Here is a 144,179-nt window from a genome sequence, read left to right on the forward strand (position 1 = left end):
AAGAATATAACTACTACAATACTGACCCCTCTGTACAAGAATATAACTACTATAATACTGCTCCTATGTATAAGAATATAACTACTATAATACTGCCCCCTATGTTACAAGAATATAACTACTATAATACTGCCCATATGTATAAGAATATAACTACTATAGTACTGCCCCCCATGTACAAGAATATAACTACAATACTGCCTTAATGTACAAGAATATAACTACTACAATACTGCCCCCCTCTGTACAAGAATATAACTACTATAATACTGCTCCTATGTATAAGAATATAACTACTATAATACTGCCTCCTATGTACAAGAATATAACTACTATAATACTGCCCCCTATGTTACAAGAATATAACTACTATAATACTGCTCCCTATGTACAAGAATATAACTACTATAATACTGCTCCCTATGTACAAGAATATAACTACTATAATACTGCCCCCTATGTACAAGAATATAACTACTATAATACTGCCCCCTATGCACAAGAATGTAACTGCTATAATACTGCCCCCTATGTACAAGAATATAACTACTATAATATAGCCCCCTATGTTACAAGAATATAACTACTATAGTACTGCCTCCTATGTACAAGAATATAGCTACTATAATACTGCCTCCTATGTACAAGAATATAACTACTATAATACTGCTCCTATGTACAAGAATATAACTACTATAATACTGCTCCTATGTACAAGAATATAACTACTATAATACTGCTCCTATGTACAAGAATATAACTACTATAATACTGCTCTTATGTACAAGAATATAACTACTATAATACTGCTCCTATGTACAAGAATATAACTACTATAATACTGCTCCTATGTGCAAGAATATAACTACTATAATACTGCTCCTATGTACAAGAATATAACTACTATAATACTGCTCCTATGTACAAGAATATAACTACTATAATACTGCTCCTATGTACAAGAATATAACTACTATAATACTGCTCCTATGTACAAGAATATAACTACTATAATACTGCCCCCTATGTATAAGAATATAACTACTATAATACTGCCTCCTATGTAGAAGAATATAACCACTATAATACTGCCCCCTATGTACAAGAATATCACTACTATAATACTGTCTCCTATGTACAAGAATATAACTACTATAATACTGCTCCTATGTACAGGAATATAATTAGTATAATACTGTCCCCCTATGTACAAGAATATAACTACTATAATACTGCCCCCCATGTACAAGAATATAACTACTATAATACTGCTCTTATGTACAAGAATATAACTACTATAATACTGGTCCTATATACAAGAATATAACTACTATAATACTGCCCCCTATGTACAAGAATATAACTACTATAATACTGTTCCTATGTACAAGAATATAACTACTATAATCCTGGGGCTATTCCTGTCCTCTTACTCTCCCATTATTCAATTTCAGGGGATTGTAACTTTAAGCAAAATCATCCAGTGAGGAGGATAAGAGACTTGTGGTGTCTCTGGCTCGTGAGGTATGTGGTCGGTGCAGATTATCTGGTCGTTCCGCGACACTGAGCATCTCCCTGGCGCGCCCACATTGTACAAGGCTCCTTTGTTAGTTTATATGAATCTGCAGTGTGACAATATCCATTTTTTCATATATCCACAATACACAGAGGCAGCATGTTATTATTAGTGACTGTGGTTATACCAACATTGGAAAGAGAAGGACTGTGAGGTGGAATATGCATCACTACTAATGCTTTCTATGAACTTTTAATATCTGCCCCTGTATCCAAGCCAATTACAGTGTCCTCTTACCACAGCTATAGTACTCATACACCAAAGCCAACCACGTCACCCTACCCTGTACCAGAGCCCACTCACTTGTATTAGTAAAGTTGTATTCACATGACACAGATTTTGAGAAAATCTGTGGCAGAAATCCGCAACTGAAAGATTATAACTAATTCAGTGGAGACAAGTGGTAACTTTTTAGCATGGAATGTGCTGTCGTGACGCAGACAATGTGGACTTCAGGATAAGCAGCACGTTCATTATTCCCGAGCGTGTTAAGGCTATGTTCACGTTACTTTTTTCCTGCAGCCAAAACCTGATCTCTTGACAGTAAAAAAGCTTTTCTTGCAGCATTTTTTGCTGCGTTTTTCAGTATCCCAAAGTTCAGCTTTGTTTCCACCATACAAGCATGAACAATGCAAGGTTTTAGACCACCAATGCAAGACATACGTGAAACCATAAAACATTTTTGGGAAATTAGGCAATTTGATCAAATTATTTATTGTAAAAAGTTTTTTTATGTCTGAAAAAAGTGACTATTCTGGACAAAAATGTTCATAGGAGTTCATGAAAAAATACACAATTGCAAATGTAAAAACAATGGGGGAGTTGAATTGGTCGGGAATAGTTTACCTAAGTCATTGGCAGAGCATTGACTTGGTAGGCATTGCTTATTTTCACACATTGGTAGGGCCCACTGGAGAACACAGACAGAAGAGGCCTCTGTGCAAAAACAATTTATGGGCCCTTTGCCGTCCAGTAGCTCATCATAATGTACAATTCTAAATGTTTTGGAGGTGGGTTTGGGCCCCTTATCTTTTGGGCCCTTGTGCGGCTGCATCGGTTGAACCAATGGTATTGCCGTCCCTGGTAGGGCCATTGAGTAGGTCCGGCATTGTTTAATTTCACACATTGGTCAGGCATTGAGATGCTCAGGCTTAGTTTACTTTCACACATATCACTAATTAAACTGTACTAATACCAACAGCTCATATGAGGACACCAAGACGTTTTGGTTTAAACTTGGGAAAATCACAAAAATAAATGGGTTTCACATCCTGCTGTACATGCTTTTTTCACTATAAACTGATGGCAACATTTTTACACTTTCTCATTGCTTTCTAAGAGGGAAGAACACTGAAAGAATTGACATGCCGCAGCTTTCAAACAAGCGTGTGCGTGAGCTTTCTGTGGTGTCAGGGGTAACGTTTCTCCTTGTGGAGAGTGACATACCGTGACTTGTAGGACTGCTGCTTCCAATAGGTGGCGCTATAGAGTTTAAGTCCTCTTTTTCTCTGAAGAGGCAATTTGCACACTATATTTCTGAAATCTCATAGCTTTTGCTGGTCCTGTAACAAGCAGCTTTTAATCTACAACAATGTAGTAAGGATGCACTTGTCGTGTGCGCCACCTTGTGGTGTTAACTGGAAATGCTATGAGTAACCTGCTAATTAGGAATTGAGAAAATAAAAGCAGTCTGTGTTTATGTGTATATGTATCAGGACGTTACACTCGGAGGCCAAAACCTTTTCCTGCTGTACTTAATCCTGCGGTATTTAGTTTGTATTATTGCTAGCACATTGTAACAAACCTCCATCTGTGAGAAGATACGTCTTTGATCCTTTTACTTAGTCATTATTATTTATTCTTAGAGCACCATTGATTCCTTGGTGCTGTACCTGAGAAGAGGTTACATATGAAATACAAATATAAAATACAGTGAACAAACTAACAATGGTAGACTGGTACAGAGGGGAGAGGGCCCTGCCCTTGCGGGCTTACAGGATAATGGGGAAGGAGACAGTAGGTGGGGGGTTGCAGCAGCTCTGGTGGTGGGGAGGTGGTAGTGTGGTCAGTGCAGGCTGTAGCTTTCTTGAAGAGGTGGATTTTCAAGTTGTGTCTGAAGGTTCTCAGTGTCTTTTAGAAGAACCCTAATTTAGGGAGAGAGGGAAGAAAGACAAGTGCGGCGCTTCCTATGGGTGTAATACGTTTTTACCAACAGTAAAAAATTATTTTCGTTGTGTTTATGCTCACCCTTAATCAGTAAGAAATGCACGTTGAGATTCTCAAGGAATCAATTCTTTGGGCACCTCTCCTCCATGTCTTGTATAGTCCAATAAGGTGAGCAGCTCACTTTGGAGCACTATGTACTGATCCTGATTCGGATCTACATAGGTAGTAAATTCTGAGTGAAAAAGAAACTCCAAACGAATGTGGTGCTAGTCACCTTAGGATTTCTTCAATACATCCAATTCCAGTGAAAAATCTGTTCCAAAAAATACAGTTTCGGCTGCTATTTTTACAGTGCAGCCTTCATCAGGTAACAAAAAAACAAACAATATACAAAAAAGAATTGATAGTGCTTTTTGTATTTTGTATGTTGTTTGTGTTTCGTTACCTGATGAAGGCTGCACTGTAAAAATAGCAGCCGAAACGCGTTGTACTGTAGTTTAACATTTTTTCTTTGAGAAATGAAATGTATTTTTTGGAACAGATTTTTCACTGGAATTGGATGTATTGAAGAAATCCTAAGGTGACTAGCACCACATTCGTTTGGAGTTTCTTTTTCACTCAGAAGGTTCTCAGTGTGGCCGTCGCTTTTGTTCCCAGCATGTGAAGATTTGTGAAATCAACATATAGCTAGAAAGATTACATATACTTAACTTTCAAGGTCATTTTTTATATTTTGGTGAAGCAAATGACAGATATTAGTATAAACATAACCCTACTGGTTACTTGCACCATGAACTTTCTAAGGTTCACCACTAGATGGCGCGTCATGTCAAAGGATTCAGACGATATTTGGAAATCCTTTCGTTTCAGACCCCTTATCCGATTAAAGAGGGAAGTTACTCAGAACTGGGCTGAAACTTGTGTAAAAATAGTAACATTAAGGAAGATTAGTATATTATAATTTATCACCCATAAAAAACATCAAACGTAAAATTAAAGGGAAACTCCAACAATATTCTTCTATTACTTAGTTTAGGATCTCCGTGCTACAAGAGGACCAGCATCATTTTGGGATATTCAGACAGGATATTACCACCCACCCCCTTCTTTGCCTGAATGCTGGTACATGTGGACTGGCTGTAAGTTACATCACTAACCACACACTAACCAGTGATATCAGGCGCTGCACTTCCCGAATACATAGTTCTCACAGGACGAGTGCACTATTATCATTAGGCTGGAAGGAGAACTGATGAATCCGGACAAACTTGGGGGGTCCAAGGTAAGGTCAAATGTGTTTGGTGGGGTGGGGGAGACAAGGAAAAGAAATCTGTGTGCACTGCCAGTGCTGTTTTTTTTTCCTTTTTAAGGGATCGCTCACATCTGCGTATAAAATCGGCAAGTACGATGTGAGAAAAAAAATCACATTGCACTCGCCACAATGTTATTCAATTATGCAGTGTTCATCTGCCAGATTTCCTCACCTGGAATTGGGTTGAGGAAAACATCGCAGCATGCTATGTATGGCCGCGTATATTGGATGAGACTCACCAATGCAAGTCAATGGGCGCGAGAAAACAGTCGATTTTTAGTCACCCATTTAATAGGAATGTGCAAGGCCAGAGGTGGCACAAGGATTTCCTCTTTGGGGGTCATGCTCCCCCCCTCAGGGATGAGCCCTGTCCCCGCTGATTATTCCGGTTGTTCCCCAGCTGACTGTTGCGGAGGACGGCGCATACAATCTCTCAGCAGCTGATAATTAAGTTCAGGCGTCTGCGGAGAGAATCGAGTCCCACCTCTTCCAATTATTCCTGCTGCTGACAGACTGGACGCAGCGCCCCTCTTCTCCTGTCAGACGCACAGTCCGGACTAATTGCTCTCTGAACGCCTAATTACAGCCATGCTGAAGTGGACGGTAAAAATTAGACGTGACAGTTCAGAAAGTAATATGAAGGGAATAAATGCAGCTCAGAATCCTTACTGCATTCATTTTACACCAGAGGACTTCATTTAGACCCTGAAATATTCCAAGAGGCCCCAAAATCTGCAGCTACAGATTCAGGGTGGCTGATGGTTATTGGACCTGCCATGTCCTACAGCAATCTCCTCTCCAGGCAGGACCTGACGTAATGCTCATTCTGAGCCTCCTGCTTCATTGAAAGAGTTGTAGTGAACACTGACACATGGGGAGAAGAGAGGTCACCAGATGAGCCATCACTATAGGTGGCATTTGGAGCCAAAGTCAGAGAATGATGATTCTTAGGAAAAGGGGTGGGGGTCCATATATTAGGAATGCGGAAATATTTCTAGACCCCGCAGACAATATGTATTGTTGTAATGTCAGGAGATGGAGTCCTGGGGAACAGCTTCCTGATCTTCAGATCATTGTGTAAAATAAATAATGCAGTGAAAACCTCCCTACTGTATATAAAAGGGATTCCCAAAAGATGTTGGGGTGATGGTCGCCACTCACTTTTCTAGTGGTCAAGAAATGCTGTTGTCAGAGACCAGCAGTGTAAATCCGAGCGTACACATTATATAGCGCTCCTCCCCTAGTATAACCGAGAGTACACATCATATAGCGCTCCTCCCCTAGTATAACAGAGCGTACACATCATATAGCGCTCCTCCCCTAGTATAACCGAGCATACACATCATATAGCGCTCCTCCCCTAGTATAACCGAGCATACACATCATATAGCGCTCCTCCCCTAGTATAACCGAGAGTACACATCATATAGCGCTCCTCCCCTAGTATAACCGAGAATACACATGATATAGCGCTCCTCCCCTAGTATAACCGAGCGTACACATCATATAGCGCTCCTCCCCTAGTATAACCGAGCATACACATCATATAGCGCTCCTCCCCTAGTATAACCGAGCATACACATCATATAGCGCTCCTCCCTTAGTATAACCGAGAGTACACATAATATAGCGCTCCTCCCCTAGTATAACCGAGAGTACACATCATATAGCGCTCCTCCCCTAGTATAACCGAGCGTACGCATCATATAGCGCTCCTCCCCTAGTATGACCGAGCGTACACATCATATAGCGCTCCTCCCCTAGTATAACCGAGCGTACACATCATATAGCGCTCCTCCCCTAATATAACCGAGAGTACACATCATATAGCGCTCCTCCCCTAGTATAACAGAGCGTATACATCATATAGCACTCCTCCCCTAGTATAACCGAGCGTACACATCATATAGCGCTCCTCCCCTAGTACAACCGAGCGTACACATAATATAGCGCTCCTCCCCTAGTATAACCGAGCGTACACATCATATAGCGCTCCTCCCCTAGTATAACCGAGAGTACACATCATATAGCGCTCCTCCCCTAGTATAACCGAGCGTACCCATCATATAGCGCTCCTCCCCTAGTATAACCGAGCATACACATCATATAGCGCTCCTACCCTAGTATAACAGAGCGTAAACATCATATAGCGCTCCTCCCCTAGTACAACAGAGCATACACATCATATAGCGCTCCTCCCTAGTATAACAGAGCGTAAACATCATATAGCGCTCCTCCCCTGGTATAACCTAGCGTACACATCATATAGCGCTCCTCCCCTAGTATAACAGAGCGTACACATCATATAGCGCTCCTCCCTAGTATAACAGAGCGTAAACATCATATAGCGCTCCTCCCCTGGTATAACCTAGCGTACACATCATATAGCGCTCCTCCCCTAGTATAACAGAGCGTACACATTATATAGCGCTCCTCCCCTAGTATAACCGAGAGTACACATCATATAGCGCTCCTCCCCTAGTATAACCGAGAGTACACATCATATAGCGCTCCTCCCCTAGTATAACCGAGAGTACACATCATATATCGCTCCTCCCTAGTATAACCGAGAGTACACATCATATAGCGCTCCTCCCCTAGTATAACCGAGAGTACACATCATATAGCGCTCCTCCCATAGTATAACAGAGCGTACACATCATATAGCGCTCCTCCCCTAGTATAACCGAGCGTAGACATAATATAGCGCTCCTCCCCTAGTATAACCGAGAGTACACATCATATAGCTCTCCTCCCCTAGTATAACCGAGAGTACACATCATATAGCGCTCCTCCCCTAGCATAACCGAGAGTACACATCATATAGCGCTCCTCCCCTAGTATAACCGAGAGTGCACATCATATAGCGCTCCTCCCCTAGTATAACCGAGAGTACACATCATATAGCGCTCCTCCCCTAGTATAACCGAGCGTACACATCATATAGCGCTCCTCCCCTAGTATAACCGAGCGTACACATCATATAGCGCTCCTCCCCTAGTATAACCGAGCGTACACATCATATAGCGCTCCTCCCCTAGTATAACAGAGCGTACACATCATATAGCACTCCTCCCTAGTATAACCGAGAGTACACATCATATAGCGCTCCTCCCCTAGTATAACAGAGCGTACACATCATATAGCGCTCCTCTCCTAGTATAACCGAGAGTACACATCATATAGCGCTCCTTCCTAGTATAACCGAGAGTACACATCATATAGCGCTCCTCCCTAATATAACCGAGCGTACACATCATATAGCGCTCCTCCCCTAGTATAACAGAGCGTACCCATCATATAGCGCTCCTTCCTAGTATAACCGAGAGTACACATCATATAGCGCTCCTCCCTAATATAACCGAGCGTACACATCATATAGCGCTCCTCCCCTAGTATAACCGAGCGTACACATCATATAGCGCTCCTCCCCTAGTATAACAGAGCGTACACATCATATAGCGCTCCTCCCTAGTATAACCGAGAGTACACATCATATAACGCTCCTCCCCTAGTATAACAGAGCGTACCCATCATATAGCGCTCCTCCCTAGTATAACCGAGCGTACCCATCATATAGCGCTCCTCCCCTAGTATAACCGAGCGTAAACATCATATAGCGCTCCTCCCCTAGTATAACAGAGCGTACACATCATATAGCGCTCCTCCCTAGTATAACCGATAGTACACATAATATAGCGCTCCTCCCCTAGTATAACCGAGAGTACACATCATATAGCGCTCCTCCCCTAGTATAACCGAGAGTACACATCATATAGCGCTCCTCCCCTAGTATAACCGAGAGTACACATCATATAGCGCTCCTCCCCTAGTATAACCGAGAGTACACATCATATAGCGCTCCTCCCCTAGTATAACCGAGAGTACACATCATATAGCGCTCCTCCCCTAGTATAACCGAGCGTACACATCATATAGCGCTCCTCCCCTAGTATAACTGAGAGTACACATCATATAGCGCTCCTCCCCTAGTATAACCTAGCGTACACATCATATAGCGCTCCTCCCCTAGTATAACCGAGCGTACACATCATATAGCGCTCCTCCCCTAGTATAACCGAGAGTACACATCATATAGCGCTCCTCCCCTAGTATAACAGAGCGTACACATCATATAGCGCTCCTCCCTAGTATAACCGAGAGTACACATCATATAGCGCTCCTCCCCTAGTATAACAGAGCGTACACATCATATAGCTCTCCTCCCTAGTATAACCGAGCGTACACATCATATAGCGCTCCTCCCCTAGTATAACCGAGAGTACACATCATATAGCGCTCCTCCCCTAGTATAACAGAGCGTACCCATCATATAGCGCTCCTTCCTAGTATAACCGAGAGTACACATCATATAGCGCTCCTCCCCTAGTATAACAGAGCGTACACATCATATAGCGCTCCTCCCCTAGTATAACAGAGCGTACACATCACATAGCGCTCCTCCCCTAGTATAACAGAGAGTACACATCATATAGCGCTCCTCCCCTAGTATAACCGAGAGTACACATCATATAGCGCTCCTCCCCTAGTATAACCGAGCGTACACATCATATAGCGCTCCTCCCCTAGTATAACCGAGCGTACACATCATATAGCGCTCCTCCCCTAGTATAACCGAGCGTACACATCATATAGCGCTCCTCCCCTAGTATAACAGAGCGTACACATCATATAGCGCTCCTCCCTAGTATAACCGAGAGTACACATCATATAGCGCTCCTCCCCTAGTATAACAGAGCGTACACATCATATAGCGCTCCTCTCCTAGTATAACCGAGAGTACACATCATATAGCGCTCCTCCCCTAGTATAACCGAGAGTACACATCATATAGCGCTCCTCCCCTAGTATAACCGAGCGTACACATCATATAGCGCTCCTCCCCTAATATAACCGAGCGTACACATCATATAGCGCTCCTCCCCTAGTATAACAGAGCGTACACATCATATAGCGCTCCTCCCTAGTATAACCGAGAGTACACATCATATAGCGCTCCTCCCCTAGTATAACAGAGCGTACACATCATATAGCGCTCCTCCCCTAGTATAACCAAGAGCACACATCATATAGCGCTCCTCCCCTAGTATAACAGCGCGTACCCATCATATAGCGCTCCTTCCTAGTATAACCGAGAGTACACATCATATAGCGCTCCTCCCTAATATAACCGAGCGTACACATCATATAGCGCTCCTCCCCTAGTATAACCGAGCGTACACATCATATAGCGCTCCTCCCCTAGTATAACAGAGCGTACACATCATATAGCGCTCCTCCCTAGTATAACCGAGAGTACACATCATATAACGCTCCTCCCCTAGTATAACAGAGCGTACACATCATATAGCGCTCCTCCCCTAGTATAACCGAGCGTACACATAATATAGCGCTCCTCCCCTAGTATAACCGAGAGTACACATCATATAGCGCTCCTCCCCTAGTATAACCGAGAGTACACATCATATAGCGCTCCTCCCCTAGTATAACCGAGAGTACACATCATATAGCGCTCCTCCCCTAGTATAACCGAGAGTACACATCATATAGCGCTCCTCCCCTAGTATAACCGAGAGTACACATCATATAGCGCTCCTCCCCTAGTATAACCGAGCGTACACATCATATAGCGCTCCTCCCCTAGTATAACTGAGAGTACACATCATATAGCGCTCCTCCCCTAGTATAACCGAGCGTACACATCATATAGCGCTCCTCCCCTAGTATAACCGAGCGTACACATCATATAGCGCTCCTCCCCTAGTATAACCGAGCGTACACATCATATAGCGCTCCTCCCCTAGTATAACCGAGAGTACACATCATATAGCGCTCCTCCCCTAGTATAACAGAGCGTACACATCATATAGCGCTCCTCCCTAGTATAACCGAGAGTACACATCATATAGCGCTCCTCCCCTAGTATAACCGAGCGTACACATCATATAGCGCTCCTCCCCTAGTATAACCGAGAGTACACATCATATAGCGCTCCTCCCCTAGTATAACAGAGCGTACACATCATATAGCGCTCCTCCCTAGTATAACCGAGAGTACACATCATATAGCGCTCCTCCCCTAGTATAACCGAGAGTGCACATCATATAGCGCTCCTCCCCTAGTATAACCGAGAGTACACATCATATAGCGCTCCTCCCCTAGTATAACCGAGCGTACACATCATATAGCGCTCCTCCCCTAGTATAACCGAGCGTACACATCATATAGCGCTCCTCCCCTAGTATAACCGAGCGTACACATCATATAGCGCTCCTCCCCTAGTATAACAGAGCGTACACATCATATAGCGCTCCTCCCTAGTATAACCGAGAGTACACATCATATAGCGCTCCTCCCCTAGTATAACAGAGCGTACACATCATATAGCGCTCCTCCCCTAGTATAACCGAGAGTACACATCATATAGCGCTCCTCCCCTAGTATAACCGAGAGTACACATCATATAGCATTCCTCCCCTAGTATAACCGAGCGTACACATCATATAGCGCTCCTCCCCTAATATAACCGAGCGTACACATCATATAGCGCTCCTCCCCTAGTATAACAGAGCGTACACATCATATAGCGCTCCTCCCTAGTATAACCGAGAGTACACATCATATAGCGCTCCTCCCCTAGTATAACAGAGCATACACATCATATAGCGCTCCTCCCCTAGTATAACCGAGAGTACACATCATATAGCGCTCCTCCCCTAGTATAACCGAGCGTACCCATCATATAGCGCTCCTTCCTAGTATAACCGAGAGTACACATCATATAGCGCTCCTCCCTAATATAACCGAGCGTACACATCATATAGCGCTCCTCCCCTAGTATAACAGAGCGTACCCATCATATAGCGCTCCTTCCTAGTATAACCGAGAGTACACATCATATAGCGCTCCTCCCTAATATAACCGAGCGTACACATCATATAGCGCTCCTCCCCTAGTATAACCGAGAGTGCACATCATATAGCGCTCCTCCCCTAGTATAACCGAGAGTACACATCATATAGCGCTCCTCCCCTAGTATAACCGAGCGTACACATCATATAGCGCTCCTCCCCTAGTATAACCGAGCGTACACATCATATAGCGCTCCTCCCCTAGTATAACCGAGCGTACACATCATATAGCGCTCCTCCCCTAGTATAACAGAGCGTACACATCATATAGCACTCCTCCCTAGTATAACCGAGAGTACACATCATATAGCGCTCCTCCCCTAGTATAACAGAGCGTACACATCATATAGCGCTCCTCTCCTAGTATAACCGAGAGTACACATCATATAGCGCTCCTTCCTAGTATAACCGAGAGTACACATCATATAGCGCTCCTCCCTAATATAACCGAGCGTACACATCATATAGCGCTCCTCCCCTAGTATAACAGAGCGTACCCATCATATAGCGCTCCTTCCTAGTATAACCGAGAGTACACATCATATAGCGCTCCTCCCTAATATAACCGAGCGTACACATCATATAGCGCTCCTCCCCTAGTATAACCGAGCGTACACATCATATAGCGCTCCTCCCCTAGTATAACAGAGCGTACACATCATATAGCGCTCCTCCCTAGTATAACCGAGAGTACACATCATATAACGCTCCTCCCCTAGTATAACAGAGCGTACCCATCATATAGCGCTCCTCCCTAGTATAACCGAGCGTACCCATCATATAGCGCTCCTCCCCTAGTATAACCGAGCGTAAACATCATATAGCGCTCCTCCCCTAGTATAACAGAGCGTACACATCATATAGCGCTCCTCCCTAGTATAACCGATAGTACACATAATATAGCGCTCCTCCCCTAGTATAACCGAGAGTACACATCATATAGCGCTCCTCCCCTAGTATAACCGAGAGTACACATCATATAGCGCTCCTCCCCTAGTATAACCGAGAGTACACATCATATAGCGCTCCTCCCCTAGTATAACCGAGAGTACACATCATATAGCGCTCCTCCCCTAGTATAACCGAGAGTACACATCATATAGCGCTCCTCCCCTAGTATAACCGAGCGTACACATCATATAGCGCTCCTCCCCTAGTATAACTGAGAGTACACATCATATAGCGCTCCTCCCCTAGTATAACCTAGCGTACACATCATATAGCGCTCCTCCCCTAGTATAACCGAGCGTACACATCATATAGCGCTCCTCCCCTAGTATAACCGAGAGTACACATCATATAGCGCTCCTCCCCTAGTATAACAGAGCGTACACATCATATAGCGCTCCTCCCTAGTATAACCGAGAGTACACATCATATAGCGCTCCTCCCCTAGTATAACAGAGCGTACACATCATATAGCTCTCCTCCCTAGTATAACCGAGCGTACACATCATATAGCGCTCCTCCCCTAGTATAACCGAGAGTACACATCATATAGCGCTCCTCCCCTAGTATAACAGAGCGTACCCATCATATAGCGCTCCTTCCTAGTATAACCGAGAGTACACATCATATAGCGCTCCTCCCCTAGTATAACAGAGCGTACACATCATATAGCGCTCCTCCCCTAGTATAACAGAGCGTACACATCACATAGCGCTCCTCCCCTAGTATAACAGAGAGTACACATCATATAGCGCTCCTCCCCTAGTATAACCGAGAGTACACATCATATAGCGCTCCTCCCCTAGTATAACCGAGCGTACACATCATATAGCGCTCCTCCCCTAGTATAACCGAGCGTACACATCATATAGCGCTCCTCCCCTAGTATAACCGAGCGTACACATCATATAGCGCTCCTCCCCTAGTATAACAGAGCGTACACATCATATAGCGCTCCTCCCTAGTATAACCGAGAGTACACATCATATAGCGCTCCTCCCCTAGTATAACAGAGCGTACACATCATATAGCGCTCCTCTCCTAGTATAACCGAGAGTACACATCATATAGCGCTCCTCCCCTAGTATAACCGAGAGTACACATCATATAGCGCTCCTCCCCTAGTATAACCGAGCGTACACATCATATAGCGCTCCTCCCCTAATATAACCGAGCGTACACATCATATAGCGCTCCTCCCCTAGTATAACAGAGCGTACACATCATATAGCGCTCCTCCCTAGTATAACCGAGAGTACACATCATATAGCGCTCCTCCCCTAGTATAACAGAGCGTACACATCATATAGCGCTCCTCCCCTAGTATAACCAAGAGCACACATCATATAGCGCTCCTCCCCTAGTATAACAGCGCGTACCCATCATATAGCGCTCCTTCCTAGTATAACCGAGAGTACACATCATATAGCGCTCCTCCCTAATATAACCGAGCGTACACATCATATAGCGCTCCTCCCCTAGTATAACCGAGCGTACACATCATATAGCGCTCCTCCCCTAGTATAACAGAGCGTACACATCATATAGCGCTCCTCCCTAGTATAACCGAGAGTACACATCATATAACGCTCCTCCCCTAGTATAACAGAGCGTACACATCATATAGCACTCCTCCCCTAGTATAACCGAGCGTACACATAATATAGCGCTCCTCCCCTAGTATAACCGAGAGTACACATCATATAGCGCTCCTCCCCTAGTATAACCGAGAGTACACATCATATAGCGCTCCTCCCCTAGTATAACCGAGAGTACACATCATATAGCGCTCCTCCCCTAGTATAACCGAGAGTACACATCATATAGCGCTCCTCCCCTAGTATAACCGAGAGTACACATCATATAGCGCTCCTCCCCTAGTATAACCGAGCGTACACATCATATAGCGCTCCTCCCCTAGTATAACTGAGAGTACACATCATATAGCGCTCCTCCCCTAGTATAACCGAGCGTACACATCATATAGCGCTCCTCCCCTAGTATAACCGAGCGTACACATCATATAGCGCTCCTCCCCTAGTATAACCGAGAGTACACATCATATAGCGCTCCTCCCCTAGTATAACAGAGCGTACACATCATATAGCGCTCCTCCCTAGTATAACCGAGAGTACACATCATATAGCGCTCCTCCCCTAGTATAACAGAGCGTACACATCATATAGCTCTCCTCCCTAGTATAACCGAGCGTACACATCATATAGCGCTCCTCCCCTAGTATAACCGAGAGTACACATCATATAGCGCTCCTCCCCTAGTATAACAGAGCGTACCCATCATATAGCGCTCCTTCCTAGTATAACCGAGAGTACACATCATATAGCGCTCCTCCCCTAGTATAACAGAGCGTACACATCATATAGCGCTCCTCCCCTAGTATAACAGAGCGTACACATCACATAGCGCTCCTCCCCTAGTATAACAGAGAGTACACATCATATAGCGCTCCTCCCCTAGTATAACCGAGAGTACACATCATATAGCGCTCCTCCCCTAGTATAACCGAGTGTACACATCATATAGCGCTCCTCCCCTAGTATAACCGAGCGTACACATCATATAGCGCTCCTCCCCTAGTATAACCGAGCGTACACATCATATAGCGCTCCTCCCCTAGTATAACAGAGCGTACACATCATATAGCGCTCCTCCCTAGTATAACCGAGAGTACACATCATATAGCGCTCCTCCCCTAGTGTAACAGAGCGTACACATCATATAGCGCTCCTCTCCTAGTATAACCGAGAGTACACATCATATAGCGCTCCTCCCCTAGTATAACCGAGAGTACACATCATATAGCGCTCCTCCCCTAGTATAACCGAGCGTACACATCATATAGCGCTCCTCCCCTAATATAACCGAGCGTACACATCATATAGCGCTCCTCCCCTAGTATAACAGAGCGTACACATCATATAGCGCTCCTCCCTAGTATAACCGAGAGTACACATCATATAGCGCTCCTCCCCTAGTATAACAGAGCGTACACATCATATAGCGCTCCTCCCCTAGTATAACCAAGAGCACACATCATATAGCGCTCCTCCCCTAGTATAACAGAGCGTACCCATCATATAGCGCTCCTTCCTAGTATAACCGAGAGTACACATCATATAGCGCTCCTCCCTAATATAACCGAGCGTACACATCATATAGCGCTCCTCCCCTAGTATAACCGAGCGTACACATCATATAGCGCTCCTCCCCTAGTATAACAGAGCGTACACATCATATAGCGCTCCTCCCTAGTATAACCGAGAGTAAACATCATATAGCGGTCCTCCCCTAGTATAACAGAGCGTACATATCATATAGCGGTCCTCCCCTAGTATAACAGAGCGTACATATCATATAGCACTCCTCCCCTAGTATAACCGAGCGTACACATCATATAGCGCTCCTCCCTAGTATAACCGAGCATACACATCATATAGCGCTCCTCCCCTAGTATAACCGAGAGTACACATCATATAGCGCTCCTCCCTAGTATAACCGAGCGTACACATCATATAGCGCTCCTCCCCTAGTATAACCGAGCATACACATCATATAGCGCTCCTCCCCTAGTATAACAGAGCGTACACATCATATAGCGCTCCTCCCTAGTATAACCGAGCGTACACATCATATAGCGCTCCTCCCCTAGTATAACCGAGTGTACACATCATTTAGCGCTCCTCCCCTAGTATAACCGAGTGTACACATCATATAGCGCTCCTCCCCTAGTATAACCGAGTGTACACATCATATAGCGCTCCTCCCCTAGTATAACCGAGAGTACACATCATATAGTGCTCCTCCCTAGTATAACTGAGCGTACACATCATATAGCGCTCCTCCCTAGTATAACCGAGCGTACACATCATATAGCGCTCCTCCCCTAGTATAACCGAGCATACACATCATATAGCGCTCCTCCCCTAGTATAACAGAGCGTACACATCATATAGCGCTCCTCCCTAATATACCCGAGAGTACACATCATATAGCGCTCCTCCCCTAGTATAACCGAGAGTACACATCATATAACGCTCCTCCCCTAGTATAACCGAGCGTACACATCATATAGCGCTCCTCCCTAGTATAACTGAGCGTACACATCATATAGCGCTCCTCCCCTAGTATAACAGTGTACACATCATATAGCGCTCCTCCCATAGTATAACCGAGCGTACACATCATATAGCGCTCCTCCCTAGTATAACCGAACGTACACATCATATAGCGCTCCTCCCCTGGTATAACAGAGCGTACACATCATATAGCGCTCCTCCCCTAGTATAACCGAGCGTACACATCATATAGCGCTCCTCCCCTAGTATAACCGAGAGTACACATCATATAGCGCTCCTCCCCTAGTATAACCGAGAGTACACATCATATACCGCTCCTCCCCTAGTATAACAGAGCATACACATCATATAGCGCTCCTCCCCTAGTATAACCGAGAGTACACATCATAAAGCGCTCCTCCCTAGTATAACCGAGCGTACACATCATATAGCGCTCCTCCCCTAGTATAACAGAGCGTACACATCATATAGCGCTCCTCCCCTAGTATAACCGAGACAACACATCATATAGCGCTCCTCCCCTAGTATAACCGAGCATACACATCATATAACGCTCCTCCCCTAGTATAACAGAGCGTACACATCATATAGCGCTCCTCCCCTAGTATAACCGAGCGTAAACATCATATAGCGCTCCTCCCCTAGTATAACCGAGCGTACACATCATATAGCGCTCCTCCCCTAGTATAACCGAGAGTACACATCATATAGCGCTCCTCCCCTAGTATAACTGAGAGTACACATCATATAGCGCTCCTCCCCTAGTATAACAGAGCGTACACATCATATAGCGCTCCTCCCCTAGTATAACCGAGAGTACACATCATATAGCGCTCCTCCCCTAGTATAACCGAGCGTACACATCATATAGCGCTCCTCCCCTAGTATAACACAGTGTACACATCATATAGCGCTCCTCCCCTAGTATAACAGAGCGTACACATCATATACCGCTCCTCCAGTAGTATAACCGAGCGTAAACATCATATAGCGCTCCTCCCCTAGTATAACCGAGAGTACACATCATATAGCGCTCCTCCCCTAGTATAACTGAGAGCCCACATCATATAGCGCTCCTCCCCTAGTATAACTGAGCGTACACATCATATAGCGCTCCTCCCCTAGTATAACAGAGCGTACACATCATATAGCGCTCCTCCCCTAGTATAACCGAGTGTACACATCATATAGCGCTCCTCCCCTAGTATAACCGAGAGTACACATCATATAGCGCTCCTCCCCTAGTATAACCGAGCGTACACATCATATAGCGCTCCTCCCCTAGTATGACCGAGCGTACACATCATATAGCGCTCCTCCCCTAGTATAACCGAGCGTACACATCATATAGTGCTCCTCCCCTAGTATAACCGAGAGTACACATCATATAGCGCTCCTCCCCTAGTATAACCAAGAGTACACATCATATAGCGCTCCTCCCTAGTATAACCGAGCGTACACATCATATAGCGCTCCTCCCCTAGTATAACAGAGCGTATACATCATATAGCACTCCTCCCCTAGTATAACCGAGCGTACACATCATATAGCGCTCCTCCCCTAGTATAACCGAGCGTACACATCATATAGCGCTCCTACCCTAGTACAACCGAGCATACACATCATATAGCGCTCCTGCCCTAGTGTAACAGAGCGTAAACATCATATAGCGCTCCTCCCCTAGTACAACAGAGCATACACATCATATTGCGCTCCTCCCTAGTATAACAGAGCGTAAACATCATATAGCGCTCCTCCCCTGGTATAACCGAGCGTACACATCATATAGCGCTCCTCCCCTAGTATAACAGAGCGTACACATTATATAGCGCTCCTCCCCTAGTATAACCGAGAGTACACATCATATAGCGCTCCTCCCCTAGTATAACCGAGAGTACACATCATATAGCGCTCCTCCCCTACTATAACCGAGAGTACACATCATATACCGCTCCTCCCCTAGTATAACAGAGCATACACATCATATAGCGCTCCTCCCCTAGTATAACCGAGAGTACACATCATAAAGCGCTCCTCCCTAGTATAACCGAGCGTACACATCATATAGCGCTCCTCCCCTAGTATAACAGAGCGTACACATCATATAGCGCTCCTCCCCTAGTATAACCGAGCGTACACATCATATAGCGCTCCTCCCCTAGTATAACCGAGCGTACACATCATATAGCGCTCCTCCCCTAGTATAACCGAGCATACACATCATATAGCGCTCCTCCCTTAGTATAACCGAGAGTACACATCATATAGCGCTCCTCCCCTAGTATAACCGACCGTACACATCATATAGCGCTCCTCCCCTAGTATAACCGAGCGTACACATCATATAGCGCTCCTCCCCTATTATAACCGAGTGTACACATCATATAGCGCTCCTCCCCTAGTATAACCGAGAGTACACATCATATAGCGCTCCTCCCCTAGTATAACCGAGCGTACACATCATATAGCGCTCCTCTCCTAGTATGACCGAGCGTACACATCATATAGCGCTCCTCCCGTAGTATAACCGAGCGTACACATCATATAGCGCTCCTCCCCTAGTATAACCGAGAGTACACATCATATAGCGCTCCTCCCCTAGTATAACCGAGAGTACACATCATATAGCGCTCCTCCCTAGTATAACCGAGCGTACACATCATATAGCGCTCCTCCCCTAGTATAACAGAGCGTATACATCATATAGCACTCCTCCCCTAGTATAACCGAGCGTACACATCATATAGCGCTCCTCCCCTAGTATAACCGAGCGTACACATCATATAGCGCTCCTCCCCTAGTACAACCGAGCGTACACATAATATAGCGCTGCTCCCCTAGTATAACAGAGCGTACACATCATATAGCGCTCCTCCCCTAGTATAACCGAGACAACACATCATATAGCGCTCCTCCCCTAGTATAACCGAGCATACACATCATATTGCGCTCCTCCCCTAGTATAACCGAGCATACACATCATATAGCGCTCCTCCCCTAGTATAACAGAGCGTACACATCATATAGCGCTCCTCCCCTAGTATAACCGAGACAACACATCATATAGCGCTCCTCCCCTAGTATAACCGAGCATACACATCATATAACGCTCCTCCCCTAGTATAACAGAGCGTACACATCATATAGCGCTCCTCCCCTAGTATAACAGAGCGTACACATCATATAGCGCTCCTCCCCTAGTATAACCGAGACAACACATCATATAGCGCTCCTCCCCTAGTATAACCGAGCATACACATCATATAACGCTCCTCCCCTAGTATAACAGAGCGTACACATCATATAGCGCTCCTCCCCTAGTATAACCGAGCGTAAACATCATATAGCGCTCCTCCCCTAGTATAACCGAGCGTACACATCATATAGCGCTCCTCCCCTAGTATAACCGAGAGTACACATCATATAGCGCTCCTCCCCTAGTATAACTGAGAGTACACATCATATAGCGCTCCTCCCCTAGTATAACAGAGCGTACACATCATATAGCGCTCCTCCCCTAGTATAACCGAGAGTACACATCATATAGCGCTCCTCCCCTAGTATAACCGAGCGTACACATCATATAGCGCTCCTCCCCTAGTATAACACAGTGTACACATCATATAGCGCTCCTCCCCTAGTATAACAGAGCGTACACATCATATACCGCTCCTCCAGTAGTATAACCGAGCGTAAACATCATATAGCGCTCCTCCCCTAGTATAACCGAGAGTACACATCATATAGCGCTCCTCCCCTAGTATAACTGAGAGCCCACATCATATAGCGCTCCTCCCCTAGTATAACTGAGCGTACACATCATATAGCGCTCCTCCCCTAGTATAACAGAGCGTACACATCATATAGCGCTCCTCCCCTAGTATAACCGAGTGTACACATCATATAGCGCTCCTCCCCTAGTATAACCGAGAGTACACATCATATAGCGCTCCTCCCCTAGTATAACCGAGCGTACACATCATATAGCGCTCCTCCCCTAGTATGACCGAGCGTACACATCATATAGCGCTCCTCCCCTAGTATAACCGAGCGTACACATCATATAGTGCTCCTCCCCTAGTATAACCGAGAGTACACATCATATAGCGCTCCTCCCCTAGTATAACCGAGAGTACACATCATATAGCGCTCCTCCCTAGTATAACCGAGCGTACACATCATATAGCGCTCCTCCCCTAGTATAACAGAGCGTATACATCATATAGCACTCCTCCCCTAGTATAACCGAGCGTACACATCATATAGCGCTCCTCCCCTAGTATAACCGAGCGTACACATCATATAGCGCTCCTACCCTAGTACAACCGAGCATACACATCATATAGCGCTCCTGCCCTAGTATAACAGAGCGTAAACATCATATAGCGCTCCTCCCCTAGTACAACAGAGCATACACATCATATAGCGCTCCTCCCTAGTATAACAGAGCGTAAACATCATATAGCGCTCCTCCCCTGGTATAACCGAGTGTACACATCATATAGCGCTCCTCCCCTAGTATAACAGAGCGTACACATTATATAGCGCTCCTCCCCTAGTATAACCGAGAGTACCCATCATATAGCGCTCCTCCCCTAGTATAACCGAGAGTACACATCATATAGCGCTCCTCCCCTACTATAACCGAGAGTACACATCATATACCGCTCCTCCCCTAGTATAACAGAGCATACACATCATATAGCGCTCCTCCCCTAGTATAACCGAGAGTACACGTCATAAAGCGCTCCTCCCTAGTATAACCGAGCGTACACATCATATAGCGCTCCTCCCCTAGTATAACAGAGCGTACACATCATATAGCGCTCCTCCCCTAGTATAACCGAGCGTACACATCATATAGCGCTCCTCCCCTAGTATAACCGAGCATACACATCATATAGCGCTCCTCCCCTAGTATAACCGAGCATACACATCATATAGCGCTCCTCCCTTAGTATAACCGAGAGTACACATCATATAGCGCTCCTCCCCTAGTATAACCGACCGTACACATCATATAGCGCTCCTCCCCTAGTATAACCGAGCGTACACATCATATAGCGCTCCTCCCCTATTATAACCGAGCGTACACATCATATAGCGCTCCTCCCCTAGTATAACCGAGAGTACACATCATATAGCGCTCCTCCCCTAGTATAACCGAGCGTACACATCATATAGCGCTCCTCCCCTAGTATGACCGAGCGTACACATCATATAGCGCTCCTCCCGTAGTATAACCGAGCGTACACATCATATAGCGCTCCTCCCCTAGTATAACCGAGAGTACACATCATATAGCGCTCCTCCCCTAGTATAACCGAGAGTACACATCATATAGCGCTCCTCCCTAGTATAACCGAGCGTACACATCATATAGCGCTCCTCCCCTAGTATAACAGAGCGTATACATCATATAGCACTCCTCCCCTAGTATAACCGAGCGTACACATCATATAGCGCTCCTCCCCTAGTATAACCGAGCGTACACATCATATAGTGCTCCTCCCCTAGTACAACCGAGCGTACACATAATATAGCGCTGCTCCCCTAGTATAACCGAGCGTACACATCATATAGCGCTCCTCCCCTAGTATAAAAGAGCGTATACATCATATAGCACTCCTCCCCTAGTATAACCGAGCGTACACATCATATAGCGCTCCTCCCCTAGTATAACCGAGCGTACACATCATATAGCGCTCCTCCCCTAGTACAACCGAGCATACACATCATATAGCGCTCCTCCCCTAGTATAACAGAGCGTAAACATCATATAGCGCTCCTCCCCTAGTATAACCGAGAGTACACATCATATAGCGCTCCTCCCCTAGTATAACCGAGAGTACACATCATATAGCGCTCCTCCCTAGTATAACCGAGCGTACACATCATATAGCGCTCCTCCTCTAGTATAACAGAGCGTATACATCATATAGCACTCCTCCCCTAGTATAACCGAGCGTACACATCATATAGCGCTCCTCCCCTAGTATAACCGAGCGTACACTTCATATAGCGCTCCTCCCCTAGTACAACCGAGCGTACACATAATATAGCGCTGCTCCCCTAGTATAACCGAGCGTACACATCATATAGCGCTCCTCCCCTAGTATAACAGAGCGTATACATCATATAGCACTCCTCCCCTAGTATAACCGAGCGTACACATCATATAGCGCTCCTCCCCTAGTATAACCGAGCGTACACATCATATAGAGCTCCTCCCCTAGTACAACCGAGCATACACATCATATAGCGCTCCTCCCCTAGTATAACAGAGCGTAAACATCATATAGCGCTCCTCCCCTAGTACAACAGAGCATACACATCATATAGCGCTCCTCCCTAGTATAACAAAGCGTAAACATCATATAGCGCTCCTCCCCTGGTATAACCGAGCGTACACATCATATAGCGCTCCTCCCCTAGTATAACAGAGTGTACACATCATATAGCGCTCCTCCCCTAGTATAACCGAGAGTACACATCATATAGCGCTCCTCCCCTAGTATAACCGAGAGTACACATCATATAGCGCTCCTCCCCTAGTATAACCGAGAGTACACATCATATAGCGGTCCTCCCCTAGTATAACAGAGCGTACATATCATATAGCGCTCCTCCCTAGTATAACCGAGAGTACACATCATATAGCGCTCCTCCCCTAGTATAACCGAGAGTACACATCATATAGCGCTCCTCCCTAGTATAACTGAGCGTACACATCATATAGCGCTCCTCCCTAGTATAACCGAGAGTACACATCATATAGCGCTCCTCCCCTAGTATAACCTAACGTACACATCATATAGCGCTCCTCCCTAATATAACTGAGCGTACACATCATATAGCGCTCCTCCCCTAGTATAACAGTGTACACATCATATAGCGCTCCTCCCCTAGTATAACCGAGCGTACACATCATATAGCGCTCCTCCCCTAGTATAACCGAGCGTACACGTCATATAGCGCTCCTCCCTAGTATAACCGAGCGTACACATCATATAGCGCTCCTCCCCTGGTATAACAGAGCGTACACATCATATAGCGCTCCTCCCCTAGTATAACCGAGCGTACACATCATATAGCGCTCCTCCCCTAGTATAACCGAGAGTACACATCATATAGCGCTCCTCCCCTAGTATAACCGAGAGTACACATCATATAGCGCTCCTCCCCTAGTATAACCGAGAGTACACATCATATACCGCTCCTCCCCTAGTATAACAGAGCATACACATCATATAGCGCTCCTCCCCTAGTATAACCGAGAGTACACATCATATAGCGCTCCTCCCTAGTATAACCGAGCGTACACATCATATACCGCTCCTCCCCTAGTATAACAGAGCGTACACATCATATACCGCTCCTCCCCTAGTATAACCGAGAGTACACATCATATAGCGCTCCTCCCTAGTATAACCGAGAGTACACATCATATAGCGCTCCTCCCCTAGTATAACCGAGAGTACACATCATATACCGCTCCTCCCCTAGTATAACAGAGCATACACATCATATAGCGCTCCTCCCCTAGTATAACCGAGAGTACACATCATAAAGCGCTCCTCCCTAGTATAACCGAGCGTACACATCATATAGCGCTCCTCCCCTAGTATAACAGAGCGTACACATCATATAGCGCTCCTCCCCTAGTATAACCGAGCGTACACATCATATAGCGCTCCTCCACTAGTATAACCGAGCATACACATCATATAGCGCTCCTCCCCTAGTATAACCGAGCATACACATCATATAGCGCTCCTCCCTTAGTATAACCGAGAGTACACATCATATAGCGCTCCTCCCCTAGTATAACCGAGCATACACATCATATAGCGCTCCTCCCCTAGTATAACCGAGCGTACACATCATATAGCGCTCCTCCCCTAGTATAACCGAGCGTACACATCATATAGCGCTCCTCCCCTATTATAACCGAGTGTACACATCATATAGCGCTCCTCCCCTAGTATAACCGAGAGTACACATCATATAGCGCTCCTCCCCTAGTATAACCGAGCGTACACATCATATAGCGCTCCTCCCCTAGTATGACCGAGCGTACACATCATATAGCGCTCCTCCCGTAGTATAACCGAGCGTACACATCATATAGCGCTCCTCCCCTAGTATAACCGAGAGTACACATCATATAGCGCTCCTCACCTAGTATAACCGAGAGTACACATCATATAGCTCTCCTCCCTAGTATAACTGAGCGTACACATCATATAGCGCTCCTCCCTAGTATAACCGAGCGTACACATCATATAGCGCTCCTCCCCTAGTATAACAGAGCGTATACATCATATAGCACTCCTCCCCTAGTATAACCGAGCGTACACATCATATAGCGCTCCTCCCCTAGTATAACCGAGCGTACACATCATATAGCGCTCCTCCCCTAGTACAACCGAGCGTACACATAATATAGCGCTCCTCCCCTAGTATAACCGAGCGTACACATCATATAGCGCTCCTCCCCTAGTATAACCGAGCGTACCCATCATATAGCGCTCCTCCCCTAGTATAACCGAGCATACACATCATATAGCGCTCCTCCCCTAGTATAACAGAGCGTAAACATCATATAGCGCTCCTCCCCTAGTACAACAGAGCATACACATCATATAGCGCTCCTCCCTAGTATAACAGAGCGTAAACATCATATAGCGCTCCTCCCCTGGTATAACCGAGCGTACACATCATATAGCGCTCCTCCCCTAGTATAACAGAGCGTACACATTATATAGCGCTCCTCCCCTAGTATAACCGAGAGTACACATCATATAGCGCTCCTCCCCTAGTATAACCGAGAGTACACATCATATAGCGCTCCTCCCCTAGTATAACCGAGAGTACACATCATATAGCGGTCCTCCCCTAGTATAACAGAGCGTACATATCATATAGCGATCCTCCCTAGTATAACCGAGAGTACACATCATATAGCGCTCCTCCCCTAGTATAACCGAGAGTACACATCATATAGCGCTCCTCCCTAGTATAACTGAGCGTACACATCATATAGCGCTCCTCCCTCATATAACCGAGAGTACACATCATATAGCGCTCCTCCCCTAGTATAACCGAACGTACACATCATATAGCGCTCCTCCCTAGTATAACTGAGCGTACACATCATATAGCGCTCCTCCCCTAGTATAACAGTGTACACATCATATAGCGCTCCTCCCCTAGTATAACCGAGCATACACATCATATAGCGCTCCTCCCTAGTATAACCGAGCGTACACATCATATAGCGCTCCTCCTCTGGTATAACAGAGCGTACACATCATATAGCGCTCCTCCCCTAGTATAACCGAGCGTACACATCATATAGCGCTCCTCCCCTAGTATAACCGAGAGTACACATCATATACCGCTCCTCCCCTAGTATAACAGAGCATACACATCATATAGCGCTCCTCCCCTAGTATAACCGAGCATACACATCATATAGCGCTCCTCCCTAGTATAACCGAGCGTACACATCATATAGCGCTCTTCCCCTGGTATAACAGAGCGTACACATCATATAGCGCTCCTCCCCTAGTATAACCGAGCGTACACATCATATAGCGCTCCTCCCCTAGTATAACCGAGAGTACACATCATATACCGCTCCTCCCCTAGTATAACAGAGCATACACATCATATAGCGCTCCTCCCCTAGTATAACCGAGAGTACACATCATAAAGCGCTCCTCCCTAGTATAACCGAGCGTACACATCATATAGCGCTCCTCCCCTAGTATAACAGAGCGTACACATCATATACCGCTCCTCCCCTAGTATAACCGAGCGTACACATCATATAGCGCTCCTCCCCTAGTATAACCGAGCATACACATCATATAACGCTCCTCCCCTAGTATAACAGAGCGTACACATCATATAGCGCTCCTCCCCTAGTATAACCGAGCGTAAACATCATATAGCGCTCCTCCCCTAGTATAACCGAGCGTACACATCATATAGCGCTCCTCCCCTAGTATAACCGAGAGTACACATCACATAGCGCTCCTCCCCTAGTATAACTGAGAGTACACATCATATAGAGCTCCTCCCCTAGTATAACAGAGCGTACACATCATATAGCGCTCCTCCCCTAGTATAACCGAGAGTACACATCATATAGCGCTCCTCCCCTAGTATAACCGAGCGTACACATCATATAGCGCTCCTCCCCTAGTATAACACAGTGTACACATCATATAGCGCTCCTCCCCTAGTATAACAGAGCGTACACATCATATACCGCTCCTCCAGTAGTATAACCGAGCGTAAACATCATATAGCGCTCCTCCCCTAGTATAACCGAGAGTACACATCATATAGCGCTCCTCCCCTAGTATAACCGATAGTACACATCATATACCGCTCCTCCAGTAGTATAACTGAGCGTACACATCATATAGCCCTCCTCCCCTAGTATAACAGAGCGTACACATCATATAGCGCTCCTCCCCTAGTATAACCGAGTGTACACATCATATAGCGCTCCTCCCCTAGTATAACCGAGAGTACACATCATATAGCGCTCCTCCCCTAGTATAACCGAGCGTACACATCATATAGCGCTCCTCCCCTAGTATGACCGAGCGTACACATCATATAGCGCTCCTCCCCTAGTATAACCGAGCGTACACATCATATAGCGCTCCTCCCCTAGTATAACCGAGAGTACACATCATATAGCGCTCCTCCCCTAGTATAACCGAGAGTACACATCATATAGCGCTCCTCCCTAGTATAACCGAGCGTACACATCATATAGCGCTCCTCCCCTAGTATAACAGAGCGTATACATCATATAGCACTCCTCCCCTAGTATAACCGAGCGTACACATCATATAGCACTCCTCCCCTAGTATAACCGAGCGTACACATCATATAGCGCTCCTCCCCTAGTACAACCGAGCATACACATCATATAGCGCTCCTCCCCTAGTATAACAGAGCGTAAACATCATATAGCGCTCCTCCCCTAGTACAACAGAGCATACACATCATATAGCGCTCCTCCCTAGTATAACAGAGCGTAAACATCATATAGCGCTCCTCCCCTGGTATAACCGAGCGTACACATCATATAGCGCTCCTCCCCTAGTATAACAGAGCGTACACATTATATAGCGCTCCTCCCCTAGTATAACCGAGAGTACACATCATATAGCGGTCCTCCCCTAGTATAAAAGAGCGTACACATCATATACCGCTCCTCCAGTAGTATAACCGAGCGTAAACATCATATAGCGCTCCTCCCCTAGTATAACCGAGAGTACACATCATATAGCGCTCCTCCCCTAGTATAACTGAGAGTCCACATCATATAGCGCTCCTCCCCTAGTATAACTGAGCGTACACATCATATAGCGCTCCTCCCCTAGTATAACAGAGCGTACACATCATATAGCGCTCCTCCCCTAGTATAACCGAGTGTACACATCATATAGCGCTCCTCCCCTAGTATAACCGAGCGTACACATCATATAGCGCTCCTCCCCTAGTATGACCGAGCGTACACATCATATAGCGCTCCTCCCCTAGTATAACCGAGCGTACACATCATATAGCGCTCCTCCCCTAGTATAACCGAGAGTACACATCATATAGCGCTCCTCCCCTAGTATAACCGAGAGTACACATCATATAGCGCTCCTCCCTAGTATAACCGAGCGTACACATCATATAGCGCTCCTCCCCTAGTATAACAGAGCTTATATGACGCGCCCCTGGGCCTGTGTCGCGCTGCGTTGCGCATGCGGGAGCTTACCCGGAGCCGGATCTCTTGAGGGTTGTAGTCTCGTGGCGGTGATCCGGTCCGTGCCCACGGAGTCAGACTAAGTGGCGCTGTATCAGCGGTAGATGATGGACGACTACGCCACCCGTTGAATGCAGCTATGGAGCTGCCGCTGCAGGGCAGACCGCTGAGGCCGGTGGAAGGATGGTGCAGCGTGGATGGTATAACCCCCAACGGGAGGGGTATGGCCTCAGGGCAGCCGACGTGGATGATGGGGGTAGCAGGAACCACTCAGAGACGATGCGGTGTAGTTCAGGGTCTTTACTGGTGACAAAGATAGACCCTCCCGGAGTACTGGCTAGCGGTTGGGGCCTGGTCAGTCCTTGAGCAGATGGGATCTCCCCTGGCCAGGCGGAGTTGTAGGCCTCCCAAACTAACGATACTCTTCTGGCTACCTTGCTAGAAGCGAGTATAAGTAGCCCACGTCCCTGAGTGTACCGTGTGGTGCTCACCCGTATGGCCGGTGACTCGGGGCCTTCTAGTAGCTTCCGCTCCACGACGGCGGTGCTGGTCCCATGCGTGTGACCGTGCCTTCGGGTTTCTTGGCCAGAGGACCTGAAATCCCCTGCCTGGCGGATTCTGCTCCTGGATAGGAGTTAGTCCCCACAGCCTCGGACTCCTGGTCCGGTGATAACTTCTCAGTCAGGGCGAGCTCTGCAGCTGCCAGCCCCTGACTCTTTGTACACTGCTCCCACAGAGCTCCTGTTGTTTCTTCCTATATTTGCTTCTTTTCTCTGCTTCTTCTCTACTCCTCACCCTGCCTCAGCCCTAGGTTTATATAGGGGAAGTTCTTCCCCTCCCAGGACTGGGCAGGAGGTGTGGCATGCATAGGATCCCTGACCAAGAGACCTCCCACCTGCTCTCAGACATAACATTGCTGTTACTGTGGAAAACCAGACCCCTGGGGTGCCACATTCCCCCCTAGTGAAATTTAGTACTCCGGGACTAAACATATTTTAGAAAAACATAACAAGATATAACAATAACAATAAAGAAACACATAAAGGTGGTCACGGCATGTCCGTAACCGGGTGCAGTCTTTGAAGAAAGCAAGGTGTCCATTTCACCAAAACAGGGAGACGTAACCAGGTAGGGGTCTGTCCTGCCCCGAGTCCTTAACAGTCTTTAGTCCGTCCTGGGTTACGCTCCAACTATGTACAAAGGATTCCCGGTAAATCCACCAAGGACTCCTAAAAATAACTAGAAACACATAATTATACACAAGCAACAATAAACAGGTAACCACAAATAAAACAATTTATACACTTCAAATCCTCCAACGTGCGGGTAACTGGCCCCTAGTGGCCCTAGTGGACCTACGGAGCTGACTGTCTGGCCCTGAACTACAGGGTGTAGGAGCTGTTAAGGGTAAACTGGGCAGCGGTCTACGGGCCCTTTGGCTCACTAGGGATATGGCAGGCTCACTGCAAGCAGAGGGTTGATCCTCCTGGTCTGCTGGTGTGGGGTCTTCTGCCTCCTGGACCGGCTGTTCTTCCAGCTCCACCTGTTGCTCCGTAGGTGCTTGGGATGCTGGTTGGAGGAAGGTGAGTACGGGTACCACAACTGCACCATTGACTTGAGTCCAAGACCAAGGGAAGTCTCCGAGCACAGTATTAACCATGTCTTCCCTTTCCTCTACGGGTCGAGGGTCTTCTTGTTCCTCTTCAGGGTTCCGTAGCTGTTCGGGACACTTCTTCAGGTGATCCCGGGATACAATGGTTGTGGTTTCCCCTCCGTCTTTACTGATGGTACAGACCTTTGGGTTATCGTGGCTTGAGGGCAGTACGGTGTACGGGTCCTTCTCCCACTGGTCGTCCAACTTGTGGAGCCGTCTTTTTCTCTTCAAGACCTGCTCTCCGGGTACCAGGGGAACAGCGGGAGCATACTGGTTGTAAGTTTTCTCTTGTCTTTCCCTAGCCTGACAGAGACTTCGCTCCACGCTCTCCTGTACTCTCCGGTACTGCTGCTGCCTCTCTGTGTCCCAGTCTGCTTCTGGTGAAGTGTCCTCAGGTGTCAGGACTCCCATTTCCAGGTCAACAGGTAACTTACCAGGTCTCGCCCTCATTAGGTAAGCCGGGGTACAGTTGGTGGAACCTACCGGGATGTGGTTGTATAGGTCCACCAGATCGGGCAGCTTCTCAGGCCACAGACTGCGTTCTTCCAGGGGCAACGTTTTCAGAAGATCCATTACCACCTGGTTCATTTTCTCACAAAGTCCATTAGTTTGCGGATGATAGGGTGTCGTCCTTATCTTCCGGCAGCCATACAGAGTGCAGAATTCTTGGAAGACCTCCGCTTCAAAGGCAGGTCCCTGGTCTGTCAACACTTGGTCCGGGTACCCGTGTGGACGGCAGAAATGCTGCTGGAAGGCTCTCGCTGCTGTTCGAGCTGTTAAGTCCTTGACGGGGACGACAACCAAGAACCGGGAGTAGTGATCCACGATGGTTAGTGCGTAGACGTAGCCACTTCTGCTTGGGGTCAGTTTTACATGATCCAAGGCTACCAGTTCCAACGGCTGCCGGGTGACGATGGACTGCAGGGGAGTCTTCTGGCTGGCACGGTCCTTCCTTCTTAGGTTGCACGGGCCACAGTCTCTGCACCACCTCTCGATGGTTCCCCTCATGCCTACCCAGTGGAACCGCTCGCGCAGCAGGAACTCCAGCTTCTTCCATCCGAAGTGTCCAGCCCCGTCGTGGTATGCCTCCATCACCATGGCTGCGTCTCTTCGTGGCACCACTACTTGCCAGATTAGTTCATGCGTCCGGGAGTTAACCATTCTGCGGCACAACTTCCTCTTATAAAGGAACAGTCGACTCTTCTCAGCCCACAGTTGCTTGGCTTCCTCCGGAGCGTCTGGGTCAAGGCGAGCCTCTGGCCGAGTCAGCATCTCCTTCACCAGTCGGACGGCAGGGTCACTGTCTTGCGTTTCCTCCCAGTTGTAGTGAGGCAAGGGGTTAAACGTAGCGGCTTGCTTACTCCTTACCCGGTGGGAATACTGGATAGTCCCATGCCGGTGGAACGCAGGGAGTTCGACTTCTTCCAGTCCCTCTGGATCTTCTCCTACGTCCGGTAGGTTTGGCATCCTGGACAGGGCGTCCGCGTTGGTATTGGAGCGTCCTGCCCGGTATTTGATTGTGAACTCGTAGTTGGACAGACGGGCCATCCATCTCTGCTCTAGGGCACCGAGTCTTGCTGTGTCCAGGTGTGTCAACGGGTTGTTATCCGTGTACACGACGAACCGGGAAGAAGCGAGGTAGTGCTTAAAGCGTTCGGTGACTGCCCACACCACTGCCAGGAACTCTAGCTTAAATGAGCTGTAATTCTCAGGGTTTCTCTCGGTGGGTCGCAGTTTTCGGCTGGCGTAAGCGATTACTCGTTCTTTCCCCTGCTGGATCTGGGACAGCATGGCTCCTAGCCCGATGTTACTTGCGTCGGTGTAGAGGATAAAGGGCTGGCTGTAATCCGGGTACGCCAGGATTTCATCCCCCGTGAGGGCCATCTTCAGCTGGCGGAAGGACTCCTCTTCCAACTTCTCCCATCTGAAGGGCGGCTTCTGGTTCTTGGCCTTCCGGGACTGGCCTATCAGGAGGTCCTGCATAGGAGCTGCCTTTTTGGTGAAACCGGGGATGAACCTGCGGTAGTAGCCTACCAACCCGAGAAACTGCCGCACTTCCTTTACACTGGAGGGACTTGGCCATTCCTTCATTGCGGTGATCTTATCAGGGTCGGGAGCCACTCCGTCAGCGCTCACCACGTGTCCCAGGTACTGCACCTTTGGTTTCAGGAGGTGACACTTGGAGGGTTTCACCTTTAGGCCGTAGCTTGCCAGAGCTTCGAACACTTCCGCCAGGTGTTTCAGGTGGTCCTCATAAGTCTTAGAATATACGATGACATCGTCCAGGTACAACAGGACCGTCTCGAAGTTTCTATGGCCCAGACAGCACTCCATTAATCGTTGGAAGGTTCCTGGTGCATTGCAGAGTCCGAACGGCATGCAGGTAAACTCGCTAAGTCCCATCGGGGTGGTGAATGCGGTCTTCTCCCGGTCCGCCTCTGCTACAGGAACCTGCCAGTACCCACTAGTGAGATCCAAGGTAGAGAAGAAGTTAGCAGATCTTAAAGCAGCCAAAGACTCCTCTATCCTTGGTAAGGGGTACGCATCCTTGTGTGTGATACGGTTGATTTTCCGGTAATCTACACACATTCTCATGGTGTTGTCTTTCTTTTTGACTAAGACTAGTGGAGCTGCCCAGGGGCTACAGCTATCCCTGATCACCCCAGCCTCCTTCATGTCTCTAAGCATCCCCTTGGCGTGTTGGTAGTGTGCAAGGGGTACGGGTCGATACCTCTCTTTTATGGGAGGATGGTCTCCCGTGGGGATGTGGTGTTCTACCCCCTTGACTCGCCCGAAGTCTAACGGGTGTTTACTAAACACTCTCTCGTACTCTTGAACCACCCGATAGACTCCCTGTTTCTGATGTGAGGGAGTGGAGTCAGTACCCAAATGTAGTTGCTGACACCAGTCCTCCATTGTTTTCTTAGAGCCGTTACCTTCCTCCGGGTGAGATGGAGGCAAGGGTTCCACAGATTGTATAGCATTTTGGTTAATGGTATATAATTTGGCTAGCGTGGCATACCGGGGCAGGTACACTTCCCTCTTCCCGATATTGATTATGCGAACGGGCACCCTCCCATGGCGTACATTAACCACCCCCCGTGCTGTCAAGATGGTGGGCCTACTGTCTGAGTAAACTGGTTCTACCATTGCCTGGTAATCTCTACCTCTCAGACCAATAGCTGCCCGGCACCAAATCATCATTTCACTTTTTGGGGGCATGGCAATAGGGAAAGGGTCACACATTCTCACGCTACCAATCTCACCGCCGGAGAGTTCCACCTGTTGCCGTCGCATCAGTGCCCGGATCTCTTTTTGGAGCACTCGCTGCTCGCCGGAGCTGGCGTTCTTGGCAACCTGCTGTAAAAGGAAAATCACCTCTGCAAGACAATTTTCAATTACATTAGTTCCTAGAGTTATCCTTGGGTGACTCTCGTGTTTGTCAATGTCTACAATGATCAGTCCCTGTGCTGCCAGTTCAACTCTACCAATTTTAATGGTCACCTCTTTAAATCCGATCTGTGGCACGGGCTGACCATTGCTGGCGATGATACTCAAGTCGTCGTCAGGGTAGCGGGTAATATCCGAGTCATTCCAGTACTGCTTGAAGAGCACGTACGGGATGGTGGTGACCTGTGACCCGGTGTCCAGTAGGGCACTCATAGGAATGCCATCCAGTACCACAGGCAAGACTGGACGTCCTCCCACATATTTGTCGCGCCAGTTTGATGGGCCTGATGATCTTTTTCCTAGGGGTTGGCCCTCTACCCTAGGTTGTGCCAGTTTAAAGGACAGTACCTTGCCATATGTCCGGGTTGATTACAGCGGCGGCAGATGGGTCGTCCGTCCTCGTCGTATCGAGCGCTGGGTCTTCCTCTGGCCGGTGGGGTCCTCCTTGGTCGACGCCACGGGATATCCTCCGGTCCAGATGCCAGCTGGATCTTCCCTGGAGTGGAAACCTGTAAAGACTGCACAGTTCGGGTTAGCGCAGCAACGCTTTTAGCTAGCTCTTGGACCTGATGGTGCAGGTCTGGAGCCGAGTCATTGTTCAAAGCCTGCGCATCAGCTCCCACAGGCCCTGCCGACAATGGCGCCGCCTCCTGGTGGTAGGTGGTAGTGGGGCATCTGTGGGTCACAACGCCACCTGGTGCCGGTTCTCGGAGCACCCGGATGGCTCTGTCCTTGAACTGTGCAAATCCCAGATGAGGGTCCTGTAAGGCCATTGCCCGCAACTGGGTTCGGTGGGCATTGCAATATAAACCCTCTATAAATTGTTCAGTTAACAGCCTGTCCTCGTCTCCCACGCCGTCAGGGTCGGTCTGCTTAATGGCTCTCAGGGCCTCTTGTAGGTTCAGGGCATAGTCCCTTATACTCTCATGTGCCCGCTGTTTGCACCCGTAGAATCTAAGCTTGATCTCGGCTGAGGTGCGGGTATCAAAGGTGTCCCTCAGCCGGGTTAGTATCCCTGCGACAGTCCTCCCCCCAGGTGGCCAGGACTTTACCTCCCTTTGGGCTGCCCTGGTTAATTGGGCCATCAGGATGCTTACTTTTTGCTCTTCTGTGAGGGGGTACACCTGGAAGAGGCCATCCAGTTTTTCTCTAAAGTCCTGCAGGGTATGTGACTCCCCTGAGTACTGGGGTAGCCAGGCTGCCCCCGGGATATAGGGCATGGTGAAAGGCATGACCGCAACAGCGGTGGCGCTGGCGGGGGTTGGAGCGGTGAAGCTCTCCTCCGTATCCGACATCCTTCTCCCCCCTAGTGGACCGTGGCCTACCTTGCGATGATCCTCTTCCGTAGGCCGCGGCTCCGCAGTGGATCGTCAGGGTTGAGGACCTTCCGTCGCGCTCCTGTGACGTCGGCGTCTGCTGAGCTCCTTCCAGGACCTTACGCAACGTCCGGACGTGAGGCGGGGCTTCAGTTCTCGCGCGTTTTCGGAGTCCACGCCCCTCTTCTTCCCACGCGGCGTCCTCAAGATGGCGTCCAATGGCGGGAAAACTCCACGGATGGCGGGAAGAAGGCCGAAGATGGCGCCGGATGGCGGGAAAACTCCACCGATGGCGGGAAGAAAGCCGAAGATGGCGCCGGATGGCGGGAATCTTCACCACGGGTAAGTTTTCACAGTCTTTTTCAGGCACGCAGTACCCGGTGGTTGCGGGCACGAAATCCTGCCGACTACGCCAAAAGTTGACGCGCCCCTGGGCCTGTGTCGCGCTGCGTTGCGCACGCGGGAGCTTACCCGGAGCCGGATCTCTTGAGGGTTGTAGTCTCGTGGCGGTGATCCGGTCCGTGCCCAGGGAGTCAGACTAAGTGGCGCTGTATCAGCGGTAGATGATGGACGACTACGCCACCCGTTGAATGCAGCTATGGAGCTGCCGCTGCAGGGCAGACCGCTGAGGCCGGTGGAAGGATGGTGCAGCGTGGATGGTATAACCCCCAACGGGAGGGGTATGGCCTCAGGGCAGCCGACGTGGATGATGGGGGTAGCAGGAACCACTCAGAGACGATGCGGTGTAGTTCAGGGTCTTTACTGGTGACAAAGATAGACCCTCCCGGAGTACTGGCTAGCGGTTGGGGCCTGGTCAGTCCTTGAGCAGATGGGATCTCCCCTGGCCAGGCGGAGTTGTAGGCCTCCAAAACTAACGATACTCTTCTGGCTACCTTGCTAGAAGCGAGTATAAGTAGCCCACGTCCCTCAGTGTACCGTGTGGTGCTCACCCGTATGGCCGGTGACTCGGGGCCTTCTAGTAGCTTCCGCTCCACGACGGCGGTGCTGGTCCCATGCGTGTGACCGTGCCTTCGGGTTTCTTGGCCAGAGGACCTGAAATCCCCTGCCTGGCGGATTCTGCTCCTGGATAGGAGTTAGTCCCCACAGCCTCGGACTCCTGGTCCGGTGATAACTTCTCAGTCAGTGCGAGCTCACCCTGCCTCAGCCCTAGGTTTATATAGGGGAAGTTCTTCCCCTCCGAGGACTGGGCAGGAGGTGTGGCATGCATAGGATCCCTGACCAAGAGACCTCCCACCTGCTCTCAGACATAACATTGCTGTTACTGTGGAAAACCAGACCCCTGGGGTGCCACATATACATCATATAGCACTCCTCCCCTAGTATAACCGAGCGTACACATCATATAGCGCTCCTCCCCTAGTATAACCGAGCGTACACATCATATAGCGCTCCTCCCCTAGTACAACCGAGCATACACATCATATAGCGCTCCTCCCCTAGTATAACAGAGCGTAAACATCATATAGCGCTCATCCCCTAGTACAACAGAGCATACACATCATATAGCGCTCCTCCCTAGTATAACAGAGCATAAACATCATATAGCGCTCCTCCCCTGGTATAACCGAGCGTACATGTAGCACCCTGAGGATTCGGCTGCTACAGGGGTATTGCACCTCAACCCAGAGGTGTGATATTCCACTCCCGGGTAAGGATGGAGTGTGGAACTGAGCTCGGTAGGCTGCATGCACTACATACATCCCATTTCCGAGGAACAGACCGACGGTACTCCCACTTAGAAATGTGCAGGTACGACCGAGTCTGTTCCTGGCTGGAGTGGGAGGGGGGTGGTACATCCCATGTAGTGTAGGGGCAGATAGGGGGAGCAGCCTGGGTAAAGTTAGGAGCTCATTGGGTGCTGGTCACCTGAGCTCACACATAGAGGGATATATAAGGTGGGCACCAACTAAGATCAGGGTCAGATGCAGAGGATCAGATGCAGAGAGGATCAGCTGCAGAGAACAAGTCAGGAGAGGGGAGAAGAAAGACCAAGACCCAGAGTGAGAGAGGAGAAAAGAGAAAGACCCAAAGCACAGAAGAGAAGGGACCCAAGAACCCAAATCAGAGCACCGGGTGAGGAGTCAGCATCAGGGTACCGGAACCCAAGCTGGTGGGGGTAAAAACAATCCCCAGCCAGAGACCGGAGACCGTGGGCAGTGTCTGTCACGGTCACCCACCACATTCACCCCGAAGGCACACCACATGAAGGGTCAGGGAACCCAGGGCCAAGGGTGTCCCAACAGAAGGCCCGAGGGAGCTGGACCTAGGTGGATCACTGGTGGGGACGGCTGAAGAAAGGACAGAGGGAGAGCTCAGGGCCACGCTCCGGACTTGTTTGGGGGTTGGCTGGATCCAGGACCTGGTGGATGCAGCACGGCTCGGGTGGTCACTAGCAGCTGGAGTGACCAGTACAACATCTGCAGTAAGTAAACACCCTTAACTGCACAACCCGACTCTGTCTTCACTGCCGTCTGCACTACACCACCATAACCCCCATCCTCTGCGCCTGTCCCCTCTGAGGCTATACCCCTCCCGTTGGGGGTTATTCCACCAAGCTGCGCACCCACCATCAGCCTCAGCGGACCCTGCTGCAGCGGCGGCCACAGTGACCGCATCACAACGGGTGGCGTAGTCGACACAAAAGAACTTTAGTAACATCTGTAGAACTGCCACATAACACTGAGCTTGACGCCCTGGGCACGGGGCCGGGTCACAGCCGCTCGGAGACTACAACCCCCCATCTGATCCGGTGCCGGGTATTCCCCTCAAAAAGGAATATGTCCCAGGGGGCGCGTCAACTTTGGCGTAGTCGGCAGGATTACGTGCCCGCAACACCCGGGTACTGCGTGCCTGAAGAAAAGTGCAAGTTTACCTCAGAAAGAAGTCTCCCGCCGGTTCCGGAGGGTCCACGCCATCGGACTCCATCACCAGTCGTTTCCCGCCGATTGTCCGCCATTTCCAGCTTGTTCCCGCCATCTGCAGAGTTTCCCGCCACTGGGCGACGCTTCCCGCCAAAACCGCAGATTTCCCGCCTTGGAAGAGCAGCGGACGCCATTATGGGCGTGCCAAAGGAGGGCAGGAGGCCACCTCCCATCGTGGGCCAGGACAGAAAATGGCGCCAAAAGTGGAAACCGCCCCCACCAACAGAGACTGTGATGCTGGAGGTGTCTGTCAGCGTGAAAGAACTACCCCTGGAGCTGACAGTCACCGAGTGGCCCCGGGACCGCCCTCGAAGTGGGAGGAGACGAAAGAGAAGAGAAAAGATGGGTGTCGCTTGGAGCAGTCTGGAGCGAGCGCACCCGGAGGCAAGAGGTCTAACGAGGAGTAGCGGAGGAGCTCACCCGGAGATGGAGAGAAAGCAGAACAGCACCGGCCCGCTGGCCAGGAGTCTGCTAGAGACCGAGGAAGGAGGGCAGAGCAGCACCGGCCCGCTGGCCAGGAGCCTGCCGGAAGAAGAGCAGAGCAGCACCGACCCGATGGTCAGGAGCCTGCTAGAGTCCACAACCCCGCTAGGTCTAGCGGAGATCTTAGCGCAGCTCCCCCGAGACCGGGAGTGTGCACAAACTGCCCTGGAGGGCCTCGCAAGGAGGATGGCCCGGGTGCAGCGCGAGATACTGGCGGAGTGGAGCCGGGAGATGACCCAGCAAGCTGAGACCAGTCAACGGAGCACGCTACCCTGGAAGAGGAAGCAGACCGCCTCTGAGGATGGCGCGGGAGGACCCAAGGCCGGAGACGGCGCCGAGAAGGGAGCCGAACGCATGGAGGCAGGTAAAGGGGACACCTATACCCCAAGCCGTGACACCGCTAACCTGCCCCAGCTCCCCGTCGCAGAGCCCGAAAGTCCCCCTGCTGTGCCCGTAGCCGCCATGTCACCGCTATGGACTAGGCCCCGACCGGAAGCCGCCGCAGCGACCCCTGTGACGTCACGCGCCTCGACCCGGAGCGTGACAAAGCAGGAAATACCACCAGCCTGGTCGCAAGGCCTAGTACCCCCGGGCGCCGCATCACCAACAGCGCCCCCTACCTCCGCGGAGCCTCCGGCCTGGCCGCAAGGCCAGGTAGCCCAGGGCGCCGCCGTATTAACGGTGCCCTTCACCTTCCAGGTGCCCCAGGCCTGGCCGCAAGGCCTGGGCAACCCGGGCGCCACCACCACCGCGCCCGCGCCCGCAATACCAAGGGTGCCACACCTGGGGGAGGACCTGTTCAGCCAGCTCACATGGCCGGACGGGCGGCCCTTCATCTGGCCCGAAGGATACCATGAGCTGGAACGGCAGCAGAGACTAAGACCCCTGGATGAACCCCTGATTCCGGCTCCGAAGCCCGTGGCACGGATCTCGCCCCCGCTAGCGGAAGCACAGTTTGAGTGGGACCCCACCGGAGAAGATTTAATGGGGTTCACTCAGGAAACTCGGGCAGTCGCCGCTGAGCGTACTGAGTGTTGTCGTCAGCAGTTAGCAGAGTTTGCCAGAGAACGGGAGGAGAGGCGGGTCAGAGAACAACAGGCCCAAATCCGGAGCGCGGAGCAGAAGAGCCGGACTAGGAGGAACCCCCGTGCAGCGCACTGTCCCCGCACCATCGGGACGGTGATAAAGTTCAACCCGCAGCATGGGTGGGGCTTTATTCGGGACCGTAACAACCGCGGTGACGTTTTTGTGACCCGCAGAGACGTCGAGTCCCACCTGCCGGAAGGTCACAAAGGCCGTGACCTCTACGTCGGAGATGAGGTCACTTTCACCCGGCACAAGTGTGCCAAAGGACCTTACGCCCTCCACGTACACCGCTTGACGGAGGAGGAGTTGCGGTACGGGGAGGAGGAGCCAGAGGACCCGGACGGGTCTGAAGCAACACCGTATCACAAAGAAAAAGCAGGAGGGAGCCGTCGTTAAGGACGGAGATAGAGACTGTATATAGTTGCCCGTCGGGGCACAGTGAATTGAAACTGAAACCGTAAAATTGAAACCGTTGCTGCTAAAATAGTCCCCGTTGGGACCAGTGAACTGTTACCCGTTAACCCCTTCATCCTACAGGCTGAGGACTGTGAGCAGCCATTCCCTTCCCTCTACCTGGCCGAGGACTGAGAGCGGCCAACTTCCCCTGTATATAGTTGCGCGTCCTAAAGCGCCCCCTACCGGTTTTATAGAAAACCAGTTTTCCAAAGAGACTGTCGCACTTTTCCCGGACACACGTTGCACAGTGTCCGGAGGAGGAACCTGAAACAAGAGACGACGAGAATGTTTATATGAAAAGTTTTATATATATAATGTTTTATATGTTTTATTATGTTTATATGAAAAATTTTGTATGTTTTGGTGTTTATGTCTTACAGCCCGAGGACGTGCTGTGATTTACCAGGGGGGAATGTAGCACCCTGAGGATTCGGCTGCTACAGGGGTATTGCACCTCAACCCAGAGGTGTGATATTCCACTCCCGGGTAAGGATGGAGTGTGGAACTGAGCTCGGTAGGCTGCATGCACTACATACATCCCATTTCCGAGGAACAGACCGACGGTACTCCCACTTAGAAATGTGCAGGTACGACCGAGTCTGTTCCTGGCTGGAGTGGGAGGGGGGTGGTACATCCCATGTAGTGTAGGGGCAGATAGGGGGAGCAGCCTGGGTAAAGTTAGGAGCTCATTGGGTGCTGGTCACCTGAGCTCACACATAGAGGGATATATAAGGTGGGCACCAACTAAGATCAGGGTCAGATGCAGAGGATCAGATGCAGAGAGGATCAGCTGCAGAGAACAAGTCAGGAGAGGGGAGAAGAAAGACCAAGACCCAGAGTGAGAGAGGAGAAAAGAGAAAGACCCAGAGCACAGAAGAGAAGGGACCCAAGAACCCAAATCAGAGCACCGGGTGAGGAGTCAGCATCAGGGTACCGGAACCCAAGCTGGTGGGGGTAAAAACAATCCCCAGCCAGAGACCGGAGACCGTGGGCAGTGTCTGTCACGGTCACCCACCACATTCACCCCGAAGGCACACCACATGAAGGGTCAGGGAACCCAGGGCCAAGGGTGTCCCAACAGAAGGCCCGAGGGAGCTGGACCTAGGTGGATCACTGGTGGGGACGGCTGAAGAAAGGACAGAGGGAGAGCTCAGGGCCACGCTCCGGACTTGTTTGGGGGTTGGCTGGATCCAGGACCTGGTGGATGCAGCACGGCTCGGGTGGTCACTAGCAGCTGGAGTGACCAGTACAACATCTGCAGTAAGTAAACACCCTTAACTGCACAACCCGACTCTGTCTTCACTGCCGTCTGCACTACACCACCATAACCCCCATCCTCTGCGCCTGTCCCCTCTGAGGCTATACCCCTCCCGTTGGGGGTTATTCCACCAAGCTGCGCACCCACCATCAGCCTCAGCGGACCCTGCTGCAGCGGCGGCCACAGTGACCGCATCACAACGGGTGGCGTAGTCGACACAAAAGAACTTTAGTAACATCTGTAGAACTGCCACATAACACTGAGCTTGACGCCCTGGGCACGGGACCGGGTCACAGCCGCTCGGAGACTACAACCCCCCATCTGATCCGGTGCCGGGTATTCCCCTCAAAAAGGAATATGTCCCAGGGGGCGCGTCATACACATCATATAGCGCTCCTCCCCTAGTATAACAGAGCATACACATTATATAGCGCTCCTCCCCTAGTATAACCGAGAGTACACATCATATAGCGCTCCTCCCCTAGTATAACCGAGAGTACACATCATATAGCGCTCCTCCCTTAGTATAACCGAGAGTACACATCATATAGCGGTCCTCCCCTAGTATAACAGAGCGTACATATCATATAGCGCTCCTCCCTAGTATAACCGAGAGTACACATCATATAGCGCTCCTCCCCTAGTATAACCGAGAGTACACATCATATAGCGCTCCTCCCTATTATAACTGAGCGTACACATCATATAGCTCTCCTCCCTAGTATAACCGAGAGTACACATCATATAGCGCTCCTCCCCTAGTATAACCGAACGTACACATCATATAGCGCTCCTCCCTAGTATAACTGAGCGTACACATCATATAGCGCTCCTACCCTAGTATAACAGTGTACACATCATATAGCGCTCCTCCCCTAGTATAACCGAGCGTACACATCATATAGCGCTCCTCCCCTAGTATAACCGAGCGTACACATCATATAGCGCTCCTCCCTAGTATAACCGAGCGTACACATCATATAGCGCTCCTCCCCTGGTATAACAGAGCGTACACATCATATAGCGCTCCTCCCCTAGTATAACCGAGCGTACACATCATATAGCGCTCCTCCCCTAGTATAACCGAGAGTACACATCATATAGCGCTCCTCCCCTAGTATAACCGAGAGTACACATCATATAGCGCTCCTCCCCTAGTATAACCGAGCGTACACATCATATAGCGCTCCTCCCCTAGTATGACCGAGCGTACACATCATATAGCGCTCCTCCCCTAGTATAACCGAGCGTACACATCATATAGCGCTCCTCCCCTAGTATAACCGAGAGTACACATCATATAGCGCTCCTCCCCTAGCATAACCGAGAGTACACATCATATAGCGCTCCTCCCTAGTATAACCGAGCGTACACATCATATAGCGCTCCTCCCCTAGTATAACAGAGCGTATACATCATATAGCACTCCTCCCCTAGTATAACCGAGCGTACACATCATATAGCGCTCCTCCCCTAGTATAACCGAGCGTACACATCATATAGCGCTCCTCCCCTAGTACAACCGAGCATACACATCATATAGCGCTCCTCCCCTAGTATAACAGAGCGTAAACATCATATAGCGCTCCTCCCCTAGTACAACAGAGCATAGTTCTCCTCCCTAGTATAACAGAGCGTAAACATCATATAGCGCTCCTCCCCTGGTATAACCGAGCGTACACATCATATAGCGCTCCTCCCCTAGTATAACAGAGCGTACATATTATATAGCGCTCCTCCCCTAGTATAACCGAGAGTACACATCATATAGCGCTCCTCCCCTAGTATAACCGAGAGTACACATCATATAGCGCTCCTCCCCTAGTATAACCGAGAGTACACATCATATAGCGGTCCTCCCCTAGTATAAAAGAGCGTACACATCATATACCGCTCCTCCAGTAGTATAACCGAGCGTAAACATCATATAGCGCTCCTCCCCTAGTATAACCGAGAGTACACATCATATAGCGCTCCTCCCCTAGTATAACTGAGAGTCCACATCATATAGCGCTCCTCCCCTAGTATAACTGAGCGTACACATCATATAGCGCTCCTCCCCTAGTATAACAGAGCGTACACATCATATAGCGCTCCTCCCCTAGTATAACCGAGCGTACACATCATATAGCGCTCCTCCCCTAGTATAACCGAGAGTACACATCATATAGCGCTCCTCCCCTAGTATAACCGAGAGTACACATCATATAGCGCTCCTCCCCTAGTATAACCGAGAGTACACATCATATACCGCTCCTCCCCTAGTATAACAGAGCATACACATCATATAGCGCTCCTCCCCTAGTATAACGGAGAGTACACATCATAAAGCGCTCCTCCCTAGTATAACCGAGCGTACACATCATATAGCGCTCCTCCCCTAGTATAACAGAGCGTACACATCATATAGCGCTCCTCCCCTAGTATAACCGAGCGTACACATCATATAGCGCTCCTCCCCTAGTATAACCGAGCATACACATCATATAACGCTCCTCCCCTAGTATAACAGAGCGTACACATCATATACCGCTCCTCCAGTAGTATAACAGAGCGTACACATCATATAGCGCTCCTCCCCTAGTATAACCGAGTGTAAACATCATATAGCGCTCCTCCCCTAGTATAACCGAGCGTACACATCATATAGCGCTCCTCCTCTAGTATAACTGAGAGTACACATCATATAGTGCTCCTCCCCTAGTATAACTGAGCGTACACATCATATAGCGCTCCTCCCCTAGTATAACCGAGCGTACACATCATATAGCGCTCCTCCCCTAGTATAACCGAGCGTAAACATCATATAGCGCTCCTCCCCTAGTATAACCGAGAGTACACATCATATAGCGCTCCTCCCCTAGTATAACTGAGAGTACACATCATATAGCGCTCCTCCCCTAGTATAACTGACAGTACACATCATATAGCGCTCCTCCCCTAGTATAACCGAGAGTACACGTCATATAGCGCTCCTCCCCTAGTATAACCGAGAGTACACATCATATAGCGCTCCTCCCCTAGTATAACTGAGCGTACACATCATATAGCGCTCCTCCCCTAGTATAACTGAGCATACACATCATATAGTGCTCCTCCCTAGTAGAACCGAGCGTACACATCATATAGCGCTCCTCCCTAGTATAACTGAGCGTACACATCATATAGCGCTCCTCCCTAGTATAACCGAGCGTACACATCATATAGCGCTCCTCCCCTAGTATAACCGAGCGTACACATCATATAGCGCTCCTCCCCTAGTATAACCGAGCGTACACATCATATAGCGCTCCTCCTCTAGTATAACCGAGAGTACACATCATATAGCGCTCCTCCCCTAGTATAACCGAGTGTACACATCATATAGCGCTCCTCCCTAGCATAACCGGGAATACACATCATATAGCGCTCCTCCCCTAGTATAACCGAGCGTACACATCCTATAGCTTTCCTCCCCTAGTATAACAGAGCGTACACATCATATAGCGCTCCTCCCTAGTATAACCGAGCGTACACATCACATAGCGCTCCTCCCTAGTATAACCGAGCGTACACATCATATAGCGCTCCTCCCCTAGTATAACCGAGCGTACACATCATATAGCGCTCCTCCCCTAGTATAACAGAGCGTACACATCATATAGCGCTCCTCCCTAGTATAACCGAGAGTACACATCATATAACGCTCCTCCCCTAGTATAACAGAGCGTACACATCATATAGCGCTCCTCCCCTAGTATAACCGAGCGTAAACATCATATAGCGCTCCTCCCCTAGTATAACCGAGCGTACACATCATATAGCGCTCCTCCCCTAGTATAACCGAGAGTACACATCATATAGCGCTCCTCCCCTAGTATAACTGAGAGTACACATCATATAGCGCTCCTCCCCTAGTATAACAGAGCGTACACATCATATAGCGCTCCTCCCCTAGTATAACCGAGAGTACACATCATATAGCGCTCCTCCCCTAGTATAACCGAGCGTACACATCATATAGCGCTCCTCCCCTAGTATAACAGAGTGTACACATCATATAGCGCTCCTCCCCTAGTATAACAGAGCGTACACATCATATAGCGCTCCTCCCCTAGTATAACCGAGAGTACACATCATATAGCGCTCCTCCCCTAGTATAACTGAGAGTCCACATCATATAGCGCTCCTCCCTAGTATAACTGAGAGTCCACATCATATAGCACTCCTCCCCTAGTATAACTGAGAGTCCACATCATATAGCACTCCTCCCCTAGTATAACTGAGAGTCCACATCATATAGCGCTCCTCCCCTAGTATAACAGAGCGTACACATCATATAGCGCTCCTCCAGTAGTATAACCGAGCGTAAACATCATATAGCGCTCCTCCCCTAGTATAACCGAGAGTACACATCATATAGCGCTCCTCCCCTAGTATAACTGAGAGTCCACATCATATAGCGCTCCTCCCTAGTATAACTGAGAGTCCACATCATATAGCACTCCTCCCCTAGTATAACCGAGCGTACACATCATATAGCGCTCCTCCCCTAGTATAACCGAGCGTACACATCATATAGCGCTCCTTCCCTAGTATAACAGAGTGTACACATCATATAGCGCTCCTCCCCTAGTATAACAGAGCGTACACATCATATAGCGCTCCTCCAGTAGTATAACCGAGCGTAAACATCATATAGCGCTCCTCCCCTAGTATAACCGAGAGTACACATCATATAGCGCTCCTCCCCTAGTATAACTGAGAGTCCACATCATATAGCACTCCTCCCCTAGTATAACTGAGCGTACACATCATATAGCGCTCCTCCCCTAGTATAACAGAGTGTACACATCATATAGCGCTCCTCCCCTAGTATAACTGAGCGTACACATCATATAGCGCTCCTCCCCTAGTATAACAGAGCGTACACATCATATAGCGCTCCTCCCCTAGTATAACCGAGCGTAAACATCATATAGCGCTCCTCCCCTAGTATAACTGAGAGTACACATCATATAGTGCTCCTCCCCTAGTATAACTGAGCGTACACATCATATAGCGCTCCTCCCCTAGTATAACCGAGCGTACACATCATATAGCGCTCCTCCCCTAGTATAACCGAGCGTAAACATCATATAGCGCTCCTCCCCTAGTATAACCGAGAGTACACATCATATAGCGCTCCTCCCCTAGTATAACTGAGAGTACACATCATATAGCGCTCCTCCCCTAGTATAACTGACAGTACACATCATATAGCGCTCCTCCCCTAGTATAACCGAGAGTACACGTCATATAGCGCTCCTCCCCTAGTATAACCGAGAGTACACATCATATAGCGCTCCTCCCCTAGTATAACTGAGCGTACACATCATATAGCGCTCCTCCCCTAGTATAACTGAGCATACACATCATATAGTGCTCCTCCCTAGTAGAACCGAGCGTACACATCATATAGCGCTCCTCCCTAGTATAACTGAGCGTACACATCATATAGCGCTCCTCCCTAGTATAACCGAGCGTACACATCATATAGCGCTCCTCCCCTAGTATAACCGAGCGTACACATCATATAGCGCTCCTCCCCTAGTATAACCGAGCGTACACATCATATAGCGCTCCTCCTCTAGTATAACCGAGAGTACACATCATATAGCGCTCCTCCCCTAGTATAACCGAGTGTACACATCATATAGCGCTCCTCCCTAGCATAACCGGGAATACACATCATATAGCGCTCCTCCCCTAGTATAACCGAGCGTACACATCCTATAGCTTTCCTCCCCTAGTATAACAGAGCGTACACATCATATAGCGCTCCTCCCTAGTATAACCGAGCGTACACATCACATAGCGCTCCTCCCTAGTATAACCGAGCGTACACATCATATAGCGCTCCTCCCCTAGTATAACCGAGCGTACACATCATATAGCGCTCCTCCCCTAGTATAACAGAGCGTACACATCATATAGCGCTCCTCCCTAGTATAACCGAGAGTACACATCATATAACGCTCCTCCCCTAGTATAACAGAGCGTACACATCATATAGCGCTCCTCCCCTAGTATAACCGAGCGTACACATAATATAGCGCTCCTCCCCTAGTATAACCGAGAGTACACATCATATAGCGCTCCTCCCCTAGTATAACCGAGAGTACACATCATATAGCGCTCCTCCCCTAGCATAACCGAGAGTACACATCATATAACGCTCCTCCCCTAGTATAACCGAGAGTGCACATCATATAGCGCTCCTCCCCTAGTATAACCGACAGTACACATCATATAGCGCTCCTCCCCTAGTATAACCGAGAGTACACATCATATAGCGCTCCTCCCCTAGTATAACCGAGCGTACACATCATATAGCGCTCCTCCCCCAGTATAACAGAGAGTACACATCATATAGCGCTCCTCCCTAGTATAACCGAGCGTACACATCATATAGCGCTCCTCCCCTAGTATAACCGAGAGTACACATCATATAGCGCTCCTCCCCTAGTATAACAGAGCGTACCCATCATATAGCGCTCCTTCCTAGTATAACCGAGAGTACACATCATATAGCGCTCCTCCCTAATATAACCGAGCGTACACATCATATAGCGCTCCTCCCCTAGTATAACCGAGAGTACACATCATATAGCGCTCCTCCCCTAGTATAACAGAGCGTACCCATCATATAGCGCTCCTTCCTAGTATAACCGAGAGTACACATCATATAGCGCTCCTCCCTAATATAACCGAGCGTACACATCATATAGCGCTCCTCCCCTAGTATAACCGAGCGTACACATCATATAGCGCTCCTCCCCTAGTATAACCGAGCATACACATCATATAACGCTCCTCCCCTAGTATAACAGAGCGTACACATCATATAGCGCTCCTCCCCTAGTATAACCGAGCGTAAACATCATATAGCGCTCCTCCCCTAGTATAACCGAGCGTACACATCATATAGCGCTCCTCCCCTAGTATAACCGAGAGTACACATCATATAGCGCTCCTCCCCTAGTATAACCGAGCGTACACATCATATAGCGCTCCTCCCCTAGTATAACTGAGAGTACACATCATATAGCGCTCCTCCCCTAGTATAACAGAGCGTACACATCATATAGCGCTCCTCCCCTAGTATAACCGAGAGTACACATCATATAGCGCTCCTCCCCTAGTATAACCGAGTGTACACATCATATAGCGCTCCTCCCCTAGTATAACAGAGTGTACACATCATATAGCGCTCCTCCCCTAGTATAACAGAGCGTACACATCATATAGCGCTCCTCCAGTAGTATAACCGAGCGTAAACATCATATAGCGCTCCGCCCCTAGTATAACTGAGCGTACACATCATATAGCGCTCCTCCCCTAGTATAACAGAGCGTACACATCATATAGCGCTCCTCCCCTAGTATAACTGAGAGTACACATCATATAGTGCTCCTCCCCTAGTATAACTGAGCGTACACATCATATAGCCCTCCTCCCCTAGTATAACAGAGCGTACACATCATATAGCGCTCCTCCCGTAGTATAACTGAGCGTACACATCATATAGCGCTCCTCCCCTAGTATAACCGAGCGTAAACATCATATAGCGCTCCTCCCCTAGTATAACCGAGAGTACACATCATATAGCGCTCCTCCCCTAGTATAACTGAGAGTACACATCATATAGCGCTCCTCCCCTTGTATAACTGACAGTACACATCATATAGCGCTCCTCCCCTAGTATAACCGAGAGTACACGTCATATAGCGCTCCTCCCCTAGTATAACCGAGAGCACACATCATATAGCGCTCCTCCCCTAGTATAACTGAGCGTACACATCATATAGCGCTCCTCCCCTAGTATAACTGAGCATACACATCATATAGCGCTTGTCCCCTAGTATAACTGAGCATACACATCATATAGCGCTCCTCCCCTAGTATAACAGAGTGTACACATCATATAGCGCTCCTCCCCTAGTATAACCGAGAGTACACATCATATAGCGCTCCTCCCCTAGTATAACCGAGAGTACACATCATATAGCGCTCCTCCCCTAGTATAACCGATAGTACACATCATATAGCGCTCCTCCCCTAGTATAACCGAGAGTACACATCATATAGCGCTCCTCCCCTAGTATAACCGAGAGTACACATCATATAGAGCTCCTCCCCTAGTATAACCGAGAGTACACATCATATAGCGCTCCTCCCCTAGTATAACTGAGTGTACACATCATATAGCGCTCCTCCCCTAGTATAACCGAGCATACACATCATATAGCGCTCCTCCCCTAGTATAACTGAGCATACACATCATATAGTGCTCCTCCCTAGTAGAACCGAGCGTACACATCATATAGCGCTCCTCCCTAGTATAACTGAGCGTACACATCATATAGCGCTCCTCCCTAGTATAACCGAGCGTACACATCATATAGCGCTCCTCCCCTAGTATAACCAAGCGTACACATCATATAGCGTTCCTCCCCTAGTATAACCGAGCTTACACATCATATAGCGCTCCTCCCCTAGTATAACCGAGCGTACACATCATATAGCGCTCCTCCCCTAGTATAACCGAGCGTACACATCATATAGCGCTCCTCCTCTAGTATAACCGAGAGTACACATCATATAGCGCTCCTCCCCTAGTATAACCGAGTGTACACATCATATAGGGCTCCTCCCTAGCATAACCGGGAATACACATCATATAGCGCTCCTCCCCTAGTATAACCGAGCGTACACATCCTATAGCGCTCCTCCCCTAGTATAACAGAGCGTACACATCATATAGCGCTCCTCCCTAGTATAACCGAGCGTACACATCATATAGCGCTCCTCCCTAGTATAACCGAGCGTACACATCATATAGCGCTCCTCCCCTAGTATAACCGAGCGTACACATCATATAGCGCTCCTCCCCTAGTATAACAGAGCGTACACATCATATAGCGCTCCTCCCTAGTATAACCGAGAGTACACATCATATAACGCTCCTCCCCTAGTATAACAGAGCGTACACATCATATAGCGCTCCTCCCCTAGTATAACCGAGCGTACACATAATATAGCGCTCCTCCCCTAGTATAACCGAGAGTACACATCATATAGCGCTCCTCCCCTAGTATAACCGAGAGTACACATCATATAGCGCTCCTCCCCTAGCATAACCGAGAGTACACATCATATAGCGCTCCTCCCCTAGTATAACCGAGAGTGCAAATCATATAGCGCTCCTCCCCTAGTATAACCGACAGTACACATCATATAGCGCTCCTCCCCTAGTATAACCGAGAGTACACATCATATAGCGCTCCTCCCTAGTATAACCGAGCGTACACATCATATAGCGCTCCTCCCCTAGTATAACCGAGAGTACACATCATATAGCGCTCCTCCCCTAGTATAACAGAGCGTACCCATCATATAGCGCTCCTTCCTAGTATAACCGAGAGTACACATCATATAGCGCTCCTCCCTAATATAACCGAGCGTACACATCATATAGCGCTCCTCCCCTAGTATAACCGAGAGTACACATCATATAGCTCTCCTCCCCTAGTATAACAGAGCGTACCCATCATATAGCGCTCCTTCCTAGTATAACCGAGAGTACACATCATATAGCGCTCCTCCCTAGTATAACCGAGAGTACACATCATATAACGCTCCTTCCCTAGTATAACAGAGCATACACATCATATAGCGCTCCTCCCCTAGTATAACCGAGCGTACACATAATATAGCGCTCCTCCCCTAGTATAACCGAGAGTACACATCATATAGCGCTCCTCCCCTAGTATAACAGAGCGTACACATCATATAGCGCTCCTCCCTAGTATAACCGAGAGTACACATCATATAACGCTCCTTCCCTAGTATAACAGAGCATACACATCATATAGCACTCCTCCCCTAGTATAACCGAGCGTACACATAATATAGCGCTCCTCCCCTAGTATAACCGAGAGTACACATCATATAGCGCTCCTCCCCTAGTATAACAGAGCGTACCCATCATATAGAGCTTCTTCCTAGTATAACCGAGAGTACACATCATATAGCGCTCCTCCCTAATATAACCGAGCGTACACATCATATAGCGCTCCTCCCCTAGTATAACCGAGCGTACACATCATATAGCGCTCCTCCCCTAGTATAACAGAGCGTACACATCATATAGCGCTCCTCCCTAGTATAACCGAGAGTACACATCATATAGCGCTCCTCCCCTAGTATAACCGAGAGTACACATCATATAGCGCTCCTCCCCTAGCATAACCGAGAGTACACATCATATAGCGCTCCTCCCCTAGTATAACCGAGAGTACACATCATATAGCGCTCCTCCCCTAGTATAACCGAGAGTACACATCATATAGCGCTCCTCCCCTAGTATAACCGAGAGTACACATCATATAGCGCTCCTCCCCTAGTATAACCGAGCGTACACATCATATAGCGCTCCTCCCCTAGTATAACCGAGAGTACACATCATATAGCGCTCCTCCCCTAGTATAACCGAGCGTACACATCATATAGCGCTCCTCCCCTAGTATAACCGAGCGTACACATCATATAGCGCTCCTCCCCTAGTATAACCGAGAGTACACATCATATAGCGCTTCTCCCCTAGTATAACAGAGCGTACACATCATATAGCGCTCCTCCCTAGTATAACCGAGAGTACACATCATATAGCGCTCCTCCCCTAGTATAACAGAGCGTACACATCATATAGCTCTCCTCCCTAGTATAACCGAGCGTACACATCATAGAGCGGTCCTCCCCTAGTATAACAGAGCATACCCATCATATAGCGCTCCTTCCTAGTATAACCGAGAGTACACATCATATAGCGCTCCTCCCCTAGTATAACAGAGCGTACACATCATATAGCGCTCCTCCCCTAGTATAACAGAGCTTACACATCACATAGCGCTTCTCCCCTAGTATAACCGAGCGTAAACATCATATAGCGCTCCTCCCCTAGTATAACCGAGAGTACACATCATATAGCGGTCCTCCCCTAGTATAACAGAGCGTACATATCATATAGCGGTCCTCCCCTAGTATAACAGAGCGTACATATCATATAGCACTCCTCCCCTAGTATAACCGAGTGTACACATCATATAGCGCTCCTCCTCTAGTATAACCGAGAGTAAACATCATATAGCGGTCCTCCCCTAGTATAACAGAGCGTACATATCATATAGCGGTCCTCCCCTAGTATAACAGAGCGTACATATCATATAGCACTCCTCCCCTAGTATAACCGAGCGTACACATCATATAGCGCTCCTCCCTAGTATAACCGAGCATACACATCATATAGCGCTCCTCCCCTAGTATAACCGAGAGTACACATCATGTAGCGCTCCTCCCTAGTATAACCGAGCGTACACATCATATAGCGCTCCTCCCCTAGTATAACCAAGCATACACATCATATAGCGCTCCTCCCCTAGTATAACAGAGCGTACACATCATATAGCGCTCCTCCCTAGTATAACCGAGCGTACACATCATATAGCGCTCCTCCCCTAGTATAACCGAGTGTACACATCATTTAGCGCTCCTCCCCTAGTATAACCGAGTGTACACATCATATAGCGCTCCTCCCCTAGTATAACCGAGTGTACACATCATATAGCGCTCCTCCCCTAGTATAACCGAGAGTACACATCATATAGTGCTCCTCCCCTAGTATAACCGATAGTACACATCATATAGCGCTCCTCCCCTAGTATAACCGAGAGTACACATCATATAGCGCTCCTCCCCTAGTATAACCGAGAGTACACATCATATAGAGCTCCTCCCCTAGTATAACCGAGAGTACACATCATATAGCGCTCCTCCCCTAGTATAACTGAGCATACACATCATATAGCGCTCCTCCCTAGTATAACCGAGCGTACACATCATATAGCGCTCCTCCCTAGTATAACTGAGCGTACACATCATATAGCGCTCCTCCCTAGTATAACCGAGCGTACACATCATATAGCGCTCCTCCCCTAGTATAACCGAGCGTACACATCATATAGCGCTCCTCCCCTAGTATAACCGAGCGTACACATCATATAGCGGTCCTCCCCTAGTATAACCAAGCGTACACATCATATAGCGCTCCTCCCCTAGTATAACCAAGCGTACACATCATATAGCGCTCCTCCTCTAGTATAACCGAGAGTACACATCATATAGCGCTCCTCCCCTAGTATAACCGAGCGTACACATCATATAGCGCTCCTCCCTAGCATAACCGAGCGTACACATCCTATAGCGCTCCTCCCCTAGTATAACCGAGCGTACACATCCTATAGCGCTCCTCCCCTAGTATAACAGAGCGTACACATCATATAGCGCTCCTCCCTAGTATAACCAAGAGTACACATCATATAGCGCTCCTCCCTAGTATAACCGAGCGTACACATCATATAGCGCTCCTCCCTAGTATAACCGAGCGTACACATCATATAGCGCTCCTCCCTAGTATAACCGAGCGTACACATCATATAGCGCTCCTCCCTAGTATAACCGAGCGTACACATCATATAGCGCTCCTCCCTAGTATAACCGAGCTTACACATCATATAGCGCTCCTCCCTAGTATAACTGAGCGTACACATCATATAGCGCTCCTCCCCTAGTATAACAGAGCGTACACATCATATAGCGCTCCTCCCTAGTATAACCGAGAGTACACATCATATAACGCTCCTCCCCTAGTATAACAGAGCGTACACATCATATAGCGCTCCTCCCCTAGTATAACCGAGCGTACACATAATATAGCGCTCCTCCCCTAGTATAACCGAGAGTACACATCATATAGCGCTCCTCCCCTAGCATAACCGAGAGTACACATCATATAGCGCTCCTCCCCTAGTATAACCGAGAGTGCACATCATATAGCGCTCCTCCCCTAGTATAACCGACAGTACACATCATATAGCGCTCCTCCCCTAGTATAACCGAGAGTACACATCATATAGCGCTCCTCCCCTAGTATAACCGAGCGTACACATCATATAGCGCTCCTCCCCTAGTATAACTGAGAGTACACATCATATAGCGCTCCTCCCTAGTATAACCGAGCGTACACATCATATAGCGCTCCTCCCCTAGTATAACCGAGAGTACACATCATATAGCGCTCCTCCCCTAGTTTAACAGAGCGTACCCATCATATAGCGCTCCTTCCTAGTATAACCGAGAGTACACATCATATAGCGCTCCTCCCTAATATAACCGAGCGTACACATCATATAGCGCTCCTCCCCTAGTATAACCGAGAGTACACATCATATAGCGCTCCTCCCCTAGTATAACAGAGCGTACCCATCATATAGCGCTCCTCCCCTAGTATAACCGAGAGTACACATCATATAGCGCTCCTCCCTAATATAACCGAGCGTACACATCATATAGCGCTCCTCCCCTAGTATAACCGAGCGTACACATCATATAGCGCTCCTCCCCTAGTATAACCGAGCATACACATCATATAACGCTCCTCCCCTAGTATAACAGAGCGTACACATCATATAGCGCTCCTCCCCTAGTATAACCGAGCGTAAACATCATATAGCGCTCCTCCCCTAGTATAACCGAGCGTACACATCATATAACGCTCCTCCCCTAGTATAACAGAGCGTACACATCATATAGCGCTCCTCCCCTAGTATAACCGAGCGTACACATCATATAGCGCTCCTCCCCTAGTATAACCGAGCGTACACATCATATAGCGCTCCTCCCCTAGTATAACTGAGAGTACACATCATATAGCGCTCCTCCCCTAGTATAACAGAGCGTACACATCATATAGCGCTCCTCCCCTAGTATAACCGAGAGTACACATCATATAGCGCTCCTCCCCTAGTATAACCGAGCGTACACATCATATAGCGCTCCTCCCCTAGTATAACAGAGTGTACACATCATATAGCGCTCCTCCCCTAGTATAACAGAGCGTACACATCATATAGCGCTCCTCCAGTAGTATAACCGAGTGTAAACATCATATAGCGCTCCTCCCCTAGTATAACTGAGCGTACACATCATATAGCGCTCCTCCCCTAGTATAACAGAGCGTACACATCATATAGCGCTCCTCCCCTAGTATAACTGAGAGTACACATCATATAGTGCTCCTCCCCTAGTATAACTGAGCGTACACATCATATAGCGCTCCTCCCCTAGTATAACAGAGCGTACACATCATATAGCGCTCCTCCCGTAGTATAACCGAGCGTACACATCATATAGCGCTCCTCCCCTAGTATAACCGAGCGTAAACATCATATAGCGCTCCTCCCCTAGTATAACCGAGAGTACACATCATATAGCGCTCCTCCCCTAGTATAACTGAGAGTACACATCATATAGCGCTCCTCCCCTTGTATAACTGACAGTACACATCATATAGCGCTCCTCCCCTAGTATAACCGAGAGTACACGTCATATAGCGCTCCTCCCCTAGTATAACCGAGAGCACACATCATATAGCGCTCCTCCCCTAGTATAACTGAGCGTACACATCATATAGCGCTCCTCCCCTAGTATAACTGAGCATACACATCATATAGCGCTTCTCCCCTAGTATAACTGAGCATACACATCATATAGCGCTCCTCCCCTAGTATAACATAGTGTACACATCATATAGCGCTCCTCCCCTAGTATAACCGAGAGTACACATCATATAGCGCTCCTCCCCTAGTATAACCGAGAGTACACATCATATAGCGCTCCTCCCCTAGTATAACCGATAGTACACATCATATAGCGCTCCTCCCCTAGTATAACCGAGAGTACACATCATATAGCGCTCCTCCCCTAGTATAACCGAGAGTACACATCATATAGAGCTCCTCCCCTAGTATAACCGAGAGTACACATCATATAGCGCTCCTCCCCTAGTATAACTGAGTGTACACATCATATAGCGCTCCTCCCCTAGTATAACCGAGCATACACATCATATAGCGCTCCTCCCCTAGTATAACTGAGAGTACACATCATATAGTGCTCCTCCCTAGTAGAACCGAGCGTACACATCATATAGCGCTCCTCCCTAGTATAACTGAGCGTACACATCATATAGCGCTCCTCCCTAGTATAACCGAGCGTACACATCATATAGCGCTCCTCCCATAGTATAACCAAGCGTACACATCATATAGCGCTCCTCCCCTAGTATAACCGAGCTTACACATCATATAGCGCTCCTCCCCTAGTATAACCGAGCGTACACATCATATAGCGCTCCTCCCCTAGTATAACCGAGCGTACACATCATATAGCGCTCCTCCTCTAGTATAACCGAGAGTACACATCATATAGCGCTCCTCCCCTAGTATAACCGAGTGTACACATCATATAGGGCTCCTCCCTAGCATAACCGGGAATACACATCATATAGCGCTCCTCCCCTAGTATAACCGAGCGTACACATCCTATAGCGCTCCTCCCCTAGTATAACAGAGCGTACACATCATATAGCGCTCCTCCCTAGTATAACCGAGCGTACACATCATATAGCGCTCCTCCCTAGTATAACCGAGCGTACACATCATATAGCGCTCCTCCCCTAGTATAACCGAGCGTACACATCATATAGCGCTCCTCCCCTAGTATAACAGAGCGTACACATCATATAGCGCTCCTCCCTAGTATAACCGAGAGTACACATCATATAACGCTCCTCCCCTAGTATAACAGAGCGTACACATCATATAGCGCTCCTCCCCTAGTATAACCGAGCGTACACATAATATAGCGCTCCTCCCCTAGTATAACCGAGAGTACACATCATATAGCGCTCCTCCCCTAGTATAACCGAGAGTACACATCATATAGCGCTCCTCCCCTAGCATAACCGAGAGTACACATCATATAGCGCTCCTCCCCTAGTATAACCGAGAGTGCACATCATATAGCGCTCCTCCCCTAGTATAACCGACAGTACACATCATATAGCGCTCCTCCCCTAGTATAACCGAGAGTACACATCATATAGCGCTCCTCCCTAGTATAACCGAGCGTACACATCATATAGCGCTCCTCCCCTAGTATAACCGAGAGTACACATCATATAGCGCTCCTCCCCTAGTATAACAGAGCGTACCCATCATATAGCGCTCCTTCCTAGTATAACCGAGAGTACACATCATATAGCGCTCCTCCCTAATATAACCGAGCGTACACATCATATAGCGCTCCTCCCCTAGTATAACCGAGAGTACACATCATATAGCTCTCCTCCCCTAGTATAACAGAGCGTACCCATCATATAGCGCTCCTTCCTAGTATAACCGAGAGTACACATCATATAGCGCTCCTCCCTAATATAACCGAGCGTACACATCATATAGCGCTCCTCCCCTAGTATAACCGAGCGTACACATCATATAGCGCTCCTCCCCTAGTATAACAGAGCGTACACATCATATAGCGCTCCTCCCTAGTATAACCGAGAGTACACATCATATAACGCTCCTTCCCTAGTATAACAGAGCATACACATCATATAGTGCTCCTCCCCTAGTATAACCGAGCGTACACATAATATAGCGCTCCTCCCCTAGTATAACTGAGAGTACACATCATATAGCGCTCCTCCCCTAGTATAACCGAGAGTACACATCATATAGCGCTCCTCCCCTAGCATAACCGAGAGTACACATCATATAGCGCTCCTCCCCTAGTATAACCGAGAGTACACATCATATAGCGCTCCTCCCCTAGTATAACCGAGAGTACACATCATATAGCGCTCCTCCCCTAGTATAACCGAGAGTACACATCATATAGCGCTCCTCCCCTAGTATAACCGAGCGTACACATCATATAGCGCTCCTCCCCTAGTATAACCGAGAGTACACATCATATAGCGCTCCTCCCCTAGTATAACCGAGCGTACACATCATATAGCGCTCCTCCCCTAGTATAACCGAGCGTACACATCATATAGCGCTCCTCCCCTAGTATAACCGAGAGTCCACATCATATAGCGCTTCTCCCCTAGTATAACAGAGCGTACACATCATATAGCGCTCCTCCCTAGTATAACCGAGAGTACACATCATATAGCGCTCCTCCCCTAGTATAACAGAGCGTACACATCATATAGCTCTCCTCCCTAGTATAACCGAGCGTACACATCATATAGCGCTCCTCCCCTAGTATAACAGAGCGTACCCATCATATAGCGCTCCTTCCTAGTATAACCGAGAGTACACATCATATAGCGCTCCTCCCCTAGTATAACAGAGCGTACACATCATATAGCGCTCCTCCCCTAGTATAACAGAGCGTACACATCACATAGCGCTTCTCCCCTAGTATAACCGAGCGTAAACATCATATAGCGCTCCTCCCCTAGTATAACCGAGAGTACACATCATATAGCGGTCCTCCCCTAGTATAACAGAGCGTACATATCATATAGCGGTCCTCCCCTAGTATAACAGAGCGTACATATCATATAGCACTCCTCCCCTAGTATAACCGAGTGTACACATCATATAGCGCTCCTCCCCTAGTATAACCGAGAGTAAACATCATATAGCGGTCCTCCCCTAGTATAACAGAGCGTACATATCATATAGCGGTCCTCCCCTAGTATAACAGAGCGTACATATCATATAGCACTCCTCCCCTAGTATAACCGAGCGTACACATCATATAGCGCTCCTCCCTAGTATAACCGAGCATACACATCATATAGCGCTCCTCCCCTAGTATAACCGAGAGTACACATCATATAGCGCTCCTCCCTAGTATAACCGAGCGTACACATCATATAGCGCTCCTCCCCTAGTATAACCGAGCATACACATCATATAGCGCTCCTCCCCTAGTATAACAGAGCGTACACATCATATAGCGCTCCTCCCTAGTATAACCGAGCGTACACATCATATAGCGCTCCTCCCCTAGTGTAACCGAGTGTACACATCATTTAGCGCTCCTCCCCTAGTATAACCGAGTGTACACATCATATAGCGCTCCTCCCCTAGTATAACCGAGTGTACACATCATATAGCGCTCCTCCCCTAGTATAACCGAGAGTACACATCATATAGTGCTCCTCCCCTAGTATAACCGATAGTACACATCATATAGCGCTCCTCCCCTAGTATAACCGAGAGTACACATCATATAGCGCTCCTCCCCTAGTATAACCTAGAGTACACATCATATAGAGCTCCTCCCCTAGTATAACCGAGTGTACATATCATATAGCGCTCCTCCCCTAGTATAACCGAGCATACACATCATATAGCGCTCCTCCCTAGTATAACCGAGCGTACACATCATATAGCGCTCCTCCCCTAGTATAACCGAGCATACACATCATATAGCGCTCCTCCCTAGTATAACCGAGCGTACACATCATATAGCGCTCCTCCCCTAGTATAACCGAGCGTACACATCATATAGCGCTCCTCCCCTAGTATAACCGAGCGTACACATCATATAGCGCTCCTCCCCTAGTATAACCGAGCATACACATCATATAGCGCTCCTCCCTAGTATAACCAAGAGTAAACATCATATAGCGCTCCTCCCTACTATAACCGAGCGTACACATCATATAGCGCTCCTCCCCTAGTATAACCGAGAGTACACATCATATAGCGCTCCTCCCCTAGTATAACCGAGCATACACATCATATAACGCTCCTCCCTAGTATAACCGAGCGTACACATCATATAGCGCTCCTCCGCTAGCATAACCGAGCATACACATCATATAACGCTCCTCCCCTAGTATAACCGAGAGTACACATCATATAGCGCTCCTCCCCTAGTATAACAGAGCATACACATCATATAGCGCTCCTCCGCTAGTATAACCGAGCATACACATCATATAGCGCTCCTCCCCTAGTATAACCGAGCGTACACATCATATAGCGCTCCTCCCCTAGTATAACAGAGCGTACACATCATATAGCGCTCCTCCCCTAGTATAACTGAGAGTACACATCATATAGTGCTCCTCCCCTAATATAACTGAGCGTACACATCATATAGCGCTCCTCCCCTAGTATAACAGAGCGTACACATCATATAGCGCTCCTCCCGTAGTATAACCGAGCGTACACATCATATAGCGCTCCTCCCCTAGTATAACCGAGCGTAAACATCATATAGCGCTCCTCCCCTAGTATAACCGAGAGTACACATCATATAGCGCTCCTCCCCTAGTATAACTGAGAGTACACATCATATAGCGCTCCTCCCCTTGTATAACTGACAGTACACATCATATAGCGCTCCTCCCCTAGTATAACCGAGAGTACACGTCATATAGCGCTCCTCCCCTAGTATAACCGAGAGCACACATCATATAGCGCTCCTACCCTAGTATAACTGAGCGTACACATCATATAGCGCTCCTCCCCTAGTATAACTGAGCATACACATCATATAGCGCTTCTCCCCTGGTATAACTGAGCATACACATCATATAGCGCTCCTCCCCTAGTATAACAGAGTGTACACATCATATAGCGCTCCTCCCCTAGTATAACCGAGAGTACACATCATATAGCGCTCCTCCCCTAGTATAACCGAGAGTACACATCATATAGCGCTCCTCCCCTAGTATAACCGATAGTACACATCATATAGCGCTCCTCCCCTAGTATAACCGAGAGTACACATCATATAGCGCTCCTCCCCTAGTATAACCGAGAGTACACATCATATAGAGCTCCTCCCCTAGTATAACCGAGAGTACACATCATATAGCGCTCCTCCCCTAGTATAACTGAGTGTACACATCATATAGCGCTCCTCCCCTAGTATAACCGAGCATACACATCATATAGCGCTCCTCCCCTAGTATAACTGAGCATACACATCATATAGTGCTCCTCCCTAGTAGAACCGAGCGTACACATCATATAGCGCTCCTCCCTAGTATAACTGAGCGTACACATCATATAGCGCTCCTCCCTAGTATAACCGAGCGTACACATCATATAGCGCTCCTCCCCTAGTATAACCAAGCGTACACATCATATAGCGCTCCTCCCCTAGTATAACCGAGCTTACACATCATATAGCGCTCCTCCCCTAGTATAACCGAGCGTACACATCATATAGCGCTCCTCCCCTAGTATAACCGAGCGTACACATCATATAGCGCTCCTCCTCTAGTATAACCGAGAGTACACATCATATAGCGCTCCTCCCCTAGTATAACCGAGTGTACACATCATATAGGGCTCCTCCCTAGCATAACCGGGAATACACATCATATAGCGCTCCTCCCCTAGTATAACCGAGCGTACACATCCTATAGCGCTCCTCCCCTAGTATAACAGAGCGTACACATCATATAGCGCTCCTCCCTAGTATAACCGAGCGTACACATCATATAGCGCTCCTCCCTAGTATAACCGAGCGTACACATCATATAGCGCTCCTCCCCTAGTATAACCGAGCGTACACATCATATAGCGCTCCTCCCCTAGTATAACAGAGCGTACACATCATATAGCGCTCCTCCCTAGTATAACCGAGAGTACACATCATATAACGCTCCTCCCCTAGTATAACAGAGCGTACACATCATATAGCGCTCCTCCCCTAGTATAACCGAGCGTACACATAATATAGCGCTCCTCCCCTAGTATAACCGAGAGTACACATCATATAGCGCTCCTCCCCTAGTATAACCGAGAGTACACATCATATAGCGCTCCTCCCCTAGCATAACCGAGAGTACACATCATATAGCGCTCCTCCCCTAGTATAACCGAGAGTGCACATCATATAGCGCTCCTCCCCTAGTATAACCGACAGTACACATCATATAGCGCTCCTCCCCTAGTATAACCGAGAGTACACATCATATAGCGCTCCTCCCTAGTATAACCGAGCGTACACATCATATAGCGCTCCTCCCCTAGTATAACCGAGAGTACACATCATATAGCGCTCCTCCCCTAGTATAACAGAGCGTACCCATCATATAGCGCTCCTTCCTAGTATAACCGAGAGTACACATCATATAGCGCTCCTCCCTAATATAACCGAGCGTACACATCATATAGCGCTCCTCCCCTAGTATAACCGAGAGTACACATCATATAGCTCTCCTCCCCTAGTATAACAGAGCGTACCCATCATATAGCGCTCCTTCCTAGTATAACCGAGAGTACACATCATATAGCGCTCCTCCCTTATATAACCGAGCGTACACATCATATAGCGCTCCTCCCCTAGTATAACCGAGCGTACACATCATATAGCGCTCCTCCCCTAGTATAACAGAGCGTACACATCATATAGCGCTCCTCCCTAGTATAACCGAGAGTACACATCATATAACGCTCCTTCCCTAGTATAACAGAGCATACACATCATATAGCGCTCCTCCCCTAGTATAACCGAGCGTACACATAATATAGCGCTCCTCCCCTAGTATAACCGAGAGTACACATCATATAGCGCTCCTCCCCTAGTATAACCGAGAGTCCACATCATATAGCGCTCCTCCCCTAGCATAACCGAGAGTACACATCATATAGCGCTCCTCCCCTAGTATAACCGAGAGTACACATCATATAGCGCTCCTCCCCTAGTATAACCGAGAGTACACATCATATAGCACTCCTCCCCTAGTATAACCGAGAGTACACATCATATAGCGCTCCTCCCCTAGTATAACCGAGCGTACACATCATATAGCGCTCCTCCCCTAGTATAACCGAGAGTACACATCATATAGCGCTCCTCCCCTAGTATAACGAGCGTACACATCATATAGCGCTCCTCCCCTAGTATAACCGAGCGTACACATCATATAGCGCTCCTCCCCTAGTATAACCGAGAGTCCACATCATATAGCGCTTCTCCCCTAGTATAACAGAGCGTACACATCATATAGCGCTCCTCCCTAGTATAACCGAGAGTACACATCATATAGCGCTCCTCCCCTAGTATAACAGAGCGTACACATCATATAGCTCTCCTCCCTAGTATAACCGAGCGTACACATCATATAGCGCTCCTCCCCTAGTATAACAGAGCGTACCCATCATATAGCGCTCCTTCCTAGTATAACCGAGAGTACACATCATATAGCGCTCCTCCCCTAGTATAACAGAGCGTACACATCATATAGCGCTCCTCCCCTAGTATAACAGAGCGTACACATCACATAGCGCTTCTCCCCTAGTATAACCGAGCGTAAACATCATATAGCGCTCCTGCCCTAGTATAACCGAGAGTACACATCATATAGCAGTCCTCCACTAGTATAACAGAGCGTACATATCATATAGCGGTCCTCCCCTAGTATAACAGAGCGTACATATCATATAGCACTCCTCCCCTAGTATAACCGAGTGTACACATCATATAGCGCTCCTCCCCTAGTATAACCGAGAGTAAACATCATATAGCGGTCCTCCCCTAGTATAACAGAGCGTACATATCATATAGCGGTCCTCCCCTAGTATAACAGAGCGTACATATCATATAGCACTCCTCCCCTAGTATAACCGAGCGTACACATCATATAGCGCTCCTCCCTAGTATAACCGAGCATACACATCATATAGCGCTCCTCCCCTAGTATAACCGAGAGTACACATCATATAGCGCTCCTCCCTAGTATAACCGAGCGTACACATCATATAGCGCTCCTCCCCTAGTATAACCGAGCATACACATCATATAGCGCTCCTCCCCTAGTATAACAGAGCGTACACATCATATAGCGCTCCTCCCTAGTATAACCGAGCGTACACATCATATAGCGCTCCTCCCCTAGTATAACCGAGTGTACACATCATTTAGCGCTCCTCCCCTAGTATAACCGAGTGTACACATCATATAGCGCTCCTCCCCTAGTATAACCGAGTGTACACATCATATAGCGCTCCTCCCCTAGTATAACCGAGAGTACACATCATATAGTGCTCCTCCCCTAGTATAACCGATAGTACACATCATATAGCGCTCCTCCCCTAGTATAACCGAGAGTACACATCATATAGCGCTCCTCCCCTAGTATAACCGAGAGTACACATCATATAGAGCTCCTCCCCTAGTATAACCGAGAGTACACATCATATAGCGCTCCTCCCCTAGTATAACTGAGCATACACATCATATAGCGCTCCTCCCTAGTATAACCGAGCGTACACATCATATAGCGCTCCTCCCTAGTATAACTGAGCGTACACATCATATAGCGCTCCTCCCTAGTATAACCGAGCGTACACATCATATAGCGCTCCTCCCCTAGTATAACCGAGCGTACACATCATATAGCGCTCCTCCCCTAGTATAACCGAGCGTACACATCATATAGCGCTCCTCCCCTAGTATAACCGAGCGTACACATCATATAGCGCTCCTCCCCTAGTATAACCAAGCGTACACATCATATAGCGCTCCTCCCCTAGTATAACCAAGCGTACACATCATATAGCGCTCCTCCTCTAGTATAACCGAGAGTACACATCATATAGCGCTCCTCCCCTAGTATAACCGAGCGTACACATCATATAGCGCTCCTCCCTAGCATAACCGAGCGTACACATCATATAGCGTTCCTCCCCTAGTATAACCGAGCGTACACATCCTATAGCGCTCCTCCCCTAGTATAACAGAGCGTACACATCATATAGCGCTCCTCCCTAGTATAACCAAGAGTACACATCATATAGCGCTCCTCCCTAGTATAACCGAGCGTACATATCATATAGCGCTCCTCCCCTAGCATAACCGAGCATACACATTATATAGCGCTCCTCCCTAGTATAACCGAGCGTACACATCATATAGCGCTCCTCCCCTAGTATAACCGAGCGTACACATCATATAGCGCTCCTCCCTAGTATAACCGAGCGTACACATCATATAGCGCTCCTCCCTAGTATAACCGAGCGTACACATCATATAGCGCTCCTCCCTAGTATAACCGAGCGTACATATCATATAGCGCTCCTCCCCTAGTATAACCGAGCATACACATCATATAGCGCTCCTCCCCTAGTATAACCGAGAGTACACATCATAAAGCGCTCCTCCCTAGTATAACCGAGCGTACACATCATATAGCGCTCCTCCCCTATTATAACAGAGCGTACACATCATATAGCGCTCCTCCCCTAGCATAACCGAGCATACACATTATATAGCGCTCCTCCCTAGTATAACCGAGCGTACACATCATATAGCGCTCCTCCCCTAGTATAACCGAGCATACACATCATATAGCGCTCCTCCCTAGTATAACCGAGCGTACACATCATATAGCGCTCCTCCGTAGTATAACCGAGTGTACATATCATATAGCGCTCCTCCCCTAGTATAACCGAGCATACACATCATATAGCGCTCCTCCCTAGTATAACCGAGCGTACACATCATATAGCGCTCCTCCCCTAGTATAACCGAGCATACACATCATATAGCGCTCCTCCCTAGTATAACCGAGCGTACACATCATATAGCGCTCCTCCCCTAGTATAACCGAGCGTACACATCATATAGCGCTCCTCCCCTAGTATAACCGAGCATACACATCATATAGCGCTCCTCCCCTAGTATAACCGAGCATACACATCATATAGCGCTCCTCCCTAGTATAACCAAGAGTACACATCATATAGCGCTCCTCCCTAGTATAACCGAGCGTACACATCATATAGCGCTCCTCCCCTAGTATAACCGAGAGTACACATCATATAGCGCTCCTCCCCTAGTATAACCGAGCATACACATCATATAACGCTCCTCCCTAGTATAACCGAGCGTACACATCATATAGCGCACCTCCGCTAGCATAACCGAGCATACACATCATATAACGCTCCTCCCCTAGTATAACCGAGAGTACACATCATATAGCGCTCCTCCCCTAGTATAACAGAGCATACACATCATATAGCGCTCCTCCGCTAGTATAACCGAGCATACACATCATATAGCGCTCCTCCCCTAGTATAACCGAGCGTACACATCATATAGCGCTCCTCCCCTACTATAACCGAGCGTACACATCATATAGCGCTCCTCCCCTAGTATAACCGAGCGTACACATCATATAGCGCTCCTCCCCTAGTATAACCGAGCGTACACATCATATAGCGCTCCTCCCCTAGTATAACAGAGCGTACACATCATATAGCGCTCCTCCCCTAGTATAACTGAGAGTCCACATCATATAGCGCTCCTCCCTTGTATAACCGAGCGTACACATCATATAGCGCTCCTCCCCTACTATAACCGAGCGTACACATCATATAGCGCTCCTCCCCTAGTATAACCAAGCGTACACATCATATAGCGCTCCTCCCCTACTATAACCGAGCGTACACATCATATAGCGCTCCTCCCCTAGTATAACCAAGCGTACACATCATATAGCGCTCCTCCTCTAGTATAACCGAGAGTACACATCATATAGCGCTCCTCCCCTAGTATAACCGAGCGTACACATCATATAGCGGTCCTCCCCTAGTATAACCAAGCGTACACATCATATAGCGCTCCTCCCCTAGTATAACCAAGCGTACACATCATATAGCGCTCCTCCTCTAGTATAACCGAGAGTACACATCATATAGCGCTCCTCCCCTAGTATAACCGAGCGTACACATCATATAGCGCTCCTCCCTAGCATAACCGAGCGTACACATCATATAGCGTTCCTCCCCTAGTATAACCGAGCGTACACATCCTATAGCGCTCCTCCCCTAGTATAACAGAGCGTACACATCATATAGCGCTCCTCCCTAGTATAACCAAGAGTACACATCATATAGCGCTCCTCCCTAGTATAACCGAGCGTACACATCATATAGCGCTCCTCCCTAGTATAACCGAGCGTACACATCATATAGCGCTCCTCCCTAGTATAACCGAGCGTACACATCATATAGCGCTCCTCCCTAGTATAACCGAGCTTACACATCATATAGCGCTCCTCCCTAGTATAACCGAGCGTACACATCATATAGCGCTCCTCCCTAGTATAACCGAGCGTACATATCATATAGCGCTCCTCCCCTAGCATAACCGAGCATACACATTATATAGCGCTCCTCCCTAGTATAACCGAGCGTACACATCATATAGCGCTCCTCCCCTAGTATAACCGAGCGTACACATCATATAGCGCTCCTCCCTAGTATAACCGAGCGTACACATCATATAGCGCTCCTCCCTAGTATAACCGAGCGTACACATCATATAGCGCTCCTCCCTAGTATAACCGAGCGTACATATCATATAGCGCTCCTCCCCTAGTATAACCGAGCATACACATCATATAGCGCTCCTCCCCTAGTATAACCGAGAGTACACATCATAAAGCGCTCCTCTCTAGTATAACCGAGCGTACACATCATATAGCGCTCCTCCCCTATTATAACAGAGCGTACACATCATATAGCGCTCCTCCCCTAGCATAACCGAGCATACACATTATATAGCGCTCCTCCCTAGTATAACCGAGCGTACACATCATATAGCGCTCCTCCCCTAGTATAACCGAGCATACACATCATATAGCGCTCCTCCCTAGTATAACCGAGCGTACACATCATATAGCGCTCCTCCGTAGTATAACCGAGTGTACATATCATATAGCGCTCCTCCCCTAGTATAACCGAGCATACACATCATATAGCGCTCCTCCCTAGTATAACCGAGCGTACACATCATATAGCGCTCCTCCCCTAGTATAACCGAGCATACACATCATATAGCGCTCCTCCCTAGTATAACCGAGCGTACACATCATATAGCGCTCCTCCCCTAGTATAACCGAGCGTACACATCATATAGCGCTCCTCCCCTAGTATAACCGAGCATACACATCATATAGCGCTCCTCCCTAGTATAACCAAGAGTACACATCATATAGCGCTCCTCCCTAGTATAACCGATCGTACACATCATATAGCGCTCCTCCCCTAGTATAACCGAGAGTACACATCATATAGCGCTCCTCCCCTAGTATAACCGAGCATACACATCATATAACGCTCCTCCCTAGTATAACCGAGCGTACACATCATATAGCGCTCCTCCGCTAGCATAACCGAGCATACACATCATATAACGCTCCTCCCCTAGTATAACCGAGAGTACACATCATATAGCGCTCCTCCCCTAGTATAACAGAGCATACACATCATATAGCGCTCCTCCGCTAGTATAACCGAGCATACACATCATATAGCGCTCCTCCCCTAGTATAACCGAGCGTACACATCATATAGCGCTCCTCCCCTACTATAACCGAGCGTACACATCATATAGCGCTCCTCCCCTAGTATAACCGAGCGTACACATCATATAGCGCTCCTCCCCTAGTATAACCGAGCGTACACATCATATAGCGCTCCTCCCCTAGTATAACAGAGCGTACACATCATATAGCGCTCCTCCCCTAGTATAACTGAGAGTCCACATCATATAGCGCTCCTCCCTTGTATAACCGAGCGTACACATCATATAGCGCTCCTCCCCTACTATAACCGAGCGTACACATCATATAGCGCTCCTCCCCTAGTATAACCAAGCGTACACATCATATAGCGCTCCTCCTCTAGTATAACCGAGAGTACACATCATATAGCGCTCCTCCCCTAGTATAACCGAGCGTACACATCATATAGCGCTCCTCCCTAGCATAACCGAGCGTACACATCATATAGCGCTCCTCCCCTAGTATAACCGAGCGTACACATCCTATAGCGCTCCTCCCCTACTATAACCGAGCGTACACATCATATAGCGCTCCTCCCCTAGTATAACCGAGCGTACACATCATATAGCGCTCCTCCCCTAGTATAACCGAGCGTACACATCATATAGCGCTCCTCCCCTAGTATAACAGAGCGTACACATCATATAGCGCTCCTCCCCTAGTATAACTGAGAGTCCACATCATATAGCGCTCCTCCCTTGTATAACCGAGCGTACACATCATATAGCGCTCCTCCCCTACTATAACCGAGCGTACACATCATATAGCGCTCCTCCCCTAGTATAACCAAGCGTACACATCATATAGCGCTCCTCCTCTAGTATAACCGAGAGTACACATCATATAGCGCTCCTCCCCTAGTATAACCGAGCGTACACATCATATAGCGCTCCTCCCTAGCATAACCGAGCGTACACATCATATAGCGCTCCTCCCCTAGTATAACCGAGCGTACACATCCTATAGCGCTCCTCCCCTAGTATAACAGAGCGTACACATCATATAGCGCTCCTCCCTAGTATAACCGAGCGTACACATCATATAGCGCTCCTCCCTAGTATAACCGAGCGTACACATCATATAGCGCTCCTCCCTAGTATAACCGAGCGTACACATCATATAGCGCTCCTCCCTAGTATAACCGAGCGTACACATCATATAGCGCTCCTCCCTAGTATAACCGAGCGTACACATCATATAGCGCTCCTCCCTAGTATAACCGAGCATACACATCATATAGCGCTCCTCCTTAGTATAACCGAGCGTACACATCATATAGCGCTCCTCCCTAGTATAACCGAGCGTACATATCATATAGCGCTCCTCCCCTAGCATAACCGAGCATACACATTATATAGCGCTCCTCCCTAGTATAACCGAGCGTACACATCATATAGCGCTCCTCCCCTAGTATAACCGAGCGTACACATCATATAGCGCTCCTCCCTAGTATAACCGAGCGTACACATCATATAGCGCTCCTCCCTAGTATAACCGAGCGTACACATCATATAGCGCTCCTCCCTAGTATAACCGAGCGTACATATCATATAGCGCTCCTCCCCTAGTATAACAGAGCGTACACATCATATAGCGCTCCTCCCCTAGTATAACAGAGCGTACACATCATATAGCGCTCCTCCCCTAGTATAACAGAGCGTACACATCATATAGCACTCCTCCCTAGTATAACCGAGCGTACACATCATATAGCGCTCCTCCCCTAGTATAACCGAGCGTACACATCATATAGCGCTCCTCCCCTAGTATAACTGAGCGTACACATCATATAGCACTCCTCCCCTAGTATAACCGAGCGTACACATCATATAGCGCTCCTCCCCTAGTTTAACCGAGCGTACATATCATATAGCGCTCCTCCCCTAGTATAACTGAGCGTACACATCATATAGCGCTCCTCCCGTAGTATAACCGAGAGTACACATCATATAGCGCTCCTCCCCTAGTATAACAGAGCGTACACATCATAGTGCTCCTCCCCTAGTATAACCGAGCGTACACATCATATAGCGCTCCTCCCCTAGTATAACAGAGCGTACACATCATAGTGCTCCTCCCCTAGTATAACCGAGCATACACATCATATAGCGCTCCTCCCCTAGTATAACAGAGCGTACACATCATATAGCGCTCCTCCCCTAGTATAACCGAGAGTACACATCATATAGCGCTCCTCCCCTAGTATAACCGAGAGTACACATCATATAGCACTCCTCCCCTAGTATAACCGAGCGTACACATCATATAGCGCTCCTCCCCTAGTATAACTGAGCGTACACATCATATAGCGCTCCTCCCCTAGTATAAAAGAGCGTACACATCATATAGCGCTCCTCCCGTAGTATAACCGAGTGTACACATCATATAGCGCTCCTCCCTAGTATAACCGAGCGTACCCATCATATAGCGCTCCTACCCTAGTATAACCGAGAGTACACATCATATAGCGCTCCTCCCCTAGTATAACCGAGCGTACACATCATATAGCGCTCCTCCCTAGTATAATCGAGCGTACCCATCATATAGCGCTCCTCCCCTAGTATAACAGAGCGTACACATCATATAGCGCTCCTCCCTAGTATAATCGAGCGTACCCATCATATAGCGCTCCTCCCCTAGTATAACAGAGCGTACACATCATATAGCGCTCCTCCCTAGTATAACCGAGCATACACATCATATAGCGCTCCTCCCCTAGTATAACCGAGAGTACACATCATATAGCGCTCCTCCCCTAGTATAACAGAGCGTACACATCATATAGCGCTCCTCCCCTAGTATAACCGAGAGTACACATCATATAGCGCTCCTCCCCTAGTATAACCGAGAGTACACATCATATGGCGCTCATCCCCTAGTATAACCGAGAGTACACATCATATAGCGCTCCTCCCCTAGTATAACCGAGCGTACACATCATATAGCGCTCCTCCCCTAGTATAACTGAGCGTACACATCATATAGCGCTCCTCCCCTAGTATAACAGAGAGTACACATCATATAGCGCTCCTCCCGTAGTATAACCGAGCGTACACATCATATAGCGCTCCTCCCTAGTATAACCGAGCGTACCCATCATATAGCGCTCCTACCCTAGTATAACCGAGAGTACACATCATATAGCGCTCCTCCCCTAGTATAACCGAGAGTACACATCATATAGCGCTCCTCCCCTAGTATAACAGAGCGTACACATCATATAGCGCTCCTCCCCTAGTATAACCGAGCGTACACATCATATAGCGCTCCTCCCTAGTATAACCGAGCGTACACATCATATAGCGCTTCTCCCTAGTATAACCGAGCGTACCCATCATATAGCGCTCCTCCCCTAGTATAACAGAGCGTACACATCATATAGCGCTCCTCCCTAGTATAACCGAGCGTACCCATCATATAGCGCTCCTCCCCTAGTATAACAGAGCGTACACATCATATAGCGCTCCTCCCTAGTATAACCGAGCGTACCCATCATATAGAGCTCCTCCCCTAGTATAACAGAGCGTACACATCATATAGCGCTCCTCTCTAGTATAACCGAGCGTACACATCATATAGCGCTCCTCCCTAGTATAACCGAGCGTACCCATCATATAGCGCTCCTCCCTGATTACTTCCATCAGTTTGAGCTTACAAAGAAGAGTCTCATTCATTTCCAGAATCAGCATCGCTCCTAAGAGCTGTATCTGGTTTTGCAGTTCTGCCTTATTCATCCTTCATTTCTAATCTCATACATAAACATGTCCGCTTTCTTCCAATAACAGCACAAACACTGTGTACCAGACACAACCTGTGGACAGGGGTAGAACTGTGACATATTTGGAAGCCACAGGATCGGGCATCAGGCAACAATCAGGTGCAGATTAATTATTTCTACTTCTTGAGCTCAGAACATTATGTTTTCAGCCATATTATATATGCAGTGGGCGTGCTGCCCTTCCCCAGGGACAGAGAGGTTAATGCCAACCTGCACTGCCAGCTATTTGTACCCTTGCTGCAGCTGGTGGAGCAGTACGTGGCACTACACAGCAGCAACGTTCAGTGTCTGCTCAGCAGACGGTCACTCTCCACACAGGCTGGCTGTGTACTCCGCACCAGGCCGCCACTCAATACAGCTCCTGTTCCCCTGCGCCACGTGCCCGCTGGCAGATAGGACGCACTGAGCCTCACCTGGTGGGCACCCTACTGTCATGTGTGATGTCACAGATGACTGTTCTTTATCGGAGAAACAAAATAATCTTGTAGTTATGATACCTTTTAATGGCTAACAAAAATAAAATAAGTGATGAAGATTATTATTTTGTTTCTCACACTGAGAACAATCAATCTTTTTTAAACTGGCTAACACAGTACCAAAACCTTTTTTTTCTTTTAACTTTGACGTCAAAGTGTGATGACATCACAGTGCAAATTATCAGAGCACCTCCGGTTTATAACGCCAGCCCCCGTCCTATAACGCCAGGGCCCGTCCTAATGCTCCATGACTCCAGCCCTGGCATTGTCTGGGAAAGGCTCGGCAAGCACAAGGGTCACAACTCAATGTGCTTGTAATGGAGCAGAAATAACCAGCAATGATGTCTCTTGCTCTTCTCCTTTTCTTGTGGCATCTGTTCCCATTTTTTCTCAAAGGTGCAGTCCATGATTTGCACTTCACCTCTCGTACCAGACGATGCACAGCGCTTATTGTTGTGGCACCATGATGTCTAGTGACTAGGGTTGAGTGAGTATGTTCTATTAACCCTTTCACCGAGTATTACATGTGAGGAATGTGTAAGAAATAGATATTCCTCCCATGTAATAAAACTGTCAAACAGTCACAAATCATGCACACGGGAGCGATTCAACCATATCACCGAGCAGCTGAAAATACTCGGAGCTCGGCCCGAGCATTCTCGGACAGAACATACTCGCTCAACACTACTAGTGACATGTCCACGGCTGTCACTGTGGACACCGCCCTCCGGTCACTCACTGGAAGCTGAGATATGGGATGCTACATGGTGGGGAACTTTCTAAACACACGAACTGAGCCACCATCCGTCTGTCACAGGCAGCACTGCAAACAGCTCCTCATATCTCAGCTTCCTGGAGCCCTATGAATACAAAGTGGGGGAGTGGGATACTGAGGTTGTACGCAAGTGGCCATAAAAATATGGATTGAATGGTTGGGACAGTACTTTATAGTAGTCTGTGGAACTACTACTCCCAACATGTGACACGAGAGTGTGAATGACGCACGTGGAGTGTAAGAGTCCACAATACGTCCCCCTCCCCCGTCTGTAGAGACAAGGGGCTTCTGTGCAGTCACAGATTCAGTTTCCCTCCCTCCCAGACTATGACATAAGTGCATTCAGCGTTTTGCTATTTTGGGACGACTCCCGGCCCTCTCCGCGAGTTCCCAGAGTAAATTATCCAAAAATTGTTCCAAAAATACCCGGAGAATGACTTATGGTCCTGGGCGCAGAGAGTCTCATCGCTGCCAGCCCCATTGTTACAGGTCCAGACCTTGCTTCAGTATCTGCAGCCACAGAGGCAGAATTAGGGGGTCTTATATGAGCAGAAGTCGGGGTTTGCACGTGATTTGGGCCAAAAAAATCACTGGGCTGCAATTGGCCGACAGGGGGTTCATAGATACTAGGGGGGATGCCGATTGGCTGCCGGGTTCATAATGGCCCGGAGGTGGTTGTCATGGCGATAGTAGTGAATAGTAAGCAGACGCTCCCATAGTAACACCTCTGCAGGCCTCCGAAATAATGATGCTTCTCCGGATAATGAGATGCCACATACAACCGTTGTGACGGGTGCTATATATTTATTAACCCTTTATATACGAGGAGAAACAGCACAGGAATATGCAGATAATAAAAAATCTAGAGAAACAATAACCCTCATCATCTCCATCGTGGATCTCATCAATAAAATGACATTTACACAGTCAGTAAACTCCAGCGCTGAGTTCCCTGCACTCTATATACCTCAGTCAGGGGAAGTGAAGGCATTATCTGGTGACAATGGCGCCTGTATGGGGTAGATACATCAGACCTCAGTGAACAGGATCTGCAAGTTGATGTGTTGGAAGCAGGACTAATGGGCAAAAGTAAGGACCCGAGTGTCTCTAAGAAGGGCTGAACTGTGATGTCTAGACAACCGGATCAGAGCATCTCCAAAACGGCCAGTCTCGCAGGGCGCTCCCAGTGTGGAGCCATACCGAAAGCACCAGAACTGGACCATGGAGCGATAGAAGAAGGCGGCCCGGTCTGTGGAAGGATGAGTGCATCACTGGGCTCGGGTAGAGATGGCACCAGGATGCAGACGGAGCGATATTCTGCGAGGAAACCTCGGTTCCTGGCATCATTTGGATGTGATATGTGCCACGAGTTGCAGTGCCCTTTCAGCAGGATAATGGTCGGTCAGGAATGGTCTGGAGCACATGACTGAGATCGAGGCAATTACTTGTCTACCAATTCCCACATCTCAATCCGATTGCTCATCTGGGAATGTGCTTGGTAATCGAGTCCGATCCACAAAGGTTGCGGAAGCAACCACGGGATCTGGTGGCAGATATCACGGGACACCTCAGAGGTTTTGTAGAGTCTAGGCCTCATATATGGACTATATGGCATTGTACAGAGCGCCCCAAACCGACCACAGCACTGAGCGCCCAATACTGAGCAGTCAGCACTGTGTGGTGTCCTGGGACATCACTGAGGGCTTCTGTACTGTATACAGATATATAACATACAGGGATGGATCTCGCCCGGCTCCCATCCACCTCCTCCTGAGATACAGTCACATCTTGCAGGATCACACTGACTATTCAGGAGATATCACATCTGACAATTGTCTATTTTTAACTCCCTTTACCCAGAGCCATGGACAAAGCGGGAAACAAACGCAGATCTAGAAGGGCCTTCCAGTAACAGAGCTGGCGGAGCGCTCCGCATGTCTGAGGGAATTACTGTCACTGCTCCTCATTTGCTGACATCTTACTGTTACTGCTCCTCCAGGACAAGCATGAGATCTCCACGTTCTGCTTTACAGACAGGACTCACCAGGAGCGGCAGAGGAATGACCACGGTGTATCTAAACCCTTCATGCTGATCTGTGTATCTAATCCAATCAGTGTGTATCTACTTTCAATCGTATGTCATTGGCCAGTGTATCTAAGCTTGTAAAGTGTGATACAGTTCACTCATCTGATATATTAATGTTTACAAAGAACGAGACAGCACTGAATGCTCCATCATGTAATGGTGTTCTGGTTTTTGTAGTTCCACACCCTCAGTTACTTCTCCATCTCGCTGTCTAGCAGGTTTTCCTTACGTCTTCCACGGAAATAGGTGGGGATGTGTCTGTTATTCTGTCCTCTTTTGGTTACGGTACAGGTGGGGCGATTCCTCCACAATATTTATAGATGAGTGACACCTACTGACTGATCCTCATGGCCCGGCATGTGGTGATGTCACTAGCCCCACACATCCAGATCAGTGGCCACCCTCCATTGCTGATCTACAGCTATTAGTATTATTCCATACCCCTTTGAATTCCCCTCAGGCCACAGTCTTGTGGTTACGAGGGGGCGCTGACATTAGAGATGATTACTGTTGGTTAAAGGCATCGTGCTTTTTCCAATGTAAACTTCTGCAGCTTTCCAAAAAGACTTTATTATTCATTGTAACCTTATTTTCAAAATCTCTGCTAGCTTTAAGTGAATGGAAGCATTTTTTGCATTTAACCTCCATGGCCTGTGTCACACATGTCGGTGGCTCACGTGGTTCGTGGACCCACTGTGCCATGGGGCGTAGCTTACCTAGGAGGGGCGTAGCTAAGCGGACACCTGGTGTTCACTGGAGTTCCTGATGATGGAGTCAGACTTGAGCTGCAGGTAGCCGCCAGGTATCACTCCTAGTCAGTCATCGGTACTGCAGCTGCTGACCCCAAAGGTCAGGTACGCTGACACAGACTGGGCTCGGATTAACTTGGCAAGACAGGACACGGATTCCGTTCAGACTACACAGGTTCTGGATCCTTAGGCAGAACTGATACTGACACTGAGTCACAGACAGGACTGGATTTGGATCCTGAAACAGACTCCGACAGTAAGGTCTCTGGAACTCTAACCAGGACTGACACAGGTGCAGGTTTTAGTATTAACGGAGTGGCTACAGGTTGGGATACTGCTAGTGCGACTTTAGGTACCGCTGGAGCGGCTTCAGGGTTCAGGTACAGCCGGATGTGGTTTCAGGATTCGGGTACCGCCGGATGCGGTTTCAGGTTTAGGCCCTGGCCACACAAGGAACAGGGGTTCAGGCCACAGGGACCAGAGAATTCAGGGACTGGGACCTGGCAACTCACTAGTTGCACAAACACTCACTAATGGGAGAATGTTGCTCAGGCACCTATTGGGGAGAGTGCCTTTTATACAAGATGCCTCCCATCTACTGGCTGGGGGCATTTTCAAACTGCGCATGCTGCCCCTTTAGGAGCAGGAGAGTGCATGCGCATTAGGCTCGTCACCGGGAAGTCTGTGCGGCGTGCACAGACAGAAGGAAGCAGGGAGATGTGCCGAGAGACTCAGAGGTGACCGCAGTGGTGAGTATGCCGGCATCCCTAAATGGAGGAGGAGGGGGAACCATGCGACCAGCATTAGCATTACAGCTTGTATGCACTCTCACCACGCAAAACTCCATTGCTGAACAAAAAGCATGTTCAAGCATGTTTAAAGTTTGCTCAACAACATTTAAACAAGTCTGTGAAATACTGGGAAAATACAGTCTGGTCAGATGAGACCAAAATTTAACTCGTTGGATGCCATATTACACATCATATAATATATATCATGTTTGGAGGAAAAAGGCACTGCATATCACCCTAAAAACACCATACCAACAGTAAAGTTTGGAGGTGGGAACATCATGGTGTGGAGCTGTTTTCTATCATACAACACTGGCAAACTTCATATAATTGAAGGAAGGATGAATTGACAAATGTACCGAGACATTCTTCATAAAAATCTGCGGCCATCTACCAGAATGATGAAGATGATTCGAGGGTGGACATTTCAGTAAGACAATAATCCTAAATACACAGACAAGGAAACTTTCAATTGGTTTCAGATAAGGAAAATAAAGCTGCTAGAATGGCCGAGCCGATCACAGGACCTGGATCCAATAGAAAATGTATGGAAGGAGCTAACGCTCAGAGTTCATAAAAGGAGCCCATGGGACCTTCAGGATGTGAAGAGTGTTTGTGTGGAAGACTGGGCCAAAATCACACCTGTGCAATACATGTGACTAGTTTCTCCATACAGGAGGCGTCTTGAAGCTGTCATCACAAACAAAGGCTTTCGTACAAAGTATTAAATACATTTCAGTAAGCGTGTTTAATACTTTTTCCATGTGTTATTTCTCATTATTACACATAATTAATTTATGGACATCTGTGGTTTAATTTCAATGTTCTACAGCCAAATTGGTTCAGAAACGAAAACAGTTGAACTTAACTAATTTTTTGGTGCTGAACACTAATATGATGCATAGATTTGCTGATTGGCTCTAAGAGAAAGTTGTATTTACTTATGACACCTTTCATGCAGACTTCTAGAAAAATCGCATCTGTATTATTTCATCATCATTATTGCATTGTTAGTAGCTCGTCTATTACATCATCTATTTAGTCTATTGAAACTTCAGTATTCTATTTTAGGGTGACCAATCAAAAAACGCCAACTAAGCTCCGATGACATAATCCTAATTACAGTTGTATCACCTTCTTTTATAAATGCTCTCTGTGTAAGGTATACAGTTTTAGGATTTCCTAGCTTAGTTTCTTAGCATATTGACAAGTTTCTATATGTTTTTGAAGATATGCCTCGTTATTGCATTACAAAGTGGATAGTTTTTGTTAAATAGGCAGAGAGGTCACTTTTGCGTCACAAAGGCAAAACTTGACTATCGTGATAAGGAAAGCCTACAACCTGTATTTTGGCTGCAGAATAGGAGATCAGGACATGAGTTGGGCTTCGCAGATATGCTGCAATAGATGTGCATCACATCTTACCCAGTGGCTGCATGGGAAGAGGCAGTCTATGCCTTTTGCAATCCCAATGATCTGGAGAGAGCCAACCAATCACATTACCAATTCCTATTTCTGCATGGTGCCCCCCATTAGGAAAGGAGTTTCAGGGAAGAAGAAGTGGACTTTACAGTATCCAAACATTCCATCTGCAATACGCCCAGTACCACATACAGAACAACTGCAGGTTCCAAAAGCACCAGAAACATTTTAATTCTAGTCAAGTGTGGAAGAAGATGGCTCTTGGTGTAATGAAGCATCTTCTTCTCACAACCCAGACATTCCGTCAGCAACCTCAGCTGAGCCACACCTTATAACACAAAGTGAACTGAGCGATCTTGTTAGAGATTTGGATCTGCCCAAGAGTAAGGTTGAGCTCTTAGGTTCCAGGCTACAGCAGAGGAATCTCCTAGCCCTCGATGTTCGGATGTCTTTGTTCCGCAACCTGATAAAGATCTTGTCCAGTACTTCTTCATGGAGGGCGATCTTGTGGCATGTAACAACATCAACAGTTTAATGGGAGCTCTGAAGATCAGTCATAATCCACAGGAATGGAGTCTCTTCATCAATTTGTCCAAAACAAGCCCAAAATCCGTCTTGCTGCATAATGGTAATGCCCTACCTTCAATTCCAGTTGGTTATGCAGTCTACATGAAAGAAACCTATGACAACATGAAACAGCTGTTGAGATGCCTGAACTATGACCAAAATTTGTGGTGACTAAAAGTTGGTTGTCCTCTTACTTGGTCTCCAGTGTGGATACACAAAGTACTGCTGCTTTCTGTGTGAGTGAGCTACTTGTCCAAGAGAATATCACTACAATAAAAGACACTAACTTCTGACTTTCTCTTCAGATACGGAGTAAAAATGTCCTGCATCCAGCACTTGTTGACCCACTTAAGATTTTGTTACCAACATTGCATATCAAGTTGGGCCTAATGAAGAACTTTGTAAAGGCAATGGATAAAAATGCAAAAGCATTCGAGTATCTCATTGATAAATTTCCAAGGTTGAGTGAAGCAAAGATAAAGGAAGGAGTCTTTATTGGACCACAGATTCGTAAGCTTCTTCAAGATGAAGAGTTTCCTCTTGTTGCAGGTTAAGGAAAAGGCTGCATGGGTAGCATTCACGTTAGTGGTAACTCATTTTTTGGGAAACTCAAGAGCAGATAACTATGAAGAGTTGGTGGAAAGTCTCCTCAAAACATAAGGATCTTGGCTGCAGCATGTCCTTAAAGATTAATTTCTTACATTCGCATCTAGACTTTATTTCACCAAACAGCAGAGCAGTGAGCGACGAGCAAGGTGAGAGATTTCACAAAGATATTGCGGCTATGGAGAAACGATATCAAGGAAAATGGAACCCATCCATACTTGCAGATTACTGTGGGACATTGTAAGAGATGATCAGATGCAGGAGTACAAGACACAAGCAAAAAAGAGTCGTCACTGAATGAGGAGCAAATGTTGTAGTGCAATTTCTGTAACTGTTTATAATCCGCAATAGTGTTTAGACATGTTTTACTCATTTGAACTGTTGCTAAGTTTCCTCTAAATAAATATCAGAAAATTGGCAGAGCAAGATATTCTGCATCTTTATATTTGCAAAAATAATAATGTTTCAAAGTACTGAAACTTTTATGCCTTGATTATATGTTGCAGTAAAAGGAAAACACTTTATTATCATAGAAATAAGAGCCAAATAAGAATTTTCATTGTCAGATTTTAATTCAGAAGGTCAAAATCATTAAGAAATGAATCATTTCATAACTGAACCTGACAACTTTTGAAAATATGTAGAACAGTGTTTCTTTGCCTGGATGGATAGGATTGGTTGTTACAGACATCTGGTGGGAATTTCATGTCAATAGCACCTTTATAAATATATTTACTTAGAAAATTGGTGGCGTTATTTCACCCACTGTACATTACATTGTGGCAATCTGTCAAGGCAAAGGAGAAAATTGTGCCGAATCCAGCTTGTAACAAACCCTTAGTTTATAGCCTCCAGATCTATAGCTCCAGTCACTGACAGGAAGCAGAGATGAGAAAATGGTGAGGAGTTGGGATACAGAGTAAATAGTAAAGTTACTCAACTTTGAGCCTAATTTCTGCATCTTCGGGCACATGTGATTATAGCTGCTGTCTGTGGGGCCCCCGATCTCGCTCACTGGTTTGATCATGTTATACTGGGATGACGGCTCCAGTTGCTTTGTACTGGTGAGGGGTCCGGGCACAAACCGTGCCGCCATCACATCCTCTGTGGACAGATCTTTTGTTATACAGAGGCAGACAATACACATCCCCGGCAATGACACATGCTGACTGTACATTCTGCATCGCCAACAACTCCCCTCATCATCTCCCTGCTGCTACAGCTATGGGGGGTTAGTGTCCGGTACTGTCTTGTTATGTACAGGCCTAACTGGGATAAAGAGTCCCAAAGTGCCCAGTCTGTGCCAGGCGTGTACACATCCAGAGGGTGGTCTCCACCGCAGCGCTGCAGTACGTGGCCGCTGTGCTCAAGAACATACTTGGGGGCTTTTGTGTTTTAGATACACAGCTCTGCAGACAGTATCACACACGATGAGATACATAGCTCTGCAGACAGTATCATATGATAGTATTCGATACACGGCTCAGCAGACATTATCACACATGATGGGATTAGATACACGGCTCAGCAGACATTATCACACACTATTAGATACACAGCTCTGCAGACAGTATCACACACAATGAGATACATAGCTCTGCAGACAGTATCACATGATGGGATTAGATACACGGCTCAGCAGACATTATCACACATGATGGGATTAGATACACGGCTCTGCAGACAGTATCACACACAATGAGATACATAGCTCTGCAGACAGTATCACATGATGGGATTAGATACACGGCTCAGCAGACATTATCACACATGATGGGATTAGATACACAGCTCTGCAGACAGTATCACACACAATGAGATACATAGCTCTGCAGACAGTATCACATGATGGGATTAGATACACGGCTCAGCAGACATTATCACACATGATGGGATTAGATACACGGCTCTGCAGACAGTATCACACACAATGAGATACATAGCTCTGCAGACAGTATCACATGATGGGATTAGATACACAGCTCAGCAGACATTATCACACATGATGGGATTAGATACACAGCTCTGCAGACAGTATCACACACAATGAGATACATAGCTCTGCAGACAGTATCACATGATGGGATTAGATACACGGCTCAGCAGACATTATCACACATGATGGGATTAGATACACGGCTCTGCAGACAGTATCACACACAATGAGATACATAGCTCTGCAGACAGTATCACATGATGGGATTAGATACACGGCTCAGTAGACAGTATCACACAGGATAGGATTAGATACACGGCTCAGCAGACAGTATCACACACGATGAGATACATAGCTCTGCACACAGTATCACATGATGGGATTAGATACACGGCTCAGCAGACATTATCACACATGATGGGATTAGATAAACAGCTCAGCAGACAGTATCACACAGGATAGGATTAGATACACGGCTCAGCAGACAGCATCACACATGATTAGATACATGGCTCTGCAGACAGTATAACATGATGAGAATAGATAAACGGCTCAGCAGACAGTATCATACATGATGGGATTAGATACACAGCTCAGTATACAGTATCACATATGATGGGATTAGATACACAGCTCAGCAGACAGTATCCCACATGATGGGATTAGATACACGGCTCAGCAGACAGTATCACACAGGATAGGATTAGATACACGATTCAACAGACAGTATCACACAGGAGAGGATTAGATACACGACTCAGCAGACAGTATCACACAGGAGAGGATTAGATAAACATCTCAGCAGACAGTATCACACTGGATAAGATTAGATACACGGCTCAGCAGACAGTATCACACAGGAGAGGATTAGATAAACGCTCAGCAGACAGTATCACACAGGATAGGATTAGATACACGGCTCAGCAGACAGTATCACACAGGATAGGATTAGATACACGGCTCAGCAGACAGTATCACACAGGATAGGATTAGATACACGGCTCAGCAGACAGTATAACACAGGATAGGATTAGATACACGGCTCAGCAGACAGCATCACACAGGATAGGATTAGATACACGACTCAGCAGACAGTATCGCACATGATAGGATTAGATACACAGCTCAGGAGACAGTATCACACAGGATAGGATTAGATACACTGCTCAGCAGACAGTATCACACATGATTAGATACATAGCTCTGCAGACAGTATAACATGATGGGAATAGATAAACGGCTCAGCAGACAGTATCACACAGGATAGGATTAGATACACAGCTCAGCAGACAGTATCACACAGGATAGAATTAGATACACAGCTCAGCAGACAGTATCACACAGGATAGGATTAGATACACTGCTCAGCAGACAGTATCACACAGGATAGGATTAGATACACGGCTCAGCACACAGTATTACACAGGATAGAATTAGATACACGGCTCAGCAGACAGTATCACAAATGATGGGATTAGATGCACGGCTCAGCAGACAGTATCACACATGATTAGATACAGAGCTCTGCAGACAGTATCACACATCATGGGATTAGATACACGGCTCAGAAAACAGTATCACACATGATGGGATTAGATACACAACTCTGCAGACAGTATCACATGATAGGATTAGATGCACAGCTCTGCAGACAGTATCACACATGATGGGATTAGATACACAACTCTGCAGACAGTATCACATGATAGGATTAGATACATAGCTCTGCAGACAGTATCACATGATGGGATTAGATAAACGGCTCAGCAGACAGTATCACAAATTATGGGATTAGATACACAGCTCAGCAGCCAGTATCACACAGGATAGGATTAGATACACAGCTCAGCATACAGTATCACATGATGGGATTAGATAAACGGCTCAGCAGACAGTATCACACATGATGGGATTAGATATACAGCTCAGCAGCCAGTATCACACAGGATAGGATTAGATACACAGCTCAGCATACAGTATCACATGATGGGATTAGATAAACGGCTCAGCAGACATTATCACACATGATGGGATTAGATACACAGCTCAGCAGACAGTATCACACATGATTAGATACACAGCTCTGCAGACAGTATCACACATCATGGGATTAAATACACGGCTCAGAAAACAGTATCACACATGATGGGATTAGATACACAACTCTGCAGACAGTATCACATGATCGGATTAGATACACAGCTCAGCAGACAGTATCACACATGATGGGATTAGATACACAGCTCAGCAGCCAGTATCACACAGGATAGGATTAGATACACAGCTCAGCAGACAGTATAACACAGGATAGGATTAGATACACAGCTCAGCAGACAGTATCACACATGATGGGATTAGATACACAGCTCAGCAGCCAGTATCACACAGGATAGGATTAGATACACAGCTCAGCAGACAGTATCACACAGGATAGGATTAGATACACAGCTCAGCATACAGTATCACATGATGGGATTAGATAAACGGCTCAGCAGACAGTATCACACATGATTAGATATATAGCTCTGCAGACAGTACACCGCGTGCAGAATTATTAGGCAAATGAGTATTTTGATCACTTTGATACTTTTTATACATGTTGTCCTACTCCAAGCTGCATAGGCTTGAGAGCCAACTACCAATTAAGTAAATCTGGTGATGTGCATCTCTGTAATGAGGAGGGGTGTTGACTAATGACATCAACATCCTATATAAGGTGTGCTTAATTATTAGGCAACTTCTTTCCTTTGGCAAAATGGGTCAGAAGAGAGATTTGACGGGCACTGAAAAGTCCAAAATTGTGAGATGTCTCGCAGAGGGATTCACCAGTCTTGAAATTTCCAAACTTGTGAAGCGTGATCACGGAACATTCAAGCGTTTCATGGCAAATAGTCAACAGGGTCACAAGAAGCGTGTTGGCCAAAAAAGGCGCAAAATAACTGTCCATGAATTGAGGAAAATCAAGCGTGAAGCTGCCAAGATGCCATTCGCCACCAGTTTTGCCATATTTCAGAGCTGCAACGTTACTGGAGTATCAAAAAGCACAAGGTGTGCGATACTCAGGGACATGGCCAAGGTAAGGAAGGCTGAAAAATGACCACCTTTGAACAAGAAACATAAGATAAAACGTCAAGAATGGGTCAAGAAATATCTTAAGACTGATTTTTCAAAGGTTTTATGGACTGATGAAATGAGCGTGACTCTTGATGGGCCAGATGGATGGGCCAGAGGCTGGATCAGTAAAGGGCAGAGAGCTCCACTCCGACTCAGACGCCAGCAAGGTGGAGGTGGGGTACTGGTATGGGCTGGTATCAAAGATGAACTTGTGGGACCTTTTCGAGTTGAGGATAGAGTGAAGCTCAACTCCCAGACCTACTGCCAGTTTCTGGAAGACAACTTCTTCAAGCAGTGGTACAGGAAGAAGTCGGTATCGTTCAAGGAAAACATGATTTTCATGAAGGACAATGCTCCATCACATGCATCCAACTACTCCACAGCGTGGCTGGCCAGTAAAGGTCTAAAAGAAGAAAAAATAATGACATGGCCCCCTTGTTCACCTGATCTGAACCCCATAGAGAACCTGTGGTCCATCATAAAATGTGAGATCTACAGGGAGGGAAAACAGTACACCTCTCGGAGCAGTGTCTGGGAGGCTGTGGTGGCTGCTGCTCGCAATGTTGATCAAAAACAGATCAAGCAACTGACAGAATCTATGGATGGAAGGCTGTTGAGTGTCATCATAAAGAAAGGTGGCTATATTCATCACTAATTTTTTTGGTTTTTGTTTTTGCATGTCAGAAATGTTTATTTCTAAATTTTGTGCACTGATATTGGTTTACCTGGTGAAAATAAACAAGTGAGATAGGATTATATTTGGTTTTTATTAAGTTGCCTAATAATTCTGCACAGTAATAGTTACCTGCACAAACAGATACCCTCCTAAGATAGCCAAATCTAAAAAAAAACCACTCCAACTTCCAAAAATATTAAGCTTGGATATTTGAGTCTTTTGGGTTGATTGAGAACATAGTTGTTGATCAATAATAAAAATAATCATCTAAAATACAACTTGCCTAATAATTCTGCACACAGTGTATAACATGATGGGAATAGATAAAAGGCTCAGCAGACAGTATCACACATGATTAGATACATAGCTCTGCAGACAGTATAACATGATGGGATTAGATACACAGCTCAGCAGACAGTATCACACATGATGGGATTAGATACACAGCTCAGCATATAGTATCACATACAGTACAGACCAAAAGTTTGGACACACCTTCTCAATTAAAGATTTTTCTGTATTTTCATAACTATGAAAATTGTACATTCACACTGAAGGCATCAAAACTATGAATTAACACATGTGGAATTATATACTTAACAAAAAAGTGTGAAACAACTGAAAATATGTCTTATATTCTAGGTTCTTCAAAGTAGCCACCTTTTGCTTTGATGACGGCTTTGCACACTCTTGGCATTCTCTTGATGAGCTTCAAGAGGTAGTCACCGGAAATGGTCTTCCAACAATCTTGAAGGAGTTCCCAGAGATGCTTAGCACTTGTTGGCCCTTTTGCCTTCACTCTGCGGTCCAGCTCACCCCAAACCATCTCGATTGGGTTCAGGTGTGGTGACTGTGGAGGCCAGGTCATCTCGCGTAGCACCCCATCACTCTCCTTCTTGGTCAGATAGTCCTTACACAGCCAGGAGGTGTGTTTGTGGTCATTGTCCTGTTGAAAAATAAATGATGGTCCAATTAAACGCAAACTGGATGGAATAGCATGCCGCTGCAAGATGCTGTGGTAGCCATGCTGGTTCAGTATGCCTTCAATTTTGAGTAAATCCCCAACAGTGTCACCAGCAAAGCACCCCCACACCATCACACCTCCGCCTCCATGCTTCACGGTGGGAACCAGGCATGTAGAGTCCATGCGGTCACATTTTCTGTGTCACACAAAGACACGGTGGTTCGAACCAAAGATCTCAAATTTGGACTCATCAGACCAAAGCACAGATTTCCACTGGTCTGATTTCCATTCCTTGTGTTCTTTAGCCCAAACAAGTCTCTTCTGCTTGTTGCCTGTCCTTAGAAGTGGTTCCCTAGCAGCTATTTTACCATGAAGGCCTGCTGCACAAAGTCTCCTCTTAAGAGTAGTTGAAGAAATGTGTCTGCTGCTAGAACTCTGTGTGGCATTGACCTGGTCTCTAATCTGAGCTGCTGTTAACCTGCGATTTCTGAGGCTGGTGACTCAGATAAACTTATCCTCAGAAGCAGAGGTGACTCTTGGTTTTCCTTTCCTGGGGCGGTCCTCATGTGAGCCAGTTTCTTTGTAGCGCTTGATGGTTTTTGCAACTGCACTTGGGGACACTTTCAAAGTTTGCCAAATTTTTCGCACTGACTGACCTTCGTTTCTTAAAGTAATGATGGCCAGTCATTTTTCTTTACTTAGCTGCTTTTTTCTTGCCATAATACAATTTCTAACAGTCTATTCAGTAGGACTATCATCTGTGTATCCACCAGACTTCTGCACAACACAACTGATGGTCCCAACCCCATTTATAAGGCAAGAAATCCCACTAACTAAACCTGACAGGGCACACCTGTGAAGTGAAAACAATTTCCGGTGACTACCTCTTGAAGCTCATCAAGAGAATGCCAAGAGTATGCAAAGCAGTCATCAAAGCAAAAGGTGGCTACTTTGAAGAACCTAGAATAAAAGACATAATTTCAGTTGTTTCACACTTTTTTGTTAAGTATATAATTCCACATGTGTTAATTCATAGTTTTGATGCCTTCAGTGTGAATGTACAATTTTCAAAGTCATGAAAATAGAGAAAAATCTTTAAATGAGAAGGTGTGTCCAAACTTTTGGTCTGTACTGTATGATGGGAATAGATAAACGGCTCAGCAGACAGTATCACACATGATTAGATACATGGCTCTGCAGACAGTATCACACATGATGGGATTAGATACACGGCTCAGAAGACAGTATCACACATGATTAGATGCATAGCTCTGCAGACAGTATCTCACATGATGGGATTAGATACACAGCTCAGCAGACAGTGTCACACATTATACGATTAGATACACAGCTCTGCATACAGTATCACACATGATAAGATTAGATACTCCAGCCCTGGGTCACTCTTGGATAGATGGTAGGTTTGGCACTTTCTAGTGGAGGGGCAGGTGCCAGGAATTCACTCGCTAAACGGTGTCTTACTGGCTGGTGCCCTACAGCGTCACTCTCAGCATCAATATTCATCATCACTAGTGGGTGATGCAGCCTGTGCTAAGGAGCTGAGTACACAGGGCTGACTCTATAGGATTGTGAGATCCTATGTGGAGCACTTGCTCAGTGTCTGTAGCCCAGCGTCTGGTTGGGATATAACACAGGAGTCAGTGTAGCGCTCACACAGTGACTTCATGCTGTGCTACGCCAGGCGTTCCCGCTTCCACTCATTCTTAAATTACCTCCCTTGACCTCATAGCCAGCGGTGTTTACCCACCCTTAAAGAAAACAACCTATGATGGAGGAGGATGGGGACTCAACTGTATAACACTTTCTATTTATAGGCGAAGACAATAAATTCAGAAGTAGTTCTCAAAACTTTTTTTGTTTGAGAATCTTAAAATTGTCCAGATTTGTTCCTACCGAATCAAGACGGAGTGATACGGCTACAGTTCAGTGTTTAGGTATATATGGATTGAGGGGCATACCTAGAAATCATGGGGCCCAATAGCAGAAGTTCTAATTGCCCCCCCCCCTCCACCCCCAAAAAATAAAAATAAATGTTGGGGTCACAGAAGAGCAGATCTCACAACTTTCCAGCCTTTACATAGTAATTTTTCTCCTGCTGAAGTCCTAGATTCCTCTTTCATTGCCCCCATAAAGTATTATGCAAACAAAAGTGCCCCCCAAACATGGTATGATACCATGGTGAATTCCTCCACACACACAGTATAATGACCCTACTGTACCCCACTTCATCTCCCAAGGCAAAGTATGGTGACCCCAACACAGTATGATCCCCCAACTGTGACCCCCACACAGTCCTCCATGCAGTTTAATGGGCCTACATACAGTATAATGGCCTGCACTAGTCCCCCAAACAGTATAATGGCCCCCACACAGTATGATGGACCCCACACAAACCTTCACACTGTATAATTGCTTGCATACAGTATAATGGACCCTCACATATTATAATGGCCCCAAATAGCCTTCCATATACAATAATGTGCTCCCCATAATCCTCCATATAGTATAATGCACTCCCCATGGTCCTCCATAGAATATAATGCACTCTCCATGGTCCTCCATATAGTACAATGCACGCCCCATAGTCCTCCATATAGTATAATGCGCCCCCCATGGTCCTCCATAGAATATAATGCTCTCCCCATGGTCCTCCATATAATAAAATGCTCTCCCCATGGTCCTCCATACAGTATAATGCACCCTCATGGTCCTCCATACAGTGTAATGCACCCCCATGGTCCTCCACACAATATAATTTACCCTCATGGTCCTCCATACAGTATAATGTACCCCCATGGTTCTCTATACAGTATGATGCACCCCCATCATCCTCCATGCAGAATAATGCACCCTCATGGTCCTCCATACAGTATAATGCACCCCCATGGTCCTGCATACAATATAATTTACCCTCATGGTCCTCCATACAGTATAATGTACCCTCATGGTCCTCTATACAGTATAATGCACCTCCTCCATGGTCCTCCACACAATATAATTTACCCTCATGGTCCTCTATACAGTATAATGCACTCCCCCCATGGTCCTCCACACAATATAATGCACCCCCCATACTGTATTATGGCCACCGGTCACTGATTTAAAAAAATACAATACTCACCTTTCCTGGTTCCAGCCGATACTCCAGTCTCCTCAGCGTGCGGTGTGACGTGCCGGACATCTCAGAGCAGTGGGCGCCCTGTAATGATGTCATCGCTCCCGCAGCTCTGACACATCAGACGCCGAGGAAGAATGATGGGGGTGGAAGTGTCTGCTGACGCTCCCTCCTCCATCATCATTGCTCGCACTGGGCCTCCTCCAACCGTCAGCGCGAGCAATGATGATGAAGAAGGGAGCGTCAGCAGATGCTTCCACCCCCATCATTCTGTTCGGGCGTCCGGGCAGTGTGGGAGCTGACGGGCGCAGGTCGGGCCCGGTGCTATAAGGGGCCAGTGCAGGGCCCCCCCGGCTCACAGGCCTCATAGCAGTGGCGTGGCCCGCCGCCATTGGTGGTACGCCACTGTATGGATTGTATCTGCTCTCAGTCTAGTTTATTTTGATAAAGTAGGTAGAAGTATTAAATGTGAATCTTTTACCATAATTTGTGTTATAAGTGAGATTATTATATATAAGGAGCTCCTGCTAGTGGTGGCTGCATACAGAATCCTAGCTTGTATGTCTGTATACAGAGAGCTCCCCCTAGTGGTGACTGCAGACAGAATCTTATCATGTATCTCTGTATACAGGGAGCTCCTCCTAGTGGTGGCTGCATACAGAATCGTATGTATCTCTGTATACAGGCAGCTCCCCCTAGTGGCTGCAGACAGAATCTTATCATGTATCTCTGTATACAGGGAGCTCCTTCTAGTGGTGGCTGCATACAGAATCTTATCTTGTATCTCTGTAGACAGGGAGCTCCCCCTAGTGGTGCCTGCAGGTAGGATCTTATCATGTATCTCTGTATATAGTAAGCTCCCCCTAGTGGTGGCTGCAGACAGAATATTATCATGTATCTCTGTATACAGAGAGCTCCCCCTAGTGGTGGCTGTAGTCAGAATCCTATCATGTATCTCTGTATACAGGGAGCTCCCCCTAGTGTTCGCTGCAGGCAGAATCTTATGAGTAATGATAGGAAAACTACCGTGCTAACACAATGCATAAGATAGGGAAAATATAACTATATATAGATACACATAGATCACCGATATACTATTTAGGCTATCGGCTAACAATAGGAGTACATAAATAATATGGGCAAATAAGTGAATAAATAAAAGAACTAATAAATGTGTATTAAGACACAAATATACACTTGTTGACTGCTGGTACAGTGTGTATGCAGCCACTGGTGTGCACAAGAAAAAACTAGACATAGGCTGTGTGCCCACTATGCGTATTTCATGCGTTTTTGGTGTGGAAATTTCCGCAGCGTAAATGCATGATAAACGCATGGTAAGCCTTCTGCCATGGTCCCCTATGCAATTCCGCACTTTCAATGCCCATGCTGTGGATTTTTCCGCAGCATTTATGCTGCGCTCAAAAATCCGCAGCATGTCCATTAATTTTGGGGAAGCTCTGCGTTTTCGCCGCCATGGACTTGCATTAGAACGTGCCAATGCCGCAAGACTGCATCTGTACTTGCGTAATTGGCGCGTTCTAATGTGCGGATGGTACCCGGGTGTGGAGAAGAGAAGACTCTCCTCCACACCCAGGTACCATAGAAACTGTAAAAAAAAGAATAAAATAAAAAATAAAGATTATATTCACCTTCTGGCGGCCCGCGCTGCGCTCCTTCTCCTTTGCCGGCACATCGCGTTGGACTGTAGGACCTGTGGTGACGTCACAGTCATGTGACGGTAGGTCCTTCAATACAGGGCATCGCGATATCTCGGCAGCCAGGAAGGAGCGCAGCAGCACACCCCGGGCCATCGGAAGGTAAGTATACATTTATTTTTTTATTTTTAACCATTCTAAAGGTCACTCTATATAAATCCATGCCGTTTGCATGGATTTATATAGTGTGACGTAGTTGTCAAGCACTTTCCAAGTGATGCTAAAATCGCTTTGAAAGCGCTTGTCAATCCGCATGCGGAAATACAAGTGAATCCGCATGTATTACGCAGGAAAAACACATGTACAACCCGCATGCGTTTTTTCTGCCAGGGAAATGCAGAAATGCTGCAGAAATTTTATGCTTCATTTCTGCATCGTGGGCACATAGCCTAAGGCTATGTTCACTGTGGGTTTTTTTCTGCAGCAAAACCGGCTCTCTTGGCAGTAAAGTTTCTGCCTCAAAAAAGCATGTTTTCCTTGTTTTTGCTGCGGTTTTTACATTGTTTTGTCACTGTCTATTTGTCTCTTATGCATGCTGATAAAGTTTAGTGACAAAAAAAATTACCTAATGCAACTTCCTCCGGTTTTGGCACAAAAAAACGCAGCAAAACCTGATACCTGCATTATTTCAGCATTTTTGGCACAGCCCTTTATTTCAATGGGTGAGAAACGCTGAAAGAAGTGACATGCTGCCTTTTTGCAAAACCCAAGGTTTTGCTCAAAATACTGAGGACAAAAAAAACAAGCTGTGTGTATGAGATTTCTGAAATCTCATAAGATTTTGCTGGTACTTTAAAGTGCAGGTAAAAATTCGCATTAAAAAAACGCATAAAAAATACTCTGAAAAAACGCAGCGTGTGAAAATAGCCTAAGGGCAATAATCTTACCAGAGTATTCACAGAGCCTATGGCAAGTAATGTCTTGGATCAAGTACTTACTGAAGCCAACCGTTCAGTAGATTGAATGGTAAAAAGGTCCATACTTGTGCTGAATGACGAGTAGTTCTGAAGGGAGTAAGTCTGTTAGAATCTGTAGTAAGATCTCCTGGATGTATCCTTACGATGCGTTGGTGATGCTCATGACACTCTGGCGGTAGCGTTCCTGCAGCCCATGAGGCTTGTGTTGAAAGGGCGTGTGACGTTACTATCTTTCGGCTAGAGTCTTGCTGCAATCCACAACCTACGCATTTCATAGGATCGTGTTCCTTCTTCCTTAGGGTGTATCTCTGTATACTGGGAGCTCCCCCTAGTGGTGACTCCAGGCGGAATCTTATCATGCATTTGTATATACAGGGAGCTCCCCCTAGTGGTAGCTGCAAACAGAATCTTATCCTGTATCTCTGTATGTAGTGAGCTCCCACTTGTGATGGCTGCAGACAGAATCTTATCCTGTATCTCTGTATACAGGGAGCTCCCCCTAGTGGTGGCTGTAGACAGAATCTTATCATGTATCTCTGTATGTAGTGAGCTCCCACTTGTAATGGCTGCAGACAGAATCTTATCATGTATCTCGGTATACAGGGAGCTCCATCTAGTGGTGGCTGCAGACAGAATCTTATCCTGTATCTCTGTATGTAGTGAGCTCCCACTTGTGATGGCTGCAGACAGAATCTTATCCTGTATCTCTGTATACAGGGAGCTCCCCCTAGTGGTGGCTGTAGACAGAATCTTATCATGTATCTCTGTATGTAGTGAGCTCCCACTTGTAATGGCTGCAGACAGAATCTTATCATGTATCTCGGTATACAGGGAGCTCCTCCTAGTGGTGGCTGCAGACAGAATCTTATCCTGTATCTCTGTATACAGGGAGCTCCCCCTAGTGGTGGCTGCAGACAGAATCTTATCCTGTATCTCTGTATACAGAGAGCTGCCCCTAGTGGTGGCTGCAGGCAGAATCTTATCATGTAGCTCTGTATGTAGTGAGCTCCCCCTAGTGGTGGCTGCAGACAGAATCTTATCCTGTATCTCTGTATACAAAGAGCTCATCCTAGTGGTGGCTGCAGACAGAATCTTATCATGTATCTCTGTCTACAGGGAGCTCCCCCTAGTGGTGGCTGCAGACAGAATCTTATCATGTATCTCTGTATACAGAGAGCTGCCCCTAGTGGTGGGTGCAGGCAGAATCTTATCATGTAGCTTTGTATGTAGTGAGCTCCCCCTAGTGGTGGCTGCAGACAGAATCTTATCCTGTATCTCTGTATACAAAGAGCTCATCCTAGTGGTGGCTGCAGACAGAATCTTATCATGTATCTCTGTATACAGAGAGCTGCCCCTAGTGGTGGCTGCAGACAGAATCTTATCCTGTATCTCTGTATACAAAGAGCTCCTCCTAGTGTTGGCTGCAGACAGAATCTTATCATGTATCTCTGTATACAGGGAGCTCCTCCTAGTGGTGGCTGCAGACAGAATCTTATCATGTATCTCTGTATACAGAGAGCTGCCCCTAGTGGTGGCTGCAGGCAGAATCTTATCATGTAGCTCTGTATGTAGTGAGCTCCCCCTAGTGGTGGCTGCAGACAGAATCTTATCCTGTATCTCTGTATACAAAGAGCTCCTCCTAGTGGTTGCTGCAGGCAGAATCTTATCATGTAGCTCTGTATGTAGTGAGCTCCCCCTAGTGGTGACTGCAGACAGAATCTTATGCTGCATCTCTGTATACAGGGAGCTCCCCCTAGTGGTGGCTGCAGATAGAATCTTATCCTGCATCTCTGTATACCGGGAGCTCCCCCTAGTGATGGCTGCAGACAGAATCTTATGTATCTCTGTATACAGGGAGCTCCGCCTAGTGGTGGCTGCAGACAGAATCTTATGTATCTCTGTATACAGGGAGCTCCCCCTAGTGGTGACTGCAGACAGAATCTTATCATGTATCTCTGTATGCAGGGAGCTCCCCCTAGTGGTGGCTGTAGACAGAATCTTATCATGCATCTGTGTATGCAGGGAGCTTCCCCTAGTGGTGGCTGCAGACAGAATCTTATGTATCTCTGTATACAGGGAGCTTCCCCTAGTGGTGGCTGCAGACAGGATCTTATCATGTATCTGTATACAGGGAGCTCCCCCTAGTGGTGACTGCAGACAGAATCTTATCATGTATCTCTGTATACCGAGAGCTGCCCCTAGTGGTGGCTGCAGGCAGAATCTTATCATGTAGCTCTGTATGTAGTGAGCTCCCCCTAGTGGTGACTGCAGACAGAATCCTATCCTGCATCTCTGTATACAGGGAGCTCCCCCTAGTGGTGGCTGCAGATAGAATCTTATCCTGCATCTCTGTATACCGGGAGCTCCCCCTAGTGATCGCTGCAGACAGAATCTTATGTATCTCTGTATACAGGGAGCTCCGCCTAGTGGTGGCTGCAGACAGAATCTTATGTATCTCTGTATACAGGGAGCTCCCCCTAGTGGTGACTGCAGACAGAATCTTATCATGTATCTCTGTATGCAGGGAGCTCCACCTAGTGGTGGATGTAGCCAGAATCTTATCATGCATCTGTGTATGCAGGGAGCTTCCCCTAGTGGTGGCTGCAGACAGAATCTTATGTATCTCTGTATACAGGGAGCTTCCCCTAGTGGTGGCTGCAGACAGAATCTTATGTATCTCTGTATACAGGGAGCTTCCCCTAGTGGTGGCTGCAGACAGAATCTTATGTATCTCTGTATACAGGGAGCTCCGCCTAGTGGTGACTGCAGACAGCAGTTTATCCTGGAAATCTAAAGCTATGTTCATACGCAGCCAAAACCTGCTCTCTTGACTATGAAAATGCTGCGTTCAGTACACCCATTTGCGTCATTTTTTATGCTGTTTTTTAGTGCGGATTACATGTGCTTCGTCTACAGTACATGTTTAATAACTGCTGCATTTTTTTGCACAAGGTGCTTTCAATGGGTGAAAAAACGCTTAAAGAATGGACATGCTGCAAATTTCAAAAACGCTGCCGTTCTGAAAATCAGACAGGAAAAAAAAGTGTGTGCATGAAATTGCAGAATTCTCATAGCTTTTGTAGGTACTATAAAAAGCAGCTTTTAATTTGCATAAAAACACAGGAAAAAAACGCTGCATGTGAACACAGCCTGGGATGTATAGGACCTTCTTTTAACACTGGAGATTTCTTGTGATACATCTGTGAGAAATGTGATGCCTTTTACAGCCCGCTAGTCTCCTCAATACGACGCCTGGTATTAAACAGATGGTGGTCTTCCATGCGGCACTACATAATTGTGTGTCGTGGTCCGGCTGCGCTCTGTGATCGGCCCCTTTGCCCTACAGATTGTAGCGGAGCTCCTGTAATCAATAACAGGCTGAGGTGTAATGAGTTCTCTGCAATTACCAGAATTGTGTGATGAATTAGTAATTATAGATTGCGGAGGGATGCAACGTCCGCGGCCCCAGTCACACCACACATTATAGGAATTCACTGTATTTAGATTGTAAGCTCCTGGGACAAGTACACTGTGCCCCATTACGTGACAGCGTTAGAGGGATAACCGCTGCCATAAGACACCAATGTTTCCAATGCTGCTTAGGTACACCAGCTCATTAGTATCACACAGAATAAGTTTAGATACAATCAGTATAACACATGACCGGATTAGATACAGCCGCTCAGCAGACAGTATCATACATAATAAGCTTAGATACATCAGCATAGCAGCACAATGTTACAACATATAGTATAACACAAGATTAGATACAATGACTCAATAAAAAGTACCGCTTATATACACTGGAATCACACATGACAAGCTTGGATACCCAGGTTCAACAGATGTATCACACATTATGGGGTTAAATACAGTGGTTTGTTAGTATCACAAATGACAGGCTTAGATATTCTGACAGTATCATACAGGAGAGGCTTAGGTACACTGGACTTAGATACACCAACTTAGCAGGCAGGGTCACATAACACTGGCTCAGCAGAATGTATCACGATTGGCTTAGATACACTGGCTCAGCAATACACTGACCAAATGAAAGGAATTTTTGTATTAATCTAATTCTTTTGATGAGTCAGGCATTTTCGGCAGTCTCCTCCAGCGTCCGGTATCTGCGCCTCTCCGCAGTCTTGTTTATTGACTCCAATATTAATAAAATGAGGAATGTTTTAAAATGTGGGAGGACGGAGGAGACGTGGATGCCTGGACCCCTCCTAACCGAGGGAGACGCTCACAGGAATGTGGTGAAAACCAGAGAGGAATGGCCAGGTAGAGGGCAGATGACTACAGACCTGGGCCTAGAGGAAGAGAGGAACACCTGCACTGATGCCATGTACAGCGCCATACAGCTACACCAGGCCACCGCTGGTGCATGCTCTGACCGTGACAAGCGTGTGTGAATGCCGCCTTATTCCGTATACGTCTGCTGTATCACATGACAGGTTTGGATTCACCAGCTCAGAAGTATCACGACTGCTGGATCAGACTACACAGTTTGTTTGTAGTCTGTAACCATGGAGACACACTGCTCTGATTTAGAGCTGTATATACAAAGTGGTAGAGTTTCCAAACTGTTTGGAAAGCGATTTCACATGCAGATAGTGGGTACGTGCAGGTACAGGCGCGTGTCCTTAGGACGCAGATGTGGAGATTCCCTTTGGGTGCAGACTCTTCTCTCAGACAATAGTCGCACACCATAAGGTCTGATGACAATCCAGGGGCATAAATTATATAGAGAATTAATTATTTAAAAGGTGAAACAAAGCTCGGGATTCCCTGAAAAAGCCTTTATGTCTCCTGCCCGAGGAAACGCGCAGATGACGTCTCTGCAACGCGCGAGATTTCTATCGAATGAAACACAAGAGGTGAGTTCACCACCCGCCCTAACAATGGCACCAAGGCCTCACTACAGGCTCAACACATCCACGTATGCTCCAGCCATGACTTTACCTCCAGCAATCACCCCGTGTCCCTGTAACAGCCATGATAAGTACTATTACCAAATACATGTATAAGATCACCGATAAAAAGACAAAAGAAAACACATGGACGCATGGTGGGAATTTTGTTACTAATTCCCTCCACCGCCTAAAACAGAAATGTAATAAAAAACACGTATGTACCTCAATGTACATGTAATCAGTATTCTCCCACCAGCGTCACCAGGAGACTAGTGTTATTTGACAAGTTTACAACATTTCCACAGTGATCCAATGTCACCCAGCGAGTCGTGTCACCCGGAAAACAGTGTCAGAACAGCATGTGTCGCCCGCCTACATGTGATGTGATTGTGGTTGGAAAATAATGAACCTGTGAAAACAAACAACTCCCAAGATCAGTTTCCTCTACTAGATATAGTCAGGCCAGAGACAGCCCAGGTATTCTACCAACAGTGGCAATCAGTGTTTCCTGTTCCCCAAATGTCACCGTCCGGTACCCCCAATGTCAGTGTCATTATTCTGTACCCTGAGTGTTAGTCTCATTGTCCAGTACCCCCAATGTCAGCGCCATTATCCTGTACCCTCATTATCCTATACCCTGAGTGTTAGCGCCATTGTCCAGTACTCCCGGAGTTAACATCAGTGTTTGATACCCAATGTGTCAGCACCATTGTCCAGTACACACAGGGTAAGCGGCATTATCATGTACCCCCAGTGTCAGTGACGCGCCCAGGGGATGGGGGAACGACTCGGCGCCCGGGTCTTGTGGTTGCCTGATCTTGGGGGATGTCGCGGTGGCCGGCTCCCGGGCCCATACCCTGGGGTCACTCTTAAAAGGGAAAGGGAGGAGTTATGTGGGAAAGGGAATGTTCGTGACACCACCTGTGGTGTCTGGTGAGGGTCACCAGCGCTGCGACAGTCCTCTGAGGCCGGTGTTTAGGCAGCTTAGTTGGTGCGGCTCCCCACAGGTGGAGCAGGCCTCAGGGCAGCGTAGAGAGGGTGTAGAATAGAGCGCTGGTGGGTGCAGAGCCGAGGAGGAAAGAACAGACAGAGGCGGTAGTTGAAGTCATCCAAGTCTTTACTCACTTTGGTGCGTAGTCAGCTCAGAGCTTCTCTCTGCTGTCTCACGGCGAGCTGCGGCCGCCAGGGTGGGGTTCAGCACACTCCAGGTAGTTCAGGAGCACTTGTCAGGACCCCCGCTCTAGTGTGTTCCTCTCTTGTTGAACTTCTCCCGCCTTGTGTCCCCCACTGAGTCCCTTACAGGTACTGCGATGTCCCTTGTGGGTAACGTGTAGTTCCCGGACCGACTGGGTGCCCTTATTGGTGACTTTTGGTGAATACGTGGCGTAAGGCCGGGTCCCTCTGGATGAACTCAGATTAGGGCATACAGGTGGCGACTCCGCTCCGTCCGTATCCCCCTGGGATCCACATAAGCCTCCGGACTTTTCCGACCGAGACGTAAAGTGCAAAGTCAGATAATCGGGGACCGGTACCCCCTCTTGCGGCAGGGTCTCTCTGGCTGGGCCAGAATAAGGTATGCAGGTGGCGACTCCGCTCCGTCCGCACCCCCTGAGATCCTTTTGCCTGTGGAGCCTATCTCCTCTGCTCCCCTCCTGGGCCTTCTTGCTTGGACCCTGACCGGGGACAGAGCCGGTTATAACTCTGCCCCAATCTCCCGTCTCGAGGCCTGAGACCAGGAACCGTGGACCCTCAGCGGGCTGCAGCCTTGTGCTGACTTGCCATTCCAAAGACCCACAACCAAAGACCTTGTTATTAAAATGGCCTCCAGTTATATAGAAGTCTAGTAAAGTGCTTAGGTAAATGCTTCCTCCACCCTCACTCACTACATGGTTCCCCCTAACTTTGGTTCCCCCCAACTCCTCCATTCAGGCCCGGGGCAGCAATATGGTGCTTTAGGCCCCCTTCAGAACTGGAGTGGTGTAGTGTTGAGCGTGTGGTTGGGGTCCTGTGTAGTACTCCATCTTTACCTGGGAGAGGAGATACCACACCTCGTTCTGAGGTACAGTACCCCTGTGGCGACTGAACCCTCAGGGGCGCCACATCAGCATGATTGTACCATACCCACAGTGTCAGCGTCATTGTCGGTACCCACAGTGTCAACGGCTTCATCCTGTACCCCAAATGTTAGTGTCATTATACTGTACCCCGAGTGTCAGCATCATTATCCTGTACCTTGTCAGTGTGATTGTGCGGTAGCCCAAGTGTCAGTGTCGTTATCCTGTACCTTGAGTGTCAGCGTCATTGTACGGTATACCAAGTGCCAGCCTGGTTATCCTGTACCTCAAATGTCAGTGTTGTCATCCTGTACCCAGAGTGTCAGCATCATTATCCTGTTCCCCCAAGTGTCAGCGTCATTATCCTGTACCTTGTCAGTGTCATTGTATGGTACCCCAAGTGTCACCATCATTATCCTGAATCCCCAGTGTCAGTGTCATTATTCTTGCATGTGAAAATGATTGTATTCAGTTTTGTGCTGTTTGTTAGAGAGAAACGTTCTAGATAATATATTGCAACTTGTATTTCAAAACCTTCCCTTCCTGTATAATATGAGCAATAGTCACCTACTCGCATGTAAGATTAACAGGAAATGTCGATGCTCTGAATCCTCCAGATGTCGGCGTACGGCCTCCTCACATCTGTATCTCTACCATATACGCAGTGTCATTTATATTACATTTATTTATGATGCAGATTGGTGACCTTTGGCTCTGTATCGACCATTGTTGGCCGAGGGGCCCATTCTCCAGATGTAATATTATGTGAGTGCCGGCCACTGTGCCAGGAGCTCCTCCAATCATTGACTATTTCATTACTTCATGTCATTTCCTATGATAAGTTGTCCCAGGAATCCCCCGGCCTCCCCAGGACAGTACACCACCCCTCTCTACTCTGCTATACTCTGCACCTGTGCCTGAGCTTCTTACAGATGTAGCAGAGCTGAATTGGTCTTTTGCTCCATTTTATGGCAAGATCATTATTTTATGTGCATTTACACAGAGCTGCTTTACAGAATGGACTAGATCAGCTCTGCTACATCTGTAAATGTATTTTCCCATCTATGAAGCCTATTAATCCTGTGCACTGTAATACAGCACTGTGCTTGTTCTGAAGGGGGAGCATATATAAAGACCCAGTGTCTGCAGCCCCCTCCCCTCCCTGGTCATTACCAGCAGCTGCATAGGGAGAGCTGTATATACTGTAGCATGCTCATATAGGTAGAAGATGAATGGGAAGGGGGTATGGCCTGGGGAGGAGGCTCTGTACTGACAGCTTTGCCTTGTACAGAGGGTGGACCCTGAGCTACTGCAACCCACTGGGCTTGTGCTAACTGATTGAGAGAAACAGGAGCAGCCTGCATCACTGCAGAGCCCACTGCAGACAGGGAGGATCAGGGCACCAAGGAGGAGGAAGGAGCCTGCATCTGGTAGGTGTTTGCTGGGTATAACAGGGTGAGGGTTCTGTATCCTGCACCTAATATGGGGGTAGGGTCTCCTCATTGCATCTGTCTTGCATCAGGGATGAGGTCTTCTTTGTGCAATGACATTTACAGCCTCCTGTATGACCACCCATCTTGGATTTATCATCTCCCCCTCCTCTAAGAGGCTTTCATTACATGTCAACCCATATAAATACAATGTTTCTCTTTGGAAACTTCCCATTTTTGCAATCGGATTACTACAGGATAAGAGAAGGATCCTGGCGGACATCCTACACAAGCCTATAATGCTTTCTTCTCCCCCGATGGCTCTTGCCTCATCCAAGTGAAGGTGATTGACATCTGGTATTTTACATCTTTTTTTGTTTCGGCATGCTTATAGGGGTGACCCTATAGGGGTTTATATGGGATTTTATGTGCCTAGAGCTGTATAGAAGAAGGTGAGCGAGCAGAAGATGGGGGGCGGGGGAGCTGTGACAGAGCACTGTGCATCTAATCTGCCTTTCAGATAACCTTTGCAGAATGTGGCCTCCTGAACTGCACTGACAAAACCCTACAGCACATTGGGGCGAGCGGCCATGTCCACCCTGGATGCTTATGGTGTAGGACCTGCTCCTGGAGGAGGGGGCTGTGGGTTACATTGCAGGGATGGGAAGGAGGTGTGTGCCCCTCATATTGTAAAGTGCATGCACGTATCCAGACATCCCTCCAATATGGACGCTGCTCTGTTGTTTGGAGCATTTCACCAATCTCATTACATTCATGGAAGGGCCCACAGACCATAAACTGGACCTTTGCCCGGACCAGGAGAACGAGGGGGGTCATTTTGGATTCTTGCTCCCAATGTTATATTCTCCCTGGTTGATGCGGAGTTTAGTGGTGAGGTATCTTTAAGGATGAGTGAAGATTTTATCAGTTATGGTTCTAGATTTATCTGTGGATCTGATCTGGTCTGCAGAGCTTACAATCTAATATCGCACAGACGGAAGGTGAGCAGATCCTACAATGAATGCTTTGGGTGATGGGACCTCTAGAAAACAAGGTTGCCCGGCAGCTGCTTATCTCCCATAGAAAGAACAGGCCTATATGGCAAAGCGGAGCTGACATTAATGGGGCAGTGGAAAGTGAGAGTTGTCGGTTGGATGATCATCCAGCACACGACTTTCCCATATCTATGGCCAGATGATGGAGTCTTGCTCGCCCCCCACCATCATTGGTCTTCCTTTATCGCTTTCCCCATCTGTGTCTCCTCTTGTCCTGTATTTGGTGAAAACATATTTGGTCCCTGTTGTCATCGGAGATTACAATCAAAAACTACTCATCTGAGATATACTGACGGGCGCCACAGTCTGTAAGAAATAAATGGAGAGTCTAGAGGTCACCCAGGACCCCGATACATACGTAAGGCCTGGTAAGAGGGGTTTCCCCAGCTCCAGTGGAGGCACCATGGCGGGTTTATGCCAGTGAACTAAGGGGTTCAGAGTAGGCAGACTAATAGTGGCGATGGGGCGCATGTGGGATAGACAGTACTCAGATCTAGTATCATACTCCGAGTATGATGGTTACGTCCAGCGTCAGTGATGAGCTGCCATTACTTCTATGGGAAGCTCCGCTTTTGTTGCTGGCAATGGGGCTGTAAAGGGTGGAGGTGAGGCAGAGCTAGAGATACCTAAAAATATTATTTACTGAATTCTGCAATTTGTGAGAAATGAGGTTATTCACAGATTGTGGAGCGGCAGGAGGTGCGACATAGTACAATCTGGAGAAATATGATGTGCTGGCTGCCAACACGTGGGAAGCTCAATGTGACATTTACTTCTATTTTGCTCTTATACATTTTGTATTTTATAAATAAAGTTTATTGAAATGAGCACTGTACGCCTTCAAGCCCATAGGAAAATGTGGCCAATCAGAATATAGCTTCATTCTACCCGTGCCGGTTCCAAAATGAAAGCTGCACTCTGGTTGGTTGCAATGAGTCAGGATAACTGGTTTGTGTACATGCAGCAATGTTATATATATATATATACATATCTATATATATATATAGATATATATATATACACTCACATACATATGTATGACAGTCACATGTAAAAGTTTGGACAGCCCTGGTCAAAATTACTGTTATTATGAACAGTTAAGCAAGTTGAAGATGAAATGATCTGTAAAGGGCCTAAAGTTACAGATGACACATTTCCTTTGTATTTGTAAAGAAGCTCCCCCTTTTGAAAGTATCACAGCTTGTAAACGCTTTTTGTAGCCAGCCAAGAGAGTCTTTCAGTTCTTGTTAGAGGGATTCTCATCCATTCTTCCTGTAACATCGGCGTCTCTGCCCCCTGACAGGCAGAGACGCCGCCCCCCTTACCGCCGCGCTCCTGGCCCGGCGTCTTCCGGCTCTCCTGCTGCTGCTGCTGCCGGCGCGCGCAGCTTCCCGGGTACTGTGCTTAGGGCGCACACGCTCCCTCCCTCTTAAAGGGGCCGCGCGCGCCGTCCTAAGGAGTCCCCGGCCAATGGCCGGAGGACTTCCCATATAAAAGGCACCTCCTCCAAAATGGAGGTGCCCGTGCAAGGTTGCAGCTCAGTGTACTAACTCTGCTTCAGCCCTCAGGTCCCGCTGCTAGTCTGACTACCAGTCCAGCCTGCCAGCCTGACTACCAGTCCAGTCCGCCAGCTTGATTACCAGTCCACTCTGCCAGCCTGACTACCAGTCCAGTCCGCCAGCCTGACTACCAGTCCGCCAGCCTGACTACCAGTCCAGTCCGCCAGCCTGACTACCAGTCCTGTCCGCCAGCCTGACTACCAGTCCAGTCCGCCAGCCTGACTACCAGTCCAGTCCGCCAGCCAAGTACACTCTCCAGCCCGACGGTCTGCCTACGGACCAAACCCGCCAGTCTGTCTATGGGCCAGGCTTGCCTGCCTACCCGGAGAACGTACCAGTTACCTGCCGTGCCTACCAGCCCGCCTACCTGGAGGCTCCTGCCAGTTACCCGTGTTGTCTGCCAGTCCGTCGACCCGGATCATCCGTCAGCCTGCCTGCCTTGCTCATCTGCTGTATCGGTCAGTCCATGCCTTCTGACCCGTGGGAGTCACCTGCTCTCATACAAGGACTGGTCCAGAGTAGCACCTGGTCCCTCTGCTCGGTCCTTCCCTGGTTCACGGAGTCGATTGAGCCGCCGTGCGACCTTGGTCGGTCCGAGTTGATACCTAGTTAAGCCCCTCTGGTTCCTCCTTGCACCGCAGCTCAGAGGCTCCACCACCCGGATCCGTAACACTTCCTTGGAAAATTCATCCCATTCTGTTAGATTCCTGGGTCGTCATGCATGCTCTGCTATTTTGAGGTCTAGCCACAGATTTTCAATGATGTTTAGATCAGGAGACTGTGAGGGCCAATGTAAAACCTTCAGCTTGCACCTTTTGAGGTCGTCTATTGCGGATTTTGACGTGTTTAGGATAATTATCCATTTGTAGAAGCCATCCTCTTTTCAACTTCAGCCTTTTTACAGATGGTGTTATGTTTGCATCAAGAATTTGTTGAAATCTCATTGAATCCATTCTTCCCTCTACCCATGAAACGATCCCTGTGCCATTGGCTGCAACACAACCCTACAGCATGATTGAACCACCCCCATGCTTAACGGTCGGCAAGATGTTCTTTTCCTGAAATTCTGTACCTTTTTTCTCCCCACATACAGTACCTTTTGATCATTGTGGCCAAAGACTTCTATTTCAACCTCATTGGTCCACAGGACTTGTTTCCAAAATGCATCAGGCTTGTTTAGATGTTCTTTTGCATACTTCTGACTCTGAATTTTATGGTGAGGATGCAGGAGAGGTTTTCTTCTGATGAGTCTTCCATGAAGGCCATATTTGTGCAGGTGTTTCTGAACAGTAGAACAATGTACCACAACTCCAGAGTCTGCTAAATCTTTCTGAAGGTCTTTTGCAGTCAAGTGGGGGTTCTGATTTGCCTCTCTAGCAATCCTACGGGCAGCTCTCACTGAAATTTTGCTTGGTCTTCCAGACCCTATCTTGACCTCCACTTTTCCTGGTAACTGCCATTTCTTAATTACATTTCAAACAGAGGAAAGGGCAACTTGAAAACGCTTTGCTATCTTCTTATAGCCTTCTCCTGCTTTGTGGGACTCCACCATTTTCAGAGTGCTAGGCAGCTGCTTAGAAGAACCCATTGCTGCTGTTTTTTGGCACAAGGTTAGAGGAGGCTGGGTTTTTATAAAGCTGAGAAATTTGTATCACCTGGCCTTACCTAACAATGATAGTGAACAAGCCATAACCCTAACAGGCTAATTAAGGTCTGAAACCTTGGTCAAAGTTATCGAAGCACACAAATCTCCAAGGGTGCCCATACTTTTGCACCAGGCATTTTCCTTTTTGTAATTTTTAAAATGTAAAAAATGACAATATTTTTTTTTTGCCTAAAATACAAAGGAAATGTATCATCTTTAACTTTTGGCCTTTTAGAGATCATTTCATCTTCAACTTACTTAACTGTTCACAATAACAGTAATTTTGACCAAATTTTTACATGCCACTGTATATGTGTGTGTGTGTGTGTGTATACAGGTGCATCTCACTAAATTAGAATATCATCAAAAGATTAATTTATTTCAGTTCTTCAATACAAAAAGTGAAGCAGTGAAGCTCATATATTATATACAGTCATTACAAACCCAGTGATCTATTTCAAGTGTTTATTTCTGTTAATGTTGATGATTATGGCTTACAGCCAATGAAAACACAAAAGTCATTGTCTCAGTAAATTAGAATACTTTATTAATGGAAAGTTGAGTGGATTAAAAAGTGTGGTAGAAAAAGGTGCACAAGTAATCGGGATAACCGCAGCCTTGAAAGGATTGTTAAGAAAAAGCCATTCAAAAGTTTGGGGGAGATTCACAAGGAGTGGACTGCTGCTGGAGTCATTGCTTCAAGAGCCACCACACACAGACGTATCCAGGACATGGGCTACAAGTGTCACATTCCTTGTGTCAAGCCACTCATGACCAATAGACAACGCCAGAAGCGTCTTACCTGGGCCAAGGAGAAAAAGACCTGGACTGTAGCTCAGTGGTCCAAGGTGTTGTTTTCAGATGAAAGTAAATTTTGCATTTCATTTGGAAATCAAGGTCTTGGAGTCTGGAGGAAGAGTGGAGAGGCCACAATCCAAGCTGCTGGAGGTCTAGTGTGAAGCTTCCACAATCAGTGATGGTTTGGGGAGCCATGTCATCTGCTGGTGTAGGTCCACTGGGTTTTATCAAGACCAAAGTTAGCGCAGCCGTCTACCAGGACATTTTAGAGCACTTCATGCTTCCCTCTGCCCACAAGCTTTTTGGAGATGGAAATGTCATTCTCCAGCAGGACTTGGCCCCTGTCCACACTGCCAAAAGTACCAATACCTGGTTTACAAACAACAGTATCACTGTGCTTGATTGGCAGCAAATTCGCCTGACCTTAACCCCATAGAGAATCTATTATAGAGAATCTATGGGGTATTGTCAAGAGGAAGATGAGAGACCCCAGACCCAACAATGCAGACGAGCTGAAGGCTGCTATCAAAGCCACCTGGGCTTCCATAACACCTCAGCAGGGCCACAGGCTGATCACCTCCATGCCACATTGCCGCATTGATGCAGTAATTGATGCAAAAGGAGCCCCGACCAAGTATTGAAGGCATTTACTGAACATACATTTCAGTAGGACAACATTTCAGATTTTAAAAACATTTTTCAAGCTGTTGTTATAAAGTATTCTAATTTACTGAGATAATGACTTTTGTGTTTTCATTGGCTGTAAGCAATAATCATCAACATTAACAGAAATAAACACTTGAAATAGATCACTCTGTAATGACTCTATATAATATATGAGTTTCACACTTTGTATTGAAGAACTGAAATAAATTAATTTTTGATGATATTCTAATATATTAATTTTGGATGATATTCTAATTTAGTGAGATGCACCTGTATGTACACACACATAAGTCCTTAAGATTTCTGGTGTTACCATTTCCATCTTTGCTTCCATAATTTTGGGCGACACCTTTATTCAGGACGGGCACATGTGAATATACATTTTTAAAGGGGGTGTTCAGAATGAGAAAGAGAAGGCTGCCTTCTTCCCCAAAAAACGCCACCTGTGTGTACAGATTGCATCTGGTATTGTAGCTCATCTCCACTGAAGTGATTGGGGCAATACCAGACTCAACATGAGGACAGGTGCGGTGCTGTTTTTTTTTTTTTTTTTAAAAAGCAGCCATGTTTTTCTTATCCTGGACAACACCTTTTGAATTTTGATAAAATACATAGGAATTAAAGGAGTTGTCCACTACTTTCACATTGATACCCTATCTGTAAGATAGGGCATCAATGTATGATCGGCCGGGGTCCCGCACGTGGCACTCCCACCGAACAGCTGTTATCGGTGCCGGAGGCGGCGGCCACAGGCCGCAAGTCATTACCTGCGGTGTTTGGCCGTCAAATTGTAGTGGCCGGCGCTTGTTACTGTACATCCGCCTCCTATTCAATTGAATGGGAGGCGGATGTACAGTACCCTGCGGCAGCCACTACAACTTGACGGCCAAGCACCGCAAGTAAGGACTTCCAGCCGCCGTCAACGATAACAGCTGATCGTGGGGGTGCCGCATGTGGGACCCCGGTCGATCATACATTGATGCCCTATCCTACAGATAGGGCATCAATGTGAAAGTAATGGACAACTCCTTTAAATAACGACCAAACAGGAGCTGAAATCTGATTGGCTGCCGAGTTTTACCAATTTAAGTGTTGAGAAACAAGATGGATTAGTCACGGTTCCTTCCTGTGATATGTGGTCACCGAGGAAAAATTCTTCATTGTCCACAGCATAGCCATCGTCTGAGCAGACGGCTGATAGAAAATGTATTTCCAGTAAAAGACGGAAAATATTCAGCGCCATCACCCCCTCCCTGCCGCTCCTCCGTGCTTCTTACTACAGCCGCGTATTCTATTGTTCCCCCATTGTTGTATTGTCTGGGTATACACCACGCAGGCTGTCAGGGGTGATATATATATTTATATATATGTACATGCTGGCAGAGGTTGTCAGGGCAGACTGTGAAATGTGTTTCAATACTTGGAACAGGCGGATTGTAATATCGGAAATTTGTATTCATGGCCACGAGCTGCCACGAAAGGCGCACAAAGAGTGTAAAACTGCGTGACTACAACTGGCCGCTGATCGCTGCGTTCTGCTTTACCCCCCAAGGCATTAATGGGGGCAATTACCAGAACGGGTGACATGCAGGTAATAATCGCTGCCCATTCTCCATTACATGTTACACATTTCAGTATTACATCATCGTACGTTTCTGCAGTTCCACTATAGTAAAACCGCAAACGCAGGAATGTGCTGACAGGCCACAGTCTGTCCTCGAGCTGCAGCACTAAAAGTCCCAGGATACGCATAGCTACTCACTTCCATTTAGCACTACAACTCCCAGAAAGCCCAGCTAGGTGAAGCGCTGTACTATTAACCACTTTTCAGACACATCTGCCCTGTGTTACTTGGGAACTAGCTTTGTTACTAGAAACGTTTCTTTTTTTGATTGTAAAATCCTAAACACCCCTATGCATTGTAAAGGTATTGCTCAAATATAACCATGAAGTAGTGATAATAGTAACTGATCTTAATAAAATATATGGATATAAATGTAGGCAGCCTCCCCTGCCTGAAATGGCTGATATCCGGAAACAATGAAGTATATGGAAGTGTATGGCTCTATACAAATGTTACTGTAGCCATGTCGCGGCACATTGTAACACCTTTGCTTGACGTTTGTTTTTACTGTTCCAGTGTGACACCCAGCAAATAGTTATTCCCATCCCTCATTCCAGTAACCGGGCCAATATAATGGATGTTAATGGTCCAGGCACCAGAGCGACTTCTCAATGATTTTTTCCTTTTTTGGATCCTGTAGGTTTATTTTTGTTTATGAAAAACACAGCGACAAACCCCCAATTTCTTACAGGGGCATTGGCTGTCTCTTATGGAAGTCGATTGTGGTTCGTTCATCACAGTATGGGCACCATCTACTCTTATAGGGGCTTTTTGTGGATTGCCGTGTTACTGGGGCACTGGCTGTCTCTAATGGGGGCTCATTGCGTCTTGCTCTCTTCTGGGGGCAATTTGGAAGCACTAAGAGGCAATATGAGATGTCCGCAGCTACATCCATGACATGTGTCGTGTGTAGCTATATTTGTCATATGTGATAACAGCGAGTTGAAGTATTGAAGTCTCTTTATCCACTGATAACAATGTGTTATCATGGGTCCTACCAGAAGATATACTCGGCTCCACTACATCTATGTGTGTGTAAGAAACTAGATTAATAAAGACTCAGGATTGCCTCTCCTTACAGCTCTGTATTTCCTGCAGCAGGTGGGTGTCCATGTAACATTCAGGGGGTTAGGTTACTATAACGATCCTTAGTAATTGTATATGGGCGAGAACAACCCATCAAATGTGTTTCCTCTGTAGTCATGTGACTATTATTCCTGAACAGGGAGCAGGCAGATACATTTCCGGCAACATTCCAGAAAGCTCGGAACGTTCCCATTGTGATCCGGTACATGGACGTCCCGTTCTGTCCGAGCACCTCCCATCCATATTCCCTCAGCGCCATCACTATAACACTGCTCCAATGTCATCAATCAAAGGGAAAAGTGAAAATAGTTTTATGACTCCAAGATTTAATGTGAAAGGAAACGGGAACAAAAACTGTTTTCCTTGAAAGTGTTTACTCATATAAACAATATCCAACCCATCACATTGTATTATTGTCACTGAGTCACATCATATCCAGTCATAAGAAAATTCTCATATGCTAATCAAAATTCATGATGATTGAGAGTATTATAGTAGTTACATTCTTGTATATAGGGTGTTAGAACTCTCCTGTTAGGTTTTTTCTATTTTGCTGGTCACATGACCTTTTTTGCCTATTTAATCCTGCTCCGTCCTTCTGGCCTTGCTGGACTTCATTGTAATTTCTACTCTTAAGCTAGTCAGGTGCTTTGTAACCTTTCTCAGTCAGTTTAGCTAGGTCTTTTGACCTTTATGTTCTATGTTGTGTGTTTGTCTTTTACTGCTACAATTTCTGCTAGGAGGTGTCCAACTTTATCCCAGTCCCTAGTTCTTGTAGGGATCCCTTCCTCACATCTATAGGTCTTCGTTCAGACTAGCTGAGGACTTTAGCGGGTCTGATCGCAGGATCAGGTTCCCCGTTACATCGTAGGGATCTAGCTTAGTTCTTTTGTAGGGACAGATCTCCTGTCTTTCCTTAGTGCTTGTAGCCTGTCGTAACAGTAAGTCCAGCCCAAAAATATCTCTAAGGAAAGACCTCCAGTTTCCATCATGGTGTCGGTTCAGGATTTGGCTCAATGCCTGCAGGGACTCTCTCTGGAGGTGGCCGAGCTCCAACAACATGTGAGTAGCTGTTCTGGAGCGCATTTTGTGGAACCAAAGGTACGATTGCCTGATTTATTTTTTGGTGAACAACAAGATTTTTTTTCCTTTAAAAATGCTTGTTTATTGTATTTTCGTTTGAGACCCAGATCCTCTGGTGATGAATCACAGCGCATAGGGTTCATAATGTCACTTTTGCGCAAAGAACCTCAGGGATGGGCCTTTTCTCTCCAACCTAGTGATCCGTGCTTTAGATCAGTGGATAGTTTTTTTTCTGCATTGGGGTTGTTGTATGATGATCCTGATCGTGTATCATCAGCTGAGACGGAATTGAGACTTTTGAGACAGGGATCAGGTAATGTGGAAAATTATTGTACTCACTTCCGTCGGTGGTCTGCTCAGGTGGGGTGGAACGATTCAGCTCTGAAAAGCTTGTTTCTTGCTGGGCTAGGTGAAAGGGTTAAGGATCTGCTTATTGCTTATCCTACACCTGTAAACTTGCAGGAGGCAATGCAATTAGTTATACGGGTGGACAGGAGACTGCGTGCAAGGGTTAATGAGAGTAAATCCTTTGCCATGTCAGCTCCTAGTCTTGAGAGGGTCTGTACTGACATTGGAGAGCCGATGGAGATTGGGGCGATGTCACCCCGCTCTCAGGAAAAAGACCGCAGGTTTTATGAAGGTTTGTGCTTTTATTGTGGAAAATCTGACCATTTCATTAAGAACTGTGCGCTTCGTATGAACAAAGAAAAAAAAAAAGGTCAGTTACGCCCGTATAGCCTGTTTAAACACTAAGGGGGTATTTCTTTCTGCTACTACTGCTGCTCAGGAAGAATTAATTGAATTTCGGGTATTTGTGGATTGTGGTTCTACTCTGAATGTGATTGATGGGGGATTCTTGGAAAAACTTAAATTAAAACCCAAACCTTTGTCATCCCCTATTGCCGTGGTTTCTGTCGATGGCTCTCCCTTGAAATGTGTTACTCACAGGGTTTATGAATTTCCCCTCACTATTAATGGTATTCACCAAGAAAATTTTGATTTGGTAGTATTAAATAATTTGCCTTCTCCAGTAATTTTGGGGTTACCCTGGTTAAAATTGCACAATCCTGTACTGGATTGGTCTACTAATGAAATTAAGTCCTGGAGCCCTAAGTGTTATGACAAGTGTTGTAACGAGCGCATTGCTGCTGTGGATAAAGGGGAATTACCTGTACCTATTCAGGATTTTTGGAAAGTTTTTTCTGAGGAGGAGTCGCAAATTTTGCCTCCCCATAGAGACTATGATTGTACCATTGAATTTGTCCCTGGAGCGACTCTTCCTAAAAGTCGTTTATTTAATCTTACTATTCCTGAGAGAAAGGCTTTGGAGGAATACATACAGACGAGCTTGGCCGCCGGTCATATCAGACCCTCTAAGTCACCTGTGGCTGTTGGATTTTTTTTTGTTAAAAAAAAGGACGGCTGTTTACGTCCTTGTCTGGACTTTCGCGAGATTAATAAAATTACTGTACGTAATCCCTACCCACTGCCATTAATTCCTGATTTGTTTAACCAGTTAGTGGGGGCCAAGTGGTTCTCTAAAATTGATCTCCGGGGGGCATACAATTTGTTGCGCATGAAGGAGGGTGATGAATGGAAGACTGCTTTTAACACTCCTGTGGGTCATTTTGAGAATCTGGTTATGCCTTTTGGTCTTACCAATGCACCAGCATTTTTTCAGAATCTTATTAATGACATCCTTAGACCTTTGATCGGCAAAAATGTGGTGGTGTATTTGGATGACATTTTGATTTATTCGCCTGATCTGGAGTCTCATTGGCGGAGCATACGTGAGGTATTACAGTTATTAATTGACAATTCGCTTTTTGCTAAGCTGGAGAAATGTGAGTTCGCTGTACAGAGAATTAGTTTTTTGGGCTACATTATCTCCAGCGAGGGCTTTGAGATGGACCCGGTTAAAGTTCAAGCTGTGCAGGAATGACCTAGGCCTATTGGTTTGAAATCGATACAGAGGTTTTTGGGTTTCGCCAATTATTACAGAAAATTCATTAAAAAATTTTCTATTATTGTTAAACCACTGACCGATCTCACCAGGAAAGGTGCTAATGCGGTTCAGTGGACTACTGAGGCCATTGAGGCGTTTATGTTTCTAAAGGAGAGGTTCAGCTCTGCCCCCATCCTTATGCAGCCTGATGTGACTAAGCCGTTTTTGGTTGAGGTTGATGCATCTTCTGTGGGGGTCGGTGCGGTGTTGTCTCAGGAAAACAAGGATGGAGTACATCCCTGTGTCTTTTTTTCAAAAAAATTTTCTGAGACTGAACTTAATTACGATATTGGTAATCGGGAATTGCTGGCTATTAAACTCGCATTTGAACACTGGCATCATCTCTTGGAAGGTGCTGAATTTCCCACTCAGGTTTTCACTGATCATAAAAATCTGATCTATCTTGATGCTGCCAAGCGCTTGAATGCCCGTCAGGCTAGGTGGGCACTTTTTTTTTCGCGGTTTAATTTTTCCGTTACTTACATTCCGGGTACCAAGAATGTTATAGCTGATGCGTTGTCTCGCAGCTTTTCTCCCATGGTCGGTGCTGAGGAGGAGGAGGAGAGCATTTTACAAGAAGGTGTTGTGATTGCTGCATTGGACTCCGTTTTGGAAGATGAGATTCTTAAAGCACAGGAGAATGCCCCATCTAACACTCCCCATGGGAGGTTGTTTGTGCCTGGGACCTTTAGGAGAGATTTGTTTGCTGAGTGTCATGAGTCTCGGTTGGCAGGTCATCCAGGAATTTCTGAGACCAAGAGACTTGTGGGTCGCAGTTTTTGGTGGCCTGGATGGCAGAAGGAAGTCATTAAGTGGGTGCGTCAATGTACTGTGTGTGCTAGATCTAAGTCTTCTCATACTCCTGCTGCGGGGTTGCTTTGCCCTCTGGAGGTTCCTAGTGCACCTTGGACACATCTGGCTATGGACTTTATTACTGACCTTCCCTCCTCTGAGGGTTTCACGGTCATCTGGGTGGTCGTGGACCGTTTTAGCAAGATGTGTCACTTGGTTCCCTTCATCAAACTGCCCTGCGCTAAGACACTCGCTAAGGCCTTTGTCAAGGAAATTGTCAGACTCCATGGCGTTCCTACTGACATTGTTTCTGATAGGGGACCTCAGTTCGTGGCTCGTTTTTGGCGTGCCTTTTGTGACAGGTTGGGAGTTCATTTGTCGTTTTCATCTGGATATCATCCTGAGTCTAATGGCCAGACAGAAAGGAAGAATCAGGATGTTGAGCAGTTCTTGCGTTGTTTTGTGGCAGACAATCAGGAGGGGTGGTCTGAGTTTCTGCCGCTTGCTGAATTTGCTCTTAACAACCATACATCCTCTTCTGCTGGGTGTTTGCCTTTTTTTTGTTGTTCTGGGAGACATCCGTCTTTTGGGTCATTCTCCAAATTGGTATCGGCTGTGCCTGAGGAGGAGAGTTTTTCCGGTGATTTGGAGAGAGTTTGGACGGATGTGCGTGGTAATCTTCAGGAGGCTAACAAAAAATCTAAGAGGTACTTTGACAGGAAACGTCAAGAGGTTTTGTTTACGGTTGGTGACATGGTTTGGTTGTCCTCTAAAAATCTGCGGTTGAGGATTCCTTCTAAAAAATTGGGTCCCAAGTTTGTAGGGCCCTTTAAGGTCCTTCAGGTAGTTAACCAATCTACTGTTAGGTTGGAGGTTCCTACCTCCTGGAAGATTAATCCGGTGTTTCATGTTTCTCTATTGAAAAAAGCTGATGTATCAGATAGAGACGCCACTACCACTGTTCCTCCGGTGGTGGAGGACGGGGAATATGAAATTTCCCGCATCCTTAATTCTAGACGGCATAGGGGAGTTTGCAGCATCTCGTCGCTTGGAAGGGTTTCGGTCCCGAGGATAACTCATGGGTGAGGGTGGATGATGTTTCTGCTTCCAGACTTGTCAGAGCGTTTCACAAGAGGTTTCCTGATAAGCCTGGGCCTAGGGGATCCGGAGGATCCTCTTAGAAGAGGGGGTACTGTTAGAACTCTCCTGTTAGTTTTTTTCTATTTTGCTGGTCACATGACCTTTTTGCCTATTTAATCCTGCTCCGCCCTTCTGGCCATGCTGGACTTCATTGTAATTTCTACTCTTAAGTTAGCCAGGTGCTTTGTAACCTTTCTCAGTCAGTTTAGCTAGGTCTTTTGACCTTTATGTTCTATGTTGTGTGTTTGTCTTTTTACTGCTACAATTTCTGCTAGGAGGTGTCCATCTTTCTCCCAGTCCCTAGTTCTTGTAGGGATCCCTCCCTCACATCTATTGGTCTTCGTTCAGACTAGCTGAGGACTTTAGCGGGTCTGATCGCAGGATCAGGTTCCCCGTTACATCGTAGGGATCTAGCTTAGTTCTATTGTAGGGACAGATCTCCTGTCTTTCCTTAGTGCTTGTAGCCTATCATAACATAGGGGGCAGTATTATAGTAGTTATATTCTTGTACATAGGGGGCAGTATTATAGTAGTTATATTCTTGTACATAGGGAGCAGTATTATAGTAGTTATATTCTTGTACATAGGGGGCAGTATTATAGTAGTTATATTCTTGTACATAGGGGGCAGTATTATAGTAGTTATATTCTTGTACATAGGGGGCAGTATTATAGTAGTAATATTCTTGTATGTAAGAGCAGTATTATAGTAGTTATATTCTTGTACAGTCATGGCCAAAAGTGTTGACACCCTTGAAATTGTTCTAGAAAATTAAGTACCGTATTTCTCTCAGAAAATTATTGCAATTACACAAAAGGCAAATTGGCCATAATTTCACACAAAACCCCAAAAATGAGCCAGACAAAATTGTTGGCACCCTCAACTTAATATTTGGTTGCTCACCCTTTGGAATAAATAACTGCAATCAATTGCTTCCTATAACCATCAACAAGCTTCTTACATCTCTCAGCTAGAATTTTGGGCCACTCTTCTTTTGCAAACTGCTCCATGTCTCTCATATGTGAAGGCTCCTTCTCCCAACAGTAATTTTAAGATCTCTCTACATGTATTCAATGGGATTTAGTTCCGGACTCATTGCTGCCACATCAGAACTCTCCAGCACTTTGTTTCCATTTCTAGTGACTTCTTGAAGTATGTTTGGGGTCATTGTTTTGCTGGAGACCCATTTCCTAGGGCGCAAACCCAGCTTTCTGACACTGGGCACTACATTGCGACCCAAAATCCTTTGGTAATCTTCAGATTTCATAATGCTTTGCACAAATTCAAGCAACCCAGTCACCAAAACACCCCCAAATCATCTTTGAACCTCCACCATATTTGACTGTAGGTTCTGTGTTCTTTTCTTTGTAGACCTCATTTCGTTTTCGGTAAACAGGAGGATGATGTGATTAACCAAAAAGCTCTATCTTGGGCTCATCTGTCCACAAGTCGCTTTCCCAGAAGGAGTTTGGCTTGCTCACGTACATTTTGGCAAAGTGCAATCTAGCTTTTTATTTCTGTGTCCTTCTGGGTCTCCTGCCATAGCGTTTCATTTCATTCAAATGTCGACGGATAGTTTGCGCTGACACTGATGCACCATGAGCCTGCAGGACAGCTTGAATTTCTTTGGAACTTGATTGGGACTCCTTATCCACCATCCGGACTATCCTGCTTTGCAACCTTTCATCAAATTTTCTCTGCCATCCACGTCCAGGGAGATTAGCTACAGTGCCATGGATTGTAAAATTCTTGATTATGTTGCGCACAGTAGACAAAGGAACATCAAGATCTCTGGAGATGGGTTTGTAACCTTGAGATTGTTGATATTGTTCAACAATTTTGTATCTCAAGTCCTTAGACAGTTCTCTTCTCCTCTTTCTGTGCTCCATGCTTAGTGTGGCACACACAGACATACAATGCAAAGACTTAGTCAACTTCTCCCCTTTTTATCTGGTTTCAGGTGTGATTTTCATATTGCCCACACCTGTTACTTGCCACAGGTGAGTTTGAACGAGCATCACATGCTTGAAACAAAGTTGTTTACCCACAATTTTGGAAAGGTGCCAACAATTTTGTCCGGACCTTAATTTGCCTTTTCTTCTCAATAAACACAAAGGAAATAAACGTGTATAGCAAAACATGTTTAATTGCAATAATTTTCTGGGAGAAATACTTCATTTTCTGGAACAATTTAAAGGGTGCCAACACTTTCGGCCATTGCTGTACATAGGAGCAGTATTATGGTAGTTACATTCTTGTACATAGGAGCAGTATTATAGTAGTTATATTCTTGTACATAGGGGACAGTATTATAGTCGTTATATTCTTGTACATAGGGAGAAGTATTATAGTAGTTATATTCTTGTACATAGGGGCAGTATTATAGTAGTTATATTCTTGTACATAGGGGGCAGTATTATAGTAGTTATATTCTTGTATATAGGGGGCAGTATTATAGTAGTTATATTCTTGTACATAGAAGGCAGTATTATGGTAGTTATATTCTTGTACATAGGAGCAGTATTATGGTAGTTATATTCTTGTACATAGGAGCAGTATTATAGTAGTTATATTCTTGTACATAGGGGCAGTATTATAGTAGTTATATTCTTGTACATAGGAGCAGTATTATAGTAGTTATATTCTTGTACATAGGAGCAGTATTATAGTAGTTATATTCTTGTACATAGGGGGCAGTATTATAGTAGTTATATTCTTGTACATAGGGGGCAGTATTATAGTAGTAATATTCTTGTACATAGGGGGCAGTATTATAGTAGTTATATTCTTGTACATAGGGGGCAGTATTATAGTAGTTATATTCTTGTACATAGGGGGGCAGTATTATAGTAGTTATATTCTTGTACATAGGAGCAGTATTATAGTAGTTATATTCTTGTACATAGGAGCAGTATTATAGTAGTTATATTCTTGTACATAGGGGGCAGTATTATAGTAGTTATATTCTTGTAGATAGGGGCAGTATTATAGTAGTTATATTCTTGTACATAGGGGGCAGTATTATAGTAGTTATATTCTTGTACATAGGAGCAGTATTATAGTAGTTATATTCTTGTACATAGGGGCAGTATTATAGTAGTTATATTCTTGTACATTGGGGGCAGTATTATAGTAGTTATATTCTTGTACATAGGAGCAGTATTATGGTAGTTATATTCTTGTACATAGGAGCAGTATTATAGTAGTTATATTCTTGTACATAGGAGCAGTATTATGGTAGTTATATTCTTGTACATAGGAGCAGTATTATGGTAGTTATATTCTTGTACATAGGGGGCAGTATTAGGCCGGGGTCATACAAGTGTATTTTCTCTTGTGCAAGAGAATCGGGGCCAATTATGCTAATGAAACTCAGATCAAACTCTGTCAGAATTTGATCCGAGTGTTATCTTACTGTGATCCAATGCACTTGCTTGAGAGGATCGCAGCACAGGTGCAAAGAAGATGGAGAAATTAATTTATCCATTGCGTGGGTCCGCAGTAATCGGACTGCACTCGGATGACTTCTGAGTGCACTCCGATGTTTCATACGCACCCATAGACTTGAATGGGTAAGTGCGATCTGAATACTGGATGCACTCTCAGCATGCTGCGATTGTCTTCTCATGCCAAATCGGCATGAGAAAAAAAATCACAGATCTGAGCTGCTCCATAGAATAACACTGGTTATCGCATAGCACTCGGCCATGTTTTACGCTGGTGTGAGCGAGTCCTTAGAGTAGTTATATTCTTATACATAGGGAGGGGATTTTACACCATTGCCTTGGGTGTCACTGTATTTTTTCCTAATTGATACCAATTGTATATTTATATATTCAATTAATCACAAAAAAGTGTTGATTTGAAACTTTGTTATTTTTTTTCATTGAAGTTACTAACTCCCCCTCTTTCTTTATTTTGTACACAGGGAAAACCAGATAGTCCATTACGTGAGAACTCTGCAGAACCAGTGGTAATGATTGATTTACATAAACCCAACTCCCTCGTCTCCTAAAGTCAACCACGTTCCAAGTCTCCTCCTCCCCTTCTTTACGAGGCCTCATTAAAGCAATCTGTTTGGATGTATGTCTGACCTCTGCCAGCCTTGTACAGTGATCATCAGTCTGCTGGAATGCAACTGACCTGTTAGTGGGAGCGAGTGAGAAGTCAGGACAAAGGAATTTGTAAAAAAAAAACATTGTACAACCTTGCTCCAGCCTCCCTGCACCCGCTACAACAAGGAAAAAGGTGGAACACCTGTTCTCAAGGTACACGATGCCCTTGATGTGGAGATATTGTAAACCTCAGCCTGTCTGCACGGATTGTACTGTGTTCCTGTAAAATTTCGGCATACTCTGCAGCTGTCTTGCTGAGAATTATTGTATTTTCCTGGGGTCTGTGGCAGACAAAGCTCTTGGATATTATACGCTGCTTTACGTTAAGGCTCCCTCTGGATTGGGTTATCTTGTAGGAGATGACGGGAGTCTGCACCACAACTCCAAAATTAAGGCTTTGCCAAATTAATTAATTTTTCTTTTACGTGAGAGCATTGGAAACCTTCTCAAGCCACATGCAGGGGGCTCTAGGAGAAAACAAAGTTGCGGACAGTAATGTGAAAAAAATTCTTATGTCTTGTCTGAAAGGGCAGCAGGTCATAATCAAGATGGAGGCCATGAAGATCATACAGGCCGAGAAGTTCTCGGAATGCCAGAACTCTCAGCCGCGGTACGGTCCTCCGTCGAGGAGGGAACCTCCTTTAGTTGCCAAACGTGCCTGGCCCTCAGACTCTGAAATTATTGTCAACCAGGCCTGCGGGGAGATGCCCACTCTAGAGAACACTCCAAGCACCTTGGGTCTTCCAAGGACGCCTCCACCACCACGGCGGGAGAAAATCTATCCCGGTCAACGGAAAGCTAGCACCGAAATCTGTTACCATCGTAAAACCCCTTCCGATGAAGTGATTGTAAACCAGTATGTGCTGCATCCGTCCACCCCATGTGAACCATTGGAATGCCCGACCTGCGGCCACATGTATAATTTTACAAACAAGAGGCCTAGGATCTTATCGTGTCTCCATTCGGTGTGTGAGGAGTGCCTGCAGATTCTGTACGAGTCGTGTCCCAAGTACAAATTCATTTCATGCCCAACCTGCAAGAGGGAAACTGTGCTGTTTACAGACTATGGCCTGGCAGCCCTTGCTGTGAACACCAGCATTCTCAACAGGCTGCCAACCGAGGCGCTGTCAGCCAACCCCGTACAATGGAGCAGCGAAGCAGACCGTAGTTGCTACCAGACCTTTCGCCAGTACTGTGGTGCAGCTTGTAGCTGTCAAATCCGCAATCCACTGTCTTCCTGTACCATCATGTAGCTTTGCAGCTGGGATTGCCCTGGAGAACTGGTATTACTTATGCAGTATTATCTCAGATGGTGGAAGATGAGGGATCCGGGGCAGCGAATCTCAGATTCAGCCATTTCTATATCCAGACAATGTTCGATATCAGCGATATAGACTGTGATCGATGGCGACACCTGCACTGACTGGCCATCGCTTACATCTTCCTTCTATCCGTCTTGGTGACTTCTTGCATCCCCCTGTAGTTTTGTCTACTCGAGCACCTTCTTGTCTATCCTGAACTTGATCCTTCTTGATCTCTCTCTTTGTGTCTCTCTTTTTCTTATCGACCTTTTCTAAGTGGTAATGTAAATATGCATGACGGACGGGTACAGGAACGGACACATTGGTGGACTCTGCTCTGTTACAACCAGCCGTGTCGCATAATCGAAGCACCAAGCACAACTCAACCTCTGACCATAATGGTGGATGGCAAAGCCACAGGTTGTTGGCTAAAGCTGCTGGTCGATCTGGATCTACCCTTCCCCTATCTTCAGTGGGGGGTGGGCATCATCCGACGCCTCCCTTTTGTCTAAATTGTTTTGCCAAAGCTATTATTATTATTTCAGTCGCTGAAACAGAAATTATATATTTTAAATTATTGTATGTGTTATTGAAAAATGTAAAAGAAAAAAAATACTGTGACTGCGTTAACCACTTTGCAGGTCCCTCTTGCATCAGTTTAACCTCTTGTCTGCTGGCAAGGTCTACGTTATATTGCGGTGCGATATAATGAAAATCTTGTTGGCGGAGGGGGCGGTTATTATTATAACACTTTTGTCCTGATGAGAGAATCATAGTGGGAGACGTCTACTTCTCGTTTATGTTGAAGGCTGTGTATTGATCTTTTTACAAAGAGCCCTGCTATTCAATAGCTTGCTGACCGGGGACGGTTGTTGCTAGACCTAAGCTTCCTCTTCAGCTGAAATAACCATCAATTACATAAATGGCTACAACACACTCGGCTCTGCTGTCTTCTCTTACTTACTTTCGATTTGATTATTATGTTTTTTTTGTCTGCACATTAATTAAAGGGAAAGTGCACTCTTTTACCTCTGACATGGTGTTGAGTGAGCAAAGACTCAAATCTTCAGTGATATAGGAGGTTCCCCTATCTCTGAGTTCTGGGCAGAGCCAACTTTTTAAAAAAAAAAATATATATATATGGTTTGTTTTTATTGAATAATATTTCCAACTTTTAAAGATACAAACATTGAAATACAGGAAGTAATATAAATTAGGCTTACATAAAGTAATCACATGTTGAATTTATCTAAAACCTTTCAGCATTTCAATTAACCATCCTTATTAATCTTCGTACCGGAGATCAGAGCCATAGCAGTAAGATACTTCACAATATAGTTAAAGACTGTTACCAAGAAACTATTCTCCTTTACTTTCTGATGGGCTCAGCATGTAAGAGGTAGGAATCGATCCAGCATTTTATTATGAAGTAGGGTAGGGGTCGGTAGGCCCGGGGTGTCAATCCACATACCCCAGATCTTATAAAATTTATATAGAGCATTCCTTTTCAGGTAAACACCTCTTTCTAGATGTAATACATTATTCATTTTAGTTTTGAATTCTCTGACGGTCGGGGGAGTAGCAGCTAACCAGTGGTAGGCCAGGAGCTTTCTGGCCTGATACACAATTCATAAGATGCCTATACTATCCGGGAGGTCAGATCAGTACAACACTATATGAATAAGGCGCGCACCTTCCTGACCACATCTAGGACATAAGGCATCAATTCTGACCCCCATATTATAGAGCAGACTAGAAGTCCGGTACACTCTATGAAGGAGATACATTTGGGACAACCTCTGACGCTCAGGCAGCGACAGCTTAGGGGTCTGTTCCAAGATATCCGTCCATTGAGTATCTGTCAGAGGACCCAAATCTCTCTCCAATTTGTCACTAACTTGTAAAGGAAATTTATTCAGGTGTGTAGGCAAAAATTTCCTGTATTGCATGGAAATGAGACCTCTAGAAGATTTTGACATGACTAAAAGGCTAAGCGTATAATTATGTTCAATGCTGATACTAGACAAGGTTGCCTGCTTCCCAACAAGGTTGGTGTATCATAAAGCACGTGTCTGGTGGGAAGGAAAGAGCTGTCTAGCTGCGTTAAAGGAGAATATCTGGCAGGGGTTCTTGATACTTTATTATTTAAAATAATTTTTGCTATTTCTTGTTGTGGCCAATTAAAAAGACTTCCTGTTCCCCATTTGATACCAAATACATTTTTTATGTGATGTGGGGAGTATCAAAAAATGAAAAGACATAAAAGGGCAAAATACAGCTTAAGAAAAAGATGAATAAACATCCCTTTGCAGCAGTCATAAACATGTCTGAGGAGAGGGGGCGAGTTTACTAAACGCAGTTACCCAGCTCGTGTGTCGGATGTCACTCTGCAGCAATAGGGAACACACTCGTTTTGGAAAAAAAAAAAAGTCACATTTGGTCGCAGACTCTGCTCAGTCAGCAGCTGCTTCAGGCTGGGGAGAAATGCACCAACAGCGGACAACAGATTGTATTCATCTGTTCAGCAAGCAGAGAAGTGATGGACTGCAAGGGTGGTCCTCTCCAGGAAGGCCCTGATGTCCTACAACCCCCATCATCATCAGAGAATAATCAGGACAGCTCCTAACAATAGGCGGTGAACTCACCCTTAGTCAGAGGGAATGTTGGGGATCACTCTGCGCTGCTGACTAATAATTAGGAATTTACTGTAACCTATGAGAATTACTAACAGATGGAGCAATTTGTGGCAGCGAGCGGTGAATGCAGCATGTGAAGTGTTTAATACAAAGGTCTCATAAGTTCTCATTGCAGAACCAGACGAAGGTTGTAACCATTGTGGTCTGCAGGCAGACGGGGGCGACGGTGACGTGACTTCCTGTCTCGGGGTTCATATGTCAGCCTTGTGTGAAACAATATGTTCAGGAAGCTGTATGTGAATAGGCGGCAGGTGCGAAGACTTAAATTATGCAACTACAACCCTTGGATGGACGAAAGAAAGGGGCTCCAGGACAAAATAAAGAAATTATATATAGTTTGCAATTTTTATTTATTTTTAAAGTTGCATGTATAAAACACAGATACATGTGCACTATAGCAGGATACCACCAAATAATACTACCATATAGTGCTCACCTTTCTCCATTACCTCCATGCTATGAAAAACTGGAACAACACCTCTATTTCTCTTAGGCCGCACATCTTTACTTCCACTCCTCTATAGCCCTAAAGAAATAGAGGATGCATTAATAAAGGTTTTTTTTTACCCCATTCTTTGTAGTGTTTAAAAAAAAAACCTGCAAAATATTGAAAGATACCCATGAGTTGAAGATGTTCCCATGTCGTGGTTTGGTGCAGTGATCTAAACCCTGTGTCCGGTGAATTTCCTGTGTCAAAATGCTGAAAGTTCCCTATTAAACAGAATTCAGGCCTGGTCCTCAGCGGTCTACCAAGTGTGAAAAACTGGCCGGAAATTTACTTCCAAAGCAGTAGGTGTATACACGCCTCAAATGTTACTGTAATTTCCTGCTTCCTCGCTGCAGATGATCATATGTTACCCATCTATATTTATCTCACATCTACAGTTCATGTATAACCCCCCGAAGAGAGACGAATAATGCAGGGGTTTAAATGGCAAATAATACATTTATTTATCACATTTGTTTTTTTTAAATGTCTTCAACAGAATATTTCTATTTGCAATATGGACTACCAGCCCTCAGGACAAATCAGAAATGTGCTCTTAATGGAAAGTCAGCCGTCCTAAGCCGTCTATAGGTCATAGGAAGCTGAATAAAATGATACCTTGATATCTGCAATCTGATGTCTAATTCCAGACAAATTCATGCTTTCTTATATGTAAATGACCTGTTCCAGGCTATGGGGCAGACGCTGCCTGGAAGATAACTCTGCCTCCAGAGATTATTATACATGAAGGGGGAGTTACCAGTGTGAGACAAGTAACTAACACAGAACAGGAGAAATTAACCTCCGTCTTCTTGCAAACACATTTTTTGCTGCTCTCTGAGCTCTGCTGTATTGTAACAATATTGTAACCCTGTCTGCCTGTGAGCTGGAGGCGGAGAGGAAGCTGTAGATGTGTCAGGTATAATCACACACAGCTCTGCAGTGAGATCAGGAGAGCAGAGAGCGGCCATCACACTGGTAACCATTACCCATCACACTGGTAACTCCCTCTTCATGTATAATAATCTCTGGAGGCAGAGTTATCTTCCAGGCAGTATCCTCCCCATAGCCTGGAAGACGTCATTTATATAAAGTGATAAAAGATGATTTATCCACAAGGTGTCTGATAGGAGGCATACAGGGATCACTCTCCTCAGCAGTCTATAACCTGTATGCCCATAGTAATAGTTTAGAAAGGTCAAATGTGATGACAGATTCCCTTTAACTCTACTGTACTCATCACTATCCCTTGCAAAAAAAAAATTAGAAACCTTTACATTTGCCATTATGAGGTGTGGGGGAAGGGAAGTGACAACGGGTTTAAGTACAATTTTGGATAAATTAGTTGTCAAAATAAATTGAGCATCTTTACTGTATCACTTCTATAATACTGCCCCTATGTACAAGAATATATCTACTATAATACTGCCCCTATATACAAGAATATAACTTCTATAATACTGACCCCTATGTACAAGAATATAACTACTATAATACTGCTCCAATGTACAAGAAATATAACTACTATAATACTGCCCCCTATGTACAAGAATATAACTACTATAATACTGCCCCTATGTACAAGAATATAACTACTATAATACTGCCCCCTATGTACAAGAATATAACTACTATAATACTGCCCCCTATGTACAAGAATATAACTACTATAATACTGCCCCTATGTACAAGAATATAAATACTATAATACTGCCCCTATCTACAAGAATATAACTACTATAATACTGCCCCTATGTACAAGAATATAAATACTATAATACTGCCCCTATGTACAAGAATATAACTACTATAATACTGCCCCTATCTACAAGAATATAACTACTATAATACTGCCCCTATGTACAAGAATATAACTACTATAATACTACCCCTATGTACAAGAATATAACTACTATAATACTGCCCCTATGTACAAGAATATAACTACTATAATACTGCCCCTATCTACAAGAATATAACTACTATAATACTACCCCTATGTACAAGAATATAACTACTATAATACTGCCCCTATGTACAAGAATATAAATACTATAATACTGCCCCTATGTACAAGAATATAAATACTATAATACTATCTCCTATGTACAAGAAAATAACTACTATAATACTGCCCCCTATGCACAAGAATATAACTACTATAATACGGCCCCTATGTACAAGAATATAACTACTATAATACTGCCCCATATGTACAAGAATATAACTACTATAATACTGCCCCCTATGTACAAGAATATAGCTACTATAATACTGCTCCTATGTACAAGAATATAACTACCATAATACTGCTCCTATGTACAAGAATATAACTACTATAATACTGCCCCTATATACAAGAATATAACTACTATAATACTGCCCCTATATACAAGAATATAACTACTATAATACTGCTCCTATGTACAAGAATATAACTACTATAATACTGCCCCTATATACAAGAATATAACTACTATAATACTGCCCCTATATACAAGAATATAACTACTATAATACTGCTCTCTATGTACAAGAATATAACTACTATAATACTGCTCCCTATATACAGTACAGACCAAAAGTTTGGACACACCTTCTCATTTAAAGATTTTTCTGTATTTTCATGACTATGAAAATTGTACATTCACACTGAAGGCATCAAAACTATGAATTAACACATGTGGAATTATATACTTAACAAAAAAGTGTGAAACAACTGAAAATATGTCTTATATTCTAGGTTCTTCAAAGTAGCCACCTTTTGCTTTGATGACTGCTTTGCACACTCTTGGCATTCTCTTGATGAGCTTCAAGAGGTAGTCACCGGAAATGGTCTTCCAACAATCTTGAAGGAGTTCCCAGAGATGCTTAGCACTTGTTGGCCCTTTTGCCTTCACCGTCCAGCTCACCCCAAACCATCTCGATTGGGTTCGGGTCTGGAGACTGTGGAGGCCAGGTCATCTGACGTAGCACCCCATCACTCTCCTCCTTGGTCAAATAGCCCTTACACAGCCTGGAGGTGTGTTTGGGGTCATTGTCCTGTTGAACACTGCTGCCTATTTATTCCAGCTCCGCCCTTCTGGCTTTGCTGGACTTCAGTGTAAGGCTGCGTTCACACATTGCGTATTTTCGCGCGCTTTTAGCGCGCTTTTACAAAATACGCAATGTGCCTTGTGTTTGCCAGCAAAGTGAATGGGAAATTCACTTTGCCGTTCAGACACTGTGTGATTTTACGCAGAGCGAAAGCGCAGCTGCGTAAAGAATTGACATGTCAATTCTTTACGCAGCTGCGTCCTGCGCTTTCTCCTATTGTGCCCATTATAAGCGATGGAATTACGCAGCGGTGTTCACACACTGCGTAATTCCAGTGCTTTTTAATGGAGGCGCAGGAGAAACTATGGATACTCACCTATCCGATGGATGGGAGAGGCGTCCGGTCCGGTCCCGCGCTTCCAGCATCTGCCGGTGAAGCGATCAGCTGACTGTAGCTTACCGGCTTCCGGTCAGCTGATTTACAAGCCGGTCACTTTACATACATTACATTACATACATACACATACAGACACATATATTACATTACATACAGGTGTCCATGCTCCTCACACTTCATTTTCTCATGCACCTCCGTAAAAAAACACAGGAAAAAACACAGTGTGTGAATGGAGGTGCTTTTTTTACCTGCATAAAAAAACGCAGGTAAAAAAAGTAGGAAATAAGCGCGCGTAAAAAAAAGCAGGGAAATACGCAATGTGTGAACGCAGCCTTACTTTGACTCTTAATCTAGCCAGGTGCTTTGTACCTATCTTTATAGTTTGCTTGGTCCTTGGACCTCTAAGTATTTTTGTCTGTTTGTCTTTTTGCTCCGCTACAACTTCTGCTAGGAGGTGTCCAATTTTGTCCCAGTCCTTAGTACTTTTAGGGACCCCTCCTTTATATCTATAGGTCTGCGTTCAGACTAGCTGAGGACGAAGGCAGGTCTGTTCACAAGGAACAGGTTGCCCGCTGCATCGTAGGGAATCAGCTTAGTCCTATTGTAGGGACAGTTTTCCTATCTTTCCTTAGTTCTTGTAGCAGATCATAACAAATACTGCTCCCTATGTACCAGAATATAGCTGCTATAATACTGCTCCTATGTAGAAGAATATAACTACTATAATACTGCTCCCTATGTACAAGAATATAACTACTATAATACTGCTCCCTATGTACAAGAATATAACTACTATAATACTGCCCCTATGTACAAGAATATAACTACTATAATACTGCCCCATATACAAGAATATAACTACTATAATACTGCCCCATATGTACAAGAATATAACTACTATAATACTGCTCCCTATGTACAAGAATATAACTACTATAATACTGCTCCCTATGTACAAGAATATAACTACTGTAATGCTGCCCCATATGTAGTAGAATATAACTACTATAATACTGCCCCATATACAAGAATATAACTACTATAATACTGCTCCCTATGTACAAGAATATAACTACTATAATACTGCCTCTATGTACAAGAATATAACTACTATAATACTGCCCCTATGTACAAGAATATAACTACTATAATGCTGCCCCATATGTAGAAGAATATAACTACTATAATACTGCCCCATATACAAGAATATAACTACTATAATACTGCCTCCTATGTACAAGAATATAACTACTGTAATACTGCCCCCTATGTACAAGAATATAACTACTATAATACTGCCCCTATGTACAAGAATATAACTACTATAATGCTGCCCCATATGTAGAAGAATATAACTACTATAATACTGCCCCATATACAAGAATATAACTACTATAATACTGCCCCTATGTACAAGAATATAACTACTATAATGCTGCCCCATATGTAGAAGAATATAACTACTATAATACTGCCCCATATACAAGAATATAACTACTATAATACTGCTCCCTATGTACAAGAATATAACTACTGTAATACTGCCCCCTATGTACAAGAATATAACTACTATAATACTGCTCCCTATGTACAAGAATATAACTACTATAATACTGCTCCCTATGTACAAGAATATAACTACTATAATACTGCCCCTATGTACAAGAATATAACTACTATAATACTGCCCCATATACAAGAATATAACTACTATAATACTGCCCCATATGTACAAGAATATAACTACTATAATACTGCTCCCTATGTACAAGAATATAACTACTATAATACTGCTCCCTATGTACAAGAATATAACTACTATAATACTGCCCCCTATGTATAAGAATATAACTACTATAATGCTGCCCCATATGTAGAAGAATATAACTACTATAATACTGCCCCATATACAAGAATATAACTACTATAATACTGCCCCATATGTACAAGACTATAACTATTAGAATATACTATATAATACTTTTTAACCCCATGTATTTTAGTTAAACATTCTCCAGCGTGCTTTGCAGTGCTTTCCCTTATTGATCCCACAGACATGTTTGCAGTCTGTCAGGTATTTGGAGAACGTATACTAATCATCTTCTGTGTTGACCCTTCATACAGAATGTTCTTTAAGTCATTTGTACAAGGAATTACCTTCCCTGATTCATTTGATGCTCTGTAAATATGATGGGCACACACAGAGCTGTGACCGTGTTTGTGATCACAAAGGTCTCTGTCATGTTGTTCTGAAATGTCTCATGAATGTAGCAGTACTTGCGCGAATGATGCGCCTCTTCCTAGAAATCTCTACATTCCTGAAGGGATAAAATATTATTACCTATAGGATCTGCCAGCTGTTACACAGTATTACACTATATACCATCTACAGCAGTATAGGATGAATAGGAAAGAAAGATGGATCATAGTGCCTCGTCCCCTGCAAAGCCATAAGTTAAATATTATTATTACGTATTCCTGCAATCGCCACAAGAGAGAGGTGAGTTCAATGAATAAACACAATGCAGTAACTCCTGAGATCCACCAAGTGACGGCTGCAATGAGAATCTTATCAGTTATCTCTGCATACATGGAGCTCCCCCTAGTGGTGACTGCAGACATAATCTTATCATGTATGTCTGTATACAGGGAGCTCCACCTAATGGTGGCTGCAGACAGAATCTTATCCATGTATGTCTGTATACAGGGAGCTCCCCCTAGTGGTGGCTGCAGACAGAATCTTATCATGTATCTCTGTATACAGGGAGCTCCCCCTAGTGGTGGCTGCAGACAGAATCTTATCATGTATCTCTGTATACAGGGAGCTCCCCCTAGTAATGTCTGCAGACAGAATATATCAATTATCTCTGTATACAGGGAGCTCCCCCTAGTGGTGGCTGCAGCCAGAATCTATCATGTATCATACAGTGCCTGGAAAAAAGTATTCATACCCAGTGAACTTTTCCACATTTTTTTCACGTTATACACAAAAATGTATTTTCCTTGGATTTTATGTGATATACCAACACAAAGTAGAAAGTATTTGTGAAGTGTAAAGGAAATGATACATGGTTTTCTAATTATTTAAATTTTTAATATAAACCTAAAAATTGTAATGTACATTTATATTCAGCCCTCTTTAGTCTGATTCCTCTAAACAAAATCCTGATTTACCAATTGCCTCCAGGAGTCACACAATTAGTAAATTGAGTCCACCTGTGAGTAATTTATTCTCAGTATAACTACAGTTGTTTTGTGAAGCCCTCGGAGGTTTGTTTGAAAACATTATGGATCAAATAGCAACAAACCTGTTAGAGGCTTCAAAAGAGTTGAGAACTTTGCGGGTGCAAAGTGAAAAAATGTGGGAAAGTTGACGGGGTGTGAATAATTTTTCAAGGCACTGTATACAGTGAGCTCTTCTAGTGGTGGCTGTATACAAAATCTCATCATGTATCTCTGTATACAGTGAGCTCTTCTAGTGGTGGCTGCATACAAAATTTTATCATATATCACTGTATACAGGGAGCTCCCCCTAGTGGCGGCTGCAGACAGAATCTTATCATATATCACTGTATACAGGGAGCTCCCCCTAGTGGCGGCTGCAGGCAGATTATATGTTTCTCTATATACAGAGAGTTCCCTCTAGTGGTGGCTGCAGACAGAACCTTATCATGAATCTCTGTATACAGTGAGCTCCCCCTAGTGGTGGCTGCAGGCAGAATCTTATCATGCATCTCTATATACAGTGAGCTCCCCCTAATGGTGGCTGCAGGCAGAATATATAATGTTTCTCTATATACAGGGAGCTCCCCCTTGTGGTGGCTGCAGGTGGAATATATCATGTTTCTCTATATACAGGGAGCTCCCTCTAGTGGTGACTACAAATAGATTCTTATGCATCTCTGCATTCAGAGAGCCCCCCCCCCCCCCCCCAGTTGTGGCTGCAGACAGAACATCATCATATGTCTGTATGCAGGGTGTTGGCTGCAGGTAGACAGTAAGATATCATTTAACACTGTGGCTATGCAGGCAAATTGGAGTTTTGTATAAGAAAACAAACTTTATAAAGAAATATTAGGAAATTCATCACAAGACGCTGACATTGTCTACTTGTGTTGTAAGAAGATATAGACCAGCGGCCCTAACCTGTAGTTGTGAAACTAAAACTTCCAGCATGCTGAGCAGTAAAGTCCCACTAATGCTGCAGAACCCTGTGTTGGAGGCCATTACTATAGAGAGTGGTGTGCATACTGGCCAGCTAGATGGCAACCAATGTGGCCACCATAAGCAGCGGCTGTTCTCTTAGTTCCCTAGGCTCCTATAAGGCAAATCTTAGCTACCCTGCACTCCTGTATCACCATATAGTAAGGCAGATCTGCCATTCAGAGGTCCTAGAAAGCTGAGTGACTATTCCTCTATGGGCGGCCATACTGGATGTCTGCAGAAACTAAGTCGAGTCTTGAGAAGGAATTTACTGCAGGTTTATTGGGAGAGAAGGGATAGGGGCAATTCTGTGTATAGAAACTGGAAAGTTTTTGCTCAAGAACATGAGATTTATTTTGAGAAAAGCTTGCGCTGGGCACGGGCAGCCAACGCCTTGTGTTTCGGTACAGCACGAGCATTTTGTGTGGCCAAGCGAGACTGTAATTCCTGCCTTATCAGCTTCACAAGCTGCAGAGGAACCGCTCCAAAAATATTTCATGTCAGCACTTGGAATTCATATTGGGAGGACGTCTGACACCCTTATCTCTTACCCGCTGCGCCCTCTGACCTGACTAGTGGGGTACACATCAGGGAGGCGTTTATGGATTTAACCTCCACCTCAAAAAGTCCATAAAAAAAGTAATATTTTATTGCTCCAGTTGCCATGAATATTGCCAGGCCACATGATATCCACAAAGGTCAGGATTCAATAGATCAATAAAAGGAGAATAGAAATTCCACATTTACTGAGACACAGCACCACAGCGTTCTCTGCTTCTGATATTATAGGACCCCTAAGATCCATCAGTTGGTCCCCTGCGACACTGACTGTGCAGATCAAATGCTGTGGGGTCTATTACTTTTCCTAAAACGTATTAAATTCTATGACCATGTGACTTATTACCACCATCTATTGGTCACAAGTTGCAATGTATGCTCATCAAAAATCTGAAGTTTTCGTATCCATGAGCCTAGGCAAAATCATTTTGTTATTTCATATTTGTAGTGGTTTGGGGTCCTTTTTGCCCAGAAACAGAGCTCCAAATTCCCTGTACTGACCTAGCATTCTGGTTACCTGCACTCACCACTAGAGGGAGCTCACTGCACACAGTATTACTCTATATATGAACTGCAGAGAGTTCCCACTAGTGGTGGCTGGAGGTAACATGAATGCTGTCACATAACTTTATGCAGGAGATTTGGAGCAGTGTATAATTAAAGCTCAACTCCGTCCCTCATATAAATATAGAAATGAATCAGCGCAAAATTCTGGTCCCTTATGTCATGAGGATAACAGTGATTACACTGCATGGAGATTGTCAGGGATACCACCGAGGAGATCACACAGATCACACTGCTCTCACCTCTTTATCACAGATGACACTGGAGAGATCATGCAGATCCAACTGCTGTCACCAGTTTTTCAGGGGAACACAACTCCGCTGCCACTAATCATCAGGGCAATTACGCAGTTGACTGAGGAGGGATGGACGCGGCCACTGCTTCCACTACTAGGCCAGTTATTGGGGAGCTCACAGTGAGCATATGGTATATACACCTCTGATTCCAACACATGGAATATATATATACCCCGGTAAGGTCACTGCCAACTCCACAATAACATAAAGGAACCACTAGCTCACACCACCAATCATTTATACAGGCTGATTGGACACCCGTTGCAGGTAGTGTATGGTTTCAGGGGTGCGGTTTACAATGCAAGAGGAGCAGAGCTATTACATTTTATATATTTAATCCACAAAGGTAGGCAGTGTTTATAAAAATATACAAAGATGTTACAAAATGGGGACAAAACAATATGGTATATACAATTACATAAAATAAAAAGGAATTACGAAAGAAGTACTAAACCTGATGTTGCAGGAATGGCTCTTATCTTTATAGAGAGAAGCCCTATGATTAGGAAAATGGAACTCGCACAGCGAACTGTGTCTTACAGAATGAACAATGTCAGACATCCAAATTCTGCTTTTTATTAGATCAAGGTTACACCCACATACCTCCACTTGGTGAGCTCATGTGGGGGCTGGTTGTGAGATGTACTAGGTTCTTCAGAATTCTATGAGATCCCCAACTTACAGGATATCTTCTCCCCTGGAAGGCCCAGGCTTTAGACATTGTTGTCATCTTTCTTATCGCGATTTTATCTCTCTATCCAGAAGAAACATGTCCTGGATAGCATCATCTATCATACCAATATTAAGTTGGAGGGGTTCTGTCAGCCTTATAGTGATGTGAGTGAATGCGTTATGTTCGTACCTTCGCTATAACACCGAAAATATTTCTCCCCTAAACATTGGATCGATGCAAAACCCCAATATTCATCACTGACCACTGGCTCCAAAACATCGCAAAGATTCTTTGATCAGAGGAAGCTCTTGTTTGGAAACATACTTCCCCGCCTCTTTTAAACAAATCTCAGACGTGGTGACTTCTTACCAGCAAATGTCCCTACTGTATCTTGTCACTGCATGAGGCCCCTACTTTAATGGAGGATAAAGTGTTAGCTCTCTTTCACTTCCTAGTTATAGTTTTTTCTTTTCCCCAGCTATAATTAATCCCATATGTGCAATGTGAGGGTGATATATCCCCTTTCCGGAGAGGTCTTATGGATTTTAATTTCTCTCTATGACAGATATGTACAGGACGATTCTCTCTTCCGTGCTGGTCCACAGTGGTTCCTGCTGACTACCATCTCCAGACCTGACGATCACCTCTTGTCTGCCGATCTCTGTGGGATTTGTGCGGTGCATTAATGAAGCCGTTTCAGCAGCCTTTAGCTCTGCTCCTGTAGATTACAGAGACATGTAAAAGTTTGGGCACCCCTGGTCAAAATTACTGCTATTGTGAACATTTCCTTTGTATTTTTGGCAAATATATATATTTTTTATTATTAATTTATTTTTTTGTTGATCTTTTACATTTTAAAATTTACAAAAAGGAAAATGGGCCGATGCAAAAGTTTGTGCACCCTGCATGGTTAGTATCACGGCTTGTAAACATTTTTTGTAGCCAGACAAGAGTCTTTCAATTCTTCTTTGAGGGATTTTGATCCATTCTTCCTTGGAAAATTCTTCCAGTTCTGTGAGATTCCTGGGTCGTCTTGCATGTGCTGCTATTTTGAGGCCTAGCCACAGATTTTCAATGATGTTCAGATCAGGGGACTGTGAGGACCATTGTAAAACCTTCATCTTGCACCTTCTGAGGTCGTCTGTTGTGAATTTTGACGTGTGTTTAGGATCATTATCCATTTGTAGAAGCCATCCTCTTTTCAACTTCAGCTTTTTTACAGATGGTGTTGTTTGCATCAAGAATTTGTTGAAATTTCATTTAATCCATTGTTCCCTCTACCAGTGAAATATTCCCCGTGCCATTGGCTGTGACACAACCCCATAGCATGATTGATCCACCCCCATGTGTAACTGTTCATAATAACAGTAATTTTGACCAGGGGTGCCCAAAGGTTTACATGCCACTGTATATGACAGGACTTGCCTTTTCTGTTTGCTGGGGCTCATTTTGTGGACAAAGATCAAATGTTTCTAAGAGACTTTTTTGCCATTTCCCAAAGTACTTTGTAAGAGCCGTGAGTTACTACATGTACAGTATAATTCATCCTGGCTGCGGAGTGCTGCTGGAAAGGAAAGATCTTCAGTGAAAGCCAAACACTTTACACACATCAGAGAGAGAACTGAGGACATTCTGCTGAAATACTCTGTGCAGCTCCTACCACTACCAGTCTGTATACCCTCACTTGCCTTCAACTTCCCTCCTAGCTCCGTTAACGTGATTATTTCTGACCTTAAAATCAAAACAACTGAAATACTCTGTGCTGCTGTGGTCAGTTTCAATACACTTCAATTAACAAGTGAGGTAAAAAAAATAAAAAATAAGTGTAATCTGGAAAATGTCACTCCCCCAATCCTTCTGTGCTCAGTCTGTGGCCTCCCATAGGTCTCCGTTCCCCTGTAACATGCCGCCTGTCCTCACTAACATTATCACGCTGCCACCCTGGTCCCATAAGTTCAGTGCACTTCTCCCCTTAAATACTCCGTGCTTCTGAGGGACCCTGGATCTCCCACTATTATTTTACAACCTCCTATGTGTCTCCATTCCTTTCTTCATCCTGACATTGTCCCTACAACATGCAGCACTAACAATGACATGAGTGGACAGGTCACCGCCATCATCCCTCCCCACAATATAACTCCTGAAATACTCTGTGCTGATGAAACCTTTGTTCCGCTTTCACTCTATGCCCACCTCTAACCAGGTCATACAATCACGTGAAAAGACAGGGATTAACGCAGCCCTCCCCTAAAATACTCTGTGCTGCTGGGAACCCTGCTTCCCCCTGTATCAGTCTGTGATCACGCACTCCTCACGTCCTTATTACACTGGCCCTATCAATTTGTTACAGAATTATATTCACTTGTTACTGGGAAAGCTGGGTGAGCACCCGTGTGACAGCGGCCATATTGCCGGTCACTCAGCTTTTCCAGAAGCTGATGGATTCAGATTTACTTTTTTAGGTGCATTTCCCTTATACACAATTCATTTCTTCTTGTTCTCTTTGGTCGTTATATTCTCAGTGACCGGACACTTTCCTCTCCCCGGAGAATCCAAACTTTCCCTAACGCCGCTGCTCCCATGTAGATAAAATGGCGCTGCGGTGCTAATGTGCACTTTCCAGCATGGTGGCTGACATGGCGAATGCTTAGCAACCAAGCGATCTCCTTACTGAACCCGAGATCCGTCTTACTCCGATGAAATATTTATGTGGTGATGAAATTCGACAAGGAACGCGCCTGTGATGTCCTCGGCAAATGTCAGCCAGTTACCAGCACAAAGACGCCGCGGACGACCTGAAGTAGTGACCTCTGCAGGCGATCTCTGAGGAGCACAGGAATACAGGGCATGGCAGAACATGAGAACCATTAATAATCGCAACACAGAAGCGAGACGTCACAGAGATCATCGTCCTCTCCCCAATTATTGCTTTTTTTTATTATTAATGGTTTTAAATTCTTACTATTCATTAATTACATAGAAATGGTGAGAAAAAAACCTTTGAAAATGCAATGACTGAGGCAGGACATGTCTGCCATCTCCAGACACTTTCATCCCTTTTGCAGGATGGATTTTAGCTCCTCTGCACTTGTCCGACCAACTGACACTGTGTACGAGTAATGAGAGACTGCCCCCTGCTGGCAGGATGGTGTAAGTGAGAGCTACAACTATTAGGGTATGTGTCCACAATGCAGAAATGAAGCAGAAAATTTCTGCAGCATTACTGCATGTTCTTGGCAGTCAAAAACGCTTGCGGATTTTACACGTGTTTTTGACGCATTTTTGCAGCGTTTTTACATGCGGATTTGACTTGCGTTTTTCAAATGCATTGGGAGCTCAAATCCCCATGCGGAAACGCACAAATAATGGACATGCTGCAGATTTTTCCGCAAGGAAAATCCGTTGCGGAAAGTTCCGCAGCATGGGCACAGAACGTGCAGATTTTCATTGGGGATCATGGGCACGGATTACCAAGCGTTTTGCAAGCGTTTACGCTGAGGAAAATCCGCATCAAAAATGCTTGAAAAACGCATAGTGTGCACACAGTCTTAAAGGTAGAGAATAAGGACTTTCCTTTCTTCCTGACAGAGGGACGCCGTGTCACCAGTAGACATTAGCTCATTTTTTTTCTGACACAAAGCTCCAAATCCCCTGCTTCACTTGACATGGAGGCAAATGATATGAGTCGTTCTGCCTGCAGCTGCCACTAGAGGGAGCTCACTTCATATGGCTTTATATTGTGAATGGTGGGGCGGGTCCCGGGGGGGTCTCACATGTCAGGGATGGCCTCTATGTACAGGTCTGTCGCCCGCTTTACACCCCTGCAGTCAATCACAGGAAGGGCTGAATGTACCACAAGGCAATGTCTTCAGCCGATATGGAAAGGATCGTATTAGATTTCTTGCACATTTGCAATAGCGGAAACTACATAAGGCTGTGTGCCCACGTAGCGTTTTTCAAGCGTATATGCTGCGGAATTTCCGCAGCGTAAACGCTTGAAAAACGCATGTATATCCGCACCCCATGGTCCCCAATGGCATTCCGCAATGTCAATGCCCATGCTGCGGATTTTTCCGCAGCGTATATGCTGCGGTCAAAAATCCGCAGCATGTTCATTAATTTTGCGGAAGCGCAGCGGAATCAATGTGCGGATGGTACCCAAGTCTGGATGAGAGGAGACTCTCATCCAGACCTGGGTACCAAAGAACCTGTAAAAAAAAGAATAAAATAAAGTTTATACTTATCTTCTGATGTTTACCCTCCGTCGCGCTGTTGTCTGAAGGACCTGCCACGTCATTGAGTCATGTGACCCACCACATGACTCAATGACGTCACCGCAGGTCCTGCACACAACAGCGTGAGCCGCTCAAGCCTCCGGACGGGGCAGAGAATGCATCAGAAGGTGAGTATAAAGTTTATTTTTTTATTTTTTACCATTCTGAACAAGTTGTCAAGCACTTTTCCAAGTGATGCTTGGAGAAGTGCTTGATAACCCGCATGCGGAAATGCATGCAAAGACGCCTCACAAACGCTTCTACCTGGCGGGAAAACCGCATGTAATATCCGCATGCGATTTTCCCGCCAGGGAGAAGCGTAAAAAATATGCTTCAGGTCCGCAACGTGGGCACATAGCCTAAAGGAGCTCAAATTTCAACCACACACAGAACCTACAAGTCAGACATTAAAGGGGTTTTCCCACCAACGAAAGTTCATTTTAATCCATAGATCTTGGAATAATAATAATAATCACAATTGGATGTGTTTAAATAAAATGTTCCTGTGCTGAGATAATCTTATAAATGTGCCCCTGCTGTGTACTGTGTAATGGCTGTGTCTGACCGTGCAGGAACATGGTCTGATCATACCACAGCTCCTGGGCAGGGGATGAAGCAAAAGAGGATACAGACATTATAGCAGGGGATCGCAAATGAGTCTTTTTGTGAGGTAAAACATTTCACAGCCTATTTTTACAGCAATGTTTTACTTCACAGAAAGAATCATTTGTGATCCCCTGCTATAAAGTCTGTATACTCTTTCAGCAGCAGAAGGGAAGGGAGACACAGCTCCATTACTAGTGGGTAGGCGGAGCCCCACAGGATAGTTCACCTCAGATTAGAAAAAGTGACGACCGGCCCCTCCAGTTTAGGCTCCTCCTACTCCACGTCCTTCAGTTTTAAATTTGAGGTCGCAGAGGATAGTCGCTGCCTTTGCAGCTCCTCAGAAGAATTTTTTATTTTATATTCCCGGAGACCTGGACCCCCCGTGGTCTAGAGGTCTCAGGGGTCTCGGCGCTGCTGGGACCCCTGACCCTCCCCTGGCGGATCTGCATACCCCCTAAGGAGGTCCCCGCAGAAGCCTGCCAGCCCCGGGGGAAACAGGGCGCTCCCTGGCGGGGACGCACACCGCTTCTTGGGGTCCCTGCGCGCTCCGCCGTGAGGGGGAGCAAAGGGCCACGGCGCCACACATCCCTGGGGGTCCCTGTGGCGCTCAGCTGGGTAAGTGCTCATCGGTTCTGAGTGCTTCAGCGGCTGCTGCGGCAGCCGCTCTTACTGTACATGTGGTGACTGCAGTTTTGTCCGTTACAGGATATCACCGCTGCATACGGCGTTTGGAGATGTCTCTGCTAGCAGGGGAGCAGGGACGGGGAAGCGCGGGCTCCGTTAGTGTTTGAACGGCGGGGGGCCGTGGCTTCGCGCTTCTCTGCTGCCTGTCACTTATCCTCAGACAGGAAGCACTCGGAAAGTGCGCGCTGGAGCTGACCCAGCCCCTTCTTCTTCTCCCGGGTCCTTCGGCCGGCGTCCATTACCACGTGCAGCGCCTCCTGCTCCCCGCTCTCTACACCTCCCCAGAGAAGAGCAGTCATCGCGGCCTTTTAAAGCAGAATGTTCCGTTTGCTCACTATTGCAGCGCAGAGCACCTTACTGCTGGCCTGTTAAGGCAGACAGGGTGTGCCATAGCCGGCGCTGCTATCTCCCTGCTGAGGAGGCTCTGGGACTCCCACACCTCTGTTCCTTTAAGGCAAAGGGGTATTGTGTGGTCAGCAGCATTAACCCCTTCTGAGGGGTCTGGCCTCATCAAGGCAGTTAACCTGTTCTGGAGTGCATGCTTCTGGGATCAGAGCGCGCATCTCCCTAGTCTGTTAGGTTAACTTTTGCTCTGCAGGCAGCTGGGGTAGCTCTCTCCCTCTGGAGGAGCTTTAACCCTTCAGTGCTTGGTAATTTTTTTGCGAGGAACAGGCTGTGGTAGAGAGATCACACTTCCTCGGTTACATTACCCATTGTAAGGGGTTATTGCCGCCTTATCCGCGATGCTCGCAACTGTGTGGGGGCATGTCGGATCAGGGACCAGGGGGCGCGGACCTCTCTCCCGGTCCGCTTCAGGATCGGTCACGCGTATCTGATACGCCGGGGTCTTCAACGGCGTCAGGTTCGACACTGGTCGGGGGTCTCAGTGATGTTAAAGTGGAAGCGCTCACTCGCTCCATTGACAGTCTGTCGGACCTCCTGGGTCATTGGGTATCAGCTAAGTCCCAAACGACGTCACGAGGCAAGAAGCGCCACAGGCCTGTGGTGGCGCCGTCTCCTCCGCGCAGTGCGTCTGAGGTTTCGGAATCAGCGACAGACTCTGATGGTGAGATTTCCGATTCTGATGAAGAGGATCGGCAGGGTCGCTCCACTTCGCTTTTGGGCCGCGTGGACGCTTTTATTGGGGCTATGCGGGAAGCGTTACAGCTGTCTGAAGAGGTGACGAGGCGCCCTGGCAAGTCGGCCCGGCTGTATCAGGAGTCGCGTCGGGCTCGTTCGACGCTGCCGGCGCACGATGAACTTAACGAGGTGCTGGAGAAAGAACGCCTGTGTCCGGATAAACGCTTCCAGGGGATGCGGTTTTTTGATGCCCTGTACCCCTGCTCCTCAGAGACGATCGCTAATTGGGTCCCCTCGCCTGAAGTGGACGTGCCATTGTCTCAGCTGAGCAAATCCTCTTTGCTTCCTGTTAAAGGGAAGGCGAGTCTACAGGACCCGCTGGACAGAAGGACGGAGTTAGCGCCGAAGTCCATCTACGAGGCCGCGGGTCATGGATTCCGAGCGGCCTTGGGGGCCATGTGGGCTGGTGAGGCTTCTCTGCGGTGGTTGAATCAGCTGCGGATGGCGTGGCAAGATGGGACTCCGCTGTCTCAGGTGGAAAGGCTCTTCCAGCTGTTGGAAGAGGCAGCCCGATATGGCAGGGACGCAGTGCTGGATACTACTTCGGTTCTGTCCAGGGCTCAATCCTCGGCCGTCACAGTAAGAAGAGCACTGTGGCTTAAACAGTGGACTGGAGACGCGGTATCCAAACAAGGTTTGTTGAGTCTGGCGCATACAAGGGCGGTCAGCTTTTTGGTTCGGACCTCACGGAGCTGATTGCTAAGGCCAAGGCCAAGGATTCGGCTTTGCCGCAGCGGAAAGCAGCGGCTTCTACGTCTGGCAAGTCAAATGCCGGTAGCGGTCGTCAGCCCTTTCGGCCCAGGGGATGATTCGGTCAGCCCTCTTGGAGATCGGGTCGTCCCTCGTCTTCCGGAAAGAAGACCACCCAGAAATCCCCTACACCCTGGAAACAACATTTCCGTCAGGACAAACGGGAGGTTGACAAAAAGCCCGCTAAGGCGGACTGACGCCAGGAACCCTCTCGAGGGCTCTCGGGTGGGAGGTCGTCTGCTTCAGTTCGGGTCGATTTGGGCGTCCCACGTATCGGACGCCTGAGTAACGTGGGTTATGTCAGCAGGCTATTTCATAGAGTTTCATTCTCGACCCCGGGACAGGTTTCGTCAGTCTCGCATCCCGTCCGAGCCCAAGCTGGCTGCCGCACTGCTGCGGGAGGTCGACTCTCTTCTGCAGCAGGGTGGACCGGGGAAGGGGGTTTTACTCCAACTTTTTTGTGGTCCCCAAAAAGGAGGACAAGTTTCGCCCCATTCTGGACCTCAAAGAATTGAATGTTCATGTCCGGACCTGGAAATTCCGTATGGAGTCTCTTCGCTCTGTCGTGGCGGCCCTGTCGCAGTACGATTTCTTGGTGTCGATCGACATCCGCGACGCCTATTTGCATGTCCCTATCGGCAGGGCTCACCAGCGCTTCCTGCGTTTCGCCATAGGTCAGGCCCATTACCAGTTTGTGGCCCTACCATTCGGGTTGGCCTCGGCGCCCAGGGTTTTTACAAAAATTCTGGCGCCGCTCATGGCGCTCCTTCGAAGGCAAGGAGTTACGATTCTCCCCTACCTGGACGACCTGTTAATCGTGTCGCCCACAGCGGAGGAGGCGGTGACAGCCCGCGATCTCTCCCTTCAGCACCTGGAGGACTTCTGGTGGCTGGTCAATTGGAAGAAGTCGTCATTGGAGCCGTCGCAGTCAATTCTGTTCTTGGGGATGCATTTCGACACGGTACGGGCAGTGGTGTCCCTGCCTCCGGACAAACAAGCGAACCTTCGTAACCATGTCCAGGATATGAGGTCGGCGATGGCGATGTCCCTTCGGAAGTGTATGCGCCTTCTGGGTCTGATGGTGGCGGCAATGGAAGCAGTACCGTTTGCACAATTTCATTCCCGGGGTCTCCAAAATCTGATTCTGACCCGTTGGGATCGATCGCCGGCTTCGCTAGATCGCTGTGTCAGTATCTCCCGCAGGGTGCGAGAGTCTCTTGGATGGTGGTTACGTCCGGAGGCTTTATCCCTGGGGAAATCCTTCCTCCTCCCACTGTGGTCGGTCATTACCACCGATGCCAGCCTGACTGGCTGGGGGGGGGGGTTTGGAACGATCTCTGGGTTCAGGGGGTCTGGTCGTCAGGAGTCGTCTCTGCCGATCAACATCCTGGAGTTGAGAGCGATTTTTCTCTGCCTCCAACATTGGACAGTCCCCTTGAGCGGTCTGCTGGTCCGGATTCAGACGGACAATGCGACAGCGGTCGCGTATATCAACCATCAGGGCGGGACGAGGAGTTCCAGACTCATGATGGAGGTCTCGCGGATCCTGGTATGGGCCGAGTCCAGGGTTCCAGCCATCTCCGCGATTCACATCCCAGGAGTGCTGAATATCACGGCGGACTTCCTCAGTCGCGAGCAGGTGGATCCCGGAGAATGGAGTCTTCATCCGGATGTTTTTGCACTGCTGTGCTCCCGTTGGGGGACTCCCCAGGTGGACTTGATGGCATCCAGGCTGAACACCAGGATTCCGACGTTCATGTCCAGGTACAGGGACCCAGAGGCTGTGGCGGTAGATGCTCTAGTGGCCCCGTGGGACCAGTTCAAGCTGATCTACGTGTTTCCGCCGGTATCCTTACTTCCTCTGGTGATACGGCGGATCAAACTCGAACGAATTCCGGCAATTTTGGTGGCGCCGGATTGGCCGCAGAGGGCGTGGTATTCAACGCTGGTGTCTCTTCTGGCGGCGCCTCCGTTTCCACTGCCTCTTCGCCCGGACCTGTTAACTCAAGGGCCCATTCGCCATCCGGACCTGAAGTCGCTTCGTTTGACGGCGTGGCTCTTGAGACCGAGATATTGACCCGTCGTGGGTTCTCGGCCGAGGTCATTGCCACCTTGCGGGCGGCCAGAGGTCCGGCTACGACTAGGATTTATCACAGAACTTGGGAGGCCTTCTATTCATGGTGTTCTGGATCGTCAAGGAACCCGAGGGTTTTTTCCATTCCCAACTTCTTGGCTTTTCTGCAATGTGGTTTGGCCAAGGGTCTGGCTGTTGGTACCTTGCGGGGTCAGGTATCTGCACTATCCGTGCTTTTTCGGAAGGCTATTGCCTCGCGCAGGGATGTGGGCTCGTTTTTTTGCGGGGTTGCACGTCAGTTTCCGCCTCGGAGGGCGTTTGTGGCTCCTTGGCAGCTCAATCTAGTCTTGGAGGCTCTTCAGCATGGGCCGTTTGAGCCTATGGATTCAGCTACACTTTACTTGCTTTCTTGGAAGGTGGCCTTCCTGGTGGCGGTCACCTCCTTGAGAAGGGTTTCTGAGTTGGCGGCACTGTCTTGCTCGCCCCCTTTTCTGGCGTTCCACCCGGATCGCGTGGTGCTTCGTACCCGTGGCGATTTTCTGCCTAAAGTGGTGTCGCATTTCCACGTCAATCAGGACAGCGTGTTGTCCTCCCTCTGTCCGAATCCAAAAAGTCCAAAAGGAGCGAGCCTTGCACTCGTTGGATTTGGTGCGGGCTTTGAAGTTCTATCTTTCAATCACGCAAGGGTTTCGGAAGTCGGACTCTCTTTTTGTGATTCCTGCTGGTTGTCGGCGTGGTCAGCGGGCCTCCAAGGACACTATAGCTCGGTGGATACGTTCGACTGTCTTGGAAGCGTACCGGCTCAAGGGCGAGCCTTGTCCGGTTAAGGTTCGAGCTCATTCCACGAGAGCTGTTGGTTCGTCGTGGGCTTTTCATCAGGGGGCCTCGGCAGCGCAGCTCTGCCGGGCAGCTACCTGGTGCTCCGTTCACACTTTTACTAAATTTTATAAAGTGGACGTGAGTGCTTCCGCCGATGCGGCCTTGGGACGCAGGGTCCTGCAGGCGGCGGTGGTTTAGGTTTTCTCTTTATCTAGTTTTGGCGCTTGTTGCGCGCTTGACTATGTTGTTGGGGTGTTGGCGATTCTGCCACTGTTTCCCACCCTTGAGTTCCGGACTGCTTTGGGACGTCCCACTAGTAATGGATCTGTGTCTCCCTTCCTTCCCTTCTGCTGCTGAAAGATGGATTTTGGTAAGACCTTACCTGTAAAATCCTTTTCAGCGAAGGAAGGAAGGGAGACACAGCACCCTCCCATGGCAGAAGTGCATTATTGTTTTCCAGATGCAGCGCGACTCCTCTCTGATGGTGGTCATCTGGGCGGGGGTCGGCGCGCTAGGGCTCTGTTCCAGCATTGCCAGCTCATCGCAGTTGTCAGGTCCAGTGAGTAGTGCCTGGGACTGTGTGTTTTTTTCTGTTATATGCATAACCTGTTCTCTCGCATTTCTGAATTTTCGGAATGGGTTGTGTTGTTCTGCTGGTGTTGTCTGCTCTTCCTTAGCTTGTGTACGGACTGAAAGACATGGAGTAGGAGGAGCCTAAGCTGGAGGGGCCGGTCATCACTTTTTCTAATCTGAGGTGAACTATCCTGTGGGGCTCCGCCTACCCACTAATAATGGATGTGTCTCCCTTCCTTCCTTCGCTGAAAAGGATTTTACAGGTAAGGTCTTACCAAAATCCGTCTTTTGCATCCTCCCCTGCCCAGGAGCTGTGGTATGATCAGACCATGTCCCTCTACGGTCAGACACAGCCATTACACAGTACACAGCAGGGGCACATTTATAAGATTATCTCAGCACAGGAACATTTTATTTAATCACATCCAATTGTGTAAATTATTATTAGTCCAAGATCTATTGATTAAAATGAACTTTTGTTTGTGGGAAAACCCCTTTAAAGACTTTGGTTGATCCTGTCACTGGAGCTGCCTCGCACCTCGGATGATGCACCCAATCCCCCTCACAATGAGTGACTCGGAGCGTCGTACACACATCAGACGTCACTACGTGTTTTCCTACATATGTCGGGTCTGCACTGAGCTCCTGAATC

The 144,179-nt window shown here is 46.6% G+C and overlaps 1 protein-coding gene across 3 annotated transcripts; it reads left to right on the forward strand.

The window, feature by feature from the left end:
- The first annotated feature begins 5,003 nt into the window (after positions 1-5,003).
- Positions 5,004-120,732, forward strand: RNF208 (ring finger protein 208). Of its 3 annotated transcripts, none has more exons than XM_073637828.1 (2): positions 5,004-5,024; positions 118,210-120,732. In XM_073637828.1, exon 2 carries the CDS (start codon positions 118,852-118,854, stop codon positions 119,647-119,649), a length of 798 nt encoding a protein of 265 aa, XP_073493929.1. In that variant the 5' UTR covers positions 5,004-5,024; positions 118,210-118,851; the 3' UTR covers positions 119,650-120,732. The 3 variants fall into 3 exon arrangements, with proteins under 3 accessions (XP_073493929.1, XP_073493927.1, XP_073493928.1); XM_073637826.1 differs by lacking the exon at positions 5,004-5,024 and adding an exon at positions 100,563-100,828; XM_073637827.1 differs by lacking the exon at positions 5,004-5,024 and adding an exon at positions 101,035-101,171.
- The last annotated feature ends 23,447 nt before the right edge of the window (positions 120,733-144,179 follow it).

This window comes from Phyllobates terribilis, unplaced genomic scaffold, assembly GCF_046119375.1.
Source record: "Phyllobates terribilis strain yellow unplaced genomic scaffold, ASM4611937v1 Scaffold_7__3_contigs__length_470593459, whole genome shotgun sequence".
Classification (NCBI taxonomy): domain Eukaryota; kingdom Metazoa; phylum Chordata; class Amphibia; order Anura; family Dendrobatidae; genus Phyllobates; species Phyllobates terribilis.

Bases quoted from the DNA above. Each gene is read 5' to 3' on its own strand.
- RNF208 (XM_073637828.1), top strand. From the start codon at position 118,852: ATGCAGGGGGCTCTAGGAGAAAACAAAGTTGCGGACAGTAATGTGAAA.